This window comes from Schistocerca gregaria, chromosome 2 (genome assembly GCF_023897955.1).
Source record: "Schistocerca gregaria isolate iqSchGreg1 chromosome 2, iqSchGreg1.2, whole genome shotgun sequence".
Lineage (NCBI taxonomy): Eukaryota > Metazoa > Arthropoda > Insecta > Orthoptera > Acrididae > Schistocerca > Schistocerca gregaria.
In genome coordinates, this window is record NC_064921.1 from 812,109,807 (window position 1) to 812,253,985 (window position 144,179).

Here is a 144,179-nt window from a genome sequence, read left to right on the forward strand (position 1 = left end):
ACATATGGCAAAAACAGTTTCAGTAAGTGATGGCACAGATCATCCGTTATCAGTAACAAGCTCAAGTACAGCAAAGCGAGTGCAAGGTGGGTCCGGAAAGAGTTAACAACAACAGGAAACAATACTCAAAGCGTGTACAGACTTGAAAGAAGGCTCCGATTGGGAAGGTGACTAGTCTAATGAAAGATTTTAATGTGTGATGAAACCCGAGAGACTGCAACTGGATAATAACTTCAGCTGGGAAGGGCATGCCACAGAATTGCTGAAGCGCCTAAACAAGTCTATATTTGCAATGCGAATGAAATGAGATGTAGGAGACACGCATATAAAAAATACTTCCATACTTTGCTTACTTTCATTCTATTATGTCGTATGGGATCATATTTTGGGATAACTCGTCAAAGCGAGGTAAAGTTTTTAGAGTGGAAAAACATGTAGTAAGACTCATTTGTGGTGTAAATTCAAGAACATCATCTAGAAATTCGTTCAAGGAACTGGGTATTTTAACTACTGCTTCTCAGTATAATTCTTTTTCTTAATGCAATTTGTTGCAATTAAATTGCCAGCAACCATTAAAAACTTGGTTTCAGATAAAGCACGGTTTAGACAAGTTTGAAGGACCTTTTGGTAGGCAACTCCTCCTACCCTATAGACAAATATGTTAACAGGGACTGTCAGAAAGGCTTAAGTAAAAATGTCTGTTAGATTTCAGTTTTGACAGCACTTTATCACAACAGTCAAGATTAGGTAAGGCGCTCAGTCCAGAACCGCACGACTGCTACGGTCGCAGGTTCGAATCCTGCCTCGGGCATGGATGCGTGTGATGTCCTTAGGTTAGTTAGGTTTAATTAGTTCTAACTTCTAGGGGACTGATGACCACAGATGTTAAGTCCCATAGTGCTCAGAGCCATTTGAAGATTAGGTGTTTTGTGTATGATAAATTTAGTAAACGCACATAGCTATGTTCCATCCTGATAGTGTATTAATTCTGTAAATAGCAGCAGTTTTAGTTTACTGTAATGTACATACATATTTTGCCAATCTCTTCACAAATGGTCAGGGAAGTGAATATCATATTCAGTTGTTATTCTTTCTGACATGTTCCCCCTGAGAATCATCTCTATGGAATGAAAACTGAATCTAATGTAATCAAAAAAACTACTTTGAACCAGTGTTCAACTGCAACTAACAGGTTAAGCAGTTAGTGAGAAAGTGTCTCGAAAAACTAGACGAAGACATCTTTATATCTGGTGTACAAAAACTAGTTCATCGTTTATTAATATTGGTGAGGATTATGTCGATAAGTTATAAAATTCTCATTTTGTAAAAATAAATAGTTTTTTTTTCAACCTAAGTGTGTTCCTTTAATTATTTAATGTCCTTCGCACATCTCTTCAGGCATCACTTCCAGAATATCATTATTATTTTTATTAACTGTCTCTGTTTTTTAATTCATATCTAGAACCTTTCAATTATTTAAAGCAGTCTTCAGATATTTTCTTTCACTTATTAGTTATGTCTGCCTAGTAAGCTTATGAAAAGCGGACTCGATCCTTCCGAAGTTTCTGTTTTCTTTTCGTAATACTTTTAATGTTTTCAGTTATTCTATTATCAATATTTTATCGTATCTTCTCACATTTCATGCATAACATTTACCAATAGATCTGTTTAATTCCGCGCATTGTATCATATTCTTATTACTTGCTGGAACGCCAGGCTTCGCTTTAATACATGACTCGTTCGACTTTAGATTTTCGTGTCTTTTACTTTCTTCATCTCTGTAATACATTTTGTTGTATGCCTAAATACCTTTGTTCGTATGTGACTATATAACTTAGATTATGCAACACGATGAAGATTTTGCTTAATTTAGTCTGATATGCTCCCTTACTCTTTAACCAAATCTCGTAACTTACATTTCTGAGTGTGACAGAAATGTTGAAATATCTTAACTTGCCTAAATTTGAAGAAATATGTTGTACATGTCGCGAAAAGAAACTTAGAAAACTCCAAACACCGGCCTTCCACCCAGAAGCTTCCGACGCGGTTAAAATTAGGTAAACAGCGTCGCGCACAGAGGAGTACAAGAAGTCATCTTCCTGCACTTCATACGGGGACAGAAAGTCCACGAAACTAAATTGACACTCGGCATGGTGTCTGAAGGCCATTTCCCATTAGAGGTCACTCCCATCGATCATCGTGCCGAATGTCAATTTCTTTAGCGCAGTTATTAAAGACTTCCCTGGATAACGTCTTGTGGGGGAGGTTGGGAAAAAAAGAAGCGAGAGTTTTCCCGGATACTGCACAGTGCACTTGCAACTGCGTTGATAGAGATACAGTAGAAATTAGAGATACAGTTCAAGGTTCGAAAACAGTTGTGCGCTGATGCGTCACGACAAACAGATCCTTGTTAATGCGAGTAGTCTCGTTTCCTTCTCTTCTGAACCTATATTCATGAAATTTTGACGTATTGTTAAGAGGAGAAACTTGCGACAGTTGAATTTTTATAATGTCTTTCATTACAGTCTCCTGTCGCACTTTTTCGATAGTAACAACCTGTTTGGTTAAGTTATAGAACATCTTCGGATAAACAGCAGTTACAGAGTAAGCAGTCAGTTTCAACTGAAGCACTCAACAATCAGCGCAGTAAAAGTGCGACAGTAGATCTACTAAAAGACATTATACGATCTCGTATTCACGTACGCTAGCAATATGGTCCGTGATGGAAAGATGGTACTGTTGGGTCCTAGCAATGAAACAAATATAATAAAATCTGCAAAACATTTTCGTACCTGTAGTCAACAACAAAAGGGGTCATCACTTACAGCATCACGCGTTTTCTTAGATACTTACGGAGCGTTGTGGCCCAGTGGTTAGCACACTGGACTCGCAATCGGGAAGACGACAGTTCAAAGCCGCGTTCGGCCATCCTGATTTAGGTTTTCCGTGATTTCCCTAAATCGATTCAGGCCAATGCCGGTGTGGTTCCTTTGAGAGGGCACCGCCGACTTCCTTCCCCATCCTTCCCTAACCCGATAGGACCGACGACCTTGCTGTTTGACCCTCTCCCCCATATCAACCAATCTGAGATACTTCCTGTCTAGGGCGAGTTATGGCTTTTACGTACCATACAGACACAGTCGGAAAAAGTTTGGAAAAGAAATTTGTCTAGACATGTTCGACGGAACTATCTAGGTATTCGCCTGAAGTGATTCTCGAAAGTCGCAGAAAACCGAAACCGGGATAGCTCGATGGAGATAGGGACTCTGTTCATACTAAAATCGAATCTGTTGTCTAAAGAAACGCGCATTTTGGATGTTGCCAACGTAGTATAACCTGAAACTTGGTTTAAACAGCACTGTTTTTGCTTATCTCCAATCACCGAACCAGCTTTCATAGCCACTTGTAGGGATTGACGTAGAGCCTGAACAACTGTACAATTCGACGTTTCACACATACAGAAAATATTTCTAAAGTGGTAATAGAAGTTGACTGCCAGAGAAAATTACAAGACCAAACTGTGGTCTAAATTAAAAGTTCTAAACAGGACACTCACGAATAGTTTGTAGTCTTATGTAGGTCCTCCAGAACCGTTTCAGTGCACAGTCGCAGAATAGTCCCAATAAAACTCGAACTCGGGACCTTTCGCGGGCAAGTGCTCCACTGACTGAGCTACCCAAGCATGACTGGCCCGTCGCACAGCTTTAATTCCATCAGTATCTCATCTCTGCCTTCCGAACTTTACACAAGCTCTCCTGCGAAACTTGCAAGACTAGCCCTCCTGGAAGAAAGAATAGATCGGGGACATGGCTTAGTCACATCCTGGGGAGGTGTTTCCAGAATGAAACTTAAGAACTTCCACTCCGCATTGGAGTGCGCGCTAATATAAAACTTTCCGTCAGACTAAATATGCGTGCCAGACCGAGACTCAAACTCAGGATCTTTGCCTTTCGCGGGCAAGTGATCCACTGACTGAGATGCCCAAGCACGACTCACTTCCCGTGTCATCACAACTTTAATTCCGCCAATATCTCGTCTCCTACTTTCCAAACTCCACGGAAGTGCTCCTGAGAAACTTATTGTGAGGATGGGGCGTGAGCCGTGCTTAGCTGGCTTAGTCGGAACATCACTCACCCGCTAAGGGCAAAGGTCCCAAGATCGAGTCTCGTTACGAGACGCAGTTTCACCCTGCCAGGAGTTTTCACATCAGCACACACTTCGCCGCAGTGTGAAAGTTTCATTCTAGACCCAACAATGTTAAATCAGATATCTTCTTCGTTCTTTCCGCCATTTATGTATTGATTCATACACCCGTCCTATTCCATAATTCCAGCCAACGGGGAGAATCGATAAGTATGTCTAGCGAATCAAACTTACATTCTCACGTTGTTCAGCAGCTATTCTGCTATGGTACAAGTACAATTACTACTAATTTTCTGAGATTGTATTCCATTAGGAAGTTTGTGCACCTCGACAACAAAATAAGTATTGTAAACCAGAGAAACTGTATTACTCTGAAACCGTTTCTTATTATTGCATATCGATTTCGATCACAAAATGATCAACTTTAGCGCAAGACTAAATCCGGTGGACTCATGTAACCACGCACAAAATAATTTCAAACACAGGTGTTTATCGTGAATAACATGCCAACTAGCAGGTAAATTCCTGCTAGTTGACACGTTCTCCGAGATAAACATCTATGTGTGAAGTTATATTTTGTGCATGATTATATGAGTCTACTGGATTTAGTCTCGCACTGAAGATGACCGCTCTCTGATGCAAATTGATATGCAATAACAAAAAAAAAGGTTTCAAATTATTTACACAACCAGTGCTGGAGTATCCCTTGTTTGCAACTGGCTTATGTACACTATCGGCCATTAAAATTGTAACGCCATGAAGTTGGCATACAGAAACATCAAACTGGTGTGAATTTGCTTGGACACGCAAATGATTAGCTCTTCAGCACAAGTATAAAAAGAAATCTACATTCTGTATGTAAGGAAATATTTGGGCGACGTGTTTATCGTTCGGAAATCGCATTTGAGTGTCGGATGTTGATGAGAAGATGGTGTTATGTTTCGTGTAAGAAGGAGAAACAACTGCCAGTGTGCGTGTGAATTCTGTATCTTGCACTACAAGATGACCTGCAGTTCATCGTGCAGCGATAATGCCATCCGCGTTGGTTGGTATCGCGCAACAGTCATGTGAATATGGAATTTACGGATTCAGTACAGCCATGCCCTACGTCATGCAGCATTTCAGCAATCTCGAGCGACTAGCTCTCTAGAGGGAAACATGCACTCAGGTGACAAACATCATGGGATAGCGATACGGACATATACAGATGGCGGTAGTATCGGGTACGCAAGGTATTAAAGGGCAGCGCATTGACGGAACTGTCATTTGTACTTAGGTGCTTCATGTAAAAAGGTTCCCGACGTGATTATGGCTCCATAACAGGAGTTAAAGATAGTTGGGGCTAGACGCATGGGACATTCCACTTCGGAAATCGTTAGAGAATTCAACATTTCGAGATACACAGTCAGTGCGGCGAAAATGCCAAATTTTAGAGATTACTTCTCACCATGGAAACCGAAGTCCCCGACTGCCTTCACTTAACGACCAAGAGCAGCGCGTAGAACTTCCAGTGCTAACAGACAAGCAACACTGGGCGAAATAACTGCAGAAGTCAATGTGGTACGTTTGAGAGGCGTATCCGCTAGGCGTTAATGGGCTATGGTAGGAGACGACGAATGCTAGTGGCTTTGCTAACACCACAGCATCGCCTGCACCGCCTCTCCTGGGGTCGAGACCGTAGAGATTGGACCCTAGACGACTGGAAAACCGTGGCCTGGTGAGAGGAGTCTCGATTTCAGTTGGTAAGAGCTGATGGTAGGGTTCGAATAAGGCAAAGGTCCCACCATCTCATGGACCCAAGTTGTCAGCAAGGTACTGTGCAAGCTGGCGGCTGCTCCAAAATAGTGTGGACTGTGTTTAGTTGGAATGGACTGTGTCGTCTCGTCCAAATGAAGCGATTACTGGCTGTAAATGGTTATGTTCAGCTACCTGAAGACCATTTGCAGCCATTCACACACGTCGCTGGGGCACAATTGTTCACGATTGATTCTGGACAATTCGAGCGAATGGTTTGGCCACCCTTTGAACATTTATGGGACATAATCGATTGGTCAGTTCGTGCAGAAAATCCTGCGCCGGCAACAATTTAGCAATTATGGACGGCTATAGAGGCAGCATTGCTCGATATTTCTGCAGGCGTCTTCCAGTGACTTGGTGAGTCCATGCCATGTCGAGTTGCTACACTACGCCGGGCGAAAGGAGGTCCGTTACGACATTAGGAGGTATTGCATGACTTTTATTATCTTAGTGTAGAGTGGTGCGCCCAATTACAATATCTCCAAATTGCCCTTTACAGAACTAAAAAAGAAATTAAAATTACGGCTCCTAAGCAATCCTGTGTATTCAACAGACGAGTTTCTAGATTTAGTACACTGGTATGATGGAAGACCATTTTTCTAAAAATATATGGATCTCAGATCTTAGACTGTGTCACAAACTATAAATATGTGAATCTCAGATCTGAAGACTGTGTCACAAACGGTAAATTTCGTAATCTGCGTATTGCAATAGCAAATTGTTTTTATGTATAGTCCATATATGTAACATTCTTCTCTCGAATAAATTTAGAAAAAAGTGTGTAGATAATAATACCATGCAATGATATGTAACTCTAGTAAGTAAGGCTCAACCTTGTTTACATCAGTGGTTTGCTTTTTTGCGGTGGGATTTAGTTCTGGGTGGGGGGGGGGGGAGGGGGGAGGAGTGAAGGAGTGATGACCCCGACGACTGCCACCTTCGATCGGCGCTTGGCCATTGCTGTCAGCTCTGTGTACTACATTTCACACACTGTACATCCCAAGTATAGCGAATCTGGTTGCATCACTTAATAAAAGCGAGACTTCCGGTCCAGATTCTGTACTAGTCAGGTTTCTCTCAGGGTCTACTGATAACAATAGCTACGTACTTAATCATATTCAACAGCCCGGTCATCAAAACATCCGTACCTAAAGACAGGAATGTTGCACGACTGGTCCGCAGCTCGTGGACCTGCGGTAGCGTTCTCGCTTCCCACGCCCGGGTTCCCGGGTTCGATTTCCGGTGGGGTCAGGGATTTTCACTGCCTCGTCATGACTGGGTGTTGTGTGCTGTCCTTAGGTTAGTTAGGTTTAAGTAGTTCTAGGGGACTGATGACTATAGAAGTTAAGTCCCATAGTGCTCAGAGACATTTGAACCATTTTTTTGTTGCGCGATTCAGACCAATACCCAAGAAAGGAAATGGGAGTAATCCGCTGAATTACAGACCCATATCGCTAACGTCGATTTGCAGTAGGATTATGAAACACATGCTGTGTTCGAATATTATGAGTTACCTCGAAGAAAACGATTCACTAAAAACAGCCAACACGGATTCAGTGAATATCGTTCTTGTGAAACACAACTAGCTCTTCATTTTCACAAAGTAATGACTGCTATCGACAGTGGGTATGGCACCGTTCCTCACAAGCGACTTCTAATCAAACTGCTTGCCTGCGGGGTATCGTCTCAGTTGTGCGACTGGATTCGTGAGTTTCTATCTGAAGGATCACAATTCGTAGTAACTGATGAAAGGTCACCGAGTAAAACAAATGTAATACCTGGCTTTCACCAAGAAAGTGATATAGGCTAAATTTCGGTTACAGAATACAACAGACAAACTTAAGGCTGTAAACTCAACTAAATACTTAGGGATTACAGTTACGAATAACTTACATTGGAATGATGTTGTGGGTAAAGCAAACCGAAGACTGCGATTTGTTGACAGAACACTTAGAAAATGCAACAGGGCTACTAAGGAGAATACTTACACTAAGCTTGTCCGCATCATGTAGGATTGACGGAGTACAACGAAAAATTTCAAAGAAGGGTAACTCGTTTTGTGTCACCACGAAATAGTGGATAGAGTGCCACGGAAATGATAACTCAAATTGGTGTGGCAATCATTAAAACAAAGGCGTTTTTCGTTGCGACATGGTCTTCTCATGATATTTCAATGACCGGATTTGACCTTAGAGTGTGAAAATATTTTGTTTAGCGTCCACCAACATAGGAAGGAATGATCGTCATAATAAAATAAGAGACACCGTAGTTCGTACGGAAAAAATTAAGTGTTCCTTTTTCCCGCACGCTGTTCAAGAATCGAACGGTAGAGAAACAGCCTGAAACTGGTTCCATGAACCCTCTGCCAAGCACTTAATTATGAATTTCTGAGTAATCCTGTAGTTGTAGTTGAAATCACCTAGAGATTTAATCATGTCGTCTTCCTACTACACTGTATGCACAAAATAAGTATGGTTTCATTATTTGCTATGTTATAGTGTTTCAGTTTTAATAGTCATAATTATATAAAGGTTGTAGATCGTGTATGTGCTGTTTCATTTATTCACTCCACTTTAAAGGCTGCAAATTATGGAAGGAAAATTACCAGTTCATAGTTATGTTTGTGTGTATATTAAGTATGAGTGTGTGTGTGTGAGAGAGAGGGGGGGGGGGGGGGGGGGGAGGATGGATGGTGGGTGGGGTGGACGTTCATAAATAACGAGTGTAGACCTACCCTTTTAAAAAGTGCAGATTTTTAACGTTCTTTTAATACCTAAAGATCTGCTTCTGTTGCTATGCAGTCTGTAGTGGAAGTTTCGATTCTGTCTGTAACTGATGTCTACACATAAATCGGGAGGCTTGTAATCGTTGTGGGTAGTGGTTAGTTCCTGTGGGACCAAACTGCTGAGGTCACCGGTCCCTAGGCTTACACACTGCTTAATCTAACTTAAACTAACTTACTCTGAGGACAACACACACACCCATGCCCGAGGGAGGACCCGAACCTCCGACGGGGGCAGCCGCCCGAACCGTGGGAAGGCGCCTCTGACCGAGCCCTACCACTAGCGGCAGTTGTCGAGGGGGAAACTTAGTTTACGTGTGTAGATGAACCTCGAGTACTACGGAATAGCTGGGCAGCGTGGTGTACCGAGATTTCTCATCTATCGGGTGGTGATCCCAAGCTGGAGATGGATGATCTAATTCAAAATGTCTGCGTGATGCTCTGAGGCAGTGCCCTTCGTCTCCAGACATCACGTGAGTTACGGCGCAGGAACATTGTGTACGTGGTTTGACAAAATTTTGGGGGAAAAGTTTTCGAAAATATGCAGTAATTGTTGAAAATGTGCACTAAAGATTTATTAAGTAAAGGAGCAGTAGGTCGTTACATGTTGCGCGACTCTTGGGTACGGAAACAGTTGGTCCTGTTGTTATGTTGTAAAGCCCATGATGAATATCGGGCGATATGAAACACTTGGTATTCCATAAAATCCGCCGTGCAGGTACTGAGAACGAAGATTAGATTTGTGACTTACGCCTCTACTACATAAACAAATAAATGTTTCAAAACTTTTTAAGCTAATAAACATAAGAGTTTTGTTATCAAATCGAATTTGTGTTTCTGGTACTGCTAAGTTAAAGTGTTTAAATTGACAGCAGTTGCTCAGACCTGTATTTTGTGCGCATATTTTTTTTTCAAATTTACATTATCTGTATTTTCCCCGACTATTCCACATTAGTCTCCAAGTGCAACTTTTTTTTACATTTCTTTCTCGATGGTAACTTTTTTAAAAGTTATAAAGAGAAGTACAAATACTTATTGCCAGATACTTGCAGTTTTTGATAAAGCATGTTTGAGAGCAAAGAATGACTTCAGTTTGGAGTTAACAGGGTGACAATTATTGAACTATATGGAAAAAACGTAAATTACCTACAAACTAGGCGTACGTACACTTTATTCAACATGTAAACGTCACTACAGATATTCGGATTTAGGTTACGACATGTTCGATATGCTTGCCGTCATTGGCGATGATGTGGCGCAGACGAATAGTAAAATTCAGCATGAGCTGCGGAAGTGTTGGAACATCGATGCTACCGATGACGTCCTGAATGGCTGTTTTCAGCTCAGCAATGCTTTGGGGGTTATTCCTGTACACCTTGTCTTTAACGTAGCCCCACAAAAAGGAGCCGCGTGTGTTCAGATGGGCAGAATATGGCAGCCACTCGAGGCCCATGCCAGAGCCAGAATGCGGTCCCCAGATAGCTCGCTCAGGACAACAAACACTTTTCTGCTTCGATGGAGTCGAGCTCCGTCTTGCATGAACCACATCTTGTCGAACTCAGGATCATGTTGGGTAACGGAGATGAAATTTTCCAAAACCTCCACGTACCGCTCGATAGTCACCGATTATTCCGTGACTGGACATTGCTCACCACACAGTCACCCGTTGAGGATGAAAAGACTTCTCGATCGACAATTGATCTTATTGACGAACCGGTCCAAATGAAATTGGGCTTCGTCGCTATACCAAACCATTCTCATTTCCAACATGCCCCGCAGCTAACCGTGCAGCTTGAACGTCTTAAAGCAAACCGTTCAGAAGTTATGACGATTTCATTTCATACAGTTCAAAAATTGTCCTCCTGTAATTACAAAAGTAATTTCTACGACCGTCAAAATAATAAGAAACGTAATATACGTGCAACATTAAACCGTCGAACAACTGTAAAACATTACTGAAAAAATATTACGAAAAAAATGGCTCTGACCATTATGGGACTTAACATCTCAGGTCATCAGTTCCCTAGAACTTGGAACTACTTAAACCTAATCAACCTAAGGACATCACACACATCCATGCCCGAGATAGGATTCGAACCTGAGACCGTAGCAGTCGCGCGGTTCCGGAGTGAAGCGCCTAGAACCGCTCGGCCACCGTGGCCTGCAGAATATTACATCCAACAACTATAGACAGCAGCAACAGTTTGCTCAAAGTTCACAAGTCTGTTTACAAGGTAAGACTTGAGTACAACATCCAATGTAGAAAACCATTATAATTTTTATATACATTACTGGCCATTAAAATTGCTGCACCACGAAGATGCCGTGCTACAGACGCGAAATTTAGCCGACAGGAAGAAGATGCTGTGATATGCAAACGATTAGCTTTTCAGAGTATTCACACAAGGTTGGCGCCGGTGGTGACACCTACAACGTGCTGACATGAGGAAAGTTTCCAACCGATTTATCTTACACAAACGGCAGTTGATCAGCGTTGCCTGGTGAAACGCTGTGATGCCTCGTTTCACGCAATTTGGGTGCATAGATCCTGAGAAATCAGTACCCAGAAGAACCACCTCTGGCCGTAATAACGGCCTTATACGTCTGGGCATTGAGTCAAACAGAGCTTGGATGGCGTGTACAGGTACAGCAGCCCATGCAGCTTCAACACAATACCACAGTTCATCAAGAGTAGTGACTGGCGTATTGTGACGAGCGAGCTGCTCGGCCACCATTGACCAGACGTTTTCAATTGGTGAGACAACTGGAGAATGTGCTGGCCAGGGCAGCAGTCGAACATTTTCTGTATCCAGAAAGGCCCATACAGGGCCTGCAACATGCGGTCTTGCATTATCCTGCTGAAATGTAGGGTTTCGCAGGGATCGAACGAAGGGTAAAGCCACGGATCGTAACACATCTGAAATGTAACGTCCACTGTTCAAAGTGCCGCCAATGCGAACAAGAGATGACCGAGACGTGTAACCAATGGCAACCCATACCATCACGCCGGGTGATACGCCATTATGGCGATGACGATACACGCTTCCAATGTGCGTTCACCGCGATGTCGCCAAACACGGATGCGACCACCATGATGCCGTAAAATGAACCTGGATTCATCCGAAAATATGTCGTTTTGCAATTCGTGCACGCAGGTTCGTCGCTGAGCACACCATCGCAGGCGCTCCTGTCTGTGATGCAGCGCCAAGGATAACCGCAGCCATGGTCTCCGAGCTGATAGTCCATGCTGCTGCAATCGTCGTCGAACTGTTCGTGCAGATGGTTGTTGTCTTGCAAACGTCCCAATCTGTTGACTCACGGATCGAGACGTGGCTGCACGATCCGTTGAAGCCATATGGATAAGATGCCTGTCATCTAGACTTCTAGTGATACGAGGCCGTTGTGATCCAACACGGCGTTCCGTATTACCCTCCTGAACCCACCGTTTCCATATTCTGCTAACAGTCATTAGATTTCGACCAACGAGAGCAGCAACGTCACGATATGATAAAACCGCAATAGCGATAAGTTACGATCCGACCTTTATCAAACTCGGAAACGTGATGGTACGCATTTCTCCTCCTTACACGAGGCATCACAACAACGTTTCACCAGGCAACGCCGGTCAACTGCTGTTTGTGTATGAGAAATCGGTTGGAAACTTCCCTCATGTCTGCACGTTGTAGGTGTCGCCACAGGCGCCAGCCTTGTGTGAATGCTCTGAAAAGCTAATCATTTGCATATCACAGCATCTTCTTCCTGTCGGTTAAATTTCGCGCCTGTAGCACGTCATCTTCGTGGTGTAGCAATTTTAATGGCCAGTAGTGTAGATGGTATTCCATAATACTTGAACTTCCTGTGCCCCTTGATCTATGTTTGTAACTTACGCACTGTTCTCTGTATGTTCTAAAGATTTTGTGACCTTCGCTTATGTGAATGGTGGTTTCTTTGTGAAATTCCAGTTGACAGGAACAATTCTATCATTTTTTGTAAAGCGTGACAGGTTCTATTGTTGTGTTACTTACTAGTCGTCGTATTTCTCGTTTCTCACTTGGAAGGCAGAGATAAGAGAAACACCAATTAGTGGCTGAACGGTTTCAGGAAATTCACGAGGCCTTTCCGCGTGACAGCAACACTGTGCCTCTGTAGATCGTCATCGCCGGGCAGAATTGCGTGCAGTATCGCGTCGCAGAAGAGTGGCGCGATGGTTCCTGGAAGCGGCTGGTGCGCGCGCCTTGCGCTGGCTACTTAAGCAGCGGGCGTCGGCAGCGGGGGCAGTCGAGTGTCTGAGCAGCCATGAGGAGGAACGCGCAGCTGCTGGCGGCCGTCTTGCTGTGCCTCGCGGGGGCGGCGGCCGGCTACGGGGGCAGGAAGAGGCCCACCCACTCGCCGTCGACGGAGTTCCCCGAGGTGCAGACGCCGCAGGGCCGGCTCCGGGGGAGCCTGCTGCGCTCGCTCGACGGCCGAACCATTTACTCCTTCCGCGGAGTGCGTTACGCACAGCCTCCCGTGGGGGAGCTCCGTTTCAAGGTACGCTCTTCCCACGCACACAAGCGCGCGACTGTTTTCAGCTTGAGATGTTGCTCATTGACGCTACGTTTGCACATCCCCCGGAAAACGAAAAATGATTTCCGGGAACTGGTTTTCTTTTCCGACACCGTTCGTCACAAGCGTCTTCTAATCAAAGTGCGTGCCTACGGAGTATCGCCTCAGTTGAGCGACTGGATTCGTGATGTCATGTCAGAAAGGTCACAGTTCGTAGTAATAGACGGAAAGTCATCGAGTAAAACAGAAGTAATATCCGGCGTTCCCCAAGGAAGTGTTATAGGCCCTCTATTGTTCCTGTTCTATATTAACGACATAGGAGACAATATGAGTAGTCGTCTTAGATTGTTTGCAGATGATGCTGTCATTTACCGTCTTGTAAAGTCATCAGATGATCAAAACGACTTGCAAAATGATTTAGATAGGATATTTGTATGGTGCGAAAAGTGGCAATTGACACTGAATAAAGAAAAGTGCGAAGTTATTCACATGAGTACTAAAAGAAATCAGCTAAATTTCGATTACGCGATAAGTCACACAAATCTGAGGGCTGTAATTTCAACTAAATACTTAGGGATTACAATTACAAATAACCTAAATTGGAACGATCACATGGATAATATTGTGGGTAGAGCAAACCAAAGACCGCGATTCATTGGTAGAACACTTAGGAGGTGCAACAGGTCTACCAAAGAGACTGCTTACGCTACGCTTGTCCGCCCTATTCTGGAGTACTGCTGCGCGGTGTGGGATCGGAGGTGCAACAGGTCTACCAAAGAGACTGCTTACACTACGCTTGTCCGCCCTATTCTGCAGTACTGCTGTGCGATGTGGGATCCGCATCAGGTCGGACTGACGGATGACATCGAAAAAGTACAAAGAAGGGCGGCTAGTTTCGTATTATCGCGAAATAGGGGAGATAGTGTCACAGACATGATACGTGAATTGGAGTGACAATCATTAAAACAAAGGCGTTTTTCGTTGCGACGGGATCTTCTCTGGAAATTCAATCACCAGTTTTCTCCTCCGATTGCGAAAACATTCTGTTGGCACCCACCTATATAGGGAGAAATGATCATCACGATAAAATAAGAGAAATCTGGGCTCGCTTGGAAAAATTTAAGTGCTCGTTTTTCCCGCGTGCTGTTCGAGAGTGAAACGGTAGAGAGACAGCATAAAGGTGGTACATTGAACCCTCTGTCAGGCACTTTTTGTGAATAGAAGAGTAATCACGTAGATGAAGATGTCGTCTTTACTTGTTAAAGCCTGAATTCATATTGCTGACTCAGTCAAATTTACACCACCTAGAGACAAGGCTAAAAAACCTTATCGTGACGTCATAGCTAAGGGCGATCGTAATATACAGCAGCCAACACCAAAAGAACTGCGTGGCTCGTAAAATGAGCGATTTTTGAGTTGGTACTTGAAAGTGGTTAGTGAACAGAGAAAAAATATATAAATTGTCTATGTGGAAGTGAGGCAAAAGTAATTAAGAAAGCATTACTTCGATTTATTTCGTGCATAGCATATACAACATGGCAGGCACGTTTACAAACTAAACTACTGACGTCATTGAAAAAATACGTTAGTTTTGTGTGTATGAATTGTTAGGAACATCTGGGGCATTTTTAAATGTACAGTGGTAGTTTAATAAAACATTCATACACTTCTAAACAATATTTGTATACAATAACACGGAGACATTCACAGCACACTCGGTTGTACTTACACAGTTTTCTGTTACCAGTAGAAATTCGCATTACAAACTCAGTACTAGAATTTTGTTTAACGGAACTCCTTTCGAACAGACGTAAACGTTAAAATGATCATCAGTCACAATATACACTATGCATTGGGGCTGCACACATATATCAATGTACTTAATGCACTTTACTTTCGCTGTTTTCCGGAATTCTTCTCTACAGATATTACGTTAACTTCATCTTTCAGTTCTTGAAGGCTATTATACGTAATTATTTTTAAATACTCATTGTGGCTGGCCACAATCGTCTTGATGTTTTTCTGCAATGCGTCTGCCTCCGACGTGCTTTTTCTCCTGGTTCCTTCCTGGATAGTCCTGCAGATGAAGACAGGTAGCCTGGACAGATCGGTAAATTGCCTGGCACGGCATTAGAATCAGGTCGTGTTTTGAAAGTGGAGCACCTATGGTTGTTTCGTCTGTGGCAAATACTTGCCTGATAACACCGCTAGCTTTGAAATGCTTGTGACGCACCTGAAAATGGACAGTAAAGTACATCAATCGTAATGTATTCAAACCAGGTGTTCCGGCAAACAATAATATTCTGTAATCTAAAAGACACATTATTAAATTACGTTCAAAACAAAACTGAATAATCAGTAAACGCGAAATCCTACCTTGGAATTGAATGGAGTCATTTCTGACTTATGATACCATCTGCAGTAAACCTGAATACATGGATCTTGCTTCCTGCTGCATAGTTTGCACTACTTTTTGGTACACAATACTTTATAACCGTAATGAAGATGAAACTGCCTAACGCATATTACTTTGCGGTAAACTCACAAAAACGCAGCTTAGTAAAAAACCAGCATGATTTCTGTGTGAGTAAATAACAATCTCGTAACCATCACAATTAGTTTTTTTATATCCAATATGTTGTTACTATAACACAAGACAGCGACTTTCGCCGCTTCTCGCTGACTTCACAACTTCGAGTTCTCACAGCTGTTCGGCATTTCCATCTTGAAGGTGTTGGACAGTTACCAATTTTCCGATCGTCACTTGTTTTACACGAGTGGCTTCTGGTGATCCGCTGTTTCGGTTTCCGGTTTGGTCAGCAAGATGGCTGCTTCTCTTCAGGTCATTATAGGAGATGGATGACTTCTTCCTCGATCTGATATTTTGTTTCCCCCTTCGTTGCACAAAACGTGACTCCTACCATATTAGCAGAAATTTTTAAAAGCAAGACGAAACTTGATAGGCCAACCACATTACAAAAGTCGTTGGCCGTTTACATGGGAGCGAAAATCGACTATGGAAAGGTAAATCTGGCAGCTAGAACTGCATTTCCAAGTCGATATTGGGGTGTTTACATGGCCAAACAAGCGCCATAGTAGGAAATCAGTTGATGAAAAAAAAAGGCTCAAATGGCTCTGAGCACTATGGGACTAAACTTCTGAGGTCATCAGTCACCTATAACTTAGATCTACTTAAACCTAACTACCTAAGGACATCACACACATCCATGCCCGAGGCAGGATTCGAACATGCGACCGTAGCGGTTCCAGACTGTAGCGCCTAGAACCGGTCGGTCACTCCGGCCGGCTGACGAAAATCCCCCGCTCATAAAGGTAGAGCGGGCAGTTCGATTCGTGACCTGTCATGTAGTCAAGGTCTTTGCAACCAAACAGGAGGCGAGCTGGGCGGTGGGGGCGAGGGAGTTCTAACTGGTAGCTTCTAGGAAGGGATTTCCTTTTTCGTAATTAACCTTACAGCCAACGGAAACTTCCCGAAAATCTTGGTCAGAAACAGGGCACGGAAACTATTTGTAACTTTGCCATGATATGCCCCAGAGAAAATACATGAGGCCTAGTGTATGTGAATGTATACTTGTTCATCTGTATACTGAAATTAAATGAAATGATCGTATGACATTGTTGGGTGGTATGTCCCATTCGGTTTCGGCCGCCACGTGCAAGTCTTATTTCATTCACCACCACTTTATGCGACTTGCGGCCGGTGATGAGGATGAAATGATGGCGAGGACAACACAACACCCAGTCCACGAGCGGAGAGAATCTCTGACCCGGCCGGGAATCAAACATAGGCCCAGTGCATGGGAGGCAAGCGCGTTACCACCCAGCTAAGCAGGTGGACAAGTGTGTACTGAGTAAAGTCAATAACTTGCTAGAAATATAGAATATACCTGTTTCCATTGAATACCCACAGCATACCATTTTCTGCCATTTTAGTTTCAGAAATCTAACAAAACAACTGGGCGATTTTGGTAGCTCTTTAAAACGTCGTCAGGTAGGAAGCGCATTTTTCGTAGGACTCGAATTGTAACGAAAATATCGTTATGACGTTGAAATACCGTGTCTGACGTAGTATGTTCTTTATTAGTCATTGCACCGACATTTAACTAGCAGAAATTTTATGAACAATATCTCCGTTTTAGTCTCAAGATAACCCTTTAGACAATCTTTGCTGCCAACATAAGCATTGTCAGATGCTGGAGAGTCTTAATTCCACTTGTTGACAGATTCGAAGACTCCAATTGTTGCCACACTCGGAGATTCCAGTCGTTGCGACATTCGGAAATGGTATTGACTATTTTGGCCCGACATTACAATATGTATATAGTGTTACCAAACGTATTGTTTCAACTGTAGGAATCTGATTTAGAATCGTAATTATTGCGAAAGAAAATGCTTTATGTATTCTTTCACTTCCGATTGCGCTCATCTTCGTTAATATTTGTTTATTTATTCATCAATCTTGAAGCATGTGCTTGCTGTTGATATCTTCGTGTATATTTTCAAAACCACTTTTAAAGAGGAGGTTGACACGTCAGGAAAACATGGTTACCATTTGTATAGTGTTACCTGTTATTTACTAAAATTTACACAGTCAAATACCTTACGCATAAGCATAGGGGCACCGCTAGTAGTTAATATACGTGTGATGTGCCTTTAAAGGTGATGTACTAGTAGCTTTATTACAATACACCGATATTTGTAAGCATTATGGCTTTTTTTTAAGTTTAGTTGAAAGTATATCTATCTCCAGTGCCTCACGAGAATTGTGCTGCTGCACAGAGTGCCATAAACTGTACTTGTTATAACTTTTAATTTGCAGAAAAACTAACTATAATTTGTATAGAGAGAAATGGGACCGTTAGTATATTTAGCTGGTTACAATAAGACCTACAAGATTCCAGAGGTTGTTTGGTGGCCTCCTTCTTCCAGATAAAGTGGTATCTTGTCTCAGAAGAATCGCCCCCAAAAGAATGGCACATCTTAGATGGTAGTGAAAGGATACGTAACTGCGACTGAGTAACAATCTAGAGCATAACCAAGATCTGAGCTGGAGGGACATTTCATTTAATGACAAATGACTCTTAGGTACAAGTCAATATTCATTTCACGTTCTGGCTTTCTTCAAGCTGATGCTGCAGTGTGATGTGTCTGTATCTCGGAGAAGGATGAGAAGTTGTGTTTGGGGAGATTTTTATATCATGGGGTGGGGGTGGAGCCAAACAGTTGCCATCCGGTGTCCACTATGCGCGTTATTTAGTCGATAGAAAAAAAAAACAGGTGACCATTTATCTATATCAAAGAAATTAACACTCATTGTAAAGGATACTTGCCGCTACCGCAGCAGGAAGTTGCACATGTCTCTAAGATCGTCAGCAGAGGCACATTTTCGGCTCGACTGGATTGCTGAGGTACGCATCCCGCAGCCGGCCGCTGTGGCCGAGCGGTTTTAGGCACTTCAGTCCGGGACAAAACTGCTGCTACGGTCGCAGGTTCGAATCCTGCATCGGGCATGGATGTGTGTCATGTCCTTAGCTCAGTTAGGTTTAAGTAGTTCTAAGTCTAGGGGACTGATGACCTCAGATGTTCAGTCCCCTAGTGCTTAGAGCCATTTGAACCACACATCCAGCAAGACTGGAAGAACCAGAATGGGATGGAGTCAGTGAGCGCGGCACATCCACATCTACGTAAGTGCTCTGGAAATCACCGTGATATGCACAGCAGAGGGTACTACGATTTAGAGTTTCTTCCCATTCCATTCGCGTCTGGACCTAGGGAAGAATAACTGTGTAAACACCTCGGTGTCCGCTGTCGTCGCAGCCGACGTGCAGGGAGCATAGAACATTCTTAATATTTTTCACCTAATAATGGTGCCAGGAACTTTGTAAGTAGGCTTTCCCGGGATAAAACGTTCGAGATCTCGCGTATTGTAGCTTCCTAATTTTGAAGAAAAGACATTTTTAAATGTTTAAGACCGCTATTTGTTTACTGGTTGACTGATATTGTGTATTTAGGATATATTTTGTGTGAGCAGTTCTATTTACGTCAGCAGACTTCAATGTTGATCAGTTCTTCTTTATCCAGCGCGACTAAATTCACATGGCAACGATACTTTATGCACGGTGGAGAATTTGTTCTCACTGGATTACATCATGTGTCGCGCTGGCCTACTTATCGCAGTTTATCACAAACTTTCAAAATTACGATAAATAAGCCAGCGTGACACACAGTGTAATCTAATGAGAACAAATTTTCCATTGTATATAAAATATCGTTGTCACGTCGGTCCATTACGCTGGATAATGAAGATCCGAGATATATTTAAGTGAGACGACATAAACAAAACAGTTCACACGTAACATATCCTAATAGAAAATATGTTACCCGCGAAAACTAATCAGCCTGTAAATAAATAGCTGCTTTGGTGTTAAACATTTAAAAATGTCTTTTCTTCATTGTTCGTGGGACAGTTAACATTTATCTTCAGCCTCTGCCAGTTCAGATTTTTTGGCATTTCCCTGACAGTCTCCTTTGGGTCAAATACGTCTTTGACCACTTGTGTTGCCGTCTTTTCTGTGTGTTTCGACACCCCATGTTAGTTTTGTTTGTTGTGGATCCGACACAAAGGAGTGTTTTGTGAGTAGTCTCATTTGAAAACTGTAGCTGACTGCATGCTCGTACCAATGCATCGAAGAATTGTTCAGTTGCGGTTAAGTTACGTTGCCTGTATCCATTTTGGGGCTTTATTTAACGCTGTTACGAAGTTCAACATTGATTTTGATAGCATTTGGCCACCTTTACTGTGAAAAAAAGATAAATTCAAATTTACCAGGGGCAAACAGCTGTATAGACGTTCATAGGAAAGTTTCGTTCAGTACAGCGATTGGAGTCACCCAGACCCATTTGTTAACGACAAGATATTCATTTCAGAACTAAGCACTGTGAAAATCCACAAAAACTGTGAAAATTCGAGTCAAAAATATGAAAGCATTTTCAGCTGCCAATTGAGGTTCTTAAGATGCTTTTTTTCCCTCAGTCTGCTGACAATTTTATGCGGACCGGCAACAATTCCTTTTCTTTGCCAACCCCTTCATCTCAGAGTAGCGCTTGCAGCCAACGCTTCAATTATTTGTAGAATAAACGAGGTTGCTTTGACAATCTCCTTTGAGGGATATACAGTTGGTCCAGCTTCTTCATCTCGTCGGGAAAATAGGTTCTGTCAAGCTCCACGAGATACTCTTTGACTGCAACTATCACTTCCTTTTTTGATGAAAATTTCTTCTCAGAAAGCCAACGTTTCAATTTAGGGAACAGGAAGAAGTAACTTAGGACTAAGTCTGGTGAATAGGCTGACTGAGGATCCAATCAAAGTTCAGTTATTGCACTTTTGCCATTGTTATTTCTGATGTGTGGGATGGTGCTTTATCCTGATGAAAGAGCACTTCTTTACGTGCCAGCCTTGGTCTTTTTTCACTCAACGCAAGTTTCAAACGATCCAACAAGAAAGCGTAGTAGGGTGCAATTATGGTTCTGACTTTTTCCACGTAATCTATAAGGATTATTTCTTGGGGATCCCAAAAAAACATTGGCTATCACCTTACCAGCAGAGAAAACGGTCTTTGCCTTTTATGGTGCGCTTATACCTGCCTGTGCCCAATGTTTTGACCGCCGCTTTGACTGTGGTGTGTATTATGCTGACACTATAGCATGGCAGTTCTAGGTGGGGAGTGTTTCGAACCATTGTTGGGTAAGATACCGTGAGTTCGGGCCTGGACTGCTACTCCCAACCACAGCAAACAATTGCGCTGTATACCAAATGTTATTTGTACTCCAATTTTCATTGTGTTGTAGATCTCTTGACTTTTTTTCTTATTTTGAAATGAATGAAGGGCATAATCTTGGCGCTTAAAGAGATTCGATTGCAACTCTCGGCATATCAAAAGGAATTATTGATCCTGACGACCGTTATGTCTGTTCTGTTTTCGTGGAAGTACAGGACGCGGCCGTAGGATGGCAGCCCTTCCAGAACGAGGTGGGTCTTCTTTCTCAGACCGTCGCGGCCGACTGCCATGATATAGTGTACGCATAATAATGATGGATCCAGGTTTCATCAACAATCACAAATTGGCACAAAAACTCCTGTGGGTTGCGATTAAATATCGCCAGAAATGTTGAACGGATGTGCTTTTGATCGACTATGAGCAATCGTGACACTCTCCTCACACACAGTTTCTTCATAGCCATTTCTCTATGTAAGATATTATGCATTCGCCCACTTGAAATGCGTAAAGTCTCTGCAATATCATGAATTTTGATTCGACGGTCTTGCATTACCATATCATGGAATTTGTCAATGGTTTCCTCCGTGGTGGTCTCAGTTGGATCGCCGGAACATGCTTTGTCTTCAGTGTTTCACCGACCACGTGTGAATTCATTAATTCAAGAGTTAATGGTCTTCAGTGTTGGTGCAGAGTCCACGTGAACTTCATCCAGCTTTGTTTTGGTTTGTGCGACAGTCCAACCCTTCACATGCAAATGCTCGATAACAGCTCGAAACTCTTTTGATCTCCATTTTCAATCGCAGCCGATACGCTGACCTATACAGATGGCTGTCAATGAACGCTGTACTTTATTGATATTCTGTATGTTATCCTTGGAATAATCAAGTTTACCATTCATGAAGACGCAACAAAAATGTTACATTGTTTTATGGAAATTTACTGAACTTATGAAACCACCCAGTATTTAAGTCTCTGTCTTCGTCTATAATTTTTATTCTCTATAGGTCCCTCAAGTTCTACGGAAGTTATATCTTAATGCCTTAACATACTTCCTCTAGGCTCTGTCCCTTCTTCTCATAAAAGTGTTTTCCACATCTTCCTCGCCTTGCCTTCATTACTTACCTTATCAGTCCACCTAATTTTCAACATTCTTCTGTAGGATCACAACCCAAACGCTTCGAGACTCTTCTGTTCCAGTTTTTCCACTGCCCATGATTCACCACCGTACAATACTGGGCTCCAAACGTACATTCTCAGACATTTCTTCATCAAATTAATGCCTATGTTTGATACCAGTGCACTTCCCTTAGCCAGGAATGCCATCTTTGCCTGTACTAGTCTGCTTTTTATGCCCTCCCTGCTTCGTCCGTCACAGGTTATTTTGCTTCCAAGGTAGCACGATTCCTCAAATTCCTCTACTTCATGACCATTAATTTTTATGTTAACTTTTTCGTTATTGTCATTTCTGCTAGTTCTCATTACGTCTGTTTTTGTCCAGTTTACTCTCAATCCATATCATTAACTCATTATACTATTCATTCTACTCAACAGATCCAGTAATTCTTCTTCACTTTCACTAAGATTGGCAATGTCATCAGTGTATCTTATCACTGGTAACTTTTTACCCTGAATTTTAGTCCCAGTGCCGTCTTTTCTTTCCATCATTGCTTCTTGTATGTATAGATTGAATAGAAGGAGCGAACGACAACCCTGTCTTACCCCCTTTGTAATTCGAACACATCGTTCTTGGTCTCACATCCCCCACTCCCCATCTTGGTTCTTTTTTCTCCCTCTTGGTTCTGGTACATATTGTGGAGTATATAATACGTCTTTCTCTATGGCTTACATGTATTTTCCAGAGAATTTCGTATACGTTGTACCATTTTACATAATCGAAAACTTTTTCTGGGTCGACAAATCCTCTGGACGTGTCTTGACTTTTCTCAGGTCTTGCTACCATTATCAAGTGCGACGCAAGAACCGTCTCTCTGGCACCTTTACCTTCCCTAAAGCCAAACTGGTCGTTATCCAACATATCCTCAACTTTCTTTTCCATTCTTTTGAATATTGTTATTGAAACTTCCTGGCAGATTAAAACTGTGTGCCGTACCGAGACTCGAACTCGGGACCTTTGCCTCTCGCGGGTAACTGCTCTGCTAGCTCAGATGGTACCTCAGATGGTAGAGCACCTGCAAAAGTCCTGAGTTCGAGTCTCGGACCGGCACACAGTTTTAATCTGCCAGGAAGTTTCATATCAGCGCACACTCCGCTGCAGGGCGAAAATTTCGTTCTGGAAACATCTCCCAGGCTGTAGCAAAGCCATGTCTCCGCAGTATCCTTTCTTCCAGGAATGCTAGTTCTGCAAGGTTCGCGGGAGAGATTCTGTGAAGTTTGAAAGGTAGGAAACGAGGTACTGGCGGAATTAAAGATGTGTGGACGGGTCGAGAGTCGTACTTGGGTAGCTCAGATGGTAGAGCACTTGTCCGAGAAAGGCAAAGATCCCGAGTTCGACTCTCGGTCCGGTACACAGTTTTAATTTGCCAGTAAGTTTCATATCAGCGCACACTCCGTTGCAGAGTGAAAATTTCATTCTGGGATGTTAATATTGTCAACAACTTGTTTCCATACGATACTGGAGTACGTGTGTTATTCAGAATGACGATGTAACGTTTCTTCTGACATGCATACTTGCATGTCCGAAGAAACGGACAATGTAGCGACTACAGCCGTCATGAAATGTATTCGCAGTTACGAATATGGACTACCATATGCAAGCATGCGTGTTCGAAGGGACATTACATCGTAATTCGGAATAACATAATAGCTGCAGTATTGCGTTTATCCGCCGATGCCGGGTTCTCACCTGTACGGGAATATACATAATCGATGTACAAGTTCAGGTTGTAGGCATATGACTGACGACATATGGAAGTTGGAAGGTCGCCGTGAGTCGTGCGTTCCCGGATAGCCAAATGGTAAGATGACCGCTCGCGAGAAGTGGCAAATCTGGGTTCGAATCCCGCACAAATTTTCATTGTCATCATTCCATTATACAGCTGATCGTAGCCCATATTCGCAAATGCGGATACATTTTATGTACTTTTCTTTCCATGGCCTGTTAATCTGATTCTTTGATAGTTCTCGCACTTGTCTGGTCTTGCTATATTCAGGCTTGTGTGTGTGAAATTTTCTCGGAAGTCTGACGGTATATCTCCAGACTTTTGATTCTACGAACCATCTTGAATAGTCGTTTAGTGATCATTCCGTAATTTTACTTTAGAAATTCTGAAGGAATGTTATCTGTGCCTTCCACATTATCTGACCGCAAGTCTTCCAAAGCTCCTTCAAATACTGACTCTACGGTAATAATTGATTCTCGAGGTTTTCCATATCGACCCCACCAAATCGTTCTTAAATCACGTAATCAGACTGTGCTTTTTCATTTCCACGATCGTAAAGTTTTTTCTCGGCCAGCTTTCTCTTTCATTGTCTTCTTCTTTGTTTAAATCTGCTTTCCCAAAACTTACAGCTGCTGCAGTTGGCGGGTATTTTCCATTGCAGGTAACAAATGTCAAAGGGTCAAATTTGGAATGGTAGTTGAATGAACTGTGACTCGCAGTTTTTTGTTCAACCCCAGGCGTGCTACAGAAATCGTCTGCAATAAAACTTAAAACATAAAAACAGAGTAAAGTGACGACACGAAGATTATGCCCACGGACAGTATCTTATAAAGCGCTGTGTTCGCATAAACAATTTCCGGATGATGAGCGTTTCGACTTCAGTGACACCCATACTTGTTGGTTTCCGACGCAGATTGCAGTGTTGCGACATTACTACGCTGCATCGGTGAGTTTCCGGGGTCGGAAGTTATGCGGTCAAATTCACTACCGCCTAGTGCGGCTAAAAACTGAGAAACGGTCAGGTTCTGTCACCTTCCTGTTGACGACGATACCCGCTGCGACAACAAGATAGCATGCTGTCGCTTCTCGCTCCGAAAATAAATTATTGACACACGCGAAGGTGAAAACCGCCTTCTCCAACCGCTTCGCATATTCTCTTGCAGCGGCAAACACCAGTGGATTCTCAGTTTCAGTGGCAAAATACTGACTGTCGGTTTTTGTCTAATTGTTTGTCCAGGAATTAGAAACTCTCTTAGGCGCTGCAAAATTTTGAAAGCCTATATCCACATCTTCATTCCTTACGTCAATGTCAATGTATGTCGGAAGTTTCCTAGCGTGTACAAGAATCCCCTGTTTTCCGCAATGCCTCTCCCCCTCCACCTTTCTCTTATTGCGTCAGCAAAGATTCACGGTGCCCTCCCCCCCCCCCCTTTCCCTCCTCCCTGCGCAAGATCAGATTTCTTAAATTTTACCTATGTGCTCATCATGTGGAACGTTCTAGTCTTCATCAGCCGTTTGACCTCAGTAAATGTCTCCTCCAGAATTCTCCATATGTTAAAGTCTTCATCTGTACAAATAACTCCAGCTTGCTTCACATTTTCTGTAGATATATATTCATAGTCTTCAAGAACCTCGTATCAATCATATCACTCAACTTCAAATCTTCTGTACCTCACTGTACCAATGTACATAAAAAAATGAAAAGGGGATAACACAGTATAGTAATACGACAGTTAGTCCTAAAATTTAAATTATGAAATTTAAAAAATGAAGCTACGGCTACGCAGTTGGTGTTAGTTCTTCTCAACACAGTCATCCTTCGATGCAGCACGTTTTCCCCGATGGTGGTGGCTGGCAAAGACCTTGGTTACACAGAGTGGTCAGAAAGAGACTGAAAAGCTCATAAGGGTGTTGCAAGGGAGGGGGTGCTGAGAAATAATTGTTAAGAAAAAAATTCGAGTTACTTTGCATTGAAGTTGGCCAATCGGGTCGGTGCATGCGCAAATTCAAGTAGCCTCCCAGTGAAGGTTTCACCAAATTTATTCTTTGTTTGGTTTCCTCAAATCGTAGAAACGTAGCTTTGTCTCACCTAGCTTAAATTATTGAAAAAGGCACATTGTAACTGGTAATGAGGATTTTGGACAAGAAGTAACTACGGACCTACAGATGTCTGTGCATTATCACTCTTCAACGTGTGCAGCTGCTTCAATATGAGCGTGCAAAGACCTGATTGGCTAACTTCAATATTAAACAACTCGGGTAAGGCAAGGAAAGAGAGAGAAGTCACTTGGTGTCATTTCAAGAGAATGCAGAGGCAGAGGCAAAATTTGACAGCCCAAAAAGGATTTTGTGTGACTGTGTCCTGTCCAGCATGAGTTGGGGCATTGTTATGGAGCAAAAGCATAAGGACACCGCATTGGACCGCTTCCTAGGACACTTTCTTAGTCTTTCCAACCTCCCACTACGTTAGTAATATACTCCTCTGATGGTTCACTCCATACAAAAATAATCTGTAAAAACACACCTTGGCAGTTCCAAAAAACCATTCAGTCCCCTCCCCCCCCCCCCCCAAAAAAAACCCAAACCACTAAGCTACTAACTGAGTCAAGCGAATTATTATGATTATATTAAAATATATTACTGTTATGATTATCAAAATTCTAGGCATCTGTACTACATTAAATTTACGGGTGATGGCAAATTATATTTTGTGGGGGAGGGACAGTGAGAAACAGTGACCTGCAGAACTGAAGCCTGGACTTCCAGCTGGATCCAGCAACAATCAACACATCTGGCTACATGTCCTGCCCACTTCCATTTCATTCTCATTACTCTCAATGCTGGCTCTAAGAGTTTTGGCATCCTAACAGAAGATTATATATAATCATTGTTGTAAAACAATAAAACAGTTGTAAGACATCTTAAATTTGTTTACCTGTAATATGTTGTATTTAGTTTGAAAAATAAGGGAACAACATAGCTATGACACACTAAATATGGGAAGTAAGGAAACAGTATTACAAATGTTTAATTTTATTTCCAAGTCTATGCCTCTAGTGACAAACTGGCTACAGAATTTGAAGTTCAGATTTATAGTGAGAGTTTAGCAAATATGCTCCAACTATCATTTAGTGGCATTATTTTTGGATGACATAGCATGTGAAAAAAAAGGGAACCAGCAATCTCAGTTGGGTTGAGCCTGTAACGTTATATGAAAGGCCAACCCAGTAAGCTCTCAGCCATAGACACTAGCAGTAACAACAACAACAACAACAATAATTTCACTAGTAATTAAGATTTCAGGAAATTAGGACCAATTATTTAAACTTAATATGCTTTGAGACATAAATTAGATTAAATGCTTAGGAGTGTGAAACAATACAAAAAATTCTTTTTAGTTGAAGTGTTGACTCATATGGAAGTGAAATGTGGACAATGTGAGGTTCGCAGAAGAATAGAATAGAAGCATGCTGATGATTAAATGGATAGATCACGTATCTAATGAGGAGGTAGCGATCTGAACAGGGGAGAAAAAAACTTATGGTACAAAATCACTAAAAGGAGGGATGAGTTGGTAGGACATTCTGAATCACTAATAAATTGTCAATTTGATACTGGAGCAAATGCTCATGGATAATTAGAGGGAGACACATCATGAGTACAGTAAGCAGACTCAGAAGGATGTAGGCTGCAGTAGTTACGCAGAGATGAAGAGGCTTGCACAGAGTAGACTAGTGTGAAAAGCTGCATCAAAGCAGTTCATGGAATGAACAATATAACAACAGCCACTACAATCTATGGCTAACTTGATAAGTGCCAAAATAGATATCCAAAGGTCTTGGGTTCAGTTTGTGGTTACTCACCGGTTCTTTCTCTGTTATTTATCACTTCTTTTATCTATGCCAATCATCTGCCTATGTGTAAAATGCCAAGATGCTCTGGATTCCACAATAACCTGTAGGCCCCCTTATAACCCCACTAATGGAAATATATTCGATCTAATGGCAACAAACTAGACCTGACCTCTTTGAGAATGTACCCTTCAAAATTGGTAACAGTGACCATGGTACAGTTGTGGTGACATTGATTACCAAAGTACAAAGGACAACTAAAACAAGCTGAAAGATATATATGTTCAGTAAACTAGATAAAAAAATAGAGGTGTCATATCTCAAAGAGGAAATTGAAACTTTCAGCACAGGGCAGGGACATGTAGAGGAAATATGGTTCAAGCTTAAAAGAATAGTTGACTCCACACAGGATAGGTATATACCCAGTGAAGCAGTCCATAGTGGGAGGGAACCTCCATGGTAAACAGTCACTGTAAAGGAACTTCTAAAGAAACAGAGATTACTGCATAATAGGTGTAAAACAACATGTAGGGATACAGATAGTGAGATGCTGAATGAAACACATTTGGCTGTCAAAAGGGCAATGCGTGATGCCTTCAATGACTACTATAGCAAAACACTGTCAAATGATCTTTCATGGAACCCAATAAAACTCTGGTCGTATGTAAAGGCTGTTTGTGTCTGGTCCTTAGTAAATGAGTCAGGAACTGAAATTTAGGGTAGCAAAGCAAAAACTGAAATGCTTAACTCCATTTTCAAATGTTCCTTTAAAAAAGAAATCCAAGGAGAATTGTCCCAATTCAATCCTTATACCACGGAAAACATGAATGAAGTAAGTATTAGTGTCAGTGGTTTTGAGAAAAGGATTAAATCATTAAAACTGGACAAACCACAGGGCCCGATGGAATCCCTGTCAGATTGTCTAATGAATTTTTGGCTGAGTTAGCCCCCCTTCTCACTATAATCTATCGTAGATCCCTCGAACAAAAAGCCATTCCCAGTTCTTGGAGAAAAGCACAGAACACACCTGTCTATGAGAAGGGTAGTGAAGTGATCCACAAAACTACCATCCAATGTCCTTGACATCAATTTGTTGTAGAATCTTAGAACACAATCTGAGCTCAAACATAATGAAGTATCTTGAACAGAATGACCTTAATGCCATCCAGCATGGATTCAGAAACCATTGATCATGTGAAATCCAGCTAGCACTTTTCTTGCACGAGATTCACAATTTCTTGTTTTCCAAGAAGCAATTGACTCAGTACCATGCCTATGTTTATTGTAAAAAGTATGATCATATGGGATATTAAATGAAATTTGTGACTGGATCGAGGACTTTTGGTAGGGAGGACATAGCATGTAAGAAACTTCAGGTGCCCCAGGGAAGTGTGTTGCGCCCTTGGTGTTCATGTTGTATATTAATGATCTTGTAGACAATTTTAACAGTAACATCAGGCTTTTTGCACATGATGTAGTTCTCTACAATTAAGTACTATCTGCAAGAAGCTGCATAAATGTTCAATCAGATCTTGATAAGATTACAAAGTGGTGTAAAGACTGACAACTAGCTGTAAGTCTTCAGAAATGTAAAATTATGCACTTCAGAAAACAAAATAAAAAATAAAGTAATGTCCTCTATAATATCAATGAGTCACTGTTGAAATTGGCCAACTTCTACAAATACCTGGTTGTAACACTTTGTAGGGATATAAAATGGATTGATCTAATAGGCTCAATCATGGGTAAAGCAGGTAGTAGACTTTGATTTATCGGCAAAATTCTGGTGAAGTGCAATCAGTCTACAAAGGAGACAGCTTACAAATCACTAGTGCATCCCATACTAGACTACTGCTCAAGAATGTGCGACCTGAAACTGATAGTACTAACAGGGGGTATTGAACATAAACAGTGAAGGGCAGCGCAAGTGGTCACAGGTTTGTTTAATCCATGGGAGAGTATCACAGAGATACTGAAGGAACTGAACTGGAAGACTCATGAAGATAGATGTAAACTATTCTGAGAAAGTCTATTAGAGGACAGATTTAAACCATCATAAAAAAAGTCTACTGACAAATTTCAAAAACCAGCTTTAAATGAAGGCTCCATGAATATACTACAATCCGCTATGTGCCGCTCACATAGGGATCATGAGGACAAGATCAGAATAATTACTGCACACACAGAGGCAGTCATGTAATCATTCTTCCCACAGTCCATATATGAATGGAATGGGAAGAAACCCTAATAATTGGTAAAATTGGATGTGTCCTCTGCTGTGCACCTCATGGTGATCTGCAGAGTACAGATGTAGGCATAGATAACTGGCTGGATGAACTGGTTCAAGGTTTGGAGAAAGGTACTGCCTCCTGTAGTGATACAGTGTTCAAACCAACCTTCAGGTTGAGGGTGGCTTTACTCAAAACATTTCAGATGCACACAATATATTTTGATGTTGTGCTTGAAACATTTTCCTAGGCCAGTAAGAATGGCTGCACTTGACTGATGCATGCATGGCCACAAGAGGAAATGCACTAGCATCATACTGACCAAACCTAAACTGCTAACATCATAAACCGATAAATTAAGTTTGTGAAAATTTTCTAGAGTTATACCAAAAATCTGGTGCCCCTCTCCTCCTCAAAATCGCAGCACCAAAGGTGGCTGCCTAGTATACATACAGGGTGATTGTAATGCTGATTATGATAATTTGATTAAATCTTCCTCTCCAGTTTGTTCCCTGCTCCATTATCTCTCCATTGCTCATAGTACAACTTTGAATAGTTTTCCTACTACATGTGCTATGCCTTCCCCCTCTTCTCCATTGCAGTGAACAAGAGTGTACCCAGAGAGGGACCTCATCTTATTAGTTTCACAGAAAGAGAAATGGTTGAAGGAATGAAAATTTCTTACACAATAAAACTAAACTATTGAAAAAAATGTGTTTATTAATCACCTAACATACTAATTTTACAACTTTATAGTTGGTACGTACTAGCAGTAATGTACTCAGCTGAGAGAGTATATTTTACACGAGACAGGTTCATATTTCCTTTTTGAGTTTTTTGTAATACATAGACAGAGCTAGAATGGTTTCTACCTTTCCCTGGGTAGTCTTCATGGATTTGGGAGGAGAAAACAATTTGAATCATCATGTAGAAAGATATAGCAGTTCAGCTACTTTAACCATTCTGGACTGATAGTTATCCCCCAAAGACGTTCATGATTGTTGACTGGTACATGTGGTAGGCTTAATCTTAAAACAGAACCAGACATCTTCCAAACCTTCCCAATGTTGTCAGAAAAGAAATGGTTATCCAGGAAATTTAAATTTATAGTCACAAACTTGGATAATTAATCTTGAGCAATGGTTGTATTAACACTAAGATACATTTTAAATAAGTAAGCAAACATGCAGTTCCTTATAAAAAAGTAAATTTTTCAGCCGCCAGTGCCAGTATCAACTTCTACAACCTCTTCACGTGGTATTGTGGATGCTACAAAGGATGGAGCATTTTGTCCTTCAATACGAGAACTAAATACTAATGCAACTTCTGAAGACTGTTTGTTTCTCAATGTGTACACAACAAAAGTAAGTAAAATAGTGCCTTTTAAGAAGTGACCTCTGTATCTAAGTATTTGAATCTGAACCACTAGCTAAAAATTTGCTTGTTGATACATTTTTATTGTTTTGTTTATTCAGATACATATTGTCAAATGATGTGTCCTAATTTAGAGTGGAGCATGCATATAGACATCACTACCTAGATACTGGGGCAAATAGTTTAAGTCGTACTGAAGACTTACAAATGGCTGCCAATATAAATGTAACTCTTTTTTCCTAGTGATAGGCATCTTCATTGTAGGTAATACAAATATTTTATTCACTGATACAGTAATTTGTTATTTTATGCAGTAAGTAATTCTGCAATATATTAGGTACATTGTTATTTCTTCATTCAAGTAACTGATAATTCAGAAATGAACCAGAATGAGACACCCTTCTGACTTTCAAAGGGCGGAAGTTAATGGCTTTTAAGTGTTTTTAACAACTTTATTAGCCATCAACATTATAACATCACAATACTTGATATGAAATTGATAAAGCATGTGTAATAATGCTTAAGTGATGCATTGCACGTGTTTTCGGTTGGTGCATAAATTCGTAGCATTTTTCTCTAAGTTTAATAAACACAACAGATACACATAACAGAGACTTAAGTCATAAGTAATATATTCTCCTTCACTATTTACAACAGTCTTCCAATGCAGGGAAAACTTTTCAATTCTGTGACTGCAGAAATCATGTTGTTTTGAGCCGAAGAACTCATCAAGCCATGTTCAGAATGCATTTTCATCTGGAAAGGAATTTCCTTGACAGTTGTTCAATAGATAGTGGAAATGATGAAAATTTGAGGGCACAAAATCAGGAGAATAAGGTGGATGTGGAATGACTTCCACACCCCACTCCTATATAGTGTTTTTCATAAGTCTATCATAATGTGGGCAGTCATTATATTGGAATAGCATCACTTCACACAGTCTTCCTGGTCACTGTTGTTGAATTGGATCTGCAAGACATCTCACTTGTTGACAATAAATCTTGGCATTGAGCATTATACCTTGAGGAAGCAATTCATAGTACACCACACCATCACTGTTCCATGAGGTGCATGATTCATGCAGGTCTTTGTATGGGCAGTTTCTGCATTATTTTGGCTGAACCACTCCTTTTGTTACCCTATTTTAGCACAAAGACACAAGTTCTTCTCAGCAGTAATGATACAGAGTAGGAATGGCCAGTGTTGCACAGGTGGCAACTGATGATGAGCAAGCATAGATGCTCATATGACAATTCACTGATTTGTGCGATATTGGCTTAGAGCCTGCAATAGACATACACCCAAGTTTGAACATTCCCCAGTGTATGAAAATGTCACATGATGTTAAAATGATTACAGTTCATTCCAGCTGCCAGTTCTTGAGTACACTGACATGGATCATTGTGGATTAATATGCTTAAATGATTGTTGTCAAGCCCCAGAAGCCTTCCTGAACTTGAAGAGTCACTAATGTCAAAATGGCTGCTCTTTAAAATGGAATCATTTTCTCACTATGCTCTGTCAAATGGCATTATCCCCATGCAAGGCACAAATGTTTCTGGCTGCCTCCTCTGCTGTTGTTACCCCTCTACTAGGCTCAAACAGAAGAATGTGTCAGAAATATTCTGATTTCTCTTCTTTGCATACCATTTCCTAGCATTCACGGCTCCACTCACTATGTTGAAATGGCAAAATAACAATATGTGAACTAAAACTGCTATAGTGAATTATAAATTAGACAATCAGTTAATAAACCCATAGCAAACAAAATACCAACACCCAAAACAAAAATGCTACAAACTTATACATCAACCTAATAACTTATAAAATTACAGAGCTGAAGATGGCTAGACCTAGGTAACCACCTAATGATATAAAATATTGCAGTATAAGTTATTAATAAACTTATTTGGAAAAAATATGTTTTTCATCACAGTCCTAGTGAACTGGATGAACTTATCATTTGTAACCAAATGACAATCTATTAATATCACAGCCAATAATGTCTTAGCATGACACAAATGCTGCTGTGAATATGTATATAGGCCAGTTGGGACTGTAATGATGTAATGTTCTTCAATGACTCATTCATTGTCTTGTTTCTAACAGTGAGTCAATAGCATGAATCATCTCAACTTGTGTATGGAACTGCCTGTCTCCTGCTACCCTATCACTGAATGTTGAGGTGTTAAGCTCTAACCCTTCTTTCCTTTTTCTGCAAGTAAATCCTCTGGTACAGATGTAATTAGCAAAGATATTAACTTCTAGGATGACAATGGTCTGAGACAACTTGATTGTTCAGGTCTAGTTTGATGAACATCTGGCAAAATATCATTACATCTCCAGACTGATACTTGATCGCTAGCAGACATTTGTTGTAGATTTTATAGCAGAAAAACTTCCACACATATTCTGCACTACCACTATTGATAACACTGAAGGCTATGCTGCAGCATTCCATGAGAAAGGATCTATACTATTTGTGGTAAAAACACATGAGTGGAACCCTTCCACTCAATGAGTTTTCAAGATGATTTCTTTATAGTTATTCAACTTTAATAACTATTTTTATAACCTGGTGTGCAGAAGTTAAAAGGAAGAAATACTATGTTTCCAGAGGACACACTAAACAGAAACAGGGAGCTTGTTTTTACATCAGACTAATTTCTTGTAAAAGTCATTTTATTTTTCTAAAAGTTATAGAAATTAAATGTTAACAGAATGCATTTAGTTACAAAAATTGAAAGAGATCAACAGCCTTTATGGCAGAACTGATGACCTGGTGCATAATGTTTCAGTCTTTTATTGCAATTTTTTAAATTAAGAAACTGTAATTACAATCTCTTACCATATTCAGTTTTTGTCCAATGCAATTTAATAGTACATGTATGATTCATATTTATGAAAGCTATTACTTCAGTTATGAAGTCATTTTAATCTATGAAATATTAGTGTCATTAGTATTATCACACAAGATAGGAAACCAGAGAACTAATCATACATGAAGAAAACTGTCTTTAGTAATAAACTGTCTTTAGTAATAAATATACTACATGTACTGAGAGAGAGCAAGTAGAGAACAGCTTCAACCACACCAATCATGGACGTTACTGCTGAAGACCTTCTCATGCTACACATGCAGGAGGATCAGAAAGTAGAGCACAACAATTTTTTTTCTCCCCTGGTACTGCAAATGGAATGTTGAAATTTCATCATGATATAGTTTGAGGTTTGTGCTACAAAGGGTATTTTGTTTTCATTTGGAGCACTAGGAAGAGAAGCCTGAACTACAAAATAAACAAGCCTGCATATTTCTGTCATCAGCTTGTGAAGAGCAGCAAAGTGTAATTCGATATTTGTGGGCCAAAGTGAATAAACCAAGTGAAATTCATAAGGACATTCATGGAATGTATAGGGGCAACTGGATGAACCATAGCAATGTCTCCAGGTGATGTGCATTCTCCCAAGAAGGGCATGTGAACTTTAGTGATTTGTCACACTTTGAGTGGCCAGTAACAGCTGCTACCCCAGAGAATGTTGGAGCCATTGAGGCAGTAATTTTGAATGAATGCTTTATACAAATCTAAACATTATCACAGCAGTTCAACATTTCCTATGGTGTGGTGTATGATATTGTTCATGACACACTGAAATTTTGTAAAGTTTGTACTCACTGGGTGCCTAAGAATCTGAAAGACAACCACAAGGGACAGCAAATGAAGACAAGCTTGGAACACTTAAAGTGTTACACCATAGAACGGCATGACTTTCTAAAAGGAATCATCACTGGTGTTGACTTGTGGGCATACTACTACCATGCTCAAAGCCAAAGAGGCTTCTTTGGAGTGGAAACTTGCTGGTTCCCTAGTATACACAAAATTCAGAGTGACTTAGTCTGCTAGGAAAGTGCTTGTGACAGAGTTCTGGGATATGCACATTGTGTTACTGGTGGACTTTGCTGAACACAGGACCACTGTGAATGCTGCAGCCTGCATTAAAACTTTGGTTAAGTTGTGTTGTGTCCTTCATGACAAATGCCACAACATTAATACTGATGGTGTCATACATCTCATAACAATGCTTGCCCCCATGTTTCTGCTCCTGTTTGTGAGAAAGTTGCCCGATTTGGGTGAGAAGTGCTCCAGCATCCACCATGCAGTCTAAAACTTGCACTGTTGGACTTTCGTTTGTTTGGTCCCAATGCTTTGTGACAGATATGTAAGTGAAATCAGCAGTCCACAGATGGCTATACTCCAACTAGACTTCTACAAACGAGCACTGGTACCACAGTGGGAGAAATGTGTTGAGAACATTGGTGACATTGTAGAAAAGTAGGTAAAAGATCTAAGTTCGTTTATGATTTCTTTTGTTTTGTTGCCCATTAAACTTTTTGGTAATAAAAATATTGTGCATTACTTTCCAATCTTTGCTCACACTTAGAATTATTATTGATCTAAAGTGTATGCATAGAGAATCATACAGCTTGACATTTGTTTTTTGATGACAGTTGCCAGACAGAAGTGGAAACCCAAGGAGGCCAGTGATGATCTTCCTTCATCCTGGTGCTCTTTACCTTTTTAGAGGATCTAGTGACCTGTTTGGTCCCCAGTATTTGATGGATGAGGACATAGTTCTGGTGACTCTCAACTACAGGCTTGGAGCTTTAGGTATGTTGGGTCAAAACAGCATATGAATACACTTATATACAAATGTACACAAATGTTTCTTTACATGTAAGGCAAGTGTGCATACATACAAGCACACATACATACATATGTCCATACATACATATGTGCAAAGTCTTCCTTTATTTCACACACCAACACCTCTTGTTGAAAGAAACTCATTGAACATGAGATGGAAATCTGATTTTGGTGCATTTTAATTGTTTTTTGTATATTAACATAATTTGTGATGATTATATGATGTAACATAAGCCACTAAGTAATATTTTGTTCATAGTTATAAATTTTGCTGTACAGAACAAACTTTTTTTTCATTGTTATTTCAATACCTGAGAAATGGTGGGTTGACAGCTTATGAAACAACTATCCAGCCAAAAGATTTTTTAAATACATAAAGAACTGATGACAATGAACATAACAACAATAATCAGTTATTGGTAATATAATATAAACAGATAGACAAAAAATCTACTCACCAAGCAATGGCAGGGGAACACAAACACAAAATAATCTAAATTTTTGCAAGCTTATGGAGCCAGTGGCTCCACTGTCTGGCAGAGGAGCCAAAGGGGAAGGAAAAGGGGTGAAGGAAAAGGGGCAAAGGAAAAGGACTGGAGAGGTTCAGGGAAAGGGGTAAGTTCAGAAGTCACCCAAACCCCTGGTCAGTGGAGACTTACCAGACAGGATGAGAAGGAATGACTGATTCAGGTGAAAGGGTATCAATGGTAAGATTCACTGATGAAAGTGAGGAAGAACTACAGGACTTGCTGAATGGTATGCACAATCTAGCATGCACAAAATATGGATGGAGAATAAACAAAAGGAAACTGAAAGGATTGAAGATTAGCAGAAGTAGGATTAGTGATGAATTTAACATCAGACTTAGAGATCACATAGTAAATGAAGTGGAGTATTGCTACCTTAGAAGCAAAATAAGGTTTTACAGATTCAGCAAGAACGATATTAGAGCAAAGTAAAATAGACAACGACTGCATTTCTTACTAAAATAAATCTAATAGTATCAAATATAGGCCTTAATTTGAGAATTAAGGAAAGAATTCTGTTAATTCAGTGGATTGATAAGATAATAAATAGGGAGGTCCTCTGCAAAATTGGTGGTGAACATGTGGAAAACACAGAATAGTAGATGGGACAATATGCTAGGACATGTGTTAAGACATCAGGGATGGAAGAGAAGAGAAAGGTTGGAGTATATCACAGAAATTATTTATACCACTGAGCGTAAGTGATACTCTGAAATTAAGAGAATGACACAGGAGAGGTCTGTGAACAGTTCAAAGCAACTACATATTCCAGAATAATTTCTCATCTGTAAAGCTCTTACCTGAGGAATAAAACTAAACAGAAATTAGAGAATCAATTCTTTTTTTTAATTTTATGCAGAGAGGAGAATTATAATTATTTTTATGATAAATTATGAAATATTTTTGTGATCTTAGGAGTCCTTTTAGTAGCCATAGATATTTTATCTTCTTATCTCTCTATTTGCTAAAACTGTGAATGATTAGTGTGTAGTCATATACAGATATCAGGGCATTGTAAGTATAGCTTTTATTAATATGGTAACACAAAAACCATTATAACACTGTAAAAATAGAAACAGTGAAGACAAAATTAGTCACAAAGGCATTTCAGTAATCCTTTTAGCTGTGCTCCATATGCTATTGGAACAGGAAGAAAACCTAACATGTGATATCATGCTAATTGCCTCTGCCCTGTACTTTACAGGGGTGTGCAGAGCACATGTGTAGGTAGATAAGTAGCTGTAGATGTAAATCTAGGAGAAAGTGGCAAGATAACCAATCATCTTTCAGTTGTGGATATGTACCCTGCTGCTATTATTGCCTCCAATCTAATGATCCAGAAGATAAAAATATTAATTTAAATACTGTGAAATTTGTTACACTAAAACATAACCTATGCATTGTCATACAATAAATCATATTTTTATTTATGCTATGCAGCTTTAGTTATAAAATGTAAACCTGTATATTTGGTAATGTCACAGGATTCCTGAGCACCGGAGATTCAGTTCTTCCTGGAAATAATGGATTCAAGGATCAAGTGATGGCTTTTCGATGGGTGCAGCAAAACATTGCTTTATTTGGAGGTGACCCAGGCAGTGTAACTATTGCTGGTTATAGTGCTGGGTCCATCAGTGTTTATTTGCATATGCTGTCTCCAATGTCCAGAGGTATGTCAAAGTTTCAAACTAATATCCACCTAAAGTACAGTGTGACTGGAAATTGTGCAGGTAATATAAACAGTATTATGGAAAGGTTAGGTTGCTACTCACCGTAAAGATTATACATTGAATTGCAGACAGACATCATAAGGAGACTGTTGCACATTTAGCTTTTGGTCACATTTAGCTTTTTGTCACACCAAAAGCTAAATGTGTAACAGTTTTTCATTGTGGCTGTCTGGAACTGAACATTTCATCTTTATGGTGAGCAGTAATCTATCTTTTTCACTGTACTTCACTGTTAACATATTTTTTTTCTATATACAATGAAAAATAAAACTCAAATTGACAAGAACTGGTAGGCAAGAGACTGCTATACAAGGTGAACTTTTTTAAAGAGAGATCTTATTTTTACATGGTTTACAATTGATTGGTTTACGCATGTGAAAAATTATAATAATGTGCTAGCAGATTTAAGTTGGAACTGAAATGTTATTTATATTCAAGAACATTCTAAAATTATACTGAGCAAGGTGACAGTGATAAGGAACTGGACTAATATTTAGAAGGTTGGTGGTTCAATTGCCTGTCCAGCTATACAAATCTAGATTTTCCCTCAATTACAGATTGGTTCCTTCAAAAAGGACATAGTCAGTTTCCTCCCCTGCAATTCCCTATTATGAACATGTGACTGATCTCTACTGAAGTCGCCATCAATGGAGCAGTAAACCCTATACTTCTTTTATTGAAAAGTCATAACTTGTTAAGCTCCTGTTTGTAAATTATGTCAGATTTTCCGACATCAAATGGCAGATGCTTGTTTAAAACAGTTGCATGCTGACACAAAAAGTCAGGTGCCTTCATGCACACACGCATGCAGACGCACATGCACACATGTGTGTGCGCGCGCGCGCGCGCACACACACACACACACACACACACACACACACAGCTGACTATCTGCAGCAGCAGGAGGCTGCTTCTTTTTCTGGGGCTTCCTGAACTACATTTGGAATCTTTAGAAGTTAAAAGCAGAAATGTTGTCATTGACAGGCATACACAAAAAAGAAAGAAGACTTGGCAGCTATTGGAATGAATCTTTTCTCGAGCTAGAATACAAATACATGACACATACACACACATAGTGTGTTTTATGCAGGTTTGTGATCAACAACACTGGCATAGCTCTGTGTGTGTGTTTTGTGTGGGTATTTGTACTCTAGCACAAGAATGGATTAATTCCAAAAGCCTTCAAATTTTCTTTCTTTTTTGTGTGTGCCTGTTGATGATTTTATGATCCTACTTTTCAGTTAGTGGTCTCCTTTACTCTTTAAGTATTTACATTATACTATAACTTTCCATTTTGATTAGTTTTGGAGTCTGCAAGAAATATTCAACTTCAGCATTACAACTACTTGAGGAATTGTATAATGATTACATTCTCAATATATCACATGAAATTATAGTCATTTTTTGTTTTTATTTGTACCATATACTATCACTGCATTGTACTTCAGCTGAGAGAGATAGGTACCTGATGTGGGTCTATGTGTTATTTGAGTATGCAAGCAATAATATGGAATATTTTTATTAGTACTGGTTCTCTTTTTCAAGGATATGAAAATATTCCAATAGATAATTAATATATCCCAGTCATTTACTGTGGTATTGGAGAGTTGTGAAATAATGTAAATGATTTAAGAAGTGAAAGTATCAACTTACTAAATAATACTATTCAGTGAGTTGTTATCTTTACTCTTCAAATTAATTAATTATTTTTCTGTGAGGAACATACACTGTGTTGATAGTATCTGAGAAGCTAAAATTATGTTCTAGACTGAAATCTGGATAATGCCTCACAGAACAACACAAAGCTGTATAATTTGAAAGAATGGAGGAGAGCCAGTGGCAAGTTGAAGTTTAGTCATCACTGTTAAGACAGTTAAACACACTGTAAAATTACAGTTTTGAACATGGCTATCTCTCAGCAACTGTATACAAGTTTCAATGGAGAAATAAAACAGCCAACTGGTTTCAACTAATTTTTAATTCGTTGACCTAGGTTTTGAGACATGTAAGGATGTCTTTGTCAGAATGAAATTTGAACAACTGTTAAGTTACAAATGCAATAGTCAACATTACAAGTATTTGGTACATTTAACTTGTAATGAACATCATCAGACTTTGATGTTCTTCATTACAGGGTATTCGTACCAAACACTGGAACATTTTTCATTTTTCATTTGAGCATGTCTGCTTATAATTTTGACTATTGCCTGCTCACAATGTAACTTTATGTGTGTTAAAATTCCATTCAGATGAAGACATCCTTAGAGGTGTCAAAACCTAGGTCTATGTATTAAAAATTATTTGCAGCTGGTTGGCTTATTTCCCCATTGACACTGTAAAATGTACCTTGGAACCTTTTAAATAGAAATATATGATTATAATAATAAGCTGGAAATCTTATGCAGTTAACCAATGAATATTTTCATAAAAGCAAAAGTTATAATGTAGATCACTAAAAAGGGTGATGTTACAGAAATACTTCCTGAATTGTTTAAAATATTTTAATCCTGCACTTCAAGAAATATGATAGGATAAAAAGTAATGGACATAAAAGGATGTTTTTAAAGTTATATCTATAATATCCATCAATTCCCTTCTACTGAAATCAGATGAATTAATTAGAAACCAGACACATGACTGCCTGAGAGACATGTAACCTCTACCACTGTATATGTGCAAGATACCAAATGGCAAACTCAGCTATCTCTGGGGCTAAATGCAAGCAGAAGATTCCTTGCTAATGTGGTAATGTAGAACTCTGAAAGGAAAAGTCTAGCACAATTTTTGTATGTTAGTAAATTATTAGAATGCAGAGATTTTAAAGGTGAAATTTAAAACTGTTATATGAATTGTTCCATAAAATTTTGGGTTAACTGCCAGATGTCAGTAACTTGCTGCTTGAAATTTTATGGAAAAAAAAATTTGGTGTACTTGATGTCATATTACATTTTTCTTTGCTACAGATCATTTTAGTTGTTATGTCATACATAGTTGTGCTGATCAGTTTGACTAAAATATTCTGCTCACTCTGGGTTAGCATACATAAATGACATTTTAATATTCTGACCTAATCATGTTATAAATTTCATTATTTGATTAGTGTTAGAAATTTGACAGTTAAGTATATGTCACATTTCACAATAAAGGTTTTCATAAATGTAAAAGCACACATTAGGTAACCTTTTCCTTTTACTAGCATTTATTCACTAATGAGTGGATCAGTGATGATTGTCCAAAACATAATACACTGAAACCACTGCAGGTCAAACAAAAATATTTACTGTCATGCTATTCTTATACAGTATTTTAACCACAAACATTGTGAATAATTTTAATAATCCTTAACAAATGACAGTTTGCTGAATAGAATTACTTGTTGATTCTATGAATACCATACAGTTTCCACTCTACTTTGTTTCATAGTTCTATATATGGTCTAAGATGGAGTTTTTTTACACCAATACTTCAAAGTTATATAAATGGACATATTTCATATAGTTTATGTGAATGTATTTTCAGTTAATAACATGATATAATTAACCCACATTGTATTGTATTACTCAGCAATTCAAGTACATTTTTAAATATTTCTTATCGGGTCTTACTTTTTAGAAAGCAATATGAGCATTAGTTATTGTTATACTTTGACGTATATGGTATTCTCTTTAAATTAAATTATCTTACAAATTTTTACATAGTAGATGGAATCAAACACATTTCTATAATTAGGATAGATATTACTTTAACCCAATATAGGTCTATGTTTCAGAAAGTGAAGTCAAAATTTTCCTTTATAAAGCCAACTGCACCATAGGAATCAGTTAAAGATGAATTGCTATCTGAATAATAACAACCTGGAAAATATTCCTTTTGAAATAAATTTGTAATGTAATAGATGATTGTTGTCCAATAACAAATTTCATCAAGCAGAAAATATAGGGGTGTTACCAGAGCAATTGCAGAACCTATATTTTAACCTACTCTGAATATGAACCCTTATTGACTGTCCTTGATTATACAGGCTTGCAGTTCACTGTGTGAGAAATGTAAAATTGTGGTTTCTAAAATGAAAACCATTGGCTGCAGGTAGCAACTATCTACATACTTCTTGTTTTCCCCCCAGGCCTTTTCCACCGAGGTATGGCAATGAGTGGTGCTGATTTGACAAAAGGCATTACTGACCCACTGGGGCAAGCCAGACTGCAAGCAAGGTTGGTGAACTGCACTGACACAACTTCAGAAGAGATTATTAACTGCCTGAAAGGAAAGGATGCCTTTGAAATTGCAGAATCAGCAGCAATTTTATACGTGAGCACTTTATTACTTGTTGTTTTGACAAAAATGCGTAACAAAAAGTTGGTGGCAGTTATTTGTTAATATCAATTAACAGATAAAGTACTCCAGATTGCAGAGGATTATGCCACCTGCTTTTTATATAATATATGTAGTACAATTTTATTCATAGCTCTTATTTCCTCAGCAACTGTAGTATATTTATCAGAATAAAATTCAGTCATCAGTTGCAGAGATATTTTTATTTTGCTTTACCACTTTCAACAGTTTAATATGTCACCTTCAGAAGCTTACAAAATTATGGATATTATAAATCATTAGGACTTGGCCATACATTTATGTAAAGTATAAGAAATGTATTATCAAAACTTACTTAGTATTTCATTTGACTGATGTCTAATGTACTATATGTAACTTCTTTGCAAACTATAGTTAGTATTTGTTATATGTTCATTACTGCTAGCACAACAATGTGTCTGTGGAGATAAGTGTGATTCATTTAGTGTAAATTATCAATTGGTCAATCAGTGCTAATAATAATCACATCCAATACATACATTTTTGGACATGTCATGTCATTATGCTTCTGTGAAGAAGATAGTGACATATGATAAACCAATAGCAGTGGGGCTTTTTCCTCACTCCTCATGGCTCCAGGTCCACTTATCCTTCTGTCAATGAGGCAAAAGTCTTTACTCTGCCTATAGTTTGGCCCATAGCCTTGTCATGGGCGCAGGACACAGACTTTACTTTTTCTTTACTCAGAGTACTTTTTCAGTAATATTAACTATTGTTTTTGTGTGCAATGTATAATCAATTGTCTTTCTCATGTTTATAATAAAAGATACCCTGTCCTGCATATGAGGGCCGCTTCAAAAGAGATGCAGTGTTTTTTAAACATCCAATTTATATTCCATGCCTATGATATTTTTACAGTATATTGATATACAATTCAGAGACAAAGTGTCATTTTTTCACATAATCTCCATCCCTGTCAACTTCTTATGCCACCATGAAACTAAGGTTTGTAAATCTGCGCAGCAGAACTCAGGACCAACACTTCTGAGCCACTGTTTATCGGCATTCATGAGGGCATCATGATCTTCAAATCTCATTCTGTAAAGGACTCCTTCCATTTAACAAAGAGGTAGCAATCACATGATACCAGATCAGGGCTGTGGAATCGTTGTTTCAATGTCACCCACTCAATCTTTGTGATCCCAGCTGTGGTTTTCTCCCTGATGTTTGACCAGACACTATTATGCAACAGAAAACATTGTGTTTCTTCTGGCATTGTCAAACACATCATATTTGAACTTATAATTTTTCAAGGATTGCCACATATGTGCCAGAACTGACAGCAGTTCTCTGTAGCAAGATGTCCACAAGCAACATTTATTCTGAATCAACAAACACAGAAGCCATTACTTTTTCTGCTGATGGTGCAGTTCGGAATTTCTTCTTCTTCAGTGTGTTTGTATGATGCTATTCCATTGATTGCCACTTTGTTACCAGTTCACAGCGATGCAACCACATTTCATATCCCATCACAATTCTTACAAGGAAGTCATCTCAAGAATTCTTGCACTGTTCCAAGCATTTGCTGCATATTGTCCTCTGTGTTTCTTTGTGGACATCTATGAACATCCTTGAGACCCACCTGGCACCAACTTTTTTCAGCTTCAAGTGTCACAATATTTGACACACAATTGCTTCTCCTATTCCCACTTGGATTGACAGTTCACTCACTGTTGCACGTTTGTCAGCCAAAATCAGATTATGAATAAGCTGCACATTGTCAGAAGTCTGTGCATTGCTCAGTCTGGTGCCATGTGGGAGGTCTCAAGTATTGGAGTGCCTACTTTCAACAGATAATCTGCTTTCCCAACAGCTACTGTAACTGTAGTGTGATCAACAGTGGCATCCCCATACATCTTCTTCAGTGTCTTGTGAATATTTGTCACTGTCTCATTCTCATAACACAGGAGTTCCCTAACAGAATGTTGCTTCAAATGAACATCAAATGTAGCAGTCATCTGCAGCTGTGTGGCATGTGGAAATGAGTTGATATAAATTTGCATACAAACACAAAAAATATTTCTATGACCTCTGTAATTAGCAAGAACATAGAACAAAAAGCTGAAATTTTTTAAAAAAGTGGTGTGCATTTCTTTTGGAGTGCCTCTCTTACTCACTTGGAAACTGAGCCATAAATTTGAGCCCTCATTGCAAGTTCGCTGTTTAGTAATAGTTAAACAGCTGAAATTATTAGCTATTAATTGTAGTATTCTGTTTTGTATTTCTAGCAATGGAACAGCAGTACCCCAAGTGCATTTGGTTATGTTGTTGAGCAAGATCTTGGAGATGGAGCTGAAAGATTTGTAACAGCTGATGTCACAGAACAGCTTCTTAAAGGGAATTTTGCTCAAATTCCTTTGATAAGTGGATCAACCAAAGATGAACTCACCTGGCTGCCAATACGTTAGTAGTCTATATTATGGTTCTCTTACACATAAGTGTAATAATTTGTAGAAGAGATGTTAAGTCCATGCACATGGAAATGGCTACATCCAAAATATTAGTTTTATGGGTAGAGACCGGGGAGAGGGTGGTTGATGCCTTAACCACCACAGGTATTTAATCTTGGGTTTGAACAATTAGCCATCTGAAATATCTGTCAGTGGATAGAAAAGACCAAAGCAAGCAACAGAATGCTCTTATTTTGATTTCTGTTTGATTGGCTTAAATAAGAGTCAATATTTAACAATATATCTCTTCATGAAAGATGGATGCATCCATCACGAAGATAAAGTAGGAGTTGGAGAATCCACCACTATACTCAAAGGTGAAGGAGGCAGGGAGTACGGAAACACTTTCCTTACCAGAAAAGCCATACTTATAGAACAAAGGGCAGTAACTGGAATTTGGTATGATGGATTATGTCTAATTAAACTTTTGAGAATGATTCCAATGAAATCTGTCAAAGTTGACCATTGTGTGTGTCACACAATGGAAGCTAGCGGGTAAGAAGTTCTTGCACCACCATGTTAACTCACTTGCTTACAGGTTTGACAAAACCCAATTACTTCCTGGGCCTTAAATTTGAATCTACCTTCCAGATGTTATCTGACCTATGTGATTACATTTCTTGACAAAATCATAACAAACAATCAAATGTGTTATCCTAAATTCTGCAAAGAGAAAAAGTTTGTCTGCAAAGCATACTGAATAGAGAAGCATTTTCTCCCACAGCCTTAATATAGCTTCTTCAATAAGTAATCTGAGGAGATGAAATACAGCATACGACTAGGAGCCAGATGCTTCAAAGTATACGAAGTTACACACTTTGCAAAAAAATCAGGAATATGTAACATTTTCTAAAAGCTTTTTGTGTGATGTTAATGCATGTACATTAAACAAGACAGCAATATTGTCTGTAAGTTCTAAGTCTGTCCACCACTATGAAAATATCAGTGTGTGTATGTGTGTGTATGTGTATGTGTGTGTGTGTGTGTGTGTGTGTGTGTGTGTGTGTGTGTGTGTGTGTGTGTGTGGTGTGGATTAGCAGATGTGTTTAAAAGAGAGAAAAAATCAGAAAGAGAAAAAGAAACAAAGAATGGTAGTTGAAAATAATTTTCTTGTTCATCTATAGATATTGCAACAACTATGTCATTGTAATGGTACTTCTTAATATTTCAGAAACTCTCGAAGGCAATTTTTCACAGTCTGCAGTAGATAATTATGTGACAGCACTTTTAACTGGTCTCTTCCAAGACAGAAATGCTACAGAGCTAGCAGAATTGATTCAGCAAGTAAAGGAATTTTACTTTAATGATAGACAAACAGCTAATGAGACTGGAGTTGCTCTTGGACAAGTAAGTAAGGCAAGAAATTTAATTATGAGAAGTGACAGAGGTCAAGTTGGTACTATGTTTTAAAAAAATCAAAATGAAAGTAAAATTGAATATTAACAACAGAATCTGAGAGACAGAAGGACATCTGCCGATGCTGTGAGACAGATACATAAAAAAGCAAAAATAATAGAATGTCTATTTTTTAGGGTTCCTTCACCATAGGGAAATAAAATTGTGAAATAGATGTACAAGAATAAAACTGTTGCAACCAATTAATAAGAAAGGTATAGTACACAGTGAACAAACCAGAAGTAACAGTAGACTATAATGTGTTTTTAAGATTCTACCATGTGAGGTGGTGCAGAGGTTTTTATATTGGACTTGAACTAAGTACTCGTAAAAATGCACTCTGGACCCCATCTATCTCCTCTGATTTAATTCTTCCATGGTTTCATTTACTGACTTATATGGAAAAATGGAAAATTCCTTCAAAGTGTCCACAACAGAATTCCTATCCCATGGAGAGATGTATGTGCCATGTTTCTTCAGGAACATAAAAACTGGACATGTATATATATTATGCTTCATTTCCCAGTGGGTCATCTGTTCTTTTTACTAACTCATATATTAAGGATAAATGCCTAACTCTCATTTACAAGTTTGGTGATTGAGTCTGTATTAGGACAGATAGATTCAGATGTTCCAAGATATCATGAAGTGCGTTTGCACCTTTATGAAGCATACAAAGGCAATCATCAAATAAATTGTGCAGAATTAATGGGCACCCTTAAATATGTCTTCTGCTAAACTACAAATTTAGATTTATATTCCAAAATACTTATAATTGGTTGCATGTAATGTAAGCTAAGCTTCAAAGGAAATCACAGAGCATAAGAAAATATTGGGGCAAAAAAATAACAGAATATTTTAAACAAAAAGTGCAGAAGAGGAGGGGAGGAGAGACAATTAAGAAAAATAAAGAAAATTATTCAGTTAAGAAAACAAATTATGACAGACAGAAAAACTGAGAACACAACAGGGTGGAAAGGGAAGGAAAGAAGAGGTACTGTGGAAGGCACTGAAAAATCAAAAGAGTTTTAAGTATTACAAATTGAGAATAGATGGATGGCAGCTGGTAGGCACAATTAGGGAAACCTGTTATATCTATGGTATTTGGCTACGTGGGAAGGTTAAAGCATAATGGCCTTATCTTCGCCAACATTCTCCTTAGAATATCAAACATCTGAATAAATGATGCTGCTGGTCTGGACAGTTTGTCTGGTGCCATACATTCTGAATGAAAGCTACTCCCTGAAAAGCATCTGCACACCATCTGTGTCTGTTAGCCATGTTTCTGTAAAAATATCATGTAGAATATGAAGGTTGGACATTATTGGGGTCACCACTCCATGGTCTACTGCTGCAAATATATGTATTGTCTTCCATTCAAAAAATGGAAAGCCCAGGAGGAAACAACAACAATATATGAGAAGAATGTATTGCTACTCATCACACAGAGGAGAGACCGAGTCACAGACAGGCACAATAAAAAAGACTGCTAAACTTTTACATTTTCAAACAAAAGTGTCATTCTTTCAAAATGGAAAACAAACACACACATTCACACAAATGCATGACTACTTTCTCTGGATGCCGGGACCAAACAGTAGTCTGCAAATACATCTGACGTGAGCAGCAATTTGCTGGGACAACAGGGTAGCAATGAGGGGACGACACCGTGCTGTCTTTGGGAGCATGTACTTGCATGGTGGGGCAGGATATGGTTGCTAAGTGCAGAGTCAAGAGGCTGTGCTGGGGGACAAGGAAGGGTAAATGGATAAGGGAGAAGAGAGAAGCAGAGAAGGGAAAGACACTGGCAGGTGGGATAGAAGGTGTGTTTAGTGCTGGAGTGGAAACACAGAAGGGGATAGGTAGGGGGCAAGATACAGACTAGCTAAGGTTGGGGCTAGGAGGGCTGCAGTAATGAAGGATATGTTATAGGGAGGGTTCCCACCTGCAAAATTCAGAAAATCTGGTGTTGGTAGGAGGAATCCAAATGGCACAGGCTACAGAGCAGTCACTGAAGTTAAGCACATCATGCCGGGCAGCATGGTCAACAGCTGGGTGGTCCAGCTTTCTTTTTGCCACAATTTGGCTGTAGACAGTCATGTGGACAGAGAGCTTGTCAGTTGTGATGCCCACGTAGAAAATGCCACAGAATTTGCAGCTAAGTTTGTAGCTCAAGATGGCTGCTTTGACATGTAGCCTTACCTTTGATGGGGTAGGAGAGGCCAGTGACAGGGCTGGAGAAGGTGGCAGTGGAAGGATGTATGGGACAGGTCTTACATCTAGGTCTATTAGAGGGATAAGATCTATGAGGCAAAGGACTGGGAACAGGGGTGGACTAGAGATGGACAAGCAAACTGCATAGGTTTGGGGGATGGTGGAATACCACTGTTGAAGGGGTGGGGAGGATGGTGGAGAGGATAGTCGGGATAATTAGAGGTAGGTGAAACCACAGCAGTGAGTATGTTTCAGATGCTACACTCCTAGGTGGTACTCTGTCATGAGAGGAGCGCACTTTTGTGGCAGGACAGGGAGTATATAGGAGATGGTAGATGGTTGGAGAGAAAAGGCATGGAATATCTCTTTTTGGACAAGGTGCTTAGGTAATTTTAGTTTGTGCCAAGGGCTTCACTGAGCCCTTCACTAGGGTCAACCCAGAACAACCTCCATGGCACCCTAGTCCACCAGACAAAATGTGTGAGTGTACTCTTACTTGACACTGTATTTATTCCAAAAGGTAGGAAATTTTCTTTCTCTTTTGTGTGTGCCAGTTGATGACTCATGCTCCTGCTGTTCGGTGAGTGGTCTTCTTTACTCTTATATTATCTGATTCACTTACTTGTATTCTGTCTTTTAAGACTATTCTTTGAGTGTTTCTGCATTAACTTATTTTCATATTCTTTTTTGCAGTTATATTCTGACATCATTGTGATATTCCCAGTGGATCGTGCAACCAAGCTAGTGTCTCGGCGGAACACAGCACCTGTATATTATTACCATTTTGTTTACCAGGGCAGGTACAGCTGGGCATACTTACCGGGAACACAGACTCCATATGGTAAGACATTCCTCCATTAGCAAACACTAATTTAAAAAGAAATTTAAAGCCAGCAGAGAAACCCCTGACCCAGGATTTTGGATGAATTTTCTGAATGCTCGCCATTTATCACACATCACCTGTTCATTTCCTTCATCTCTCTTCCTTTCCCTTCAGCCCTTCTCCCAGAAGAAAGAGCCACTGGCCTTGAAATCTTGCAAATTTCAAATCTTTACATGTGTTTTCTCCTGCTGCCACTTCTATTCAGCTACATTTCATTACTATACCAACATTTCATATCCATAAGAGAATGGTAAAGCATTATTTTTGTGTTCCTCACTCATGGTCGCCATACATGTATCGTTCCTTAATCAGCTGATGGTGTAGGGCAGAGAAGTGGCCTACTTAATGCACCATTGCAATGCTCCCCTTTCTCTCCCTTTCTCTCTTCCATTCAGTAATAGTTCAGTAGTCTTTATCATAGACTCCAATGTAATACGACTATTAATGTTTGATGGCCAGAGTTGCTGTACCGTTATAACAATGATCCATTGCCTTAATATCTACAAGAATGTACTATTCACTCTGTATTGGAGTGTGTGTAGTTTTGAAACTTCCTCAGGGATTTAAACCTTGTGAGACTCAAGCCCAGAACTGGTTTAGGTTCATATCATAGCCCATCATATAGTTTCAGTCTGCCATTAAGGTTGATCCCTGTTGTTTATTTTTTCTTATAGGCACTGTAACCTGCCTTTAATCACAACCATTCTGCTTCAAGAATACCCTGAGATATTTTGTTAGTATAGTGGGGATTCTTCCTTCATTGCTAATCCTGTGAACACCACAAAATTCAGTTTTTCTTTGCAGAATGGTAGTGTGATTCAGCACCTAGGTACTGTATTGGCAGTTCACATACTGCTGTGGCCATGTCTTACAAACAGATTGTTTTCACAGCAGAGCACTTGAAGTATTTGAATAGGTTTTATAGATATTCCTCACTTAAATCAATGTTTTTCACTCTTGAATGAAACTTTCACCCTGTAACAGAGTGTCTGGTGACATGAAACTTTGTGGTAGATTAAAACCGTGTACAGGACTTTGCCTTTTGTGGACAAGTGCTCTACTGACTGAGCTATCCAGGCATAACTCATGACTCATCCTCACAACTTTACTCCTGCCAGTATCTCATATCCTATGCTTCCAGTCTTCACAGAAGCTCACCTGAGAACTTTGTGAGATAAGCATCCTGGAAGAAAGGATACTGTGGAGACAAGGCTTGGCCACAGTGTGGGGGATGTTTCCAGAATAAAATTTTCACTCTGCAACAGATTGTGCACTGGCAGATTAAAAATGTGTGCCAGCCAATACATGGATTCAGGACCTTTGCCTTTCATGGCCAAGTGCCCTACCAACAGAGCTAACCAGGCACAACTCACTCATGCTTGTAGAACACTTTCCCACAAAAGGCAGATGTCTTGAGTTTGAGTTTTGGTCTGGCACACAGTTTTAATCTGCCAGGAAGTTTTCAATTCTTATGTTGCAATTGGATAAAAAAGGTTCTCCTTGTGAATGTAAGTTATCAAAGTGAAAACAAAAGCCCAAATCTCAAATTAAGAGTTCAGTGTGACAAAGTCAATTCCACTGCCACTTTGTCAACTTATTCAGTAGTAGCTCCATGTCATTTATGATTAGCTGATCTTTTGAGTGATCTACAATGAATGAGACTTCCACCTTAGAAATCTGTCAGCATCTTTTGTCAAGGAGTTAAGAAATGTTTTGGCCTGCAGCTTTAGATTTATCTTATATGAGAACACAATGATGAGCCCTTCAATTTTGTAACATGTATACCTTAATGTGCATCTGTTTAGGAAAAGTTTTTCGTACATTGTATTATTTTCTGGCAAGTGCATAATTTTTTCTCAATAATTTAATTTTTTATAAGATGCTGTTCCAATAGTTTGATTACTATAGTCAGGCTTTGTGACTGAAATACCTGTACTTATGATCATTTCTGTCTAATCTGGATGAAAAAATTGTCTTTTTGGGTAAGAAAATCGTATATACTAACAGAATTCTTCTGTTTTCCCTATTATTTATGTCTTCTTTCCTTTTTTTGAAAGGTGTTTCCCACCACGATGACCTCATCTACTTATTCTACATCTCAGCATTGGTCCCTGAATTTGTTAACACAGACCCTGAATATACAACAGTAAAAAGAATGACAAAAATATGGGCAAATTTTGTCAAAACTGGGTAAGTACTTCTTGTTGGTGATTTTATTTTATTATTTTATTATTGTAAAAATAGGTGAGCATTCACTGGAGAGAATGCATAGTTACAATAAATAAACTTTTTCTGTAATTTGTGCTTCATGAATGTATTTCTCTTAAACACAGTCAGACAAAAATTATTTAGCACTATATTGTCAAAACTCTGTCTTTTAAAAATGGCAATGAAATTACATTTAAGGTTTTAGAAAGTCATTACTATACAGGATGATCGTTAATAAAAACAACAACTGCATGGCTGGATTCATGAATGGAAATGAAGGAAAAAAGGTACTATGAACATATGTCTGGAAATGGACAGTGTGTGTTCAATGACAATAACACAGTACAGCGCTGCATCACATCCACATCACAACAAATGTTGAAAGTCGCCTCTATGGGGTTTCAAGTGATAGGAATAGTAGTGGTTGTCATAGGGATAGCAGTGGTTGTCATGTAGGATACACATAATTGTGCATTGGCTTGCACTGTTTGACAGGCCACTTGCCTGGAGCTTGTACTAGGGTTTGTCTCAATATCTTGCAGAACCTGGTCCTCCTAATGTGGTGTATACACATCCCCTGCCTCCCTGCATGTTTGTCTTTCTGAAAGGACCTCTGATCACACAAACGCCCAAAACAGCCTCGAATGTTGTGGACATGATTGTGTCTGTGAGGGTATTTGTGTTGACATATCTGTGCTGCCTATCAGCCATTTCCATCTGTTTGGCCGTATTGGTATAGCCTTGTTGCCTTTTGACCATTTCCATCTGCTTGGCCATAGACAAACACCATCTCAGCATGTTCTTGATATGAATGTAGGCCTAGTCTGCTGCTTAGGCCGTGTCCTATGTGAGTGACAGAAGTTACCAACAGCAAGCGACTTCTGGATACATGACACTCCAGCAACAAGCAGCAGTATCAGGTGATATTCTTGAGTATCCTATATGCGAGTGACAATGTCGCATTACAAGATGGCTGCTAAGAGCCAAAGAGCTGTTTCTGTAAAATGGCGCCCCTGAACTGTAGAATACTGTAGCTGAAGAGTAAGGCTACAAAACTAGGTTTACTTAAGAAAATAAAGCGAAAAGGAATTCTGTGCATGAAATTTAAAAAGGGAGGAATCTCCATGGAGAATTTCATAATTCATATCATCAGCTATTAAGATCAACAAACAAATTCTTCGAATACACATGAATGAGCAGAGGAGCATTCGATTATCTCATCAGTAAATTAAAGATGAATGTTTTTTACAAGATCAAGAACTTTTAACAGCCAATAAATCTGAAAGAATGATTAATCACGGTAAATAAATATATTAAGAACATCTTACCGCAGCCAGCTGTGGTGTAGTGGTGGCGTAGCAGACTATAATATCAGTTTTGTTCAAGTCATGGGATTGATGCCAGGCACATACTGTGTTTTAACTTACTCAGTTACAATTGTGCATACTAAGTTTTATGTGTACTGTTTACACTACAATGCTGAGTATATTTTTAGGTCTTGTCAAAGTACTTGATCTTTAAGTGCATGCACACCTATCCCAGTATATCACACACATTAAATTCCTAATAAATTGCAATGAACCATGAAATTTTAGCGATATTTGATGTTGCGAATGTAATTCATCAGCAGTCAGTGTTAAGGTCAAGCATTTCAATTAATCTAAATAGTATGTAAAAGTAAAGCATACAAAATCTTTTGAAAAAAAAAAGTCAAACATGTTGTGAAATGATTTGTCTAAAAGTTTGAAATAAAAAATATTAGGGAAACGTTAGGTGCACCTCGTTTTCTGTTCATGATTTTGAGCATCATTCCAAGGCATGCAGAACTTATTTCTTATGCACAAATCATTTCATAAAATATTTGACTGGTTTCTTTCATTTTTTATTAACATGTTTCATTCAGAACGCATGACCTTACTGACTCCTAAATTTGCCTTCCTAATGTCTTCTGTTCTCGAAAATCCTAATTTTGGTACCTGATTTGAAGGAAACCTTTTTGACATTTAAATTCTGCACCAGTGTATCTTTTTATGTGCAAAATAGTTATGCCTTGAACAGAAGAAATTTTTGACACTTAATTTACATAGCTTGACAGCAGCCTTTTGTGAAATATTTCAATTTTTCCTCAGCTTATTAATTAAGTTTTCATTAATTACCCTGATTACTTTGTGCTGGTCCTTTTGATACCCGGTTTACCTGCTTCTCTCTCTTTCTTTGGCTATGAAAATTTGGACAAAACCTCAAACTGTAATTAGTAGGCAGTCTTGTTTTCGCTCTGCCCACACATTTACAAAAGCTTATCGAGTGTTAATCATAAGATGAAATAGTCCTTTCTGTATGCTGTCATTTCCAAAAATCGTCATTTTGATATCTTGAACCGCTTGATTTTTACCACCACTTGATTCCCGAAGTGCAGGGAAGGTTGGGACACGCCGCGAGCAACCCGTCCGCAGATATAACAACCAATATCTCAAGAATGAAAAGAGATATCATTCCAGTCTCAACATTAGATACAATTTAAATATATTGGTTACATTTCATATGCAATAATGTATGGCCTTAAATGAACTATACAGAAAGTCTACGCAATGCGATTTTACTTCTGCAAATTTTTAAAAATTTCGTGCGGCCATGTACTAAATTTCATGCAGCACAGTAACTGTGATGAAAAACAAAAATAAATTCAGACCTTATTGAGCATAGATATCAAGCTAGAAGATGTGGAAGAATCAAATTTTTTCACCAAATAGTTTTCTTAAAATCAGGTGATAAGTATTTCATAGCTGCCATTGCATCCGCTCCACTGCTTTGCCGAGAAGACACGTGGCTGCCACTCTCTGACGCTCATGCTGCAGCGAAAAGATTCAAACACGTTTGAATTCAAACATCACCAGTTGCAGCAGAAGACAGGCAGTGACACAGATGTCACTCACGTTGGACACTTCCGTAACTATACCAGGCGCTGATGACCTTGATGTTGAGCGCCCATAAGCCCCAACACACACACACACACACACACACACACACACACACACACACACACACACACACACACACACACACACACACACGTAACTGTACTTACGGTTGTGTTTTGTCGCTTGAAACTGTCACATACTGTCGGTCGCTTATGTTGCTTACATAGGACATGGCCTTATAGTATGCTCCATCAGTCACATAGCCTGTTACATACAAGAAACACACAGCACATGGTGAGAGGATCTGTCATTCGTCAGCACCATCTACTGTGGCATCAGTGCACTTCTGGACATATATTCACAGGACCTTTTTTCCTCCATTTACATTAGAAGTCCACCCCTGTGGTTTGTTGGTTTTATTAATGTTCACCCTGTATAGTTTTTAAATTTTCTTAAGTAGTTATACTTGCCAGCAAATAATAAGTAGAAAAATCTCAACGATGACCTTCTTTTAATTGTGAAATACAAACTTATAACATGTCTTATGGTATTTTGAAAACGTATCAATCTATGTAAAATAATTGTCACTTATTGTTCAGTTTCAGTTGCACATTTAAAAAAAAAAAAATAGAAAAATGTGCAACTGAAACTGAACGATAAGAGAAAATTATTTTAAATGTCAATATAGTTGTTGTTTCTCTCAAAAATATTAGCTATAGTGGTATCAATCTATTTCATCTAGCTAATAACATGAACAAATTTTCCAACAAGTAACAAAAGTGAAGGGTTTTTCATATTAAGTGAAGTTTGTAATTCAGTACAAGTGCCTAAATATGTTCCATTAATGCCTTTCTGGTTCCCACGAATGAATCTGATTATTTACACTACAGCTACCATCAACAAATAAAGACTCACAGTTCACTTTGGCAAGTATCATGTGTGAGTATAACCACAAAAAAATAATCTTGATCACACAGTCATTCGTCAAAAATATGACTTATTTCAGACTCTAGTTGTAGAACATCTTCAGATAATGCAGTGTAAAGATGACAATTAAAAATGCTGATTTACATTGGAAGTTAGAAAACATTAAAAAGAATATATGTTAAGATGATGCATCGTCACCCATCCAGCTGACAATAATAATGCTCGGAACAGCACTGCTGACCCCAGTTGCAAAACAATAGGATGTGCATGATGTCATTATCAGCAAATAGGAAGCAATTTACATGTCTTTTTTTAAGATTTGAAATTCCATTTTTAAAAATGTACATAAATTTAAGTGTAAATGGCTAAAAAATAGGATTTTCAATACCTTATGGATATCATAAACATTAAAGCCAGTTTTATAAAAATTAAATAACAAACCAATATGATAGGTTAAACTGTAGCCAAGAATGCCATCTTAACGCAATAGCTAGCATTATGAAGATGCTGTTTCCATAGAAACTGCTATTAAGTTATCTGTTATACTGCATATTCATAACAGAATAAGATATAAAACAATTAAATACACTAGTATCCACCGTATTATAATTGTTTTGTTAAAAATATGTCAAATTAATACAAATAATTAGAAGCTTCAGGGTGTATGAACGCTATGTCATGGGAATAGTTATGCCTAAAGACACTGTTTCCATGGAGATGGCATGGTTGGACTGGCTGTCAGTTCCCAAAGATGTATTCAATGAACACTGTTTGTTGCCTTGATCACAGTGGTCAATACACATCAACAAAGATGAAAGAGAATGACTTTACTAACAGAAGTGGCACGATTGTGCTGAAATTTTTTTGTCGACAGCAAAACATTAGTTGATGTTTGCAAAAAAAAAGGCCGATTGATTAAAACTAGGATGAAACCAAAATTGGAAGTCAGAAAAAAAAAATTTCTCAAAGTAACGTTGACAAAAAGATTGCATTAAAAATGTATAAATATCATTTACAAAAATGAAATAAAAAGCTAAAATCATTAAAATGGAGCTAAATTTTACAAAACCAGCATCCTTTACATAGACATGATAATTAACTCTAAATTAACCAGGTATTTTTGTAAGATTGCCATTCTACCCTTAAAAGATGAAAACTGGCTGTGATATGAAAATTCTGTAAAAGACAAATCAAAATCATAAGAAGAAGTATAACTAGATAATCAGCTAACTTCTTGTTTAAATAATATCTTCAAATAAGTCAAAAAATGCTTTATCGCAGAAATCTGGCAGTTCACTCAAAAGAGTTGACAGATTATTCTTGTAGTGAGCAAAAAATTCCAATTCTTCTAAACTATTCAGAAGCAAACCTTTAGAAGTGGTGTGTATAACCTTGTGATTGTTCATGACATCATTTTCTGGAAGTCTGGTATTAGTAAGTTGTTGTCCGGAAACTGATTTGTTGTGTGACACACCTGCACCATGTTCCTTGAAGCATGTTTTAAAATTACAAACACTTTAACCAATGTATATTTTTTCACAGTCTTTCCACATTAGTTTATATACACTCCTGAACCACGATAACATTTGTTAATATTGTCATTGATATGTTTAAGTTTATTAAGAAGCATATTTGTTGAGACTGTTTTTTATTAATTTTACTTCACTGACAGACTGCAGCTTCCAAATAATGTTACCTAACATATGAGTAAGTTTCTTCTCTGCAAATGTGAGCAGACAGTAAATAAAATATTTATAAAGAGTAGCTTCTAAACATGTTCTCATCACTTCAAGGATTCTTATCTCTGTCAGTAAAAATGGAACCTTTATAGACTGACTTTGTTTTTTCTCTGTCTGTCTATGTTAAGACCCCTTTTTCTTAGGAATGGGTAGAGGTATCAAGTTGAAACTTATATCAAGTACTAAGGTCTATAGACACTTGGTGGTGTACAAAATTTAAGCTTCTAAGTCAATGCAATCAAAAGATACATCACACATTTTGTTAGTCGTGAACTCACTGATCAGAATCTATAGCTGAACTATATATCGCCATTCCAGAAGAACAATGACATAACTGTCAATATGACTATTTTACAAGAGAGGCAGGAAACCAAACAACATTTTTTAACAACTTCATAAAAAACAGAAAATTATCTATGGAACTGAAAGTTGGCCTAATTGTGACACTAACAGTTCTCTGCAAAATACAAAAATTATTTCCTTCAAACAGCATTCCATTCACCCCCTTGCAACCCTTTAAGTAAATGTGTCATTGTTCTTCTGACATCGTTAGTGAAATTAACAAATACAACTAAAGAAGGTGTGTGGGAAAAAAGAAATATATCTCTAAACCATTTTTTTTTTTGCTCTTACAGTTTCATTGTTTTATTATCATTTTTATTATTTGCATCTTATAACTTACATAAAATAATATACTTACTGAAATTAAGAATTTCCAAATGACGTAAAAGCAACAAATTACATTAATGTGGAAAGAGAATCATAGAAGGCCTTGTAATATTTAGGAATGATGTTGCTGTTAACTAAATTGTTTAAATCTTGAATTTTATTTCCTGAGAGGGTCATTTTTATAGTATAAGCAGGTTTCAGATCCAAATTACTCCCATCTACATTCCGTGTAAAATGCCTCTTTCTCCCTTTGAACTGAACTTCTCCCCTCTCGGACTGTTTGTAGCTGTTCTTATACTGAAACACATCACTTCCCTTTTCACATGGAAATAGTTTAATTTTTGGCACTTTGAAAATACTCCCATCAACTTCCTTGGCCATGTAATGAGCCATCTCCTCATACAAAGCTTTAATGTCATTGAAATCTGAAAAACCCATTTCTCTAAGATGTAGAAGATTTCCCTTCTTTTTTGCATTTCAGATGACTGATATGTATTGATTGGGAACATAAATTGGCCCTGACTTCTTAGCACTCTTAACTGCTCTCTCAATGATGCTATAAACTACATCTCCCTCAGTCTGGGTGTGACCACAAATCAAGTACTTGAGCATAATGAACTGAATATCCAGCTTTTGTAATGCATACAAATACAATGCAATCATGTATCTGAAATATAAGAGAATGAACATTTTAATCAATTTGATTTTTACAGTAGAAACGTTTTCTTACATGATTTCTGCGAATCACAGTCTAAGTTTATGGTACTTCCTTGTCCTTCTGTTGCCCTCCACAATTGTTGGAGTTAAATACGACATCCATCCCAAGAAGGTTCTTGGATAACTCTTTAAGATATTTTAAGACACAAGTTGCTATTTCTACTATGCCTTGGTTTCCAATGCCCTGGTGTGTGTGTGTGTGTGTGTGTGTGTGTGTGTGTGTGTGTGTGTGTGTGTGTGTGTGTGTGTGTGTGTGTAAGGGGGGGGGGGGGGGGCACTGGATGTGGCCATTCAAGGAGAAAAGAAAGATTGTGATTTTATGTCCTGCCATGATTAGAACAGTAGATGTAGTTCACAAAGTTTAATTTGACAGGGATACGGAAATAATTAACAACAGTGAAGGGATTAAAGAAGAAAACAAAAAACCTATATTGGGATGGCCAGTTTCTGATTCAGACCCCACTTCTCTTGAAAGTGTGTCCAGCACTATGAACTATGTGCCACCTTTCTCTATACAATGAAGCTCAATTTAAGTTCAGTATTCTGCAGAAGACTTTTTTGTTATAAAGGTGGGGTGTTGGCACAGAGTTACTTTCTCATGTAAATAAATGCACAAGTAGAGTGAAATTAACTACTCAAGCACGCTCACTAAAGGTATAAGTGGGATAATAGGAGATCATAACAAGCCTTACTAATTGCAGCTAACATGTATATTTATATTTCTTAGTCCATTGTGGACATGGCTCATGTAGTGTCAACAATTACCACCTTTGCACATATTAATATGCCTCTTGCTTTCCCACAAAGATATGGTACCTTTTCCCAGTTGTGCTTTGATTCTTGCTCCCAGGCAATGAGCTTGCAACTTAAACCACTTAATGTATGACTTTTGATGTGTTGTCATCAGTTGATGAATGTTAGTTGTCATTTTGTAAGTCCAGTTTTTGTGATTTGCTTTAGCTGATGTTGTAGTTACATAACACAATTTCCACCCACAGATCTGAATAGTTTGACATTGTTAGACTGAAATTTGTAATAAAAATCAAACAATACCTTATGTGAGGCAGATTGTCTACATGGTAAAAATTACACTAATGGACAAAGTTGGCTAGTTAAATATTTCATACACCATACAAATTAACCTTACCATAACAGTCTGAATCAACAAAGAAATAATAATTCTCCAAATTCAGTTTTCTAAACAGGTCTAATCTAACAGCAATAATCGGTGTCTGATAGCTGTATTTCTATGTTTCAAATGCTAGATTTCCTGTGAACTCTAAACAGACACGACACAGAAACTTGTTACTGGTAAATGTTTTCTCTTCTATTTCCTGAAAATGCAGCAAAGAGAACACAGCACAAAAACCACAACATAAAGAAAATTTGATATGTTGCAGCAATCCTACATCAGAGAAGACAGATCTGGTCAATGTCAACTGGGAGACCCTGACACCTTCAACACCACGCCACTTACAGATAGGCTCCCAACTGACTATGAAGCAAGGATTGTTCTATGAGGACCGCATACGGCTATGGGAAAGGCTCTCCCCTCTGCCTAACATTTCAAGAAGCTCCAGGAAGAAGACAGGCTAGATGAGCAGAGAACAAGACTGTCATTATTCTCTCAAGCAAGAAAGCATTTCGCAAGCACCACAGTGGTGTTCAACTATATTAGAAGTGTACTAGAAGAGAATGTGATGTGTGATGTATTTACATAACTTCTGCTTATATTTATGTATTCCCACTGTGACAATGAAGTCCAGAAATAAAACTGATAAATTATATGTCATTTAAAGTTATTACTTGGACAACTAAAAAAATTATGATTGTTACTCAGGGAATAAATGAAAGACTTTTCTGTGGCCTCTTAGAATATATTTTTAGTTAGAATATGTTACTTGTTTTGACTCAAATGACCTTCCCTATCAAAACAAGCCTGGATTGCAAAAATATATAGTGCAAAAATAAAACTAATTTCCCTCACAGACACTACACAAGTAATAATAAATTTATTCACTTTCCAAATATTGACACTGTTCATACAACGAATACACCAAATAAGAAGGTAATTTACATGTGATGGTTTGCAAAGAAATTACAGATATTAAACCTCCTGCCAGATTTTAAGCTGCAAAGGTGAGGAGTAAGTCACAGCTGATAGCTCTATTGATAGTATTGCCCTTGAAAGACAAGGCTCCAGGTCTCAGTCCTGGTACGGCACATAGTGTTAACCTGTGGGGAAATTTCAAACAGCATGCACACTGCTGCAGAATGAGACTTTTTTTGTTGTTGAGATTATTGGTTTGTTGACAGAGAAAAAGGAATATATGCATTGGAAAGACATTAACTAACAGTCACAGAGGTATCTGCAGATATGTAATAGGAGCGTGATGCTGGAAGTCTTAAATCTCCATTCCTGTCTGTTGTACGAAAACCAAATGTGCTATCATAATGCTTGCATGAAGAGAACTTGTTATTATTACAGTGTTCATAATCTTTTTAGAAGGGATTTCACTATGTGGACATGCTAAAAGTAGACTCGGTTGCCATCTTACTTGTAGATTGGGAAATATTGATGCTGGATGTATGGGAGAATTTACCTTACATGCAACTAAAACTCAAAAACATCTTCAACAGTTTGACTAACGGTTTAGGTCAAAGCTTTCAGCAGGCCTCTCCATAAAATTCAAGTATAGTATAGTCCTGATTATTGGGAGTGAATGCTGAAGATTAGATGGGTAGATCACGTAACTAATGAGGAGGTATTGAATAGAATTGGGGAGAACAGGAGCTTGTGGCACAACTTAACCAGAAGAAGGGATCGGTTGGTAGGACACGTTCTGAGACATCAAGGCATCACCAATTTAGTATTGGAGGGCAGCGTGGAGGGTAAAAATCGTAGAGGAAGACCAAGAGATGAATACACTAAGCAGATTCAGAAGGATGTAGGTTGCAGTAGTTACTGGGAGATGAAGAAGCTTGCACAGGATAGAGTAGCATGTAGAGCTGCATCAAACGAGTCTCAGGACTGAAGACAACAACAACAACACTTTCTGCACTTTTCACATAGTTTTCAACAAAAGAGAAATGGCTTTCTACATCACATTCAATTGTTCCACAAATTCCCTTTGAGTTTGAATATCATCTTCATCCAGTAAGACCTGCAACTCGGGTCTTCAAACTTTTTGGTGGTTTCCCATACTTCTTATTTCTCGCATCACAATCACCACTTTTGAATTGTTTGAACCACTCAAAACACTGTGTTTTCTCAGGAGCATGTTTGGCAAAAGCTTTGACAAGCATTTGATGCAATTTTGCTGCAGTTTTCTTCAAATAATAACAGAAAACCAATGCTGTCCTCAAATCATAGTTCGTAGGTACTAAACTTGACATGTTTATGAGTTTGAAACAGATACTGATGTATGGTGCTTGGGTTACTGTGTGTTGACATTCTTTGTCAGCTGTTACGGGATACCAGTGGCACTGCAGACACCGTGTCATGGGCCCTACAGTGATGGCTAGCATCATCTATAAGGAAATTCCAGTTTCATACTTTTACACCTGGTACTTTGCCAACTAGCTAAACAGATCATGGAGAGATTGAAAAAAATTATGATGAGATAAAAGAAATTATTCAAATAGTTAAGTGAGATGAAAATGTTGTAATGATGGGGGACAGGAATTCTATACTAGGAAAAGGAAGAGAAGGAAAAATAGTAAGTAGTCATGGACTGGGAGAAAGGAATGAAAGAGAAAGCCAGTAGAACTTCATTTAATATACAGTTGGCCAAGACATAATTTTGGATGTATTTTGGTGAGGGGATAATGTAGTTTCATTTCACTGAATGTGGAGGTGGGAGCTTATTCTTTCAAACTGTGTAGTTGAATAAGAAGGATAATATCACATGGTTGGATGTAGTAATTTGAGGTATTACCACTGCCTTCATTTTAATATGGACCACAGCTAAAGATTCGACTCCAAAGTAAGAGAAACAGTCCCAGAGTACCATATCACCTACACTAAATTTCACTGTCACCACAACACATTCGCATAAATACCATCCACCAGGCACATGTTTGCCCCATGAAAATGGAAAGTTTACAATGAATATGCTATCATGATTTAAACTGTACATTATGGTAAGTAATTTTGACTTAAAATTTATATAGGGCACCAGTGTGAAACATCATTCAATTTTCTTGTTTAGAACTTGTGAAAGGTGAGAGGCAAGACTCCCAGCATCAATTGGTCAAGAACTTTTTCTCAAAATCATAAAATGTCAGATTTTGACAGTTGAGCTAGGCATATATGGGAGTGATACATGGATGGTAAACAGTTTAAATAAGAAGAGAACAGAAGCTTTTGAAATGTGGTGCTACAGAAGAATGCTGAAGATTAGAAAGGTAAATGATATAACAAATGAAGAGGTGCCCATTATAATTGGAGAAAAAAAGATATTTCTGGGCCAACCTGACTAAAAGAAGGGATTGGTTGATAGGACACATTCTGAGATATCAAGGGATCACTAGTTTAATATTGGAGGGAAATGTGAGGAGTAAAAATCGTAGAGAGAGACCAAGCAGACGCAGAAGGATGCAAGTTGCTGTATCTACTTGGAGATGAAGAAGCTTGCACAGGATAAAGTGTCATGGAGAGCTGCAGCAAACCAGTCTTTTGACTGAAGACCACAAAAACAACAATACTTTATTCACAAAGCATGAGGCATCAACATGTCTGGATGTCTACCCAATAGTGTGTCACTACTGATATCCCCACAGAGTGCAGAGCATTGGAGGAGAGATGCAAATGGCGTCATTGTCTGCCCGAAATAGCATGCACAGGTGTGTGTGACCAGCTGAGTCATGATTGGTTGCAACACAGGAAACAAGTGGACCATTCCATGTAGTTGTGTCACATGTGGCACTGATGCTGTACAGCTGGTAGGGTGGCAAGTGACATGGAAGGCCCTTGTGCAGCTGTACCAGGACTCTGATGTGTGGCTGGAGATGAAAGGGAGCATTGGTAGTGGGGCTGCCTCTGCAGAAGGATCTGCCCCAGACTGTGGCAGGGTTGTAGGTGGTGATAATGCTGGTATCTATGGGCAGCTGGTGGTGTAGGGTGCCATCTGTTGAAAGGTGAAGTGATTTGGATGCTTTGTCTATGTTGTTGAATAGTGTATGTATATAGACTTACCAAGTGGGAAAGCGCCAGTAGACAGGCACAATAAAATAACACACAAACACACACACACAAAATTTCAAGCTTTCGCAAGTGGCAGCTGCTTCGTCAGGAAAGAGGGAAGGCAAAGGAAAGATGAAAGGATGTTGGTTTTATGGGAGAGGGTAAGGAGTCATTCCAATCCCGGGAGCGGAAAGACTTACCTTAGGGGGAAAAAAGGATAGGCATATACTTGCACACACACACACACACACACACACACACACACACACACACACACACACACACATATCCATCCATACATACACCCATGTGTGCATGGGGGTGCAGCACTGGCCAGACTGTGTCGTCCTGTTGCATGGCATGTTTGCAGTGTGAGAGCACTTTGTGTATGAAGACATGTGGCACCGACTGTGGAACAGGAAGTGACATGTAGATATATATGTGATCCTTTATCCACTGAACCAGTGCAGATAGGTACATTTCCTCAGAGTCTTATGTGGGTAGAATGAAATCAGTGTGAATGAAATCAGTAGAATAAAAACAGTGTGAAGCACCAGTGATTTGCCAGGTAGTATCTTGGTGAGGGATGCTTGCAGGACCTCCCTGAAGGCAGTTCAGTTACTGAGTAGTACCCATGGTAATGCTTCAGTCCACGACTCGCTGTGGCACATAAGGGCAGCTTTGCAAGTTCTATTTCACCACATAAAACTGTTTATTGAGACAACACTGATACAAATAATTCTGTTACCAAGCACCAAGATGAGCACTTTATGAAAAATTATATAGACTGACGGTGATTATACCAATTTCCAGGAAATGCAAGCGAAATGCAGAATTCTGGTGGAATCAAAAGTTCATTGACATACTAAGCCTAGTGAATGCTGAAGTCCCAGCTCCCGCATACCGTTCAGATTCTAAGTCCAAAGTGCAGCCAAATCGACATCATACAGCAGGTCCACCACAGTATAGCACTCCCCAGTTGTGCAGTAGAACATTCTCATTAGAACTGGCTTGTAGACATCAGTAGTGGCCTTAAATAAGGCTCCGTAATTAATGAAGCCAGTGGCTGGAGTCTGTGTATATTCTGGGCAGCCAAGTGCTGAGTGTTATGGGTGGCCAATAGCTGTGGTTGGAAGTTCATGCACATGAAAGTGGTCTGCAATACTAGCAGTGTTCTGTGCTAGGAAAAGTGTTGCCAACGATGTGTTTGTAAAATGTAAAGTTTCACGGCCGGAACTGTCATGATTAATAAAATTCTTTTCCGGGCTATTATGCCATGGTCTGATGGATTTCGCATTGTAACGTTGGGTTACAATGCGAAATCCATCAGACCACGGCATAATAGCCCGGAAAAGAATTTTATTAATCACAACGATGTGTTTCTCGGCCGCGCGTAATAGAGTACACCACTGGTCCTTGCAGAGCTGTAGTAGTGCTGTATACCACAAGTATCAACTTGACCTGGAAGCCTTGGACTGCAGTTATTGTGTCTGATGTGCTGAAATATGCTATCCACATTTCTACAAAGGAGGAGGTGGTGTACTCTTCTGTGATGTACTTGAGGGAGCTGCTTCCATCCACCGGGACACTTTGTCTACTATTGACAGTAGATACTCAGGTCCTTCTGACTCTAGGAGAGAGCCTATGAGATATATGTTTACATGAAAGAAGCAAGCTTACAAAATTTAAAACGACCTAATTGTAGTTGTGCTTGTCTCTCAACTCTACTGCACTGGCAAGGTACACATGCTTGAACCCAGGTGTGGCAGTTCCATTTGATGGTGGGCCACACAAAGTATTCTGTAATGAGGTAGACTGTAGGTCTGACACCTGGGTGGAACAGGCTCTGGAGTTGTTCATAAATAGTGTGACACATTGTTTGTGTCACAAATGGTGATATTCTCTTAAGAGAGACATCACAGAGGATCAGTGTTTCAGTCCAAGGAATAGGGTGTTGTTTGATTCATAAGCCAGTGGCAGCATTGCACACCAGTTCCACTATGTTCACATTGTGACAAAGCAGGCAGGGATATTTTTTACTCCCCCTCCCCATCTGCCTCCTTAAAATTCATTTTTTGCTTTTGACTAATTAGCATTAACTTACATAAGTGTAATCTGCATTTTCATAAAAAAAAGAAAGGTTGGCCATCAGTTTTAAAGAATATAACACCAGCTGTAATTTTGTTAGTGTCATTTATTATAGGGTAAAATCAGTAACTGTTTCGTAACTTAAATTCTATTGTTGACACATAAACAAATATAAATTCTGTACTAATTATAAACATTTGAAGGAACAACTAATAGTATTCTTAAAAGATCTGTTTGGCTCTACTTGAAAACATGTTAGCAAAGCCAGCCCTTAACTAATCCCAAAGTAAGTAACAGTTTTATCAAAAGTATTCTTTGCATAACTACATATGTTAATTTCATGAGTTAAACAAATAATTTGGCTTAACTCTAGTAGTAGGAGAAACTGTTAAAAAGACAGAAGTTTATGTATTCAGTTAATTTAATGAGTTAAGTTTTAATTGTTATTTATGTTAATTAAACTTTGAACAATGTGTAGCTTCAGCACCTATTATTGTGAGGACATATAAGGGACCAATTTTTGGACCCGAGACAGTCAGTCCACAGCCAAGTTTCAGACGAGGAACCTGTATTGGTTAGATCAACAACAATGCATCAAATTAATGGTGAAATAAGTGTAACACTAGGCCGTGTGTTAAAACAATGACAGTGCCTGTTCCATACTTACCTTGTTATTCTTCAAGGACTAGGTGGTTATGGTTTTTACTCCTCGTAGATGTTCAATAGTAATCTATTGTAGCAGTATGCGGATGTTCACCTGCAAAATATTAATGAGGCTTAAACAATAGTGCACTGGCCATATTAAATGTGTATATGGAGGGTTGTGAAATGCAAATATGCAACTGTCAGCTATATCATTTAAAGTAGTCCGTTTTTAACTCCCCCCCCCCCCCCCGACATCCCATTTTTCAGCAAGTATAGCAACACAATACGTTGACACCAAGGACAACAAATAAAAAATAAAAAGAAGGCGAATCATTAGATTTGGTGCCCCGGGTGAGGAATATTGTATGTAGCCACAATAAAGTGGGACTCGCAAACTTTGAACAGTGAAATCAACAGCAGATTATAGTGCAGTGGTGCAACATCCAATCAGTGCATGGGATTCATGACCACAGTATAACAGCAACCAATCAGCTAGTGGGTTCTATGGAAGCAGCCACTGAGTACAGGAGCAGACAATCAGCACGCAGGTGGACACAGCTGACTGGAGATAAACAAGATGCCTTGCCAAGAGAATTACAACTTCCCGCACCCAGTCAGATCGAGAATGACAACCACAACTGCAGCAGCAGCAATCAGCAGATGAGTGGTAAAAAAAAAAGAAAGTAATTTTGTAGCTAAAGCCACTTCATATTAAGTGATACATAATGAGTGCACTTAATGAACAAGACATTGTGAAGGGAGACAAGGTACAACATGGGCCTGGTTCAGCAGACAATAGTGCTTATAAATCAGACATGATGGGGATAAAAGTCCTACTGTAGATGAAATGATAAAAGCATCATCTATAGTGTGTGGTGAGGTGAGCAAAACGGACATAAACAGTACTGAAGTGCATGAGATCATTAAGGTTAAGGAGAAGAAACCTAGTAGCAAAAATCAGCAAGAGCAAAAGTTTATGGCAGACAGAAAAGTGGAAGCAATATTAATGCCAATTATGAATAGTTTGAGTAATATGCATATGAAAGAATACATTAGTAGTATGAAAGAAGACATCAGTAGTATGAAAAAAGACATTAATAGGGTGGAAAAGAAAAGTGATAGCATTAAAAAATGACATGCTTAATTTAAAGGATGCACTGAAGAAATAAACTAAAAAGGGGATTAAAGTTGCCAGCTCTAATCTTAGAATTAAATAAGAAGGTTGAAGTGATAGCTAAAGATTGTGATGAAAAGATAAAGACAGTAGTACATAACACTAATGAGAAATTAACATTGATCAGTAGTAAATGTGCAGAAGAGAGAAAGAAGCTTTGTGATGTCTATACAGGTAGTAGGAGGGTGGAGGCTTCTGAAAAACTGTGTAAATATGAAATCAAAGCAGCCAGGAATTTTGTGCTGACAATAGTGCTAAACTTGAGAACTCAACTGATCAGATAAAAATGATTTAGAAACAGGTAGAAACCAAGTGTGCAGTAGTGGTAGAGGAAAAACTGGTAAAAGTGAATAAAAATGTAGATTCCAAATTGGCTAAAATGGAGAAAAATATGGAAGAGGAGCAAAATCAAAAGCATAGAGTATGTAGGGTCCCAAACAGTCCTTCATTTGTTAGTTGTAAGAAATTTAATAATTTTGAACCATATGGGGAAGTGCATACTCAGAACCACCAGGGTAGCTGAGAGCGTTAATGTGCTGCTTCCTGGACGTGGGTAACTGTACTGGCCCCAGATCAAATCCACCCTGCAGATTAATGACAAGGGCAAGTATGCCGGCCAGCCTGGGTGTGGTTTTTTGACGGTTTTCCATATCTCACTAGGTGAATACTGAGCTGCTCCCCATGTTCTACCTCAGTTGCATGACTCACAGACATTTGAAAACATTTGCACTCTTCCATGGCTTACACTAGATGCATACAGCTGGGGTACACTCATTCCATCCCGGAGGGGTTCGGGGTGGCGGCAGGAAGGGCATCCGGCCACCCTCTGCCACTGACACTGACAAATCAATAGTAACACAGCCAACCCCGCTTTTATGTGCGACAAAAGCTCTGAGAAAAAAAGAAAGAAAGAAATGGGGAAGTGTATCCACTAGATTTCATTAGAGAATTTAATGATTTGCCTGAAACATAGAATGACAAAGAGAAAATGTCACTTGTGAGAGGTTTTTTGAACTGGGATGCTTATGGATGGGCAACTCAGGTAGATGATAGCTATACCTCATCGCAAAGCTTTGAGAAAGCATTTTTAGATTAATATTGATCAAAAGAGAAGCAGCAGAGAATTTTGAGTGAATTTTGGGGAGGAGAGGGATTTAACTCTATGAAGGGTACTGTGAAAGGTTTCTGTCAGCTTTGGATAAACAAACTGAAATATTTGGGCTAGGTAGTGAATCAATAATTACGGGTTTAGAAATAAAGTAGTCCTCAGAAAGTTAGAGAATTGCTTGTACCTGCCCCTAGGGGTAATATTAGAGATGTCTTGAATTATGTGGATAAAGTGGAGTGGGTAAAGTACTCAGTGGAAGATTGTAGGAGGAGTTTTGATGACAATAATCAATCGGGGAGAGAATTTCAGGTAAATACGATGAACAGTAATAATTATAGTAGAAATTCAAGGAATGGTTGGGTGGAGGATGGCCAGAATGAGCAAGGAAATGGTAAGAGAAATGTAAATGAGTAATGTAAATGATAGTGGTAAGATGAGTGTCATCTCTAATTCTAGTGAGATGTTGAATGATGGCACATGTAGAAATGTTTATCCTGTAAAAAGAGAGGAGGAACACACTATAATGTGCATTGAAACAGAAATAAGACCTACAAGCAAGTAGAGGAACAACATTTTGTGTTGTATTCATTTATGTGGCGATAATGCTTACCCCATCTGTCTGTCTCAATATTTCATGTTTCCTGAGGCAGTCAAACTCTTCTCCTATCCTATCTGTAGTTTATAAGTGAATCATAAGCATTCTTTCTTTGACTGTCACATGATTGTGTACAGTAGTATACTTTAGTATAGGAATATTTTAGAAAAGTGTTGATATATATATATATATATATATATATATATATATATATATATATATATATATATATATATATATATATATATATATATATATATTAAAAACAAAGATCGGGAAAGCGCCGGCAGACAGGCACATGAACAAAACACACAAACACACACACAGAATTACGAGCTTTCGCAACTGGCAGTCTGTGTATGTGCGAATGGATATGTGTGTGTGTGTGTGTGCCAGTGTACACCTGTCCTTTTTTTCCCCTAAGGGAAGTCTTTCCGCTCCCGGGATTGGAATGACTCCTTACCCTCTCCCTTAAAACCCACATCCTTTCATTTTTCCCTCTCCTTCCCTCTTCCCGACGAAGCAACTGCCAGTTGCGAAAGCTCGTAATTCTATGTGTGTGTTTGTGTGTTTTGTTCATGTGCCTGTCTGCCGGCACTTTAACGCTTGGTAAGTCTTGGAATCTTTGTTTTTAATATATTTTTCCCATGTGGAAGTTTCTTTCTATTTTATTTATAAAAGCAAAGATGATGTGACTTACCACCCAAAAGTGCTGGCAGGTCAATAGGCACACAAACAAACACAAACATACACACAAAATTCAAGCTTTCGCAACCAACAGTTGCTTCACCAGAAAAGAGGGAAGGAGAGAGAAAGACAAAAGGATGTGGGTTTTAAGGGAGAGGGTAAGGAGTCATTCCAATCCCGGGAGTGGAAAGACTTACCTTAGGTCTCATCGCCTTCCTGCTCCGAACATGGTTTTGCCGACAATGTCGGCCTTCCACCACCTCTCGCCATCGCCATGTCTCATGCACAGAGCTCACGGCCATGCCCCCCAACCTTCAACCACAGCTGTTTTGCACATCAAGTGGAGCGGAAAGATGCCCACTCGTCAAAGCAGAAATGGCAGATGTGTTGGTTATACATTGAGGAGGTAGTGAAGAGAGCGGCAAAGCAAGCGGCACTGGAATGTGGCTGGTTATGCCGTGGTACAGAAAAGAAGTGTCTGGAACTACCAAGGAAAGGTGGCAGCGGTGTAAATAAATTGCTTGTCTCACATCAGTAACGTAGAATTTCCACTTGAGGCGGCGTGTGACATCTGGGACATAGATCCATGTAGCGTGATTGTCAGGGTATTAGTTGTAGCTGGTAGTAACGGCAAAGGATAGTCAGCAGTCGGAGGCAGAAAAATGACAGGAGCAGTTTGTTGCATGTCGTGCTTGGTCGGTGTCGGCTGCGGCATGTGTAACTGATCTTGTACCAACAAGTTCTATGTCGCAATTTTCTCACATAGCTGTTGCAGTTGTTCAGGCAAAAATGTATATCATGAAGCAGTCTGCTGTGTATCACTGAGTGACATGGGGTCGAAATCAAAATCCGTCTCTATCAAAGGGTAACCTGGTGTACAAGACAAGGTCGGCGGCACAATATTGACGTAACAGTTCGAGTAGAAGAGATCATGTGTGTGATAACGAATGTGAAACTCAGTACTCGGTGGCGGAGGAGTGAGAACACGTTCACTTCTGTATGAAGCATTAATACGGCTGAAATCGTCTTGTGGGGTGGGTGAACAAGTTTTGGGCGCAATAGAGTAGTGAACGGCCGGGTGGTATGTGTGCATAGTGCCGACGAGTTGTTGACAAGATGAGGGTGCGGTAGCCATGGTGGGATCATATGTTGCTCAGCTGTTTGTTTTGACTGGGTCGAGGTCAGTGAGCCAGCTGGCGGCGGCCGTGATGTCGCTGTCGATAGCGGTCAAGCAGTGTTGGTGTGGCTCGAGTGGTGTGTAGAGGGAGGCGTGGCATGTCCAGTGTTGCAAGTTTAGATTGTTCTCAAAATTTATAGTTTGCAGTCTGCTTGCAAATGATTTATCAATTAGTTTGGGTCAAGCAAGTGTAGATTGTTCTTAAAATTTATAGTTTGGAGTCTGTTTGCGAGCGTGTTATCAATTGGATAATCTCTAATTGTTCTTCTGTTTTTTTTTTTTTTTTTATTTCTCAGGCAAATTGTTAGAGCAAAAAAAAATATTTTCTTTGAATGGTTTAGCTTCATTATCTAAAAAAATGTAATCAACATTTCTAATTTTAGAATAAGGTCATTGTTTCCAAATATTTCCATCTCAGTTCATTGATACAGTGTCTACACGTTGTACTATGACCATTGTCTATATTTCCGTAAAGTAAAATTATCAGTTGACTTCTCTGTTTTTTGCAATGTTTACTCATTTTATTTTGGACATCTACCTTTTACGTAGAAATTTTTTTTTTTTAGCAAAAAGTCAAATTTCCTAGTTTTTAACTAATTATTACATTGGGAACTAATGCTGGTGGTTTATTGCAATCAACACCAAATAAAAATAAATCAGTTGTACCAACTGTTACGAATTTATTTTGTGAATTCATTATGTTCATAGAAAATATCATTCTTGAAAAAATGGAACAATCCATTAATGTATCTAAACGCACAATTTATTCCAGTTGGTGTTTTTGAATATTCTATATTTACAACATGTCATCTTTTATGTTTAAAATTGCATTCATCTATCACCATATGGAAAAGTTCATTAAAGAACAAAAAACTTTTTTCCTGTACTTGTGCATACAGCATTTAATTTGAATTGTGTACACAATCCCATACTAGATATTTACTTAGGATACCTTGGTATTAATTGTAATGTATACAAATTTTTGATATATATACAAATACAAATAAAACAATTTCACATTGTCTTTGATATATTCCATCTATTTTTTGTAAATCTTGCCATAAAAAAGTTACGCAATTAGTTGTTAGTTGAGATCATATCACTAAATATCTATACTCACTTCTGAAAATAGAAATATATAAAATTTCACTCACAAACAATAAGTGATCGAACTTGTTAATTTGACATAAAGTTCCAATTGGTTTAGATGAAAAACTGGAATTCTTTTGAGTGTAGATGGTAGTACTGATGTCAATACTTCTCACTACAAAAGTTTTGAATAGCATAGGTATCATTTTGAGATAATTCTTAATAAAAACTATTATAGTATGGATGCATTACTGTTCCATAAACATCTGTGTGTTCTACACCAAATGTCAAACCAATTTTATGAACCAAAATATTAAATAGATTTGTTTTATCTTTTGGTGTGTTCCTATCACTCTCCAAGTACCACTGCTCTTCGCCATCCATATGTACTTCCACTGGATCAGGATTCTTAGTTGAAAAAAATGCATGATCTAACACATTACAATTTCAATCTAGATCCTTTGAACAGCAGTGAGCATAATTTCAGAATTATGCACATATCTTTTATTTGTAATTGAGATAACAGGATTATTGTTATCTTGTTGAAACTAAATGTCAATATACTTTTGCAATTAATAAAATCCTGCCCATGTTACTTGTAATACCTTTTTAGTTTCACCTTTGCACTAACATTTTATATTTTTCTTATTCCATTTATACATTTTAGTACGTATTTGTATCTTTAACACCACACAAAATTCAAAGTTTCTTCACTTAACATACAATTTATTTCATGATGATGTACTGAAATTTCATTAAGGCTTCACTAAATATGATATCACTCAGTTTTGTATCATCCTGAATGTCTAAGTAACCATAACCATTCAAATATTTCGTTACTTCACTCTTTCCATCTGTAACTACTATTTCCACAAACAACAATAGTAGAAGTAACTTCATTTATATAAACTTAAATTTTATAGGATTAATCTGAATTCCTCAAGATTGGAGGTATTGAAAGGAAATGAAAAATCGACTATATTAACTAATGAATCAATAGCAGTAAAATGATTGTACCTAAATATACACAAAAATCTACAAAATTTATAAATGAGCCTCATCTATATTGTTTATTTATGATATCCAACATGTCCTTTGCAGAAAATATTCAAGATTTGGTTTATGAATATGTTTTAACGTCAATCTGTAAAAATGGAGAATATAAAATTAAAGACACTATTGAGGTCAAATAACTCACCTGCAAAATATAAACAAAATGAACATATATACCATTTAAATACAATAATTGATAATGCTTTAGAAATAGTACAGGAAAGATGCAGGGAAACAGATGTTTTATTACTGCATCTTGTTTCTCAAAGATTTGATAAGAATTTAAGGTAAGCTGTTGTTCTTATAAAATTATTTGATGAAAATTTTGAATATAATTATTGTTATTAGAGTAAACAAGAAAATTTACAAAGGCAGTTGTGTAGAATCAAAGATAGACATCCAAATTGTGAAGAAATCTTAATAATTAATAATAATCCTAATTCAGTAATCACCTTTTTTCTTGTCCATTACTTCTTTTGCAATACCCACTGCTCTGACTGCTATGAACTAATAGATGGCGAGATGGTAATGCTGCCAATAATAAAGTTAGAAATCTGCCTACGTGTTTTGTTAGTCCTGAACCTTCTTTCTTTTTTGTTAGGTATTTGGTAATTTTTTTCACACCAGGTATACCAAATGTAAATAACCACCAGTTTTTTACCTCTCTCAGATACAAAATTATAAATACTTGGTAACTGGTCATTATTGAGTGTAATTTTAATAGATTATGGTTTAGTTTTGCCTCTAGGCAGTAAAGCATAATCAATTCTGAAGTTATTAATTTATACACTTTTTGTAACGATTAATCCCCCCCCCCCCCTAAGAATAATAGACATTGCCATTGGTGGGGAGGCTTCAGTGATTCAGCGATACAGATAGATGCAACCACAACAGAGGGGTATCTGTGTATCTGTTGAGAGGCCAGGCAAACTTGTGTGTGAAGAGGGGCAGCAGCATTTTCAGTAGTTGCAGGGGCAATAATCTGGATGATTGCCCGATCTGGCCTTACAACATTAACCAAAACAGCCTTGCTGTGCTGGTACATCAAACGGCTGAAAGCAACGCAAACTACAGCCATAATTTTTCCCGAGGGCATGCAGCTTTACTGTATGTTTAAATTATGATGGGTAAAATATTCCGGAGGTAAAACAGTCACCCATTTGGATCTCCAGGCAGGGAATACTCAGGAGGACGTCATTATAGGGAGAAAGAAAACTGGCGTGCTACCGATCAAAGCATGGAATTTCAGATCCCTTAATTGGGCAGGTAGGTTAGAAAATTTAAAACGGGAAATAGATAGGTTAAAGTTAGATATAGTAGGAATTAGTGAAGTTCACTGGGAGGAGGAACAAGACTTTTGGTCAGGGGAATACAGGTTTATAAATACAAAATCAAATAAGGGTAATGCAGGAGTCGTTTTAATAATGAATAACAAAATAGGAGTGCAGGTAGGGTACTACAAACAGCATAGTGAATGAATTATTGTGGCCAAGATAGATACGAAGCCCACGCCTACTGCAGTAGTACAAGTTTATATGCCAACTAGCTCTGCAGATGATGAAGAAATTGAAGAAACGTATGATGAAGTAAAAGAAAATATTCAGATAATGGAGAGAGATGAAAATGTAATAGTCATGGGTGACTGGAATTCAGTAATGGGAAAAGGGAGAGAAGGAAACGTAGTAGGTGAATATGGACTGGGGCTAAGAAATGAAAGAGGAAGCCGCCTTGTAGAACTTTGTGCAGAGCACAACTTAATCATATGTAACACTTGGTTCAAGAATCATAAAAGAAGGTTGTATACATGGAAGAAGCCTGGAGATACTGACAGATTTCAGATAAATTATATAATGGTAAGACAGAGATTTAGGAACCAGGTTTTAAATTGTAAGACATTGCCAGGGGCAGATGTGGACTCTGACCACAATCTATTGGTTATGAACTGTAGATTAAAACTGAAGAAACTGCAAAAGCGTGGGAATTTAAGGAGATGGGACTTGTATAAACCGGCTAAACAAGAGGTTGCACAGAGTTTCAGGGAGAGCATAAGGGAACAATTGACAAGAATGGGGGAAAGAAATACAGTAGAAGAAGAATGGGTATCTTTGAGAGATGAAGTAGTGGAGGCAGAAGAGGATCAAGTAGGTAAAAAGATGAGGGCTAGTAGAAATCCTTGGGTGACAGAAGAAATATTGAATTTAATTGATGAAAGGAGAAAATATAAAAATGCAATAAATGAAGCAGGCAAAAAGGAATAAAAACGTCTCAAAAATGAGATCGACAGGAAGTGCAAAATGGCTAAGCAGGGATGGCTACAGCACAAATGTAAGGATGTAGAGGCTTATCTCACTAGGGGTAAGATAGATACTGCCTACAGGAAAATTAAAGAGACCTTTGGAGAAAAGAGAACTACTTATATGAATGCCGGTATCAAGAGCTCAGATGGAAACTCAGTTCTAAGCAAAGAAAGGAAAGCAGAAAGGAGGAAGGAGTACATAGAAGGTCTATACAAGGGCAATGTACTTGAGTACAATATTATGGAAATGGAAGAGGATGAAGATGAAATGTAACAAGGCCCTGGGAGTAGACAACATTCCATTAGAACTACTGATGGCCTTGGGAGAGCCAGTCTGGTGAGCAAGATGTATGAGATAGGCGAAATACCCTCAGACTTCAAGAAGAATATAATAATTCCAATCCCAAAGAAAGCAGGTGCTGACTGATGTGAAAATTACCGATCAATCAGTTTAATAAGTCATGGATGCAAAATACTAACGCGAATTCTTTACAGAAGAATGGAAAAACTGGTAGAAGCCGACCTCGGGGAAGATCAGTTTGGATTCCACAGAAATATTGGAACATGTGAGGTAATACTGACCCTATGACTTATCTTAGAACCTAGATTAAAGAAAGGCAAACCTACGTTTCTAGCATTTGTAGACTTAGAAAAATCATTTGACAATGTTGACTGGAATACCCTCTTTCAAATTCTGAAGGTGGCAGGGGTAAAATACAGGGAGCGAAAGGCTATTTACAATTTGTACAGAAACCAGTTGGCAGTTATAAGAGTCAAGGGACATGAAGGGGAAGCAGTGGTTGGGAAGGGAGCGAGACGGGATTGTAGCCTTTCCCTTATGTTATCCAATCTGTATGTTGAGCAAGCAGGAAGGAAAGAAAAGAAAATTTAGGAGTAGGTATTAATATCCAATGGAGAAGAAATAAAAACTTTGAGGTTCGCTGATGACATTGTAGATCTGTCAGAGACAGCAAAGGACTTGGAAGAGCAGATGAACGGAATGGACTGTGTCATAAAAGGAGGATACATGATGAACATCAACAAAAGCAAAACAAGGATAATGGAATGCAGTTGAATTAAATCATGCGATGCTGAGGGAATTAGATTAGGAAATGAGACACTTCAAGTAGTAGATAAGTTTGGCTATTTGAGGAGCAAAATAACTCATGATGGTCGAAGTAGGGAGGATATAAAATGTAGACTGGCAATGGCAAGGAAAGCGTTTCTGAAGAAGAGAAATTTGTTAACATTGAGAACAGATGTAAGTGTCAGAAAGTCGTTTCTGCAAGTATTTGTATGGAGTGTAACCATGTAAGGAGGTGAAACATGGACGATAACTAGTTTGGACAAGAAGAGAATAGAAGCTTTCAAAATGTGGTGCTACAGAAGAATGCTGAAGATTAGATGGGTAGGTCATATAACTAATGAGGAGGTATTGAATAGGATTGGGGAGAAAAGAAGTTTGTGGCACAACTTGACTAGAAGAAGGGATTGGTTGGTAGGACATTTTCTGAGGCAGCAAGGGATCACCAATTTAGTATTGGAGGGAAGTGTAGAGGGTAAAAATCGTAGTGGGAGACCAGGAGATGAATACATTAAGCAGATTCAGAAGGATGTAGGTTGCAGTAGGTACTGGGAGATGAAGAAGCTTGCACAGGATAGAGTAGCATGGAGAGCTGCATCAAACCAGTCTCAGGACTGAAGACCACAACAACAACAACAAGGATTAGCAGTGTTCATAGTCCCCAACCATTGTCATCACCTAATTTTCTCTTTCTGTGCATTATTCCTCTAATTGCAGTTGCCACTAATTTTTCTCTAATTGAAGCATCAGAAGCATGGATTCTTTCTTTTGTAGCTATGTGAAGTTTTTTATCTCCCTGTGCCTTTTTTATAAATCTTTATTACCTCTGTACGCAATATCATGTCATTTTCAAGTATTGTGTACTGGATATATTCTTTGATTGCCTCTAGCTAATCTTTCTTCTAATTTTATTCCTGAACCACAGTAAGTATAACCAGGGAGATGCATTTTGAATGGTAATTTATTAATTAAAGTTTAACCAAGACTTTTCCACATTTTTCAGTTTTCCAAAACGTATGTGGCAAGTTATTCAAACTTCTAATCAAATATGTAATTAGTTTTGGATTTATGATAGTAAAATCATTGAATTTGTTTGTTAACATTTGTGTCATTCCCAATTTTTCATTACCATAATTGTTATTTTCAGTTAATTCTTTTCCATGAATAATTGCTAAACTATCAATTAAATGTCTAACATCATTCACCCAAACATATTCACTTGGTATTTCTGTATATTTTTATTAAGCCTTCACCTAGTTCCTCATTTTCACTTTGCAGTGAATCATCTAGATTTCTTTTACTCAGTACTGGAAACAAATCATCAATGACACCTTTTATCAAATGTTTATAATTATTACCTTAACTTGATTTTATTTTATGTGGATTTTATCATTATATAATGCCCCTGCATGGCTCAATATATCTGCATGTTTTGATAAAGCAGAACCAGTAAAGTATTGGTTTTCAGTCATCCATTGTAATCTGTTTCTTAGTTAAGAGATTCATTAGTACCTTCACCTGTTTTATGATCAAGTGTGAATTTATGTCCATCAAATTTTACTGATAATTTACCAATATATTTAAAGGTAGGTCCTAATCCTAATACTGTGTCTTCAGTATGGTTGGTATACTTTAACATTCTTTTGCTTATACTTATTTTTCTGACATCACCCTCCTTCATCTTTTAACAACACGCTGACACATTTCACCTGTTTTGCTAAACATAATAACTGTGCTACGAGCTATGTTATTATTCGTTTCATGTTTTCTCTTAGGAATCCTGAGCACATCAGAAAAGAACATGATTTTACCCTCAACCTGCCCACCCACCTCCCACCCCTAGGGTGGCTGTGGTAAAGGTAAGACCACACTGAGTAGAATTGTCCTGCAGCATAGTGGCACAACATGACATGGGACATGGCTCTGTTTAGTATAATGTATTTGAAATGCAGTAGCACGACAATGCGTAGCAGATTTTGTGGCTAAGGTATTGGTCTACCACCACATAAAGCAGACAAAAGTGACACAGATGTGATAATAATTTCCATGTTGTGTGAGGAAGAAGACTACAAATTTATATATGTGAACATTGGTGTCCTTGGAAACAATAGCAATGCAGGTATCTCTTCACAGTCAGTTTTGGCAAGAAAACTGGTAACAAATACCTTGTATATACTAAGCCCAAAGGAATTACCAGGCATGACAGTTGGACTGCCACACATTTAACTCCTTTACTAGCCCATGAACAATTAGTACAATTCTGATTTTTCGTGTTCTGTTACATAGTCAAGAGCTTCTTTCAGTTAATCTATATGTTCATGTAAAATACATGGTGTATCAGATATGCAGTATCATCTTTTAAAGAAGTTATTTAATAACGAAATCTTTTATACAGTATCTGTATTTCTCTTCATTAGGTTTCCTAATCATATCCATTGAGGAAAATCGAAACTTATCATTCCAATATTTACCACACAAGTCTTTAAGCATCTTCAAATTGTAAATCACAACCAACAAACTCATAGTAGGTATGATTTAAATTTGTATCATCTTGTCTAAAAATATTTATAGAATTTAGATTATACCATACTAATGATTCTTGTATTTTTTAATATGCTTGGGCTAAATAAAAGCAATCTGTTCGTTTATATATTTCCCCAGTAAAATATTCTCTTACTACACCTCAATTTTATAGAACATTTCTAACTCCACATATTACACAAATATAATAAATTGTATTGTGATGGAGAAATGACAGAAATTCCTGTTGGCCAATATATTTTGGAAAGATTGGAAAAATTTATTCACACTAAAGAAAAGATAGTGCTGAAGGTGTGCTTGGATTTGGTAACCAAATTATTGAAGCAGATAAAAAACTGTTGCTAATAATGTTCCTATACTTATTCCATTTGAATTAATCAATCTAATTTTTAGTGTAGCTGATGGAATGTTTGTGAAGCATACTGATCATTTTCATCAAAAAGCTAATATTACTGCTTCATTCAAGCCTAATGATGAATTTGGAGGACCAATAATTCATTATGTAAATTTCAAGCTTTTGCAACCCACAGTTGCTTCATCAGGAAAGAGGGAAGGAGAGGGAAAGACGAAAGGATGTGGGTTTTAGGGGAGAGGGTAAGGAGTAATTCCAATCCCAGGAGCAGAAAGACTTACTTTTGAGGGGCAGGGGGGGGGGGGGGGGGGGGGGATGGATAGGTATACACTCACACACACACACACACACATATCCATCCGCAGTGTCTGTATATGTGCGGATGTGTGTGTGTGTGTGTGTGTGTGTGTGTGTGTGTGTGTGTGTGTGTGTGTGTGTTTGTGTGTGTGTGTGTGTGTGTGTGTGCGAAAAAGAGACAGGTATGCACTCGCATACACTGTGCAAGTGCATACCTATCTCTTTTTCCCCCCAAGGTAAGTCTTTCCGCTCCCAGGATTGGAATGACTCCTTACCCTCTCCCTTAAAACCCACATCCTTTTGTCTTTCCCTTTGCTTCCCTCTTTCCTGAAGAATCAACCGTGGGTTACAAAAGCTTGAAATTTGTGTGTGTGTTTGTGTTTGTTATTGTCTCTATCAACATACCAACACTTTCGTTTGGTAAGTTACAGCATCTTTGTTTTTATATAATGGGAATCAGAAATAACAATAACTGATGAAAACAATAATTTGAGTGACTTCAATGGCGCTACTGTAACAGCCACTTCAGAAATAGTTTAACAAATTTTTATCTTTATTAAATAATGGACAAAATAGCTACCAGTTCTAGTCATTCCTTGTAGATGAGCAATCAAAAAATGTACTAAATACTCCTAACAAGGATACAGAAATTAACATAAATAAAGGAGTTGAATGGCTTCATCCTAATCATGCTCAGTTGTACATAAGCTTCAGTATTATTGGAGCTGATGGTACAGATTGTCCAACTTATGATTGAATATCTAGTAAATTTAATTGATTATTATGTGGCAAAGCTATTTTATTTTATAACCACAAAGAAAGGCAATAATGTCAAGGATAGAGCATCCCTTTTCTTCATCATCAATATTGTTGTAATTGACTTCGACTCTTAATGATAAAATACGTAAGGTAGGACATGCACTTAACAATGCTTAAGTAAAGAGTAAGAAAAATGAAGTACTTTATTCACTGAATTTACTTATTGGTTTCTTCAGGTAAAAGAAACACTTCCAAAAGAAGGTAAAACTAGTAGTATCTATGGAAATCCATGTACTTATTGTTAAATATGAACCAAATTATGAGCTTGAACAACAAAAAAATATACTGAAAAATACTAAAATTTCAATATCTTTCTACAAACTACAAACAGCTGAAGTAGCAGAATTAAGTGGGTAGAAAAATTTCAAGCTAAATATCACAAATTACTATAATTCACTAGAATTTGATATGAATTATTTTATTTTTGTTGTGTTTCAAACTGATCGAAATAATAATCAGTTGACTGTCTCTTTGTTATGCGATAACATTAAACTTGAGAATATTATATTAAAAATGGAAGGAATTAAATATTTCCTCAAGAAATATGGAACTTGGATCCACCAAATAATTATTTGAAGTTATATGATGAGCTTGTTGGTTTTAATCGAATTACACAGTTGAAAGATGATGTGGATATAAGTCCATTTAATTTCATCTATGTGATTAAAATGACTCACAGAAATAATATTGTTACTGCTCAGAGGACTGCTATGAAATTATGTGCAACATTCAATGGTAAAATACTGAAAGACACAATCGCCTACATAAATATTTATGTAAAGAAGAATATCACATTCGATGCACAACACAGAATATTAACTCAGAATTTTTATACTGGAAAACTTAGTATCTGATGATAACTTATTTTATTTGTTATTATTTCCTGAATAGCACTTTTCAGGTAGATTATGTCAATGTTTTGAATTTTTAAATCAGTTAATATTTCGCTGGCAAATTAACTGAAATCAATCTATATAACTGTCCAGGAAGCAACTGGTTCATGTAGGCCTGTGCTCTACAATGTCTCTCAGCAGTCTGTGGTGGGCACAGTTGATAAGAAATATCTGACTACTCCTTCTGCTTCACTCCACCTCCTTGTCGCAGTCTCACTCACACAGTAGCTCTCTCACTCACACAGCATCGGCACACAAGGAAGTATTCGAAATTCTGATTACTAGATGTCACCAGCATAGTGAAGTGTAATACAGTTTTTAAACATATTTTCCCTATTTCTTAGCCAAAATTAATGGCTTGAACTTTGAGTTATTACTACTTAAGTGGTTTACTGCTGCTGTCTTAACGTCTCTAAAAATAAAATCAGTTTCAGAGAATCAGAGACCAAATCATAAAGTTTGAATTACATATGACTACAGGTGAAGGGGCATCCAACATGTATTTTCACTTATAAAAGTTGTCAACAAATGGTTTTGAGGTGGCTTCCATTTACTTTAATAGGGGAACATGCTTCACTTTAAACACAAATTATACTTTTTTTGTTGTTGTTAATATACAATATTCGAGACTTCAGTCAAACTTTACTCCATAAAATGACGGATGGGAGTGCACATTACCAGAGGTCACTATGACGTAATGGGTAGAGAGTGCTGGCTAAAGCCGGCCAGAGTGGCCGAACGGTTCTAGGCGCTTCAAGCTGGAACTGCGCGACCGCTATGGTAGCAGGTTCAAATCCTGCCTGGGGCTTGAATGTCTTTACGTTAGTTAGGTTTAAGTAGTTCTAAGTTCTAGGGGACTGATGACCACAGAAGGTAAGTCCCATAGTGCTTAGAGCCATTTGAAGCATTTTTTTGCTGGCTAAAACAAGCAACACCCTCGCCTATGTATGTAATAGTGAGCTGGATAAATGGAACACATCTGTTAATTCAGAAGTTAATTTCCAGGTAGCGTAACATACATAGGGTTAGAGTAGTCCAAAACACACAAAAGTTGTTTGGAGAACAATGAGGGGGTGGTTTTGCACTTTTTTGAAATCTTATTAAAGGGAAAATTTTATGCAAATGTGAATAATTTTCTTTGGCTGTTTTTTTACCTACATTTATCTTTTTCTTCAAACTTGATATTTTCTGAAAAAATATAACTTAAGCAAAAAATACTCCTTATTTCTTTTCTCTTAATTTTCTGCATATGTGTATGAAAAAAAGTGAGCCATAAATTAAGGAGTGGGGTAGTAGATACAATTTGTAGGTTCAGGCTAAATTGGCTCGGTAAACCATCAAGCCAAGTGAGCCTGAACCTACAAATTCTGTCTACTGATGACAATCCCAGCACATACATTGTGCTGCTGTTGGTCTTTTTTTTAATATGGGCATTGTTCAAGCAACACTACCACCATCATGAAGTGTCACCCACCAGCACTAAGGAGAATAAAAAGAAGTAAACTGTTCCATTCGAATATAAGCATTAATTCCTCCCTCACTTTTCTCATTTTTGTGATTATTATTTGCTATTTTAGTAATATTTTTTTTTAATTTTTCTACAGTGCAGGGAAATCCTGATGGGCAAGTTATAAGACATCATATTATGGACCCTCCCAAGAACACCATGTGCCATGATGAGTGCATGAGCAGCTGTGAAAGGTCAGAAACAAAGGTTGAGTCAAGAAGTCATTAATATAAAACCAGAACCTTTTGATGAGGAACAAACAGGAGCTCTGCCCATCATTTGTATAACATACATACATACATTAATTCTTGTTCCATAGATCATGAATACGAAATTTTGTATTGCTGTGGAACGTGTCACTTTAACTTTAGTTTTCTTCACACAAAAGAATTAATTAATTTTTATTTTTTATTTTTGTAATTTTTTTTATTTTTATTACTTCATATATAAAAATTCATCTATTGAGTAGGAGTTGTCATTCAGAAATTCTTTTAATTTGCTTTCAAATGTTGGTTGGCTCTCTGTCAGGCTTTTAATACTACGTATTTGGCAAACAATGAAACATTTTTAATGGCAACATAATGCACCCCTTTCTGTGAGATTTAATCCAGAATAGTGATCATCCTTTCTTCTAGTGTTGTACCAATGCGCTTTTCTGTTATTTTTTTAATTTAGTGACAAATTTCATAACTGAATATATGTATCGTGAAGGTACTGTGAATATCCCGAGTTCCTTAAATAAATGTCTGCAAGGTGATCTTGGTTGGGCTCCAGCTACTATTCTGAACTACTACGGCAGGTGCTGCTGCTCTCCCATAGTATCATGAAGTACTTGTGGTCCAATCAAAACTGAGCATCATTGCTACACTGTGAGAGAAATAACGAGCTGTTAAACTTTCAGTAGCATGGCAGGGCGCACCTGTCGACAAGAGACAGTCGCAGAAGAGATGGTAGCTAGTGGACCTTCCAAGAAGACATTGCAGAATGAGCTGGAGCGGCGACGCTCAGGGTTTTTACTAGCTGGCCAGCATCTCACACACAGTTAAGCCCCATCCCAAAGGCCGAGTCTGTGCCAGGTTAGGAAACCTCTGCTGCAAAAATAATCAGCTAGTAGTATGGCTAAGCAGGCGACAGCTAGCAGCATAAGCACCCAGTAGCCATAAGCACACTAGTGTGAGATGCTGGCTGGCTAACAAAACCCTGGAGCATTGCCGCTCCTGCTCATTCTGCAACGTCTTTGTGGAAGGTCCACTAGCTGCCATCTCTTCCGCGACCATCTCTTGCCGATAGGTGCGCCCCGCCATGCTATGGAAAGTTTAACAGCTCGTTATTTCTGCCACAGTCTAGAAATAATGCTCAGTTTTGATCGGACCACGAGTACTTCGTGATACTACGGGAGAGCAACGGCTCCAGCTGTAGCAGTCCGTCATCCCCCTTCTGTTGTTGGAACCTAGTTCTCATGATTCAGTATTCTCTCCCCGAAGTGTTCTCAGTAAAACTTGGGTAGTTACAGCAATGAATGCTATTTCTGTACCTCGTAATGTGAATGTGTCTGTTTCAGTGGAGGCTGCCCTCGAATAAGAGTACATTGTTTGATGCTTACTTCAGAATATACAATGTGTTTCTTTGTTTTATTTTATAAATCTTTTATTTGTGTTGTGGTTTCTACCACCTTTCCCCAGTATCCATTCCAATCAGTGGCTCCCTCCAAGTAGGGTCATAGTCCACGCATTCCCAAAGCCTGATATTCAGTAGCATATAACATGAGATCCCAATGGCCGATCAGTATTTACCTCACCCGCTAACTAGAGATGGGGGATCTGCTCCTGAACTAATTCATAGAGTTGAATGTTTCAAAGGAGTAAAAAATCAGTGATTCAGAAAAAAAGAACGGTAGCTCCAAACGCCGGCCTCTGACCTGCTTCTGTCTTGGCTGCCTGCATTGTGCAGTGCCCCATTGGATTTTGTGTTTCACATATGCCGTGCCGTCTCTGTGCTTGCTCTGCCACGTGCAGTGTCTGGCGCACCTTAACTTAGCATCGCACTCCATCGGAGATCATTTCAGCCGCACGTTCTGCCCTCTGGGCACTTGATACGAGCAACAGGACAGAGAGCCTCCTAGCGGAGAACATAACAACTACTTGCAACATCCTGCTCACAAGAGAACGGACGATGTGTCTCAGAGCAGGTGACTGGTGCCCGTTCACCGCTCCCCTCACCCTCGGAACTCGCCCGCTCAATGCTCACCCCACCGTTCTCGACTCTAGCCAGAGCGTTGAGCAAAGCAATTCTGGCATCACTCTGGTCTCTGCGGTCTTAGCTCACGCAGTAATAGAACTCGCGGCTCTCTCTACTGGATATTGTTCTTCGTAGTAATACCGTTATGTATATTACATAATTATGTTATGTATACATCATTTGTTTTTATTTTTTTATTTTATTTGTTTAAAATGATCAGATTAGGTTCCTGACAGCTCCTCTTACTATAGGATTTTTTATTATGGAGAACCTAACAACTACTTGCAACATCCTGCTCACAAGAGAACGGACAATTTGTCTCGGAGCGGGTGACTGGTGGCCGTTCACCGCTCCCCCCACCCTCGGAACTCGCCCGCTTAACGCTCACCCCACCGTTCTCGACTCTAGCCAGAGCGTTGAGCAAAGCAATTCTGGCATCACTCTGGTCTCTGCGGTCTTAGCTCACGCAGTAATAGAACTCGCGGCTCTCTCTACTGGATATTGTTCTTCGTAGTAATACCGTTATGTATATTACATAATTATGTTATGTATACATCATTTGTTTTTATTTTTTTATTTTATTTGTTTAAACTGATCAGATTAGGTTCCTGACAGCTCCTCTTACTATAGGATTTTTTATTATGGAGAACCTAACAACTACTTGCAACATCCTGCTCACAAGAGAACGGACGATTTGTCTCGGAGCGGGTGACTGGTGGCCGTTCACCGCTCCCCCCACCCTCGGAACTCGCCCGCTCAACGCTCACCCCACCGTTCTCGACTCTAGCCAGAGCGTTGAGCAAAGCAACTCTGGCATCACTCTGGTCTCTGCGGTCTTAGCTCACGTAGTAATACAGCTCGCTGCTCTCTCTACTGGATATTGTTCTTTGTAGTAATACCGTTATGTATATTACATAATTATGTTATGTATACATCATTTGTTTTTATTGTTTTTTTTATTTGTTTAAATTGATCAGATTAGGTTCCTGACAGCTCCTCTTACTATAGGATTTTTTATTATGGAGAACCTAACAACTACTTGCAACATCCTGCTCACAAGAGAACGGACGATTTGTCTCGGAGTGGGTGACTGGTGGCCGTTCACCGCTCCCCCCACCCTCGGAACTCGCCCGCTTAACGCTCACCCCACCGTTCTCGACTCTAGCCAGAGCGTTGAGCAAAGCAATTCTGGCATCACTCTGGTCTCTGCGGTCTTAGCTCACGCAGTAATAGAACTCGCGGCTCTCTCTACTGGATATTGTTCTTCGTAGTAATACCGTTATGTATATTACATAATTATGTTATGTATACATCATTTGTTTTTATTGTTTTTTTTATTTGTTTAAATTGATCAGATTAGGTTCCTGACAGCTCCTCTTACTATAGGATTTTTTATTATGGAGAACCTAACAACTACTTGCAACATCCTGCTCACAAGAGAACGGACGATTTGTCTCGGAGCGGGTGACTGGTGGCCGTTCACCGCTCCCACCACCCTCGGAACTCGCCCGCTCAACGCTCACCCCACCGTTCTCGACTCTAGCCAGAGCGTTGAGCAAAGCAACTCTGGCATCACTCTGGTCTCTGCGGTCTTAGCTCACGCAGTAATAGAACTCGCGGCTCTCTCTACTGGATATTGTTCTTCGTAGTAATACCGTTATGTATATTACATAATTATGTTATGTATACATCATTTGTTTTTATTTTTTTATTTTATTTGTTTAAACTGATCAGATTAGGTTCCTGACAGCTCCTCTTACTATAGGATTTTTTATTATGGAGAACCTAACAACTACTTGCAACATCCTGCTCACAAGAGAACGGACGATTTGTCTCGGAGCGGGTGACTGGTGGCCGTTCACCGCTCCCCCCACCCTCGGAACTCGCCCGCTCAATGCTCACCCCACCGTTCTCGACTCTAGCCAGAGCGTTGAGCAAAGCAATTCTGGCATCACTCTGGTCTCTGCGGTCTTAGCTCACGCAGTAATAGAACTCGCGGCTCTCTCTACTGGATATTGTTCTTCGTAGTAATACCGTTATGTATATTACATAATTATGTTATGTATACATCATTTGTTTTTATTTTTTTATTTTATTTGTTTAAACTGATCAGATTAGGTTCCTGACAGCTCCTCTTACTATAGGATTTTTTATTATGGAGAACCTAACAACTACTTCCAACATCCTGCTCACAAGAGAACGGACGATTTGTCTCGGAGCGGGTGACTGGTGGCCGTTCACCGCTCCCCCCACCCTCGGAACTCGCCCGCTCAACGCTCACCCCACCGTTCTCGACTCTAGCCAGAGCGTTGAGCAAAGCAACTCTGGCATCACTCTGGTCTCTGCGGTCTTAGCTCACGTAGTAATACAGCTCGCTGCTCTCTCTACTGGATATTGTTCTTTGTAGTAATACCGTTATGTATATTACATAATTATGTTATGTATACATCATTTGTTTTTATTGTTTTTTTTATTTGTTTAAATTGATCAGATTAGGTTCCTGACAGCTCCTCTTACTATAGGATTTTTTATTATGGAGAACCTAACAACTACTTGCAACATCCTGCTCACAAGAGAACGGACGATTTGTCTCGGAGCGGGTGACTGGTGGCCGTTCACCGCTCCCCCCACCCTCGGAACTCGCCCGCTCAACGCTCACCCCACCGTTCTCGACTCTAGCCAGAGCGTTGAGCAAAGCAACTCTGGCATCACTCTGGTCTCTGCGGTCTTAGCTCACGTAGTAATACAGCTCGCTGCTCTCTCTACTGGATATTGTTCTTCGTAGTAATACCGTTATGTATATTACATAATTATGTTATGTATACATCATTTGTTTTTATTGTTTTTTTATTTGTTTAAATTGATCAGATTAGGTTCCTGACAGCTCCTCTTACTATAGGATTTTTTATTATGGAGAACCTAACAACTACTTGCAACATCCTGCTCACAAGAGAACGGACGATTTGTCTCGGAGCGGGTGACTGGTGGCCGTTCACCGCTCCCCCCACCCTCGGAACTCGCCCGCTCAACGCTCACCCCACCGTTCTCGACTCTAGCCAGAGCGTTGAGCAAAGCAACTCTGGCATCACTCTGGTCTCTGCGGTCTTAGCTCACGTAGTAATACAGCTCGCTGCTCTCTCTACTGGATATTGTTCTTCGTAGTAATACCGTTATGTATATTACATAATTATGTTATGTATACATCATTTGTTTTTATTGTTTTTTTATTTGTTTAAATTGATCAGATTAGGTTCCTGACAGCTCCTCTTACTATAGGATTTTTTATTATGGAGAACCTAACAACTACTTGCAACATCCTGCTCACAAGAGAACGGACGATTTGTCTCGGAGCGGGTGACTGGTGGCCGTTCACCGCTCCCACCACCCTCGGAACTCGCCCGCTCAACGCTCACCCCACCGTTCTCGACTCTAGCCAGAGCGTTGAGCAAAGCAACTCTGGCATCACTCTGGTCTCTGCGGTCTTAGCTCACGTAGTAATACAGCTCGCTGCTCTCTCTACTGGATATTGTTCTTCGTAGTAATACCGTTATGTATATTACATAATTATGTTATGTATACATCATTTGTTTTTATTGTTTTTTTATTTGTTTAAATTGATCAGATTAGGTTCCTGACAGCTCCTCTTACTATAGGATTTTTTATTATGGAGAACCTAACAACTACTTGCAACATCCTGCTCACAAGAGAACGGACGATTTGTCTCGGAGCGGGTGACTGGTGGCCGTTCACCGCTCCCACCACCCTCGGAACTCGCCCGCTCAACGCTCACCCCACCGTTCTCGACTCTAGCCAGAGCGTTGAGCAAAGCAACTCTGGCATCACTCTGGTCTCTGCGGTCTTAGCTCACGTAGTAATACAGCTCGCTGCTCTCTCTACTGGATATTGTTCTTCGTAGTAATACCGTTATGTATATTACATAATTATGTTATGTATACATCATTTGTTTTTATTGTTTTTTTTATTTGTTTAAATTGATCAGATTAGGTTCCTGACAGCTCCTCTTACTATAGGATTTTTTATTATGGAGAACCTAACAACTACTTGCAACATCCTGCTCACAAGAGAACGGACGATTTGTCTCGGAGCGGGTGACTGGTGGCCGTTCACCGCTCCCCCCACCCTCGGAACTCGCCCGCTTAACGCTCACCCCACCGTTCTCGACTCTAGCCAGAGCGTTGAGCAAAGCAATTCTGGCATCACTCTGGTCTCTGCGGTCTTAGCTCACGCAGTAATAGAACTCGCGGCTCTCTCTACTGGATATTGTTCTTCGTAGTAATACCGTTATGTATATTACATAATTATGTTATGTATACATCATTTGTTTTTATTGTTTTTTTTATTTGTTTAAATTGATCAGATTAGGTTCCTGACAGCTCCTCTTACTATAGGATTTTTTATTATGGAGAACCTAACAACTACTTGCAACATCCTGCTCACAAGAGAACGGACGATTTGTCTCGGAGCGGGTGACTGGTGGCCGTTCACCGCTCCCACCACCCTCGGAACTCGCCCGCTCAACGCTCACCCCACCGTTCTCGACTCTAGCCAGAGCGTTGAGCAAAGCAACTCTGGCATCACTCTGGTCTCTGCGGTCTTAGCTCACGCAGTAATAGAACTCGCGGCTCTCTCTACTGGATATTGTTCTTCGTAGTAATACCGTTATGTATATTACATAATTATGTTATGTATACATCATTTGTTTTTATTTTTTTATTTTATTTGTTTAAACTGATCAGATTAGGTTCCTGACAGCTCCTCTTACTATAGGATTTTTTATTATGGAGAACCTAACAACTACTTGCAACATCCTGCTCACAAGAGAACGGACGATTTGTCTCGGAGCGGGTGACTGGTGGCCGTTCACCGCTCCCCCCACCCTCGGAACTCGCCCGCTCAACGCTCACCCCACCGTTCTCGACTCTAGCCAGAGCGTTGAGCAAAGCAATTCTGGCATCACTCTGGTCTCTGCGGTCTTAGCTCACGTAGTAATAGAACTCGCGGCTCTCTCTACTGGATATTGTTCTTTGTAGTAATACCGTTATGTATATTACATAATTATGTTATGTATACATCATTTGTTTTTATTTTTTTATTTTATTTGTTTAAACTGATCAGATTAGGTTCCTGACAGCTCCTCTTACTATAGGATTTTTTATTATGGAGAACCTAACAACTACTTGCAACATCCTGCTCACAAGAGAACGGACGATTTGTCTCAGAGCGGGTGACTGGTGCCCGTTCACCGCTCCCCTCACCCTCGGAACTCGCCCGCTCAACGCTCACCCCACCGTTCTCGACTCTAGCCAGAGCGTTGAGCAAAGCAACTCTGGCATCACTCTGGTCTCTGCGGTCTTAGCTCACGTAGTAATACAGCTCGCTGCTCTCTCTACTGGATATTGTTCTTTGTAGTAATACCGTTATGTATATTACATAATTATGTTATGTATACATCATTTGTTTTTATTTTTTTATTTTATTTGTTTAAATTGATCAGATTAGGTTCCTGACAGCTCCTCTTACTATAGGATTTTTTATTATGGAGAACCTAACAACTACTTGCAACATCCTGCTCACAAGAGAACGGACGATTTGTCTCAGAGCGGGTGACTGGTGCCCGTTCACCGCTCCCCTCACCCTCGGAACTCGCCCGCTCAACGCTCACCCCACCGTTCTCGACTCTAGCCAGAGCGTTGAGCAAAGCAATTCTGGCATCACTCTGGTCTCTGCGGTCTTAGCTCACGCAGTAATAGAACTCGCGGCTCTCTCTACTGGATATTGTTCTTCGTAGTAATACCGTTATGTATATTACATAATTATGTTATGTATACATCATTTGTTTTTATTGTTTTTTTATTTGTTTAAATTGATCAGATTAGGTTCCTGACAGCTCCTCTTACTATAGGATTTTTTATTATGGACACTCGAATTTACGCTTTAATTACGAGCAAACCGATAAATGCATAGCAAAATGTGATACACCAATATTTTCCTTGTTTTATTCTGCGGAAGGCTATATGCAGCACTTTGGTTTTACAGTCAAATTTATATATTTTTTTCTTATTGTAGTACGGATTTTGCGATTTTAGGCGTCTTCAGAAGGAAATGTTCACTTTAAAAATATATGGCTTGTGATGTATTTGTACGAGGTTAATGAAATTATAATACATTATAGCCAAATATATTGTTAATGTAAATCTCAAGTTACAACATTTTCCGATCACCCAAAAAACCACGATAGTGCAAAATAAATCAATAATCAAAAACTTTGTCATATCGTGGAAATTTCAATAAACAGTAAAAAATTCTTACTCATTATCTGTATTACTTCAAAACAGGTCCAAATAAGATCAAAATACAGGTATAGTACTGGAATAAACCAAGTTTAAAGGGCAATGTGCCTTCCATTTATTTTCTATTGTGAATGAGTGGTAAGTCATGAAAAAGAGCTTGTTCATTTCAAGGAGTGGACAGTTCTGATCCGATCTCTGAATAGAACAGTTTTGCCCATCTCTACCGCTAACTGGGGCAAGCTCTTGCCAGTCAGACTGGCAGGGATACGAAAACTGTGGCAGTCGTTTTGTAGGCGAGTTAGCGCATCCCTATGTTGATGTACTTAAAGCTCAGTCAAAAATAATATTGACATCTAAGAAAAGGGATGAAAAAGAACAAGCACTTATTTTGAAAAACCATTTAGATAAATTTGAATACTTTTTCAGATAGTGCTGCCGTCAAAGATTCTTGAAGGAACTAATTTAGCATCTCAAATTATACAGTCTGATGGAGCATGTTCTCTGGTTAAGAATAAAGCTGATGAATTATCTTGCTATCGAAACAATTTCGAAGAAGCAATGTTATCAGCTACGTATTTGGTGAAGAAATGGGGCACTTAAACACAATTTGAAAAGATAAGAATTCGAAAACTGAAAAAAAAAACGTTTTAATGAATTGTATCAGGATGAGCAGCTAATGAATCAAAATATATACTTCAGAGGCACCGTTTTTAATGGCTGTCTGGACAATACTGTAACCCAGTTAAAATGCAGACTTGATGGTATGCATAATTATAACCATTTATTCAAAATTATTTTCCCAAAATTTCTAAATTCTGCTTCCGGCGAAGAGATTTGCAATACTGTGGTAAGTCTTCAAAATGAATCTGAGGAGGATTTATCCAGTCAATTCCCAGTTCAGGCAGTACGTTTCAAAAACGCTCTGAAAAAAAGAATAGCTTCATTAACATCTGTCCCCATTAACCATGGACCTTGCCGTTGGTGGGGAGGCTTACGTGCCTCATCGATACAGATAGCCGTACCGTAGGTGCAACCACAACGGAGGGGTATCTGTTGAGAGGCCAGACAAACGTGTGGTTCCTGAAGAGGGGCAGCAGCCTTTTCAGTAGTTGCAGGGGCAACGGTCTGGATGATTGTCTGATCTGGCCTTGTAACACTAACCAAAATGGCCTTGCTGTTCTGGTACTGCGAATGGCTGAAAGCAAGGGGAAACTACAGGCGTGATTTTTCCCGAGGGCATGCAGCTTTAATGTATGATTAAATGATAATGGCATCCTCTTGGGTAAAATATTCCGGAGGTAAAATAGTCCCCCATTCGGATCTCTGGGCGGGGACTACTCAGGAGGACGTCTTTATCAGGGGAAAGAAAACTGGCATTCTACGGATCGGATAAGCAGATTCAGAAGGATGTAGGCTGCAGTAAGTACTGGGAGATGAAGAAGCTTGCACAGGATAGAGTAGCATGGAGAGCTGCATCAAACCAGTCTCAGGACTGAAGACCACTACTACTACTACAACATCTGTAGCTAAGTTAACCACAGCAGCTAGCATTCCAGATTTGTGCATAGCATTTTACCTGCTTTTAACTATTAAACTGTTCTATCACTGGACGGGACAACGCTCGTGGATCGGTGCTGGTGATGTCAAAGCGTGGAATTCGTGTCACATGGGTGGAATTCCATATTCCACTCTTCGTCACAGAGTACATGCTACGAATAAAAGGTACTTTAAAGCGTCATTAAATTGAGGATCTCTGAAAAACACGTTGTTTTAGCTACTATATGTTATAATAAAATGATGAGAAACTACATACTAGTAAGTAGCTGCTTCCTGTAGTTGACATTTTTATTTTTATAGCTTTTGTGCTACGAAAGTATTCCGTTTCAATGCTATGGCACAATGACGAGCCATCAAAAGCGTGCCTCAGACAGCCATACCCTAGGTGCAACCACAATGGATTGGTATCTGTTGAGAAGCCAGGCAAACTTGTGTGTGAAGAGGGGCAGCAGCATTTTCAGTAGTTGCAGGGGCAACAATCTGGATGATTGACTGATCTGGCCTTATAACACCAAGCAAAACGGCCTTGCTTGTGCTGGTACTGCGAACGGCTGAAAGCAAGGACAAACTACAGCCGTAATTTTTCCCGAGGGCATACAGTTTTAGTGAATGGTTAAATGATGATGGCATCCTCGTGGGTAAAATGTTCCAGAGGTAAAATAGTCCCCCATTTGGATCTCCAGATGGGTACTTCTGAGGAGGACGTCGTTATCTGAAGAAACAAAATATGGCATTCTACTGAACGGAGCGTGGAATGTCAGATCCCTTAATTAGGCAGGTAGATTAGGAAACTTATAAAAGTTAATGGATAAGCCAAAGTTAGATATAGTTGGAATTATGCGAAATTCAGTGGTAGGGGGAACAAGACTTATGATCAGGTGAATACAGGATTATAAATACAAAATCAAATATGGGCAATGCAGGAGTACGTTTAACAATCAATAAAAAACAGGAACGGAGATAAGCTACTATGTACATCATATCGAATGCATTATTGTAGCCAAGTTACACACAAAGCCCACTCCTACCACAGAAGTACAAGTTTACATGCCAACTAGTTCCACAGATGATGAAGGTATTAAAGAAATGTATGATGAGATAAAAGAAATTATTCAGATAGTTAAGGGAGACGAAAAGTTAATAGTCATGGGGAGTGGCATTCGACAGTAGGAAAAGGAAGAGAAAGAAAAGTAGTAGGCGAACATGGAGTGGGGGTAAGAAATGGAAGAGGAAGCCGCCTGGTTAAATTTTGGACAGAGCACAACTTATTAATAGCTAATGCTTGGTTTAAGAATCATGAAAGAAGGTTGTATATGTGGCAGAGACCTGGAGACACTTGGTGCTTTCAGATAGATTATATAATGGTAAGACAGAGATTTAGGAACCAGGTTTTAAATTGTAAGAAATTTCCAGGGGCAGATGTGGACTCTGACCACAATTTGCCTGTTGTGAACTGCCGCTTAAAACTGAAGAAACTGCAAAAAGGAAGGAATTTAAGGACATGGGACCTGGATAAACTGGAAGAACGAGAGGTTGTAGAGAGCTTCAGAGAGAGCATTAGGGAACAGGGGAAAGAAATACAATAGAAGATGAATGGGTAGCTTCGATAGGTGAAGTATTGAAAGCAGCAGAGGGTCCAGTAGGTAAAATGACGAGGGCTAGTTGATGTCCTTGGGTAACAGAAAAGATACTAAATTTAACTGATGAAAGGGAAAGTATAAAATTGCAGTAAATGAAGTAGACGAAAAGTGTTTCAAAAATGAGATAGAGAGGAAATGCAAAACGGCTAAGCGATGATGGCTACAGGACAAATGTAGGATGTAGAACCATGTATCACTAGGGGTAAGAGAGATACTGTGTACAGGAAAATTAAAGAGACCTTTGGAAAAAAAGCCACCTGTATGAATGTATGATGAAAACCAGTCCTAAGCAAAGAAGGGAAAGCAGAAATGTGGAAGGAGTATATGAAGGGCTTATTTCAATAGAGGTACAAGTCCATTTTTGTTCATATTGAGATACAGAGACCCAAAGTTAAAAGAGCGCTGAAAAATCTGCAGTTGAAGATACCAGAAATATTCAAGCATATGGCTTCTTGCTAGAGATGAACATTCTTTCTGTTTGTTTGACTCATTAATTTCAGAAGCATTATAGACAGAAAAGTGGAGATAATATACTTGTACCACTATTGAAATAAGCCCTCCATATAGAGGGTCTATACAAGGGGTATGAATTTGAGGCAATATTATGGAAATGGAAGGGGATGTAGATGAAGATGAAATGGGAGATATGATACTGTGTGAAGAATTTCACAGAGCACTGAAAGACCTAAGCCGTAATAAGGCCCTGGGACTAGACAACTTTTCATTAGAACTACTGATAGCCTTGTGTGAGCCAGCTATGGCAAAACTTTTCCATTTGGTGAGCAAGATGTATGAGACAGGTGAAATACCCTCAGACTTCAAGAAGAATATAATAATTTCAATCTCAAAGACAGCAGGTGCTGACAGATGTGAAAATTACTGAACTATCAGTTTGATAAGTCAGGGTTGTAAAATACAAAAACGAATTCTTTACAGAAGAGAGAAAAATGTGGTAGAAGCTGACCTCGGGGAAGATTGGTATTGTTTTCGCAAAATGTAAGAACGCATGAGGTAGTACCAATCCTATGACTTATCTTAGAAGCTAAGTTAAGGATAGGAAAACATACATTTCTAGCATTTGTAGACTTAGAGAAAGCTTATGACAATGTTGACTGGAATACTCTCTTTCAAATTCTGAAGGTAGCAGGGGCAAAATACAAGGAACAAAAGGCTATTTACAATTTGAACAGAAACTAAATGGCATTCATTAAAGTTGAGGGGCATGAAAGGGAAGCAGTGGTTGTGAAGGGAGTGGGACAGGGTTGTAGCCTCTCCCCAGTGTTATTCAGTCTGAATGCTGAGCAAGCAGTAAAGGAAACAAAAGAAAAATGACGAGTAGGAATTAAAATCCATAAGGAAAAAATAAAAACTTTGAGGTTGGCCAATGACATTGTAATTCTTTCAGAGACAGCAAAGGACTTGGAAGAGCAGTTGAACGGAATGGACAGTGTCTTGAAAGGAGGATATAAGATGAACATCAACAAAAGCAAAACGAGGATAATGGAATGTAGTCGAATTAAATCATGTGATGCTGAGGGAATTAGATTAGGAAACAAGACACTTAAAGAAATACATGAGGTTTGCTTTATAGGAAGCAAAATAACTGATAATGGCTGAAGTAGAGAGGATGTAAAATCTAGAGTGGCTATGACAAGGAAAGCGTTTCTGAAGAAGAGAAATTTGTTAACATCGAGTTTAGATTTAAGTGTCAGGAAGTCGTTTCTGAAAGCATTTGTATGCAGTGTAGCCATGTATGGAAGTGAAACATGGACGATAAATAGTTTGGACAAGAAGAGAATAGAAGCTTTTGAAATGTGGTGCTATAGAAGAATGCTGAAGATTAGATGGGTAGATCACGCAACTAATGAGGAGGTACTGAATAGAATCGGGGAGGAGAGGAATTTTTGGCACAACTTGACTAGAATAAGGGATTTGGTGGTAAGACACATTCTGAGGTATCAAGGGATCATCAATTTAGTATTCGAGAGAAGCGTGGAGGGTAAAAATCGTAGAGGGAGTACAAGAGATGACTACACTAAGCAGATTCCGAAGGATGTAGGTTGCAATAGTTACTTGGAGGTGAAGAGGTTTGCACAGGATGGAGTAGCATGGGAGACTGCATAAAAGCAGTCTCTGGACTGAAGGCCACAACAACAACAACAACAGACATAATCTTTAGACAGTGTATGTCATATACAGGCACGCAATAGCTAAGTCGAAATTGTATTGCGGTTGATGGCATCATGAGCTGTGAGCTACAGAGGTAAAGCTCGCTGGTTCCCGTCACCCTCCGTTATTTTTTTCCACCATTTGTTTTCTAAAAGATTCTGTGTCTTTCTTATGAAGTTCATGGAAGTATTATCTCGAAAGGCGAGCCGGCCGCTGTGACGGAGCGATTCTAGGTGCTTCAGTCCGGAACTGCGCTGCTGCTACGGCCGCAGGTTCGAATCCTGCCTCGGGCATGGATGTGTGTGATGTCTTTAGGTTGTTAGGTTTAAGTAGTAGGGGACTGATGACATTAGAAGTTATGTCCCATAGTGCTTAGAGCCATTTGAATCAAAAGGCGATGTTATTTATGATGAATAATGTATTTGCTGTAAATGCCAATGACTCGAGTATTTCTTCAAATGGCTCTGAGCACTATGCGACTTAACTTCTGAGGTCATCAGTCCCCTAGAACTTAGAACTACTTAAACCTAACTAACCTAAGGACATCACACACATCCATGCCCGAGGCAGGATTCGAACCTGCGACCGTAGCGGTCTCTCGGTTCCAGACTGTAGCGTCTAGAGCCGCACGGCCACTACGGCCGGCCCTAGTATTTCTACAGTAGCCAAAAATCTTAACGTAATAGGGGGTATTATGCATGCACAAACTTACATTAGATACTATACCTTAACACTACTCAATTTAAAACCGAAAATGGGATGAAAACGCAATTGAGTTAACGAATAACATGATTTTAAAAAAATGCTCTAGGAGCGGCACATTTCCTTTCTCCCTGATATTTTCATGGGATTTTTGACTGATCATTAGCGTACCACTTATACATCAATCGCAGCTCGACGACTCTATCCGCTACGCTATACTACAGTGAACACACAGAACCCATGCCTGTGTTGTTTAGCGTGCATTCAGTTGAGAGGTCCCATGCCCTCTTTTGCATGTCGCCTCTCATTTTCATCAATTTTATTAATGTTCAATGTCATTGCACGGTGGTAACAGACCAAATAAGGTTATTGTAATGGGAGTATTTGTACTGAGATTTCAAAAATACTTTTCACTTGATTCCTATGCATGTTGAGTTACTTCCCTGCGTGGCCTGTGAGAGGCGAGCACCGTTTAACGCGGCACATTGCATTGCCGGTTGGGGGCTGCACTTCCCTGAATTCTGAGCGGTTCGTACAATAGGCTTAAGCGCCTGGCGGAACGACTAACGTCGATCGAGTTACGCCTGTTGTATGCAAGACGAAATGACCTGAGAGATGCTTGTGTGTCGCCGTACTTTATGTGTTTACCGTTCCGGCGCGTCTGGAACGAAAACGCCTGGCACCGACTGACTGCATTGTCCTCTGGATTCTGAGAATACTTGTGGACTGCGCCCTGCTGGGTGTGACTGTCTGACGGTGGTCTAGGCAGGTAGTTTTATAGCCGGTCAAACGGCAAGTTCAGTGCCCTCAGCTGAATAGCAGATGCATGATTGGTCAACTTAAACTGAGGCTCGTTGACGTCATAAAGCCCTGCTCGAAATTGGAGGGAACGGTCGCTATTGGCGCGAATGATGTTGTGAGACAGTGTGGAGGAATTTTGGAATCAGCGCTGAATGCTGATTGGCGGTTTTCGAGGAGAGTAGGGAGTTGAGCAATGTTGGCTTCACTCTTGCATCGCATCACAGAGGGGATTTGAGATCTGATCTTTGTTGGAGTCGAACGGTCTTGCGACTTAGTCGAACTTTTTTTGGCAGAACTTATAATTCTCGGACAGCCTTCGAGGCCAGGGGTTAAAATGGAGTTGCTGCACACCAGAAGTCGGCGCCTACATCATCAGAAAGCTACCTACCGACGACCTGCTACAAATTTCAGGATTGGTAAAGTATTTTGCTGCTCCATCACTGTAGGATCTATTATTTGTATACTGAAGCCCTGAGCAGCACGCGCGCTCGCTTTGGTACAATTCCACCTTGCTTGTTTCTCCATGTGATCCCATTTGAGCTCTCACTACTAATCTCGATACTGCAATATAGTCGGGAGAGTAACATTTGATTGATTAGGACCTCCAGTCATTATGGTCAAGCTATTGCATCACAGAGAGTAGAAGCCTCTTGTTCTCGAGCCAACTCATCACAGTACCCCCTATTCTCTAATCTACTATTCGTGTCGATAACCATGTGCCTTTATGTTCTGATATATAATAAATCTCATTATAATATCTAATCCACATATCAATTCGTAGATATATGCAGAATCCCATTTCGGGTTGTTTATTATGATAAAGTTATCTTTTTTTATCTGAGTAGATTACGATTTTTACTAGATTTTTGTGAATGTGCACTCCTTATTTTACCAACTAGCAGGGTCCACCATAATTCCTTCCGTTACCGTTGTGCGCATAATTAATTAGGTGGTAGATAAGGAGGGGGTCGAGTGCATGTCTCGTTCTCATGCAAAATTCGTCAGAATTAAAGAGGTTCAAACTCTTCTCCACCCCGGCACCTCGCACAGTTACAACAAATTATGCTAATACCGACATGTATTCGAGATTTCCTCAATATGTGAAACAGCATACAATTCACAGGACATACGTTTTAATATAAAACCCTTCAAGGAACTCGATACGACAACGGCAGTCGGTCGAGACCGGGTATCTACACATAGTAGTGGTGTCACGGAGAGGTATCAATGCGACGAGTCTTCAGTCGCCTAAAAGAAGAAGGGTGCGTTGATTGGTTTGAAGAGTGAGAGAGTGACATTTGCTGAAATGTAGATTGGGTTGTTTGGGGGAAGAGCTGAATATGTAGAAAGCGAAGATTTGTAGGGTGTGTCAACTCGAGTTACCAAACAGAGTTAACTCGGGCTGATGGGATTTCAGTTTAAATCGTGTCAGGCTGTTGCTAGCTCGAGTCGTGTTCACGCGGTGCACGACGGCCGCCGCTTTCGACGACGGTGTCGCGCGGGGTCGGAGTTTCCCGCCGTCGCGCCAAGCGAACGCGAGTTGAGTCAATGCCTACAGAACGCGACGTCTTCACTGTGACCTTTACAAGTGCAACACTTTATTATGCTTTTTTTTTTGTAGCTGAACATTAGCTTCATGGCAACTCGGAAATTCAAATTTTGCATGGAGAATGAGTGAAGGAAAAGATGACCAAACGTTAACTTCACACTGCTAATGCTCGAGCAATGGTATTTGGCTACCTTAAGATCGTCCGGTTGTCATCATAATTCTTACGGCAAATTCCGGGTATCTCACGAGTGTATTTCCGAACTGCGACCTACAGCAAGGCAACCATTAATGCATATGACGAGGCATTTGGCTACCTTAAACGATCGTTCGATCACTGTCCAAATCTTACAGCAAATTCAAAATATCTCGCGAGGGTCTTCTTCAATTTCAGTCTGTTATGTGGTATCCATTAATTCGCGTGACGAAGCATCTGGCTATCTTACGTCACGTCACAATACTCGAATTAGATGCCTGTATCGCTGTTCACAGTCATGACCGTAAACAGGAACTGGGCTACGCTACTATCGAAAGATATTTGGCAATATCTATACCGCAAGTTTCATATGGTTCAGATGTCTATTTTCCAAATTTCAAAACAAAAGACCCAAAAATGTCGCCTCTAGCGAGGTGTGCAATCATGCTCGTGAACAGACTTATGGCTGCCTTGCAATCGACCAATGGCTGTCGGAATTTATACCGTGAATTTCCGATATTTCGCAAGTCTCTTATCAAATTTTCAAATCAAAAGACCCAATATTACTGCCTGTAGTGCGGCATGCAGCCATAATCGTGAACGGGAATTTGGCTACCTTATCATCGCCCGATAGTTGTCAAAATCTACACAGCATGTTTCAGGTTTTTCACAAGTGCATCTTCAAACTTTCAAACCGAAAGACCAAAAATTGCGCCCCACATAGTATCCATCATACTCATGACTATATATATATAATCATTAATCACCGATTAGGAAACCGTGAAACTCGGGTTGGTTAACTGAACTGAATCGTAAGCAGCACAGACGCGAAAGAGAGAATGGCACTGAATGTTATGTCAGTTTTTCCGTCCCAACTTGGTTTTTACTCGATTTGAACTCGTTTTAGTCAAACTTTCAACTTCGTTTCGTGTAAACCCTCGTTGGCCCATCGCTGGCTGTTTGAACTAAAATATCAGAGATGGTATTAATAGTAAGGCTAGGCAGATACAGTACTTCCACAACTTCCCAGGTACCGAAATTTTCTTCGCCAAAAACATCCCAAAGGTTTCCCTTCCCCAAAAAGTTACCCAAAAAATTATATTTTACCAAAGTTGCACAAAAAAGGAAACAATATGGAGTAGCTGTTGCCGCCACAGCAGTCAGCGCTTCAAATTTCGTAGATTCATTTAGTAATATCAGTAACGTAGAATCCAGATTTATTTGTCAATCAGACTGAATACACTCGCAATAGCAAGCTTAAATCCACTTGTTTCATATATCGTTTTTCTAACACATTTTATTAAGGTTACAACAACGATATTCGTACGAAGCATTTCGTGCGTCTTCGGCCCCCGCCAAAAGTGCATTAGGAAGCGAAGTGACTTGGGCTGCCTAGTCAGTCGGGGGCGAGGGGCTGAACACTACGATTCACGATAGAGGCCGCAAAATTACCGTAAGACCTTGGATGCGCGCCTTGTGAAAATGTATTGAAATATCGTGACTCTGCGTGCAAAGCAGAGACGAACAGAGCCATAGTGTCAAGGTTACTCACTGAATTGCTAGTTTAACATTTTATGAAAAAAAATTTTCCCTACGGTGGAGGTAGAAAGATTTTATAGTGAATTACACAGGGTGTATAAAAACAAGTCTCAGAAACTTCAGGGATTTATTCTTGTCATCAAAACGTTATAAAATGTTCATGCGAACTTGGGTTCGAAAATCCATCGTTAGGGAGGTGCAAAAGGATTTGCTATTACTCATGGCACAAAAGTGATACATTTACCAAACACATTTCCATTTTCAGAAATTGTTCGAAATAATCCTCTCCTGCTTCCTTGCATCTCCTGAATATAAGTTCCATGGACTCCTGAACGTTTTGAAAAACTCCCAGCGTGTTTCGTAATTGCTGAAATATGTACACTCCCTCAGGATTTCAAATGTTCCCAAAGAAAAAAAGTCTATTTGATTCGAATCTGGCAATCGGTCAGGCCACGCAGTGAATCACTTTCGACCAATGCACCTGTTCAGACTCTGGTTATCGAGATTGTGACGGTTTGCTTATGTCGGTCGCCTTATACTACTTTACTCAAAGATCGCACATAGTAAGCATGTCGGAATGGGAAATTATATCTATAGTCTAGACAACAAGAGACATATTTCCATCTCATGCGTGAAATAATGTGTTTAAGTTGGTTCAAATGGCTCCGAGCACTGTGGGACTTAACTTCTGAGGTCATCAGTCTCCTGGAACGTAGAACTACTTAAACCTAACTAACCTAAGGACATGACACACATCCATGCCCGAGGCAGGATTAGAACCTGCGACCGTAGCGGTCGCGCGGTTCCAGACTGTAGCGCCTAGAACCGCTCGGCCACTCCGGCCGGCCGAAATAACGTGTTTATCTTCACTTACTTTCAGCGGTGTAGGCTGCAGCTTTGCATATAATTGACGGTATTACTTCATGAATTACTTGTAGCTTATGTAATAGAATCAGTGAGATTCGGCAATTTTTACATTTTTTTCTTGATAAGTCATGTCTCTTTGTAATTTACTAATGCACGGAAGGAATAATATAGTGACCATTTCGTTAAATAAGTAGAAAAATAAGAAACAAACATTATCCTTACGATGAAAGTGATTCCTTTCTCACCAGCTGGCAGTGATGCCAACAGAGAAATGGAATTTCCCACTACTAAGCTCATTCAAAATCACCATAACTGTTTCGTGCGTTTAACAAAAGAGTTACATTGTAATTTTTTTAAGCATCGAGTATGTTGAGTAGCCAAACATACGAGAAAATTCGTTTTATTCCATACGTTTAAAGCTAGAACAGTATTATCATATGTATCACAGTGAACTTACCTATGAAAACATGAGCAGTAAGCGATCATCAACGTCTTCCTCGACAGAAGGTTCAACACCAGAGGCAAAGGTAATAGTGGATGAGGTACGTTTAGGTGTTTTATATGCCGTACACTTATATGTGCTTCAGCACTTCAGTTGGCAGTTCATAAATGTGGCAACATTGTATCTTCCTTCTCATTCCTGCTCTAGTCGACAACAGCGAATTCATCATTTCGGCTTTCACCCTATTCCTCTTTCTAGTTTTAATAATGTTCATCTCTCTAAAAGGTCTTTCCACTTCTGCATTCGACCACAGTAACACCACTGGTGACAATGCAAACATAGCGCCAATTCGTGAAATGGGTTCCTGTCACTTGCATCTTTATATTTAACCACCGCCGGCCAGTGTGTCTGAGCGGTTCTGGGCACTTCAGTTTGGAACCGCGCGACCGCTACGGTCGCAGGTTCAAATCTTGCCTCGGGCATGGATGTGTGTGATGTCCTTAGGTTAGTTAGGTTTAAGTAGTTCTAAGTTCTAGGGGACTGATGACCTTAGATATTAAGTCCCATAGTACTCAGAGCCATTTGAACCATTTTTATTTTTTATTTAACCACCTAACACCAGAAATTTCGGACCATTAGACAGGAACTAAATTTTGACACTGAAAATCAGTTTTTGTTATTGCAGCAGGATCAATAATACACGATTCGAGCATGTGAATCGACGTCTCTGTAACAACCTGAGGAGCATTGGACACTGAAAGAAGTGAAGTTTTCCTCAAAATTTCGATGTTATCTGGAAGTCTTTGCAACAAATGAATTATTAACTAGCACACAAACTGGATGCATCTCTGGCCTAGGACGTGTTGTTGTTTTCTTGATTTTTCTCTGTTCATCAATCCTTTCTTTATTTTTTATTCATATACTAGATGTGGTATGGGATCTAAATGTTTCTCAAATTTTGTATTTAATCTGCTTTACACAGGATATGTGGGGGCAACAACTTTTTTCATTAATGACTCTATTAACACAAGGATGCCATTAAATAGTTTGCATGGATACTCTGTGCTGGCTTCAAAATGTTTATTGACCATGTGAAAATCTGAAAGAACCGATATTAAAAATAATACGTACACCAAACTGCATTCACCAGAAAACATTGCATAAAACATATCTGCAGTGTGACACTTGTCTTTGCTTCGAATTATTTAAAAGCGCATCCTAAGCTCTAACCACTGATCTGCAGTTCTTGTTACCGCCTGCTCTGTGGACAACCGTCACGTTTCACATGCGCATAGAATTTTGAGGGATTCTGTTCCTTCATTGATTTTCTGATAAATATCACGATACAGCTTTTGGTGAGTTGAAGGATGCGAAAACTAATTATATGTTTCCCTGATTAAGAAGTCGAGATTTCTTGGCTACGTTTCACTCACAGCGGAAGTTTAGCTGAATGGCTGGCATACACATTTTATAAGGATCAAAGGCGGAATGTCTTTTTTCAAAATTTGCTGGAGCCATTGTTAGCTCCTACCATTTGCATTCGAATTGTCTGTGCCTGTACCCTGCAGTTTGTTTAGATCTAATTTGAATTACTGCAGCGTGTCTTTAATTTCTGATACAACAGACTGTGGATTACAATTTCTGACGTTGGCTACCTTCAAAAATGTTGAAATGGTCGAGTTGGTTGCAGCACTGTGGTACATTCTTGTTATGCCTAAAAATTTGATCACGCTAATATCCGTCGATTCGTAGTTAACACCAAAAGGACCGGGGATTTTGATCTTCCTAGAAGGACCAACTCGTCATTTTGACGAGTATAGTTTCATTTGCCGCTTAAAAAATGTAAATACATTTTAACATACATCAGTTTATTTCAGACGAGTTAAAAGTTTATCAGGATACAGTTTTACTTTTTCTCCAAAGAATTACATGTCACAAGAACATTTTAGACCTAAAAATTAATCAAAACGTTATGTAACAAAATGTGGAATGAATAACGTTCTGTAGAGAAGAAAATGTTTTTTATCACAAATATCTGAAATGCACAATATATTCTAGATACAACATTTATAACTCTGATTTTACTCATTCGAATCCACCTGCTGCGTCGTGACACCTCACACAGGTGTATTCAGCATTGTCTAAACATGGTCCGCAAACATACTTGCTACAATTTATACATAAATGCTTGCTTCTATTCTTGCCTCTACACCATCCAATTTGAAAAGTCTTTCGAATGTTGCAATGTCGTGATACTGTATTAGGAAGAGTGTTTTGTACCCTTGTGGCCTTATATGCTGAAGCCAACTCTTCTACCAATTTGTACATAGACTGACGTCTGCTTACTTTTTCTCATGTTAGTTCCTTATAGAGTATCCTAGCATTTGGTGAGACCAAGACATTGAAGAAAAAACGGTCATGGGCCATCTGCGGCATCCACACTTCACAGTGTAAAGCCAAGCCATTTGATCGATTACGTCAAGGCCACACTTCATGTTATTGTAGTAGGCCACTGACTCTGGTAGCTGTTTAGGATGTCGTTCATCGATAGTTACTGTGTCATGCATTGAACTCAAAATAAGCACATTTCTGTTCTTTTTCCCCTGATAGCATGTTAGAGTCATATCACCTGACTTACAAAGGATAGTTGCATGCAAAGATGCTACAGCAGATTTTACCGATCGAGATATTTCCCTTCTTCATTTCTTCACTGTGTCTATAATGCTTGTACTCTTACGTTTCAAATTTTTTGTAAGGTATTTCGTTGTGAAAAAATTGTCGCAGCTTATGTTTCTTCCTGCGGAAACAAAGGGCTGCGTAAGATTCGTTATAACATGCTCTGTAAGAGGGACACCTGCGGGACGCTGCTCATCTTTCGCAAGGTAAGGGACTTATTCACCAGAAACTTTATTCCAAATTTGTCTGGTTTATTGCTCATGTATTGAATGAAAAAGCATCTATCCTTGCATGAAAACAGTTGCTCATCCACAGCGATATTTTCACCTGGAATGTAACACAGCGAGGAATTGGCAAAGAAAGTATAGCAGTTGCAAAACTATCTGTCGTGAGTCCATGTGAACGTGTGTTCTTTTAGTCAAATCGTGTAAACAGCAAATTTTCTGTGACTTATTTCTGCTCACTGTATTCCGAAAAAATGCTGGTCCCCATCTATTCGACCATAACAGCTTCAACGAAAAGATTTTGCTCCATATACGCCTTGTAAATACATAAGTGATATTGCGGCTTCTGTTTCATTGATGCTAATGTTTCAATCATCATCATGTAGCTCTTAGCGTGCTCTGTTTTCTGTACACTTCTTTATATTTTGAAGCATGCTGTCATCAATTAACCATTCCCATGCACTAGAATATATACCTTCGCTGACAAACTTCTTTGTATAGCCTGTAGGTCCTGGAGCTACCTTCAAGATGTTCTGCTAGGGACGTCTTCCAGGAACGGCTTTCGTAGGTGTAACCATCCATGTTATTCCGTCATTAGCTGTCTCACTACTCCCAATTTCCTTCCATTTAAATTTTTCCTTTCATTCTGCTACGAACGCCTCTAGTGTTGTTAGCTGGAGATAAGCGCATGCTGTTGTTTGACGTACATGAATATGCAGTATATAATGGAATAATTCAGTTACAACAAAAACAATGAATTTCAGATTATAATACAGCAAAATAGAAAATATTTATAAGGCTTCCTGAAATATCAGTTGCGATAAAATATAAAATAATAATACAGGTTGTACATAAAGCCCAGGAACACTTTCAATTAGTTATTGCACAAGAAACAAACTTTTTTAGACATCATACATATGTCATTTTGAAGAGAAACCCCGAAAGTTTTTTTTTATGTATACCGCCACAACGTAGTTTGATAATTTGCCGAGTCGGCACTAGTCGCAAACATGGCGAGTTCATGTGCGGAGCGAGCTTTCTGTGTATTCGAGTTCGACAAAAGCAAGTGTGCTAAAGCCGTTCAACGGATGTTTAGAACGAAATACGGTAAGAAGCCTCCAACAAGCAAGGCCGTTTGCCACTGGCACAACAAATTCGTTACAACGGTTGCTTGTGCCCAGCAAAGAGAGGCTGACGTCCCAGTCGACGATGCCATTCTGGGACGCCTATGGCAAGAATTTGATTACCATATTAACGTCTGCCGGGTCACTCATGGTTCGCAAATAGAACATTTGTGAAAAAAAAGCTTTCAGAGTTTGTCTTCAAAATGCAATATATGTGACGTCTGTTCAATGTTTAGTTCTTGAGCAATTAATAATTGAAAGTGTTCTCAGACTTTATGCACACCCTGTACAATGGCTACACAAACGTATCTAATATAGATAAAGCAACATTGGTTTGCTACTCCTCGGCTTGGTCTTGTCTAGTAGTTGCAAAATCGCTGTCTGAAGAGTCACTGAGTTCATTGATGGGAGGGATATATTCCTCATTATCAGTTGCACTTGCAGCGTCATATTCTCGTAATTGATCAGCTTCACAAACCTCAAAAGGATCTTCTCCTTCGGATTCACCATCTGACATTGACATCAAATATTTTAAAATTTCTTCATCAGACAAACCGCGTCTTTGAACAGCCATTACGAAACAACTGAAATGTGGACAACACAAACTGCGCCACTTGAGCAACAAAGCTTCGTTGTTCATCGGCAATGGGTCTGCAGAAGACAATAATCAAATTAGGGTGGTAAACAACAATAGCTTTGGACATGTCCGAAAGCTATGGTTCACATTTCGGTACCCGTCAAAATGACGGATTTTGGTCATTGTAATAGGAGTTGTTTGGGACACTTGTTTGGGACACTTTTCAGAATGGTCCTATGGGTCAATTCTTTGCAGATGTCTACCTAACAAATATTTATGAAAAGTCATAGAAAATGGGACCAATGGAAGAATCCGTTTAGGAGAAACGAGTATACAGAAGTAGGATACTCGTCAGAATGACGGGTGCAGTGTCTCTAGTGTTAAAATGCAATACATGCTGTCACTGATATATTGTCCCCAAATTTTTCACAAAATAGGGCCTTAGTAGTGTTTCATAACTGCACTACATTTGAAGTTTTCTGGCATCATCACTGTCTGTGTATTTAATCTTGCACAAATCACTTAACTGATCAGATTACATGATAGCACAATTGCTACAACCAAATAATGCAACAGACCCTTCAGCTTGATTCACTTCTAAAGATTCTTTCACGGTTTGAAAGGTAGTTTTGCTTATCTTACCCTAGAAAATGGTGCTATTCTTTCTCGGTAGCTTAATACGTCATCATAATGCGCCAACAAAGTACAGCGACAAAATTTACAATTGCTCTTGTGTCATCACTTTCAACTCTTTCTAGACACTCTGCTAATTTACGATCGCGCAGCCATTCAACACGAAATTTGTGTGTTTACTGTGCCTTTCCTTTAACCATTCACGGAGGCAAAACAACCCCATTTTCACAACGGCACTACATCTGTCACTCGCACAGTATATCCTGGGGCCTGACAGTCGGCGGCGAACGTAAACAAACGATGACTTACCGCAGCACCCGTATTCTCTACTTCTTCGAAAACTGGACTGACTTAATAGTTATATGGGTCGCTGATCCCTTCTGGTGTTGTGAGAGTCGTATTCGGACGACACAATAGATCGAGAGTAGTTTCTGCACTTATTTCAAAATAGAAATGGAAACACCGAGCAAAGCACACAAAGCTAAGGCGCAATTGTTGCCTGAGGTTGGCATTTTCGTAAGCGTGGTAGTTCACGTCTGGCCTCTATCGGTATCTTAGGCAACCATAGACCAACCCTCCTCCCCCCCCCCCCCCCCCCGATTTGTAAATACTATAGAGCATAACAATACGGGCGCACAACAATACGGGAACGAAGACAGAATACCGTGTATTATAAACGTTTAGCTGATATAATAAATTTAATATCTACTAGATGTGAGAAAATTAAATATTGCTGTTGCTGTATGTTGCATGGAAAAAGTGTTTTTAAAAATAATATTACTGCCAAACTGCGCAAATATTTTTAAAATCCGACAAAATTCCCACAAGCGACTGGATGCAAAATTTGCATCCAGACAGGTACTCAAATGCACTAGATTTAGTGGGGAAATTACTAGCTTGCCAACGCGGCCACTTGGAGTGCTAGTGTCGCTCCATCTGCCAAACGGTAACAAGTTTCGCAGCACAGTGTCGCGATTGGTTACATATACACCTGAGAGGCTCAAGTGGGGATTTTCATGTTGTTAATACGCATTGAATATCGCTGCAGAAACCCAGAGTAAGTTACGGGGCGCCTCTGCTAGTGATCTACCGCTGAAACGAGTACCTAGTCGACAGCAGTGGGAAGCCGATAGCCGTGCAAGAAGAAGGCCGCCACCACAGAATCAGTCTTTCCATGAAAAAAGATTGTGAAAAAAAAGTTCTATTCTGTTCGTAGCTGCAAGAGAATGTGTAATGAACTGCAGGATATTGCATTTCTTACTGAATATTATTTTTGCCTTTAAAGGTTAGTTAAGAGATTCGAAGTGGCAGCTTACTGCGTATATTGCGAAAAAATAATTTCTGTTCAAAGTGACTTGTAGTAGGACTCTTGATGTTTTAGTTTGTTGATCTACAGTGATACCATATGACTGAATTGGAAGATTAGACTCATTAGAGTTGGTTTGGATTGACGATTGACAATATATTTTTCTTTTCAAATGACTATTTTGCGGAAGTGAGTTGCTCCTACAAAGTTATGATTTTCCTGAAGAGCCGGCCCCTGTGGCCGAGCAGTTCTAGGCGCTTCAGTATGGAACGACGCTGCTGCTACGGTCGCAGGTTCGAATCCTGTCTCGGGCATGGATGTGTGCGGTGTCCTTTGGTTAGTTAGTTTTAAGTAGTTCTAAGTCTATGGGACTGATGACCTCAGATGTGAAGTCCCATAGTGCTTAGAGCCATTTTTAAACCATTTTACTCAAGATTCGTAGTATTCAAGCTCGCCCTCTGCGATTTCTGGACAGTCAAACATACTATTAACTCAGGGTTGGATTACTATCAAATACCAAAATACACGCGGATAATTACACAGACCCTATATTCGTGTGCTGCCTCCCTAGGACGATAACTCGCACTCGACGCGCCTGCGTTCCTGCTGGCCGACTGGTTGACAACAATTGTTATCCCGAGCACAGTAAGCGCCAGAATCTTATGAGTCCCGCCCCAAAGTTACCGGCGAACTATCCTTGTAAAGTGAGATGAAGTGTCATCACTAGATAAACCACATTTGTTGGATGTTGTCTGGAGGTACATCATCAAGAAAATGGAACAGCTCATACCTGGGAAACTTCGATGTGTCCAGCAAAACGTTGCGGAAAGAAGTAGCGGTTAATAATTCCACCGCAGACTTTGAGTTCGCACCTCTGGTGATGTCTTATCCTGTCGCACTTTATGACTGTTTTCATAAGCCCAGCTCTGACTGTTAGATAACTGGAGATCCCATCACATGAAAAGCTAGCCTTACCAGCGAATAAGGTACATGCTAAGAAACTGCAGAAGCACAGCACATTGCCTAAAATTCGTTGACAGAATTCTTGGCTTAAAGTCTGCCAATGAAGGTGGTATGGGTACAGAAGATTTTCATGCAGAATGTTGCAGATTGTCATGTGATTAACGCCTTCCGTTAGTGAGAGGAGCCCATTCTTAAAGCTCAGGCATCGTACATCGCGTAGTTTCCCACCACCTGCAACTCTCTTCTCAAATGAGACTCTCTCTCGCATGATGGAGTCGCACAAGTGTTTTTGTACGTGGTAACTGCCACAACGGTAACATTAAGCATAAGCAGCGTCCGGTAGCCCGTCAGCTAGGCCGTGCATCCGTGGTCTACAGGGCAAAAAGCGGGGTAGCGTCTTTGATGCGTAATCAAACGTCCTGGGGCCCCCCTTCGAACATCGCCACTGCTTAAATTCTGAATAAACTTCGGCATAAGAAGTCATTTTTCTTCTGCCAACGACGTTGTCAAAGAGGGCGGAGGAGTCGACAGAGGTTCAAAGCATTCTGTTGCCCTTAAGGTGGGAAATCAACCGTAAAAATGGTTCAAATGACTCTGAGCACTATGGGACTTAACATCTGAGGTCATCAGTCCCCTAGAACGTAGGACTACTTAAACCTAACTAACCTAATGACATCACACACATCCATGCCCGAGGCAGGGTCGAATCCGCTACCGTAGCAGTCGCGCGCTTCCGGACTAAAGCGCCTAGAACCGCTCGGCCACCCCTGTCAGCCAACCGTAAAAGGCAGATGAATCAACAACGACCAACGGCCCGACGATGCAGAGGGCAATGGAATCCACTGCATAAAAGATCCTAACGTGTTTCCACAATTGTGACCTATAATTGAAAAAAGTCTCACGTTTATCTTTCGATTGGCGAAAGATTCCGGATCAGCCCCCATTCGGATCTCCGGCAGGGGACTGCCAATGGAGTGGTGACCACGAGAAAACTATTGAATAACCAATTGAAGGATAACGTTCTACGAGTCGGGGCATGGAATTCAGAAGTTTGAACGTCGAAGTCTAGATTTATTGGGGGTCAGTGAGGTGAAATGGAAAGAAGATGAGGATTTCTGGTCAGATGAGTGTAGAGTAATACCAATAACAGCAGAAGATGATACAATGGGAGTAGGCTTCGTTATGAATAGGGAAGTAGAGCAGAGACTGAATTACTGTAAACAGTTCACGGTTGTCCTCATCAGACTTGACAGTGAACCAACAAATTCAATAATAGTTCAGACATACTTGCAGGTATCGTTAGTGGAAGATAAAGAGATAGAGAAAGTATATGAGGGTACTAAAAGGATAATTTAGTACGTGAAGGGAGATAAAAACCGAATAGTCATGGCGGTGGGAGGGGGAGGGGTGGAGGGCGGGGAGCGCAGTTGTAGGCGAAGAAGTAGAAAAAAAAACCGTTACGGGTGAGTATGGGCTTCGTAGTAGGAACGAGAGAGGAGAAAGAGTAATTGAGTTCTGCAATAAATTTCAGATAGTGATAGCGAATACTCCATTCAAGAATCACAATAGGAGGAGGTATACTTGGAAAAGACCAGGAGACAGAAAGATTTAAGTTGGACTGCATCCTGATCAGGCAGAGATTGCGCAATTGCAGACTGGTTTGTAAGGCACACCCAGGGCAGATATAGACTCGGATCACAATTTGGTAATGAAGAAGAGTAAGCTGAAGTTTAAGAGACTAGTCATAAAGAATCAGTGCGCAAAGAAGCGGATACGGAAGTACTAAGGAATCAAGAGATACGCTTGAAGTTCTCTGAGGCTACAGATACTGCGATAATGAGTAGATCAGTAGGCAGTTCAGTTGAAGAGAAATGCACGTCTCTAAAGAGGGCAGCCTCAGAAAGAAAAACATAGGTACCATGAGGGTAACTGCGAAGAAGCCATGGTTGACAGAAGAAATACTTCAGTTGGTCGACGAAAGAAGACAACACGAAAATGTTCAGAGAAATTCGGGAATACAGAAATATAAGTTAGTTACGAATGAAATAAATACGAAGACAGGGAAGCTAAGGCGAAATAGCTGCAGGAAAAATGCGAAGAAATCTAGAAAGAAATTATTGTCGGGAAGGGCTGACTCAGCATACAGAAAAATCAAAACAGCTTCTGATGAAATTAAGAGTAATGGAGGTATATTAAGTGTGCAATGAGAATTCCACTGTTAAATCCAGAAGATGAGCGGTTAGGAAGATAGAGCGGATAGGTGGAAGGAGTACACTGAAGGCCTCTGTGATGTTATAGAAGGAGAGACAGGAGTCAATAGGGAAGAGATAGGGGATTCAGTATTAGAATCGGAATTTAAAACACTTTCGAAGACATAATAACAAATAAGTCAGAAGGAATAGGTAACATTCTATCGGAATTTTTAAAATCATTGGGAGATGTGGCAACAAAACGACTACACACGTTGGTGTACAGATTGTATGAGACTGGAGACATACCACCAGACTTTAGGGAAAACATCATCTACACAATTCGGAAGATAGCAAGAGCCGATAAGTGGGAAAATTATCACGTGCTCAGCTTAACAGCTCATGCATCCAAGTTGGCGACAATAATGGTATAGCGAACAATGGAAAAGAAAACTGAGAATCTGTTATGTGACGATCAGTCTGGATTTATGGAAAATAAAGGCAACAGAAAGGCAGTTCTGACAATGCGGTTGATAGTAGAAGCAAGACGTGAAAAATCAAGACACGTTGATAGGATTTGCCAACTGGAGAAAAGCGTTCGACATTGCAAAATGGTGCAAGATGGTCGAAATTCTGAGAAAAATAGAGGTAAACTATAGGGAAAGACGAAGGGGCAATACGTAGAAGAATCAAGGAGGAACAATAACACTGGAAGACCAAGAACGAAGTGCTCGGATTAAAAGGGTGTGAGACAAGGACGTAGTCTTTTGTCCCTACCGTTGAATCTATACAGGGTGTTACAAAAAGATACGGCCAAAGTTTCAGGAAACATTCCTCACACACAAATAAAGAAAAGGTGTTATGTGGACATGTGTCCGGAAACGCTTAATTTCCATGTTAGAGCTCATTTTAGTTTCGTCAGTATGTACTGTACTTCCTAGATTCACCACCAGTTCGCCCAATTGAAGGAAGGTAATGGTGACTTCGGTGCTTGTGTTGACTTGCGACTCATTGCTCTACAGTACTAGCATCAAACACATCAGTACGTAGCATCAACAGGTTAGGGTTCATCACGAACGTGTTTTTGCAGTCAGTGCAATTTTTACAAATGCGGACTTGGCAGATGCCCATTTGATGTATGGATGAGCACGGGGCAATAGCTGTGGCACGGTACGTTTGTATTGAGACAGATTTCCAGAACGAAGGTGTCCCGGCAGGAAGACGTTCGAAGCAATTGATCGGCGTCTTAGGGAGCACGGAACATTCCAGCCTATGACTCGCGACTGGGGAAGACCTAGAACGACGAGGACACCTCCAATGGACGAGGCAGTTCTTCGTGCAGTTGACAATAACCCTAATGTCAGCGTCAGAGAAGTTGCTGCTGTACAAGGTAACGTTGACCACGTCACTGTATGGAGAGTGCTACGGGAGAACCAGTTGTTTCCGTACCATGTACAGCGTGTGCAGGCACTATCAGCAGCTGATTGGCCTCCACGGGTACACTTCTGCGAATGGTTCATCCAACAATGTGTCAGCCCTCATTTCAGTGCAAATGTTCTCTTTGCGGATGAGGCTTCATTCGAACGTGATCGAATTGTAAATTTTCACAATCAACATGTGTGGGCTGAGGAGAATCCGCACGCAATTGTGCAATCACGTCATCAACACAGATTTTCTGTGAACGTTTGGGCAGGCATTGTTGGTGATGTCTTGATTGGGCCCCATGTTCTTCCACCTACGCTCAATGGAGCACGTTATCATGATTTGATACGGGATACTCTACCTGTGCTGCTAGAACGTGTACTTGTACAAGTACGATTCAACATGTGGTTCATGCACGATGCAGCTCATGCACACTTCAGTCGAAGTGTTCGTACGCTTCTCAACAACAGATTCGGTGACCGATGGATTGAGAGGCGCACCAGTTCCGTGGCCTCCACGCTCTCCTGACCTCAACCCTCTCGACTTTCATTTATGGGGGCATTTGAAAGCTCTTGTCTACGCAACTCCGGTACCAAATGTAGAGACTCTTCGTGCTCGTATTGTGGACGGCTGTGATACAATACACCATTCTCCAGGCCTGCATCAGCGCATCAGGGATTCCATGCGACGGAGGGAGGATGCATGTATCCTCGCTAACGGAGGACATTTTGAACATTTCCTGTAACAAAGTGTTTGGAAGTCATGCTGGTACGTTCTGTTTCTGTGTGTTTCCATTCCATGATTAATGTGATTTGAAGAGAAGTAATAAAATGAGCTCTAACATGGAAAGTAAGCGTTTCCGAACACATGTCCACATAACTTATTTTCTTTCTTTGCGTGAGAGGAATGTTTCCTGATAGTTTGGCCGTACCTTTTTGTAACACCCTATATATCGAAGAAGCAATGACGGAAATAAAAGAAAGAGTCAAGGGCGGAATTAAAGTTCAAGGTAAAAACGATATCAACGATAAGAGCCGCCCGGGGTGGCCGAGCGGTTCTAGGCGCTACAGTCTGGAGCCGCGCGACCGCTACGTCGCAGGTTCGAATCCCGTGTCGGGCATGGATGTGTGTGATGTCCTTAGGTTAGTTAGGTTTAAGTAGTTCTGAGTTCTAGGGGCCTGATGACTTCAGATGTTAAGTCCCATAGTGCTCAGAGCCATTTGAAGCATTTTGAACGATAAGCTTTGCTGATGACATTGCTATCCTCAGTGGAAGTGTAGAAAAATTACGGGAGATGAAAGGAATGAACAGTACAACGAGTACAGAATGTGGACTGACAGTTAATAGAGAACGTAATGAGGAGTAACAGAAATGAGAACAACGAGAAACTTAACCTCAGGATTGAGGATCACGAAGTAGAGGAAGTTACGGAATTCTGCTACGTAGACATCGAAATAACCCATATTACACATTGGACGGAGGAAGGACATAAAAACTAGACTAGCTCTCACATAAATGGCGTTCCTGGCCAAGGGCAGTCTATTTGTATCAAATGTAATTTGCGGAACAAATTTCTGAGAATGTCGATTTGGACATCTGTTAAGGCATCAGGGAATAACTGATTTCACTAGAGGGAGTTGTGCCGGGGAAGACAGAGATAAGAATACATCCAGCAAATAATTGATGACGTAGGTTCCAACTGCTACTCTGAGATGACATGCAGAGCATATCCATTATGTCAAACCCTATATGGATAAGTTGTGATGGAAGTTACTCTAAAATAGCACTAACAATAACCAGACAAAACAAAACAAATACTCTGACCAACTGCAAATAAGAAAGTGAGTAAAAGCGCACATCTGAGGTAAATTTCACACCCAGGAGTCTCTACAAGGAACTCACTTCATATCTCTCCAAGAATTTTCGGACCCATGTTCATATGAACTTTTGCAAATTTTCTGACACCTCTTTTTATTCACCCTCTGTAAAGAAATAGTAATTTTAGAATTTCACCCTCTCAAGGATAAAGTTCTGTGAACACCTATGTGCCCAATTACGACACAGTGGGAGATACAGATGACTGGAATCCATAAGCTCACAAATAGGTTTGCCTAGTCTGATTCCCAGGTCCAAAAGCAGAAAAACAGGACTATGCGTATTATTGAGCTCGATATTTTTCCCTAAAAGCCAGCCAATCTATTTTAGACAGAAATAGAATCTCTGGGTGTTTTCAGTCGCTTATTAATAATCAGTTCCAGTCAATTTTTACTGAGATCGAACTCGAACGTGCTTGAACTAAAAAAATAAAAATAAAACAGTCGCTAAATAATCATACAATTCGGCAATTATCACAGCAACTAAGTGCTCAATTTCCTTAATTGCTCAGTCCTCTTTCTAATATAATCTTCTGTCAAAATGAAAAAAAAAGTTTTTCGTTAATGAAATAAACAATTATCTAGTCTTCTGGGACGGTAAACGAAAAGATCTTCAATAACTTTTGGTCATTTCATTTACATTTATAAGTAAATAATAATACGTAGTTATGTAGTAACATTTTGTCATTTGAAACTACTGTATCAAGATAATTCTTTTTCTTGTAAATCATTTCGTTGGACTCTTTGTGACCGTATTGGTTTGCAGTTTATTGCGTTCCTTTGTCCACTGGGAGTTTGTGAAAGAGAACACTTTTTTAGCCATGAATTTCCTAAAATTTTGGTACTGATCAACGAATTTACTGTCATGCAACGTTTTTTCTGATAGTCTCTCTCTTGATTCCTTCTTATAATTTTTCCTCGAGGTTACGTCATTAACTTGGAATGGGCCTTAGTTGTGCGTTCTCTACTTAATCTCTAAAAAGCCTAACAAAAGCCAGACTTGTATGTATTTGGCCGAACACGGCCGTAAAAATCCGGAATTTTGCGGCTAAAGCGCAACGCATGGCAACCATTCTCAATTAACTTCGGTGCTCCAGTACAAGAGTTGCACATCCACTCTTTCGCTCCACTGCCAAGGCCGCGGGAAATCCCCAGATACCAGACGCGGGACGTAATCTCAGAGGGGACTCCCAGCCTTTCTGCACTCATCTCTCTGTCTAGTACCGGCACAAGGGCAGCTCTTGTGTCGAAAGTTATCCAGTACCAACCCAGCGCATTTCTCATAACTCGTTTCATTGCCACAAGTTCGCGCAACGTTCACGATTCCCTCTACACATTGTACGTCATCAAAGGGACGATGGAGGATAACACCAAAGGAAATCCAAGTTATATACTTACTTCTCTTTACTTTACACATGGCAAGAGCCTTGCCGGCCGTACGCCTGCTCGATGAGTCTCTTCCATTTCTGTCAACTGCACTATTAGTGCATTTTGAGTTAATGTTCATCCCAGATGTATCGTCACGGATGCTATCTGACCACCGAATTCTGCGCCTTTCTCTCGTTCCACCTATTGTACTGTAGAATGACATTCTAGGTTGTTTGCTCTCCACCATTCTTGCCAGGTGACCAGCTTTAACAGGACATGTCTGGCTGTTTGCGATCATGTCCGGCCACATACGAGGCGGATTTGGAAAGGAAGGTCTAGTTAGAACCACTGTGAAAATCCGATGGAACTTTGCGCAGATGTGTTGGGCAGCGTTTTTAGTGTGGCTGTCAATTGCTTTTCAGTTCAGAGCGCGAAGTGATCACATAGAAATGCCTATAGCAACAGTCTCCCGCCAAGTAGGCTATGTGGATCTGGTGAAAGATTTCACCTGAAATTATGCAGCCCACATAACGTAAATGTCATGCGTTTCTTTCTTCCAGACAATTCTTAGCCGCATACTGCAGGAACAATGAAGCCACTCCAGCAGCATTTTCGATGGGATCACTCACAATACAGCCCTTAATTGGTTCCCTCCGTTGTTCATCTCTGCTAACATGAACCGCTGACTACCAAGACAACATTTTGGCACAAACAACGAAAGGCAGACCAGCGTAGAGCATTGGCGGAAAGCACAGATGGCTGCTTTCTGTGGCGAGGGTACTGCAAAGTTTGTGCAACGCCACGACAAATCTCTAAGTCGGAGCAGCGACTATTTAGAGAGGTAGTTAGAAGATGTGTCTAACAGTAGAGAATAAAAAATTTTTGATTTTCACTGTGGTTTCCATTTCACGGCCGATCAGACCTTGCTTTTAGAACAGCCCTCATATAAAGAGCGTAGGCCAGTCCACATTTTGTTATGCTTTTTAGCGACAACTAGAGTATGCACAGCTAAGGCTTGTTCCCAGCAAATGACTTAAATTCCCAATCAAAAATCTCGGAATATTAATACGTTGATTATAGACTCACCAAAATAAGGTATAAGAATTTAGAACAAATATTATTAATATACACATAACTGCCAAATACCACTCAAAATCTTGAACATTTTATCGCCCATTTAAAGCACTTTCAGTGAATGACAATAACTTATGCTCTACCCTCGGAAAAAACAGCAAAAACTATCGGTATTTTGTTTGGAAAAAACCTAAAGCTGCGTTAACAGTAAATTCTTTGATCAGTGGCAAAATTTCACGAAATTCATGCAAGCAAAGGAAGATGACATCGCACTGTAAAAAGCTTTCGACACTTGAAAAGTGGGCAGCTTATTTTCAATCACAGCACAATGAAGAATTTTATTCCTTATGACTGTAAATGGCAGAATATTGCTTTGCAATTCCAGGCCATGTGCCAGCATTGGCAGGGTGATCGTTTCTTAAACGCCTAATGGAGGAAGGAACGCATTAAATTGTAAACCAAAAGAATCACGAAGATGATGCTGTTATGTAATTTAAAATTATCTTCTCAAGAGTTCCACAAATTGATATCGCAAAAAGTAAAATTCCTGATGAAGTTGGTCCAAGGGGAAAATATTAATACTTCACAACAAATTATTGTTCTGTCTCTGTAAGTCTAATTGAAATGACAAAAGTTATTGAATATCTTTTCCTTTTCCGTCTCAGAAAAAAGATAATTAATATAAAAGTGACCTAAAGATAATTGTTTATTTTGTTTAAAGAAGAGCTTTTGGTTTACTTTGGCATAAATTGTGATGGGAAGAAGACTTGGTATCAAGAAGATCTACTGATTTAATTAATAATTTTAAGAATATAATTACGATTGGAAATTGCTGGCGCCGCACGAGAGGTCCAACTAAAGTGATTCACTCTGGAGCGTGTATTTCAGCTAATTTACGCACCGCGTCGCATAATCCAGACAGTCAGGCATATGATTTTTCGTATACACGAAAAATCTGTAACATATAATACTGTATTTTTAGTTGATAGTTGTGCGAAACCTTGAACTCATTTACTTCCTCTTCGTCTTTGAAGACAATGTTATACCGTCCAGCTTGCTCTCCTTTCATTTCTTGTTTCTCCGAAGTATTATAGGTACCAGTGATACAGATGGATAGATCAGGTGACTTCGCACCATAAAAATTAATGTATTTCACATTATTAGCGAAATTCACGACTTCCCTCTATCATGAACGGGAAAAGGCAGACAGTTCAAGACCGATGAAATATCCCATAGGGGTTTTTACAATACATAAGAAAATTAATAATCTTGATTTTTGTCTCGCTGTCTCCACAGGCTTCATTGCTGTGGTCGTACCGGGTTTCAATCTTTGCCGTAAACTGCTTAGGCGAATAAACAGATGAAATAAAAAGAGAAAAATAAAACATTTACCCATATAGGTAAACCAGCATAAGTCCCAATACAAAGACTGAGCCTGTAGCTGCTATAGTAAAAGTCAAATTATAAAGCTGTTTGTTGACTGTTTTCTTAGTTTACACACATTTAAATTTGATCTGACGCAAAACTGACCGTAATTCATTATTAAGCAACAACTGAAAATATAGAACTGACTACTTTTATTTAAAATAGGTAGGCCCTAATTTGGGACCGAGCGAGGTGGCGCAGTGGCTAGCACACTGGACTCGCATTCGGGAGGACGACGGTTCAATCCCGTGTCCGGCCATCCTGATTTAGGTTTTCCGTGATTTCCCTAAATCGCTCCAGGCAAATGCCGGGATGGTTCCTTCGAAAGGGCACGGCCAACTTCCTTTCCTAATCCGATGAGACCGATGACCTCGCTGTTTGGTCCCCTCCCCCAAAACAACCCAACCCCCCCCCCCCCCCCAATCTGGCTTTTAGGGCGACTTTGACGATGTTACGGCGTTCGCACAGTTCACGTAGTTCCTCACTTTTTCATGTCCTCCATTCCACGTTATTTTCAGGTCCAAAGTTTTTTCTTTAGAATATTAAAAGTTTTTCTCATTTTTATTTTTAAACATTAATGTTTCGAATCTGTATACTGTTGTCGTTACAACAGATGTTTGATACAAGCGAATTTTGCTATTTCTATGTCCGTTCTGTTCTTGTTATTAAAATGCCTCCCTAAATGCTTGTAGCGATCAGCTGTCTTGAATGTGATGAGTCCATCTACAGTCAAGGTGGACCACCTTGGATTTTCTTAGTCAAGACCAGATACTCTGTCCTCTCTTCATTCACACTTACTCCTGTTTTCTGAGCCATTGTGCAACGATTTTGCATCATTCTGGTTAATTCTCTCTTGGAACCACTTACTAATGTTGCATAATCTGGGAAGATAATTCTAGTAACTTTCACCGCCTTAAACTGGACCCCATGTCGATTAGTTTTAGTAAATTCTCTACCAAACTTCTCTAAGGAAGTTAAACAAGATAGGTCAAATAGCTTGTCCTTGTCTCAGTCTAATGCACACAGTAAAATTTCCAGTTTCTCCTAAAAGTGTCTTTGTAGGACATATACTTTCGTCTATATGAATTTTAACTACTCTAATTAATTTCAAATGATGGACACCGCATAATTTGAAGAGGGTAATACACTACTGGCCATTAAAATTGCCACACCACGAAGATGACGTGCTACAGACGCGAAATTTAACAGACAGGAAGAAGATGCTGTGATATGCATACGATAAGCTTTTCAGAGCATGCACACAAGGGTGGCGCCGGTGGCGACACCTTTCACGTACTGACATGAGGAAAGTTTCCAACCGATTTCTCATACACAAACAGCAGTTGCCCGGCAGTACCTGGTGAAACGTTGTTGTCATGCCTCGTGTAAGGAGGAGAAATGCGTACCATCACGATTCCGAGTTTGATAAAGGTCGGATTGTAGACTATCGCTATTGCGGTTTTATCATATCGTGACGTTGCTGCTCGCGTTGGCCGAGATCCAATGACTGGTAGCATAATATGGAATCGGTGGGTTCAGGAGGGTAATACAGAACGCCCTGCTGGCCCCAACGGCCTCGTATCACTAGCAGTCGAGATGACAGGCATCTAATCCGCATGGCTGTTAACGGATCGTGCAGCCACGTCTCGATCCGTACGTCAACAGATGGGGACGTTTGCAAGACAACAACCATCTGCACGAACAGTTTGACGACGTTTGCAGCAGCATGGACTATCAGCACGGAGACCATGGCTGCGGTTACCCTTGACGCTGCATCGCAGACAGGAGCGCTTGCGATGGTGTACTCAACGACGAACCTGGGTGCACGAATGGCAAAACGTCATAGTTTCGGATGAATCCAGGTTCTGTTTACAGCATCATGATGGTCGCATCTGTGTTTGGCGACACTGCCGTGAACGCACATTAGAAGCGTGTATTCGTCATCGCCACACTGGCGTATCACCTGGCGTGATGGTATGGGGTGCCATTGGTTACACGTCTCGGTCACCTCTTGTTCGCATTGACGGCACTTTGAACAGTGGACGTTACATTTCAGATGTTGCAGGTCCTGTGTGGGCCTTTCTGGATACGGAAAATGTTCGACTGCTGCCCTGGCCAGAACATTCTCCAGATCTCTCATCAACTGAAAACGTCCGATCAGTCGTGGCTGAGCAACTGCGCTCGTCACAATACTCCAGTTATTACTCTTGATGAACTGTGGTATCGTGTTAAAGCTGCATGGGCAGCTGTACCTGTACACGCCATCCAAGCCCCGTTTGACTCAGTGCCCAGGAGTATCAAGGCCGTTATTACGGCCAGAGGTGGTTGTTCTGGTACTGATTTCTCAGGATCTATGCACCCAAATTGCGTGAAAATGTAATCAAATGTCAGTTCTAGTATAATATATTTGTCCAATGAATACCCGTTTATCGTCTGCATTTCTTCTTGGTGTAGCAATTTTAATGGCCAGTAGTGTATCTCCTCACATCAAATGGTATGTTATCTAATTTTTAGGGCATTTAAAATTCTGTCATTATATGTAGGAGTGTCTTCGGTTTATGGATACAAAAACCAAGAGGCAATCCTAAATAAAATCACGATCAGATTATATTTAGGAGCGTCTGTCGGTTTATATACAAGAATGCAGTATCATACCTTGGACAGGAAATCATGCGCAGATGTAACTGTGACACAAGCACTACTATTTGGAACACATCCCTTGTACTCTGCAAACCACAGTAAATAAATGACGGAGGTCTTCCATGGCGTCAGTTATCAGGTTTCTTTCCCATTCCATTAGCATATGGAGCGCGGGAATAAGGTTGTTTAAATTAATAATTAATGGAGTCTTGTATTCATGATCCCTACAGTAGTGATATATAGGGGTTGTAATATATTCCTAGAGTCATCATTTAAAGCTTGTTCTCGAAAATCTGTAAGTAGGCTTTCTCAGAACAGATCAGGGCTATCTTCAGGAGTTTGCTAGTTCAGTTTCCTCAGAATCTGTGTGACACTCTCCAATGTATCATAAAAACCAGTGACCACTCTTGCTGCCCCTCTCTACATACGTTCAGTATCCTGTGTTAGTCCTGAGTCATAATTAGTATGGGCTCCAGATCCTTGAGCAATATTGTAGAATGGGTCGCACAAGTGATTTGTAAGCAATCTCCTTTGTAGACTATTTTCTGAATATTCTATCACTGATCTGAAGTGTGTCACCTGCTTCATCTATGACTGAACCTATGTGCTTATTCCATTTCATACCCCCACGTATTATTACATGCAGGCATTTGTATTGGTTGACTGTTTGCGACTGTGATTCACTGATATTATATTCCTAGGATACTACGTTTTACTTCAGTGAATGGAAGAAGTTAGAAGATGAAACTGGAAAGAACCTTGATTCTCAACTAAAGGCTCAAGAACATAGTAGTTAGGTGGGTAAGTATTAGACTGCAAGTTCTGGGTATCAGTCGTAAAGGCTCAAGAACGTAATCAGTGGTTGGTGGGTAAGTATCAGACTGCAAGTTCCAGGTATCAGTCATGAAGGTTCAAGAATGTAGTCAGTGGTTAAGTGGGTACGTATAAGACTGCAAGTTCTGGCAAACCATGTAAAAAATATATATATGCTTGTAATCCCAGAGTATGGAGATGGTCGCAACTAATTGCAGGAATCATGGTAGCAAGCAGACCAGATCAGAAACAGTACCGTCAGTGGATGCCTTTTTGCCGGAGGAACCTACCCAGCCTATGTACACCAGTTTGGAGAATGGCTGCATTCCACATAGAGCACTCTGATTGAGCAGCAGGTCAGCGTGTGCAGTAAGCGGTTGACTTGTAACCATAGGCCACGGTCGCTGACTGACCGACCTCACAGGAAATATCCAGTGCAGTGACTATATATGGTGCACGTGCTTACGTTTTATGGGATCCATCTGTCTTCGCAGTATATGTGAGAGTATCTGGTAGTTGATAACTATATGCAGGATGCGAAGTGATGATTTTGTATGGCGCAGGATACAAATTGTGTTTTAATGCATCGTTATGGTATGGTAGTGCAACAGTTTGTGGTGACACGGCCTGGTTGGAGATCACTTTCACACCAAAAAATTCAAGCCTTCGACGACAGATGCAGAGAAGTGTAATTCATGAAGTGTCTTTGTGCGATAGTTTCCATATTTAATGATCTCTTGACTGATTTTGCACTTTAACTGTCAGTGCAATATGACTGCTGTATGTTTTTTTTCGATCTGTACAAAATATTTTTTCTAGTAATTTGTCCATCAGCAGAAAGTGGCAGCCAGGGCTCCCACACCACCATCAACAGTTTGGTGGGTAAATTCAGTGAGAACCTTTAGAGCATCTCCAGACCAGCAGTTGTAGGACATCGAACCATCCACCGAAAATTCCAGCCTTTTTCTCATCTATAGGACAGTGCTTCGTATTCTGTTTGTGTTTTTTTTTTCACGGGCTGTTGTGATATTCGAAATGTGTCCTGAACTTTTAGATATGTAATTGTTCAGATTTTCCCATCTGTTCTTAAACACCAGTGTGCTTTGAGAAGGAGGAAAATAAAAACTCCATGACTCCAGCAGCAAATATAAACGAAGCCGACTCAGTGTTTCGGAAAAGTGATGAACACTGCAGCAGCTGTAGGACTCAGAAATTTTTCTCTCTCTGGCAGTGCCCTCAAATAAGAAGCTAAAACTCGAAAAGTGATGAGTGTCCTGTTTAGAATTACAGAGATATTTATTTCAACTTCCAAATATTGTCATTTTGGGGTGTAAAATCAGATACTACAGCCAATATCGGTTTTGGGATCTATTTTTCACAAAAACTTGTGAAGTGTCTCAGGGATGAAGACTGGGAGATATCACAAGTGTGCCGCAATATTTTTTTTTCTAGGATCCATGTTCAAGTATAGTGGCGGTATTCCTTGAAGTAAAAAATGTAATACATCGGAAACTGTTTAAATATTCTTCTGTCATCTGAAAAACTTCCTCTCTCTCTTTCTTTTTGTGCAGTGGTAGATTTAGCTCCTGTCACATTTTCAATATATGTATGTGACAATATCGTGCTCATTGCTTAAACACTAGATTTACTAACCCTGAAGCAGTTCTCCTTCAATGACAAAAGGGAGGGGAGAGGGAGGAGAAGGTTGAATTAGGTTATTGGAGGTAGTCCACTTGACCTGTTTTCCCACCAAAATTTGAACCTCCCTCTATGACGTCAGAGCGACGTTGCCACATCCATGGCCCTTATCTTGGATGCGCCATCTTGAATAAATTTGGTGATAATGCAGAGTGGGGGTGTTGTCCTTGTTGCCCTACTACTTGCAGTTCATGTCAATACTGAATTTCCGGAGTTGTGCACTAAGAAGGGTAAATCACTTCAAAGTGAAACCAGGAATGAAGTGACAGGTGTGAATTCAGAACATTTATTCGAGATAAGTGTACTGTATGGTAGTCCAGTGTCTAACTTAAAAACCCAGTACGAAATACTTAATTTTTTAGATGATTTATTTGGGTTTTATGAAAATACTCGAAGATTACTGACGATCATGTCACTGAGGTGTACAAGTTATTTATCAATGAAAATTTTAACAGATTCAGAGGATAAAATTAAATGTTTGAAAACAGTTCATACTTCCACGTTAAAATACATTAGTTTGGAACCACTGTAATTCTCGAATAAGTTGTACAAGCTCAAAATTTTAAACTTGTTTCCACAGTTTTGGGTATGATTTTTCAGTCTTCCACTGACTGTAATGTTGTCTCAGATCAATTATGCATCAGCAACCTGTCACACGTTTTGGAATCTTTGCAAGTGAATATAACTTGGCAAGGCGACTAGACTCTAACGCTGTGATTCGAACATTTCCTGAACGAAAGGCATTCAAAACGCCATTGATAGAGTTATAGTCAAGCAGGGTATAATACGCTACCCATTGCATGAATCATTGGGGTTTACATGTGAATGCGCTGATGTTTGTTTACTGAAATGTGTGGGCATGCCACGGAAGGAGTGGAGTCAGAACACGTCTAACACATTGTTACTGGCACCAGAGATTTCGTCAATGTACTAATCAGAATAATACCTAGCCCTTTGTCTTAAAGTGGAGTGAAAGTAAAATAAAGCAATTTAAAAAATGAAATGGAGCATCAATACATGTTATAATAGTTCATTACTGAGTGTCATCTGAAGCTTAGCTTGTAAGTTTGTCAATCGTATCAGTTTTCTCCCTTGCGTTGTACGTCATGGTTGAGCTATTTTCCAGTTCCCTACTTGTGGTGGTCTTGGGTTCCTGATAACAGTCTTCGTCACTACTTTTGAAACCTATTTATTACAATTGTTTCCGTCTCCTTCTTAATGAAAGCATCATGGCTCCAGTATTTTTAAAATTGTATTTGACCTTTGCACACTCAATCTTGTTTCATGTGACTAGTGTCTTAGTTCTTTCAAACTCCACAGTGGTAAACTGGAGACATGATTGGCGTCTATTTTTTTTACTATATTCCAAATTATTTTGATTGAAACAGAACAACATGCAAAGTGTATCATAGTAGCTATTACTAGTTTCCTGAAATAACAGGGGCCATGAAATTAAACATATTTTCAATGAAGCAATACCCAGTTATGCAGCGTTTTGAACTTGCACTAGGATGAAGGATGCTATATATTGATAATACAAATGCTGGAAAGACATAACTGCAAAGCGAATATGACATTTAAAGCATGATATTAGCAAGGGCACATGACGTTGTACGAAATTATTTTAATTAAACACAAAGAAAATTACAAATACATTTATAAATGTTATTTAAATTTATAGTTACGGCAATCTGCTCTAATTCTGATTGAAAATATGTGCGGAAACCAGAGCTATCAATGCAGAAATGTGCTTGGAAAAAAATTACTTGCTGAAAGCAGGAACTTTAACTTTCAGTGCCAGTCCTCTAATAAGGAATCCAGTCTCTCCGCACTTACGCAGAAGAACAAAGTGTACTGTGACTTATAATAAGAAACTAACTTGAGTAGTTCATTACTTCCATGGTAAGAATGACGAAAGAAAAGCATCTAAAATCTGAGTGAATAGGCCTGGTTGTTGTATAGAAGACGAAGCATTTGCGGACATGGTATTACCGATAAGTACCGGTAATGATTACATTCTTGTCCTCTATGACTGTGCATTGGAACACTTTGTGCTGTTTCTTCGGGGACATCCGTTTTCTAAATACAATACAATGGCCACTTACGGTCTGTATAACTTCCTCGAATGTTCACATGTTCTCTAATAGAGGACAACACTGCATACAACATGTAACTAAAGTTAGTACCATTAGTAGTGGATCAATATACACTCATTATATATATATATGGTGTCCCAGCTATCTTGTCCCCCCAAAATATCTCTGGAACAACAACAGCTATTGGAAAACGACTTTCACCGGTATCATGAATGTATATGTTTGGAAACATTCTAAAACGAAAGCATATGTGTTTTTTAACATAAACTTGTGTGTTTTTAAATGGACCTCCTACATTTTTTCTTCAGCAATCCATAGCATGACAAAGTACATACACAATGGCGTTGATTGCATCGCGATATTCCCATTACATCCCGAGATATTAAGACGCGAAGTTGACGCTTGGAACACCCGACATGCGCTGCTAGCGCACGTCCTGAGGCTCAGGCGTGAACCCCATGTTGCCCGTAATCGCAATGTGATTGACATGCGTAATCACATTTCCTTACTTATCAAGAGGTCCGAAATGAATAATACGGTCTGCTGCCATCCTGCATTAACGTCGTACATTCCAGCAGGTATTTATCCCATAGGCTAGGGGTGATGCGGTTCTGTAACATATCTGTGTACCGCAACGTTAGTCACAAAGTTAACTTCACTTATCGTTAATCCGTTACTAAAAAGGTAATGCCGTTCAACGTTAAAACTTTACTTTACTGCAGATCTAGCGCAAGTGACAGTTAATCATACACTCGTGATAGTAAAATTCATGTTGATGGTTTTAGTGAAACGAGCAAGAGGACTAAAAGTTTTACCGTTGTTTAGGTAAAAATGTTTGGATTTGGTAAGTTTAGGTAGGCCATAGAAGATGAATGTAAATATGTTTAATCAATTAGTTTCATTATCACATAAGTATCAATGTTATGTTTATCTAATGCGTTAAATGACAGATTGTTGCAAACAAATGTTTCCTAACATCACTGGGTAAAATGGCCCTTTGTAGAAACGTCCACTGTGATACCAGCACTACATACTAAACATAGCGTTCACATCTCATGCTCAAAGTGATGCCCATTGGCTTGCATACATAGGGTCACTCTGCGGATGAAGGATGCCCTACTTCGTGCTACTGTTTCCTCTTTGATGACTGTACAAGCATCAATAATGCGTTGCTTCATGTCCTCTGGTGTTGTTGGTACATGTTGGTAAACAGCATCCTTCACTGCTCCCCAAAGAAAATAATCCAGCAGTGTAAGGTCCGGAGATCGGGGAGGCCACCTAACTGGGCCACCTCGTCCAATCCACCTACCAGGGAACTTACGGTTCAGAAGTCGTCGTGCTCGTAAGGCGTTATGTGGAGGGCATCCATCATGCTGATACCACATGACCATTCTCCGGTTCAGAGATACGGTGGCCAAGAGAACAGGAAGATTGTGTCGTATAAATCTGGAGTATTGGATGCCATTTTGGATGCCATTTATAAAGAAAGGTCCGATAATGATATCTCCAATAATCCCACACCAAACATTAACTTTCCACGGACGTTGATGCTCTACCTGACAGAGCCATTTTGGATTGTGTGCGGACCAATAATGCATATTACTCACATTGACAATTCCTTTGTTCGAGAATGATTCCTCGTCGGTAAAGAGAACATCTGCAAAAAAATTTGTATTAGTCACAAGTTTTTGCTGAGCCCACCGACAAAATGTTACCCTATTGCGGAAGTCATTTCCATGAAGATCTTGGTGTAAATGAACATGGTAAGGATGAAATTTATGACGTTTAAGAATACGCTGTGCACTTGATTTGTACACACCAACTTCACGTTCAATTTGACGTGTGCTGATTTGAGGATTCACAGCTATGGTAGCGAGCACAGTAACTTCAGCACGTTCATCTGTGCGTGTTCTAGGACGATGTCGAGGTCTTGGATTTAAGCTTCCCGTTTCACGTAGACGAGATGTGAGACGACCAAGCATCCGGCGTGAAGGCGATGGCTTGTCAGGGAATCGTCTTCTGTACAGTCGTTCTGCCTGAACAGCATTTCGCCCACCTACAACAGGGTACAGTACAGGTATGTAGAGTAGGGTAGAAAACAGACATATTAACTTAATAATCATAATGTTCGCTAATAGTACTATCAACAAACAAGCAATCTCATAACGTATTTCCCGTCATTGTACATTCTCCATAGATCAGCAGCATTTCTACCATATCTTCATGTGTGTACATTATACTGTACAGTATAAGTTCCATAACACAACGTTTATTCACAATGTGTACTACCTCCGTGCCGTCACTAGATTACTCTGATGCACGACTACACTGGCAAGCAGTGTACTGCACGCCAAAGCAACAACAAATGGGATGCTCGGAGGGTGGTGGAGTACAGGAGTTTGCATGGGTCGCAAATCATAAAACAAGGCGAAGTGGTAACTGTGGCAGTAGTGGGAACTACGTTGGACACTAGACTAGGTAGAGCCAGGCCCTGTGCGACAGGCACAATGGGTCATATAACGCATTAGACAAACCTTATTTTGGGCGTGCAGGATAAATAAGACAACCTGAAGGGTGTACACCGATCGGTACTGGTTCAAATTGTGTACGTAGATACGTAAAACGTGCAAGAGGAAAACCATTATGTGTTAATGAGAGTTGATGGCAGCAGACCGTATTATTCGTTTCGGACCTCTTGATAAGTATGGAGGTATGATTACACATGTCAATCACATTGCGATTACGGGCAGCATGGGGTTCACGCCTGAGCCTCAGGACATGCGCTAGCAGCGCATGTCGGGTGTTTAGAGCGTCAACTTCACGTTTTAATATCTCGGGATATAATGGGAATATCGCGATGCAATCAACGCCATTGTGTATGTGCTTTGTCATGCTATGGATTGCTGAAAAAAAATAGGAGGTCCATTTAAAAAAAAACATAAGTTTGTGTTAAAAAACACATATGCTTTCGTTTTAGAATGTTTCCAAATATGTACATTCATGGGCCCAACCCTACATTGATACCGGTGAAAGTTGTTTTTCAGTAGCTGTTATTGTTCCAGAGATATTTTGGGTGGACAAGATAGCTGGGACACCCTTTATATATATCAAGTTAGATGCAGCCACTTTGCCCTTGACTAGGAACGAAAGAATATGTTTATACATTTATTTATTAGCCATTCAGCATATTTACCCTGCAACTGGCTTTGTTTAAAATACATTTTACATAATCATCAAAGTATAGATGTTACTAATTTTTACCTTATGCATTATACATTATGCATACATATACATACATCCTTTTTGGCAGTTACTAAATTTAACATTTTATGCTCATCATCATTTTACATATAGACATAAATACAGAAACTTCTTACTAATCAGAAGATTTCAGTAATAATCATTATATACACTCCTGGAAACTGAAATAAGAACACCGTGAATTCATTGTCCCAGGAAGGGGAAACTTTATTGACACATTCCTGGGGTCAGATACATCATATGATCACACTGACAGAACCACAGGCTCATAGACACAGGCAACAGAGCACGCACAATGTCGGCACTAGTACAGTGTATATCCACCTTTCGCAGCAATGCAGGCTGCTATTCTCCCATGGAGACGATCGTAGGGATGCTGGATGTAGTCCTGTGGAACGGCTTGCCATGCCATTTCCACCTGGCGCCTCAGTTGGACCAGCGTTCGTGCTAGACGTGCAGACCGCGTGAGACGACGCTTCATCCAGTCCCAAACATGCTCAATGGGGGACAGATCCGGAGATCTTGCTGGCCAGGGTAGTTGACTCTCACCTTCTAGAGCACGTTGGGTGGCATGGGATACATGCGGACGTGCATTGTCCTGTTGGAACAGCAAGTTCCCTTGCCGATCTAGGAATGGTAGAACGATGGGTTCGATGACGGTTTGGATGTACCGTGCACTATTCAGTGTCCCCTCGACGATCACCAGAGGTGTACGGCCAGTGTAGGAGATCGCTCCCCACACCATGATGCCGGGTGTTGGCCCTGTGTGCCTCCGTCGTATGCACTCCTGATTGTGGCGCTCACCTGCACGGCGCCAAACACGCATACGACCATCATTGGCACCAAGGCAGAAGCGACTCTCATCGCTGAAGACGACACGTCTCCATTCGTCCCTCCATTCACGCGTGTCGCTGCGGGCTGCACGATGTTGGGGCGTGAGCGGAAGACGGCCTAACGGTGTGCGGGACCGTAGCCCAGCTTCATGGAGACGGTTGCGAATGGTCCTCGCCGATACCCCAGGAGCAATAGTGTCCATAATTTGCTGGGAAGTGGCGGTGCGGTCCCCTACGGCACTGCGTAGGATCCTACGGTCTTGGCGTGCATCCGTGCGTCGCTGCGGTCCGGTCCCAGGTCGACGGGCACGTGCACCTTCCGCCGACCACTGGCGACAACATCGATGTACTGTGGAGACCTCACGCCCCACATGTTGAGCAATTCGGCGGTACGTCCACCAGGCCTCCCGCATGCCCACTATACGCCCTCGCTCAAAGTCTGTCAACTGCACATACGGTTCACGTCCACGCTGTCGCGGCATGCTACCAGTGTTAAAGACTGCGATGGAGCTCCGTATGCCACGGCAAACTGGCTGACACTGACGGCGGCGGTGCACAAATGCTGCGCAGCTAGCGCCATTCGACGGCCAACACCGCGGTTCCTGGTGTATCCGCTGTGCCGTGCGTGTGATCATTGCTTGTACAGCCCTATCGCAGTGTCCGGAGCCAGTATGGTGGGTCTGACACACCGGTGTCAATGTGTTCTTTTTTCCATTTCCAGGAGTGTATTTTACAGTCAAGAATTAATTATGGAGTTATACACATTTGGTTTATGACAGCTACATTATTTCATTGTTTATACATACCTTTCAAATTACTTCCAAGATATTATTCCATTGAGAAATATGCTTTATTTTTAAGCCACGTATCTAATACCTCCTTAAATTTAAAGAGGGTGAGGCTTTTGACTGATTGTGGCAGTTTATCATATAACTTTAGACTTAAATGTTTGTGACTGTTGTGTGTCAGTGACAGCCTAGAATATGGTATATCAAGCGTGCAGTTGTTTTTGTGCTGTGCAAATGTAAATTCATTCTCGGTGTAAGTTTATGAATATTTTCTTTACATATACTATGTGCGTTTAAAAATCCATGCAAAAATAAAAATACTTACGTGTTATGGGTAAACTTTTTTTTATTTTTCAACATAATCTCTTCTTAGACTTATACACTTCGTCCAACGCTGCTCTAATTTGTTGATCCCTTCTGAATAATAGGAATTGTCCAAGTCTGCAAAATAGCTATTAGTTGCTGCAATCACCCACTCGTTTGAATAAAGCCTTTGTCCTGCCAGCCATTTCTTCAAATTGGGGAACAAACTGTAGTCCGAGGGAGCCAAGTCTGAAGAACAGGGGGGATGTGGCTCTGAGCACTATGGGACTTAACATCTATGGTCATCAGTCCCCTAGAACTTAGAACTAGTTAAACCTAACTAACCTAAGGACATCACACAACACCCAGCCATCACGAGGCTGAGAAAATCCCTGACCCCGCCGGGAATCGAACCCGGGAACCCGGGCGTGGGAAGCGAGAACGCTACCCCACGACCACGAGATGCGGGCCAGGGGGGATGTGAAACGAGTTGGAATCCCATTTCAATTAAGCGACCACAACTGCTGAAGTGTGTGCTGGTGCATTGTCATGTTGGAAATGGACATTTTTGCCGTCCAATCGCCGGCGTTTTTCTTGCAGCTCGGTTTTCAAATGGCACAGTAACTATGAATAATATGTACCTGTAATAGTTTTATCCCTTTCCAGATAGTCGATATGGATTATCCCTTGCAGACCACAAAAGACAGTTGCTATAACCTTTCCGGCCGAAGGAACAGTTTTCGCCTTTTTTTAGTGCAGATTCTCCGTTGGTAAACCACTATTTAGATTGTTGTTTGGTCTAAGGAGTATAGTAATGTATCCATGTTTCATCCACAGTGACGAAACGGTACTTAAAGTCCTGTAGATTCTTCCTGAGCAGCTGCAAACTATCCTTGCAACACCTCACACGCGGATAGCTTTCTCATGTCCAAATGTTTGTGCAAAATATTATGTATCCTTTCATTCTAGATGCCCACAGCACTAGCAGTCACACGCCCCCTTAACCCTTTTGTCATCCATCACCATATCATGGATTTTATCAATGATTTCTGGAGTCGTAACCTCCACAGAACGTTCAGCATCGCTTGTGCCCTTATCGCCACTCCGAAAATTTTGAAACCACTTATAAACTGTTCTAATCGAAGGTGCAGAGCCACCGTAATGTTTATCAAGTTTCTTTTTAGTCTCCTGAGGGGTTTTTCCTTTCATAAAGTTAAGTTTAATCACCACATGAAATTCTTTTTCGTCCATTTTTTGACTATCACTCGACTTCCTTGATTCACACGAATGCCAAACACAAAGAAATAAACCAATATGGCTGAAACTTGGTCTGCGTTCTTTCCAAAGATGCTACTAACTAAACATGACCTCGATACGAGCCGGTGGTGCCATCTCTCAGACTTTGCACAGAATTTTCAAACGCCCCACGTATATTATAGAGACTTGGGAGGATCCTTATGTTTAATAGGCTGAAGTGCTCCTTGGACCCAATCCTTGTCTACATGTAATTGATTTTTTGTGTCATTTGTATACACAGAGTGTGTCTGCCGAATTACCCTATAACAGAAGCCCTTATTGCAGCTGTGGCTAAAAGAATGCATAGTAGCAAAGCATCAATAAACGTTTACTGACAGAATATCTTACGTTATACAGCAGGAATATCATATGTGCAAGTTTACCTGTCAGATATCGGTCACCCCATGAGAGCCTTTGGTCTATTTTTAGTCCCAATAGTTTGACACTGTGATTCTCGTCTTTCCACACTTTCAGATTAAAATAAATTTGCATCGTTTTTGTGTTGTTTGTACATAATTAGTTAGCAATACACCACACCCTACTTTTTTCAAAAAGTTATTTATTTTTGTTTACCACCTCTTGCCTACTCTCACCTGTGGAGATCATGGTCATATCATCAGCATATAAGACATTTTTGCAGGCTATATAGTTTCAGAAGTCATTAACATAGGCAATAAAGAGGAGGGGTTCAAGAGCAGAGCCCTGTGGAAAACCTCTCTTAATTTTCATTAGTTCTGATCTTTCACTGTTCACATACACTAATTGTTGCCTGTCATTTAGGAATAATTTAATCATAGTAAGTGGTTTGTCTACAATACTATAATATTCTAATTTTTTAATAATTATCTTAAAATACATAAATTTCTTACGCACCTGTTTGATAAAAGTGAACCACCAGCAAAATGTAAATGCAAAGCCAGTAATTTATTCTCTTTACATATTCTTATTTTATTCGTTTGCCTACGGAAGCCTGACCTTTATTATATGCAAGTTTGCGCGATTTATAGGCAGGCTTGGTGTCGGAATATCAATTAACAGACCTGTAAGCAAGAGTAAACTGAAATACCATAAATATCTCCTTTCTCTTTGGCTCCCACTACTATTGTCTTCAACCATCTCTCTTTCTCTTTCACACTTTCTCTGTCCCAACATCACTGTTTCCTCTGTCTTCCACCCTCACTGTCGTTCTGCTACTCTCTTCAAAAACAAAAAGCCTGAACATGTTTCCACGCGCAAATTTTTGGTGAAGAAGACTGAATGAGGATTGGGAAAGCTTGTTCCCTACTTTTCTGTCAGAATCTTTTCAAGGGGAACATATCCGCCTTTTTGTGCCTCGACAGGAATATTTTTCCGCTGGTTCCCTTCTTTTCCCTGTCAGAGCAGCTTATGCAGCTTCTACAAAACGATTCCTATAGGTTGGGAAAGTTTTAAAAGTTATTTACACACTTCGACACATTTGTATAAATGGTGGGGCAAATAAAAGTGGCCCGGAGAACAGAGTTCCAGGGTATAAAGAAACAACAGGAAAAGGAAATACAGTACTAACCTGACTATAGCAGCTGTTGAAAGTGACCACTGCTCATCTCTTGGCACTTCTGAGCTGCAGTCTCATCCGAAATTTTCTGTGCAGTTCTTGAGGACTGTGAGAGTAGTTGGCGATACACCTTAGATTTGAGGGCTCCGCTCACAAAGTAACCGCACACTGACAGATCAGATGACCTGGGTGGCCAGCTAGGTAGAGGTGCATGTGCAGGTCCGGATGGAGTATTCGTATGCATGATCGACTTGATGAGCTGGTCTCTTGTGACATATGTCGAGTTCATTTGGTAGGACTTTGAACCATTTTCTGGTGAACTGCTGCCTCATCTTCTGGTGTGCAGGCACGTTTCGGAATGTTTTTTGTGTAGTTCGAAACAGATCCTGTCTGACGCCGTTTTAGGCCTAAGCGGTGCAATGAACTCTTTGCTGAAACTTTGACACCATTAAACATTTCAGGAAACAACTGACCACACAGTTTCCAAGACTTTCTTGTCACGTAAGTTTCCACATCGAACATCATATTGACTATATGTTTTTATATGTTTATTTATTAGCTGTTCAGCATGTTTACCGTGCAACTGGCTTCATCATGATATGTTTTACATATTTATAAGAATGTAGTTGTTACTAATTTTCACATTATATATATATAGCTAGTAATATTTACATTTCACACAAATCATCATTTTACATATACACATAAATACATAAACTTCATACTAATCAGAAGATTTCAGTAATAATCATTATATAGTTTACATTCAACAATTAATTATACAGTTTTACACACTTAGCTAATGATAGTTACACTATTTCATTGTTTATTACATTCAATAATTAATTATACATTTTACATATTTAGTTACTAATAATTCCTTCCAAATTACTTCCAAGATATTCTTCAACTGATTAGTATGATTTATATTTAAACCATGTGTCTAATGTCTCCTTAAATTTAAAGAGGGTGAGGGTTTTGACTGCTGCAGTTTATTGTATAGCTTCAGACTTAGGTGTTTGTGGCTGTTGTGTGTCAGTGACAGTCTAGAATACAGTATATCAAGCACGCAGTTGTTTCTATTGCTGTGCAAATATAAATTTATTATCGTCCCCTTTGCACTGCTCCACTCCCACTGACACTGCCCGTACTTCGCTCTGAACTGGTGTGGATCACATGGCTTGGGTACACGTGGTGTGTGCGTCATGTTGTGTTGTTGGTTATATGCAGATATTAGCGTTCAATCGCACCCTTTCGTCCGGGCCACTTTTATTTGCCCCATTCTGTACCTCAACACATATAAATAGTAAATAACTAAAGTTAACACAAAATATTTTCTTTTGCTCTTTTTTCTCAATACTTTGCTCAACTATCGCAATTCAGTGAAAACACCCAGCTTTTGATTCGTATCATAAAAGAGTAAGACTGTTATCAGAAATATTTTACTGAATTACAGTCTTCAAATTTTACATTATCTTTGGTACTCAGTTTAAGTTTTGTTCAGGCATATTAAGACCCTTTTTAGCCTGCTTTTGTTACTACAGTATCACTTGGTGCATGTTTGTTTAGGCGTAAAGTGTACATTACACAGAGACACTGCGTCACAAAATTTTATTGCTAAAAAAATGATGACTAAAAGTATAGTCTGGTTACCCTTTCTTCCGTTTGGTATAGAAATGGTCGGTAAGTCAAGGGTTATCCAAAACACTTGACATCTTATCTCTGTGATTAATAGAAACCGAGACATGATCCCCTGAAAAATCGCATTTTCGTACGCGGCGTTTTGGAATATATTAGTATCATTCACTGTCGTGCATGGACCGACTATATCTGTGAAGATCTGATTAGTGTTTAACAAAGAATTATATTTATTCTATGTTTCATCCCAACAAGAAGTTTCGTTGTATCTCCAATAGAACACTTGCCAAGTGTTCACTTCGTCGGTTGAAACTACACCCCTGGAAATGGAAAAAAGAACACATTGACACCGGTGTGTCAGACCCACCATACTTGCTCCGGACACTGCGAGAGGGCTGTACAAGCAATGATCACACGCACGGCACAGCGGACACACCAGGAACCGCGGTGTTGGCCGTCGAATGGCGCTAGCTGCGCAGCATTTGTGCACCGCCGCCGTCAGTGTCAGCCAGTTTGCCGTGGCATACGGAGCTCCATCGCAGTCATTAACACTGGTAGCATGCCGCGACAGCGTCGACGTGAACCGTTTGTGCAGTTGACAGACTTTGAGCGAGGGCGTATAATGGGCATGCGGGAGGCCGGGTGGACGTACCGCCGAATTGCTCAACACGTGGGGCGTGAGGTCTCCACAGTACATTGATGTTGTCGCCAGTGGTCGGCGGAAGGTGCACGTGCCCGTCGACCTGGGACTGGACCGCAGCGACGCACGGATGCACGCCAAGACCGTAGGATCCTACGCAGTGCCGTAGGGGACCGCACCGCCACTTCCCAGCAAATTAGGGACACTGTTGCTCCTGGGGTATCGGCGAGGACCATTCACAACCGTCTCCATGAAGCTGGGCTACGGTCCCGCACACCTTTAGGCCGTCTTCCGCTCACGCCCCAACATCGTGCAGCCCGCCTCCAGTGGTGTCGCGACAGGCGTGAATGGAGGGACGAATGGAGACGTGTCGTCTTCAGCGATGAGAGTCGCTTCTGCCTTGGTTCCAATGATGGTCGCATGCGTGTTTGGCGCCGTGCAGGTGAGCGCCACAATCAGGACTGCATACGACCGAGGCACACAGGGCCAACACCCGGCATCATGATGTGGGGAGCGATCTCCTACACTGGCCGTACACCTCTGGTGATCGTCGAGGGGACACTGAATAGTGCACGGTACATCCAAACCGTCATCGAACCCATCGTTCTACCATTCCTAGACCGGCAAAGGAACTTGCTGTTCCAACAGGATAATGCACGTCCGCATGTATCCTGTGCCACCCAACGTGCTGTAGAAGGTGTAAGTCAACTAACCTGGCTAGCAAGATCTCCGGATCTGTCCCCCATTGAGCATGTTTGGGACTGGATGAAGCGTCGTCTCACGCGGTCTGCAGGTCCAGCACAAACGCTGGTCCAACTGAGGCGCCAGGTGGAAATGGCATGGCAAGCCGTTCCACAGGACTACATCCAGCATCTCTACGATCGTCTCCATGGGAGAATAGCACCTGCATTGCTGCGAAAGGTGGATATACACTGTACTAGTGCCGACATTGTGCATGCTCTGTTGCCTGTGTCTATGTGCCTGTGGTTCTGTCAGTGTGATAATGTGATGTATCTGACCCCAGGAATGTGTCAATAAAGTTTCCCCTTCCTGGGACAATGAATTCACGGTGTTGTTATTTCAATTTCCAGGAGTGTATGTTTACGCCTTAGACCAGATATTATGTGCATGTTTTACAGCATCAACACGACGAATTTGACCCTCTGGATCACGGTAACGAGTAATGATACGAAAAAAGTTTCTAAGTTCCTAGAAAATATCTTCCTAAAAACATATGGTAAAATATTTAAGGAGCGGCCGTCAATAGAAATTACAGGAGTGGCCATCCCCACAAATGGTACTTTTGCTTCCCAGAAATCGTGGTTTTTCGGTTGTGTCTTCATAACCGACATAGATTTTCGAAAATGGGAAAAATGAGGTTTGTAGATGTATATCTAGAGAACGTACATTAAAAATTTGAATCTTTTGCTATTCACCTTTTGCTATTGTTAGTTACTTAGATTCTTGCGACCCACGCGGCAAAAACGGCTAAAGTTAGATAACTTTGAACCTCTGGTTACCGGTAACGGATAATGATATCCAAAAAAGTTTCGACGTTCTCTGGGAATGTCATCTTAACAATAAACGGCAAAATTTTCGACAATCTGCCATCAATAGAAATTAAGTTTTGCCATCCTCACAATTGGTATTTTTCGTACCCAAAGATCATGGTTTGCTCAGCAATCTCCTATGAATGAATGAATGTTGTTTTTGCAACCTACTTACGGTCTACTCTAGACCAACCTGATGCAAAGGAACCAACCGATTTGCTCAATTAAATGGGCTGGAGAAAGTATGTAGTGTTTAAATTTTCACCCTGTACCAAAGAATAGCCACAGCGAACCCGTTCTTCCATTTGGTATTGAAATGGTCGGTAATTCAAGGGTTATCCAAATCACTTGACCTCTTATCTGTGTGATTAATAGAAACTGATATATGTTCTCCTGAAAAATCGCTTTTTCGTACGCGGCTTTTTGGAATATATTAGTACTATTCACTGTCGTGAACGGATCGACTGTATTTATGAAGATTTGATTAGTGTTTAACAAGGAATTGTATTTATTCTATGTTTCATCCCAACAAGAAATTTTGGTATATCTCCGATATTCCCCGAATTGCGTTATGTTTAAATCATGTCAAACGTTCTTTAAAATAACAATAAAATTTTGTTGCAATGTTTGGACATGGGGACCAATCACACATCATGCCCCAGGCCCAGTCTTGGCTCTCAGCGACCATCGTAGGATTGTGCTCCTGTTGCTATAGAGGGCTTTCAGCACCACAGTGGTGGAGGCACGATGCATGGTGCTCGGGATATACCCGACAGACATAACTATTAAGTATCATGCGGCCAAATATTGGCTGAGAATGGTCAGGTCAGACATAGTCAGAGACCTCTAAGGGGAGGAAATAACAGACCTTGAGAGTGCTCAAAACCTGAAGAGTGAATTCATGGTGTAGTGAGGGCGACAACTGTGTAAAGAGGGTCCTTAGGGTATATACATTCTTCATCCACATCAGGGAGCGACTTAAGACGAAACACGTTAATCCCAGTCGGAGCATGGTTCATTTCTTAACCTGCCATGGGTCGTGTCCCACTCATTTGCAGTACTACCCATCTTCTGGCGAAGTGTTGAGATTCGTGGTGTACGCGCGGTCTGCCCCGTGCCCTGTTGATGTGCGTTTCGCTGTAGCTATTTTGGCGGAAGACCTTCCTCACATCTTCATCTACATCTACATGGTTACGCTGCAATTCACACTTAAGTGCCTGTCAGAGGGATCACCGAACCATTGTCATTCTACTTCTCTACCATTCCACTCTTGAATGGTGCGTGGGAAAAAGGAACACCTAAATCTTTCCGTTCGAGCTCTGATGTCTCTTATTTTATTATGATGATCATTTCTCCATACGAAGGTGGGTGTCAAAAAAATATTTATGCATTCAGAGGAGAAAGTTGGTGATTGATATTTCGTAAATAGATCTCGCCGCAAAGAAAACCGTCTTTGTTTCAGGACTGTCACCTCGACTCGCTATCATATCATTGAGACTCTCGCCCCTATTGTGCGATAACACGAAACGAGCTGCCCTTTTTTCCACTTTTTCTATGTTCTCCGTCAATCCTACCTGGTAAGCATCCCACACCGCGCAGCAATATTCCAGCAGAGGACGGAAAAGTGTAATGTAGGCTGTCACTTTAGTGGGTTGTCGCATCTTCTAAGTGTTCTGCCTACAAAGTGCAGTCTTTGTTTCGCCTTCCCCACAATATTATCTATGTGGTCTTTCCAATTTAAACTTCTCGTAATTGTAATTCCTAGGTATTTAGTCGATTTGACAGCCCTTAGATTTGTGCGATTTATCGTATACCCAAAATTTATCGGATTTCTTTTAGTACCCATGTGGATGACCTCGCACTTTTCTTTGTTTAGTGCTAATTGACACTTTTCTCTCTACATCATTTTGTAATTGGAACTGATCGTCTGATTATTTTACTAGACAGTAAATTACAGCGTCGTCTGAAAACAATCTAAGGGAGTTGCTCAGATTATCACCTAGATCATTTATATAGATCAGGAGCAACAGAGGGCCTATGACACTACCTTGCAGAACGCCAGAGATCACTTCTGTTCTACTCGATGATTTACCGTCTATCACTACGAACTGTGACCTCTCTGAGAGGAAATCAGGAATACAGTCACACAACTTAGACGATACTCCATATGCACGCTATTTGAGTAATAGTCGCTTGTGAGGAACGGTATCAAAAGCCTTCTGGAAATACAGGAATATGGACTCGATCTGAGAGCCCTTGTCGACAGCACTCATTACTTCATAGGAGTAAAGAGCTAGCTGTGTTGCACAAGAACGATATTTTCTGAATCCGTGTTTGTTATGTATCAATAAGTCATTTTCTTCAAGGTGATTCATAAAGTCCGAGTACAGTATACGCTCCAGAATCCTACTGCAAATTGAGGTCAGTGAGATGGGTCTATGATTCAATGGGTTACTCCTATTTCCTTCCTGGAATATTGGTGTGACCTGTGCTACTTTCCAGTCTTTAGGAACAGACCTTACGTCAAGTGAGCGGTTGCATATGATTGCTAAGAAAGGCGCTATTGTGTCTGCATACTCTGAAAGGAACCTGATTGGTATACTATATTGACAGGAAGACTTGCCTTTCTTAAGTGATTTGAGTTGTTTCGCAACACCTAAGATATTTACGTTTATGTCACTCATGCTAACAGCTGTTCTGATTTCGAATTCTGGAATATTTACTTCGTCTTCTTTCGTGAAGGAATTACGGATAACTGTATTTAGTAACTCCGTTTTAGTGACACCATCATCGGTAACAGCGCGGCTGGTAGGCTGTCTTTGTTGCAGATGTCACGTCCCCTATGTACCAGGCTGGTCAGCACTGTGTGTCTTTGTGCTGGATGGTGGCAGCTTGTTGCGTGAAGGTATAGGTCCGGCATGTGTCTTCTCCCTATGCACTGCATGGCTTAGCGAACCATCTGCCTTCTCGACACTTCGCCAGACCATGGGTAGTATGACACTTTCCGAAAAGTCACGATATATCAACGTTGCTGCACGGCTGCAGACCCAATAAACCCTCATCAGTAGTATACGCCATGAAAGCCTACAGTCACATACCCAGAAAGCTATTTCAGTCGTGTGAGACTGTCACTAGAACTGTATACGTTTCTTCTTAATAAGAGTTAATGATACGCAAGAAAGGAGGGAAGATACTACACTCCTGGAAATGGAAAAAAGAACACATTGACACCGGTGTGTCAGGCTCACCATACTTGCTCCGGACACTGCGAGAGTGCTGAACAAGCAATGATCACACGCACGGCACAGCGGACACACCAGGAACCGCGGTGTTGGCCGTCGAATGGCGCTAGCTGCGCAGCATTTGTGCACCGCCGCCGTCAGTGTCAGCCAGTTTGCCGTGGCATACGGAGCTCCATCGCAGTCTTTAACACTGGTAGCATGCCGCGACAGCGTGGATGTGAACCGTATGTGCAGTTGATGGACTTTGAGCGAGGGCGTATAGTGGGCATGCGGGAGGCCGGGTGGATGTACCGCCGAATTGCTCAACACGTGGGGCGTGAGGTCTCCACAGTACATCGATGTTGTCGCCAGTGGTCGGCGGAAGGTGCACGTGCCCGTCGACCTGGGACCGGACCGCAGCGATGCACGGATGCACGCCAAGACCGTAGGATCCTACGCAGTGCCATAGGGGACCGCACCGCCACTTCCCAGCAAATTAGGGACACTGTTGCTCCTGGGGTATCGGCGAGGACCATTCGCAACCGTCTCCATGAAGCTGGGCTACGGTCCCGCACACCGTTAGGCCGTCTTCCGCTCACGCCCCAACATCGTGCAGCCCGCCTCCAGTGGTGTCGCGGCAGGCGTGAATGGAGGGACGAATGGAGACGTGTCGTCTTCAGCGATGAGAGTCGCTTCTGCCTTGGTTCCAATGATTGTCGTATGCGTGTTTGGCGCCATGCAGGTGAGCGCCACAATCAGGACCGCATACGACCGAGGCACACAGGGCCAACACCCGGCATCATGGTGTGGGGAGCGATCTCCTACACTGGCCGTACACTTCTGGAGATCGTCGAGGGGACACTGAATAGTGCACGGTACATCCAAACCCTCATCTAACCCATCGTTCTACCATTCCTAGACCGGCAAGGGAACTTGCTGTTCCAACAGGACAATGCACGTCCGCATGTATCCCGTGCCACCCAACGTGCTCTAGAAGGTTAAGTCAACTACCCTGGCCAGCAAGACCTCCGGATCTGTCCCCCATTGAGCATGTTTGGGACTGGATGAAGCGTCGTCTCACGCGGTCTGCACGTCCAGCACGAACGCTGGTCCAACTGAGGCGCCAGGTGGAAATGGCATGGCAAGCCGTTCCACAGGACTACATCCAGCATCTCTACGATCGTCTCCATGGGAGAATAGCACCTGCATTGCTGCGAAAGGTGGATATACACTGTACTAGTGCCGACATTGTGCATGCTCTGTTGCCTGTGTCTATGTGCCTATGGTTCTGTCAGTGTGATAATGTGATGTATCTGACCCCAGGAATGTGTCAATAAAGTTTCCCCTTCCTGGGACAATGAATTCACGGTGTTGTTATTTCAATTTCCAGGAGTGTATAAACCAGTGACGTCAGATAAATAAATATACAATGGAGAATTTAGCTTACCAGAGTTGTGCAGTTTCTCTTCCTGCAAACTGTCGTTGTTAAAAAGGAATCCGCCAATTCGAACCACGGGATTTTTATACTATACATGTGGCTTGCTC

General features: G+C 40.1%; 1 protein-coding gene and 1 long non-coding RNA gene across 2 annotated transcripts; one reads left to right on the plus strand and one right to left on the minus strand.

Moving 5' to 3' along the window:
• The first annotated feature begins 12,817 nt into the window (after positions 1 to 12,817).
• LOC126335117 (esterase E4-like) lies at positions 12,818 to 60,657 on the plus strand. The gene is made up of 10 exons (XM_049998070.1): positions 12,818 to 13,252; positions 31,263 to 31,409; positions 35,927 to 36,086; positions 38,134 to 38,319; positions 42,503 to 42,687; positions 44,979 to 45,153; positions 46,372 to 46,547; positions 49,503 to 49,650; positions 51,750 to 51,882; positions 60,271 to 60,657. The coding sequence occupies exons 1-10, from the start codon at positions 13,019 to 13,021 to the stop codon at positions 60,464 to 60,466; spliced, it is 1,740 nt and encodes a 579-aa protein (XP_049854027.1). The 5' UTR covers positions 12,818 to 13,018; the 3' UTR covers positions 60,467 to 60,657.
• Positions 60,658 to 66,421: 5,764 nt separating this feature from the next.
• LOC126335118 (uncharacterized) lies at positions 66,422 to 98,801 on the minus strand. Its single transcript, XR_007564817.1, has 3 exons — positions 98,726 to 98,801; positions 66,811 to 66,900; positions 66,422 to 66,709 (listed from the first exon to the last, which is right to left on the minus strand). It is a non-coding gene; the product is annotated as an uncharacterized LOC126335118 (long non-coding RNA).
• Positions 98,802 to 144,179: the final 45,378 nt, after the last annotated feature.

Excerpts from the sequence above, each read along its gene's own strand:
- LOC126335117 (XM_049998070.1), top strand. The coding sequence starts at position 13,019 with ATGAGGAGGAACGCGCAGCTGCTGGCGGCCGTCTTGCTGTGCCTCGCG. Across the intron at positions 31,410-35,926 it reads TCAATGTGTACACAACAAAA|TTGCCAGACAGAAGTGGAAA; the intron begins GTAAGTAAAATA and ends TTTTGATGACAG. Across the intron at positions 46,548-49,502 it reads CTGGAGTTGCTCTTGGACAA|TTATATTCTGACATCATTGT; the intron begins GTAAGTAAGGCA and ends TCTTTTTTGCAG.